At 36.6% G+C, this 144,179-nt stretch overlaps 1 protein-coding gene and 1 long non-coding RNA gene across 2 annotated transcripts; one reads left to right on the top strand and one right to left on the bottom strand.

Annotated features, from left to right (window-relative positions):
* Nucleotides 1–302: 302 nt before the first annotated feature.
* On the bottom strand, nucleotides 303–66,768 carry ITGA1 (integrin subunit alpha 1). The gene is made up of 31 exons (XM_054003745.1): nucleotides 65,882–66,768; nucleotides 64,670–64,760; nucleotides 44,516–44,636; nucleotides 42,740–42,852; nucleotides 41,749–41,837; nucleotides 41,544–41,658; nucleotides 40,749–40,876; nucleotides 34,805–34,953; nucleotides 32,980–33,130; nucleotides 31,174–31,339; nucleotides 27,623–27,696; nucleotides 26,517–26,661; nucleotides 25,258–25,400; nucleotides 23,568–23,711; nucleotides 21,933–22,187; nucleotides 21,375–21,505; nucleotides 19,289–19,452; nucleotides 18,962–19,098; nucleotides 17,925–18,035; nucleotides 17,292–17,377; nucleotides 16,977–17,112; nucleotides 15,936–16,016; nucleotides 14,157–14,233; nucleotides 13,389–13,478; nucleotides 12,196–12,298; nucleotides 10,331–10,444; nucleotides 8,638–8,742; nucleotides 7,452–7,556; nucleotides 6,707–6,799; nucleotides 5,117–5,233; nucleotides 303–4,392 (listed from the first exon to the last, which is right to left on the bottom strand). Exons 1-31 carry the CDS (start codon nucleotides 66,605–66,607, stop codon nucleotides 4,348–4,350), a joined length of 4,305 nt encoding a protein of 1,434 aa, XP_053859720.1. The 5' UTR covers nucleotides 66,608–66,768; the 3' UTR covers nucleotides 303–4,347.
* A 52,706-nt stretch (nucleotides 66,769–119,474) lies between these two features.
* Nucleotides 119,475–128,088, top strand: LOC128822222 (uncharacterized). Its single transcript, XR_008441401.1, has 2 exons — nucleotides 119,475–119,925; nucleotides 127,229–128,088. It is a non-coding gene; the product is annotated as an uncharacterized LOC128822222 (long non-coding RNA).
* Nucleotides 128,089–144,179: the final 16,091 nt, after the last annotated feature.

The raw sequence follows: 144,179 nt of genomic DNA on the forward strand, positions 1-144,179 counted from the left end.
AATGAATGAATGAATGTGTCTTTCAACTTTTATTTAGTGTCATGGAAACAACTCTGTGCCAGGAAGTCATATGATCTCCTAAAAAGCTTTCAAATATGGATATAAGCACAAAGTCCATGAATCTATTGACAACATATTTCTAACAGCTTGACCACATCAAGCTTTCCTGGATGTGATGCTGTGCAAGAATGCTTGTTTCTACAATGCCCTTCTATTGACAGGTAGATGAATCTGTTTTTAGGTACTGAGATGACTTAATATTATTCTCATATAAATAACAAGCAAACAAACTACACAGAGACTTGTTAGACTTAATTTCTTTTTTAATCAATAAAGCACATGGAATACTTTTACAGGAAAAAGAAAATACTGTGCAGAATGTTGTGGTTTTCTTAAAAAGTATGTAAATCCCCATTTGTTCCTGTTAAGTGGTATAGTTAAGAGCAGTACAGTCTGATTATCTTATCTGCTTTTATTTTTGCAAGGGTCATCATCTACACAATAGGCAATTAAAGAAATTAACCAAATGGGTTATGTAGAATTCATTAGATGAATATGACCCTAACTCCAGCCTCTTGGTGCCAGGTGAGATGAAAACCCTTGGCTTCAATTTAGGGTAGATTCCCCTGACTCAAGCTCTGAAGATGAGGAACATTATGCTCAAAATGATTCAGCACAGGATATGTACTAAAGGGCTCAGGTAAGGGGTCAGGGTGTGTGGGTTGTGTCTGTAGTTGTGTCTGTAGGCTCATAGTAATGACTTAAGAGTGAAACCAGACAGGCAAAGGAACTGCCCACAGAGTACAAGCAGCTGCTCAAGATTGCTCTAATGGAGATACTGTTTCCTAAGACTTCTAAAATAATGTATGGGATCAGAAATCTCTAAAACAACCTGATATTGAGGCTGGAGTATACAGAGAATCCCTATCCTATATGTTCAACCCTATAGAAAAGTAGCTTGTCCATTCCCACTAAGTTACCTACTTCAGAGCTGAAGTTAGGAACTGAGCTGGGTGGGCCAGAATCCTTTAGTTACATAATCTCTGGTTACACCCCCAATTTATTATTAATTTTTACACAAATTTACTTTATTTGTTTTGCCAAATAAAAAAATATTTATCTTCATAGTTATTAGAATCACATTATAACACTAATGAGTCTATTTTTAGGAATAAAACTGGTTACATGCTGTAAAATTAGATTCTTTAGTGCCTGCCAAATTTAAGTGAGATGTTCCTGATGTTTGCAATATGCTTTCAGTAGCTTTATCTGTTGTATATCATGAAAAGCAGTAAAATACTGCTCTTCCAGTGCTGTGTGGAAAGGCTAGTATGGATAAAAATAACAAGTTTACTAATCGCTAAGAATTGTGTAGGAATAATGTGCTATAGTGCTATCCCCTTGACATACTTGTATGTATGTATGTATACTTATCTTTTAAATAGATATTATAATCGAAAACATGATAATAGGACAAATGTGAAAAGAGAGAAAGCATAATGAAAGAGAAAAGCAGTGTGGTTATACAAAACTTATTACTGTTTTTACAGTGCAAAGAAAGTCTAACACGAAACACTGATCTTAAACATACTCTACATTGATAAATACTATTGATTTAGTTTTGCATAGTCTCCATCTAGGGAAATAGACTGTTCTTTTGACTTATATATTTTTAGTTAGGCTGATGCTTTAAAATAAGATATGAAATATCACAGGGAAAAATGAAAACCTCTGGTTAACAGCTTATCATAGCTAAATAGTGAAAAACTTAAAAGTATGCTGCATAAGAATTACGTGTGTCTTACACAACTTGTGAGTAATTTTATGAAGCTGGGAAAAATGACCTCATTGTTAACAAACTGAATGAATAATAACAAATACAACTATTTCCTCTTCTACCATAGACTGCCTACGTGTGCACAGGTGAGTCACAATTCCTTCAAAATTCTGTTCCTTTACAAACTCATAAGAGGTTAACAACACTTCTATGTCTTTTCAGAGATACTGTGAGAAAAAAAAATTACAATTCCGATGTGTTTGAATGCTATGGTGCCAAGGGCGATTTAATTCCTTCAAACAAATGGGCAAAATAACACATTTTCCTAAAGTAAAACCTGTGTCTTACTTGGAACTGAAATCACTGCTGTATTAATTTATCTTCACAGTTCAACAAACAGATTTTTCATTTCTTTCACAATGAATGAAGCAGGGTTTCTATCCACAGTTCCTCTATGTCACTTTATTCCTTCCATTCATGTGTTTTGTGCTCAGACCCCCTTCAGGCAGGGGGCCCTTCCAGCTGTCCAGATGAGCACAGCAACCACGTCCCACTGCCTCAGCAGATCTCCCAGGCTCTGCAAAGCACAGCCACCCACAGTGTTCCCACGGAGGGCTCTGCCCTCTCCTCTGAGTCATACTGCTACCTTCAGCAGACTGCTGCTATGAAATAACCACCTTTCCCACAGATATAAGGAGAAATTGCCAACACTTTCTAACTCAATTCTACTTGTTGCATTCACATAAGTCAGCCTTTCCCAATAGTTACTTTCTCTAACTTAGAAACTAAATAAAAGGTACTGAAGAGTGACAGCACCTTTCAAGCAATGAAACACCTTCTGGCACACTTTGAGTTTTACTTGCCAGCATGTTCAACCTAATCTATATTCTCTTCTTGAAAAATAAGTGTTTATAAAATTTACTACTCTTTTTGAAGCTATTACTATAAAGACAGTGATAAGCAAAAACATTTTGGAAAACTGCCTTTTTTTTTTTTCTTTTTTTTTTTCTTCAATGATATTTGTCCCAAGAGGAGGAACAAATTTTCCTGGCTTCCTTAGCATGGCAAAGCTTTTCTGCCAACAAATATGTCTTACAGAACTTAGAACACCTCCTCAGAATTTTCTGATCTACTGGCAATCAATACTGAGTCATGCTGAGGCAGCATTACACTTTGCCAGCATGCATCCTTTTTCTCCTGTTAATTTCATGTGTCTCCAAGAAACACAGGAAGCTCTCAAGGTCATGGCACAGCAATGAGCCTCAGGGAGAGATCCTCATGGGAGGAAGACAAGTGCATGACAGAAAGGAAGAAACTGAATGATCTAAATAGAAAGAAAAAAATTTCTTAAAGAAACCTTTTGCTATCTACATTTCAGTGTATTCTCATATAAACTTTAAATCTTTGATACAAAATAAACATAATTTCTTAAGTGCTTATTTAGTATGCAAATTCTTCATCACTTCTTAAATTCCTAAGTAATAAAGATGAGCTGTGACTTATAATACTAGAAGAAGCTTGCCAGTGCTGAATTTCCTATCTGTGCTCTTTTGATAATTTCCATTTTGTACACTTTAAATTCATTGGATTAAATAGCTACACAAGAAATTTACAGTGACAGTTTATGAAGCACCCTGCTGGCTACTCCAAGATATACAGCAAGAGTCAAACTTTCAGGGTGCCTCCAAACATTTTCTGCATAAATATGGACATTTCAATTTGCAGATAGAATTATGCCCCTGCTTATTTGAATACAGTGTGCAATCAGATGGACTTGAATAATTTGCACATTTTTAGGCCTGCCAAAAATATATTTCAAGTTCAGTTATGCGATTTAATGCATCAATCCTTTATGGTTCTTGACCATAAAAATCTCTTTCTTGGAGTATCCTTAATTCAGCTGGACATGCTAAAATGAGCAGAAAGAGAAATCCACGGTATTTCAGTACTTTTCACCCATTGTTCTGGAGGTACTTCTGTCTTCTGAGTTGTCATTGCATCAGCTATCACACAGCATTTGGTGCATTCTCAAAGTTTACATGTTCTGCCTTGTGAATTGAGAATCTGCTTCCACAGAACTGACATAAGAAGGGAATTTTGAAAATTGTGCATTTTCCTTTTGAAAATCATAAGGTGATAAAAACGACTGGGATTGCTACATACAAGCTGACCTGTTGTGTAATTTGGAATGAAAAATGATTCCACATACATAGGTATATAAAAATATGATTACAAACTTTCTGTATTCAAAAATGTTAGAATCTTTGAACTCCGTTACTCTCCAAAAATGAGCAACGCTTACAGGTATATTCTTGAGGATCACAAAATGCTGCAAGGTTGTTAATTTTTCTTTTGCATCATTTCTTTGCATGTGTGCTTGATTTTTTTCTTGTTTTCTATTTCTTGGGTTTTTTTCATGCAGCAGCATTTGGAAAGCATTGTAACCACTGCATATAAGTTCATAATTTTACAGTAACATTTTGGAGGCAGACCTGAGCAAAAATGTCTGGGTTTTTTGTTTGTTTGGTGATTTTTTTTTGTGTTTGTTTTTTGGTTTTTTTTTTTTTTTTTCATTTCTCCATTTTCTTCTTTAATGGCCTTTTGAAAAATCCAGCCTGCAGAAAAGAAAAAACGTCACTAACAACTGGTCAAAGCACATAAATCATACTGGTTACATTCATGTGCTGGTTCTTACTATTTCAATACTTGCACTTCTGTACAAAGTTAATGAGTATTTTATCATTACACTGTTTTTCCAGGAATGGAGAAACTAAGTACAGTTAATATATAGTAGAGTGATTGCTGAATCATTGTTTTGCTCACATATTGGAAGTGTTAAAGTGCTTAATAGTAATTGTTACTCAGTTGAATAAATAATATTTTATTTTATAATGTAAAGATTTTCAAGAGATTATGCATGTTGAAATTTATAAGCTGTAACCTTCTAACTTAATTATGAACAAAATATTTAGACTGGAGAAGAGTGCCCACTTGTGGCAAGACTTACACTACAGGGCTTAGCATTTCTTGCACAACAGAAAAAACCTAGTTAACAAAGGTCACAGCCAAAGCTGATAGAAAAATTAATTAATACATTCACTAAAATATCTTCTTATTTTTCTTTCCCTAACATAATGGCAATATAGGTTTCGATCAGGTAGTACCACTCGCTCCACATCAGAAAAATGCAGCATAATTAGTTATTTTGTAATTTCTTCAATATTTCACAGTACTTATTAGATAAAATTATTGTCTGTGAGGTTCTAGTTATGAGAAAGAAATGATGGAGAATTTGAGCATATTTGTTTAGGCTCCCGAAAACAAGGTCATGCAGCTTACCTTCCACAGAGCAAATATAAGCAGTGCGAGAATCAAGAGTCCAGCAAAGATACTCAGGAGGATAACCCACAAGGGGACTGTACCCGGTGGGTGTTCTTTGGAAATCTTGATCATGGTCTGCAAAGTGTTCAGAACATAAGCAATAAATAATATGTCCTTCCAAAACATCAAAATAGCAGCAGTGATTAATCAGTATGCAGTGATTTCCTAGGGTACCACTTTATTTTACCTACAGGAATTAGTAGGAGGGAATTAAGAAAATAATCTCCAGCATGAAAGGCTGGAGATTATTTACACAATACTTTGCACTTTTGTAAGTGCATTCATTTATGAGAATGGCCCTGCTACAAGTCAGTAAACATTGATTTAAAGGACACAGGACCAAAATCATGAGCAGCGGAAGGAATAAGCTAAGGAGTTTCTTCAGTACACTCTTCCTCACTCAGTGCCAGCCTTCCTGAAAGATGGAGCTAAGCATTAAGTGTAAAAGCCTGTGTAGACACCAACTTGATTTTAAACATGGTATATCTGGTGTAAACCCAACAGAAACAAGTAATACTCACTTTTTAATAAATGTGACTATGTAGGGGTTTGGATTAACTAAAGAATTTATTAGAGACCAACTTTATAGTTAAAAAGAGCACTGAAGAACTGAACACTAAGCATGAAATTATGTCCCTAAAAAAGGTAAATCTGAAATTCCTTGTCTCTTCAAGCCTCTCAGCTGTGTTTTTACTCCTGGACTGAATGTTAATCTATCACTTAAAAGAAATTTCTAGATACAAAACCAGCTAACAATGGTCCACTGAGTTTTGCATTTTCAAAAATATTTTGTGCAAGATGTAGTTCACATTGAATATTACTTTTCCAAATTTTGGAGCATTAACAATAAGAACTCATAATAAGACTTCTGCTTAAAAAAATGGACATTGTAGTAAATAAGCTCCTCCATGTACAAGTTATCACAAAAGACCAATGTTTAAACACTATAAATGCTTGGAATTGAGAGTAGTAAAAGGATGAATAATACTTCTAACAAAATTTAAGACATTTCTCTTTGGTGGTGTTCACCACTTTCTAGTGGTGGTCTGATGCCACCACTATCATGTTATATATTTCCTTATATAAGAAAATAATAATGAACTTCTGAAAAATAAAAGATCTTGTTTCAAATATATATCCTGAGTAACAAAGCAGAAGGAAAGAATAAATAAGGAAATAGTAAAGAAAATACAAAGTATGATCAATTTGAATTGATACAGAACAATTTTCAAATACTATTGATTCCTTAAAATAATTTAAATTATATTTTTAATTTACATAGCTGCAGGAAGTATTTATATTACAGCAAGCTGGAAAAATTCATATAGTACTTACCCTTACCTAACTACATCGGTGGGTACTGGGCTTTTGGTGTTATTTTCTGACTAATTCTGACATTTCTACTGTAATACAAAATCACTTCTGTTTATAGTGGGATAATGCATTACTAAAGGTAACAATCAGTTCATTAGTAATGGATGAAAAAGAAAGAGTCCACAGCGTAACAAATTCTATGAAGAACAAATACATCAATTATCACATTCTTACCTCCAGTTTTTGATGGTCATTTCTCAAAATCAGTGACGAGTTCTCACTCCTAAGTAATGCTTTCACAACAAGAGTTAAGCTGTGAATGCTGGCCTAAAAGAAGAGAGTAGTTACTATGGTTTACACTTAGGTATTTTTAGTAGAAAGCTTTGTAGCAATGAGAAGGGTGAAGGAAAAACTTAATGCTTTGGGGGATGTTGAAAAACATGAAAGTCAGTGAAACTGCTCATGTATATCACCTCCAGCACACACATTATTGCCTGCAAGACAGCAATACTGCTTTGAAAGGGTAGATAGCTGAGATTTCAAAAAAATATTAATTAATCCTGGAATACTAATGTCTCTCTTCTGTTTGTTTTTCTTTTTTAATCAAAAAATTCTTTCTAGAGTTGAGAAATCTTCACAGATTAACACTTAAAAAATATGTGCTCCTTCTTATATCTGCTGTATTAGACTTTGTGGATGCATAAATAGCTATTAAAAAAGGACCATCAATACAGAATAAGTAAGGGATGTCTTCTTTCCATGGTTTAAAACTCCTGCTAAATTTTAAGTACTTACTTTAAGGATAAGAAAGTGCATGTGACATACTTTTAAAGAAATTTTAAAATAGCAGAAGAAACTACTTCAGATACGAGAGGGGACACTTAAGAAAATGAAAGACACAATTTTAATAGACATTGGAAACACTGGCTTAAGTTTCTCAAACCCAAAAGCATTCTGAATACAAACAGGATTTACTCACTTTTATGATGGTAGGTTTCCAGACTCTCAATGAAACATTCGCTTGATATATGTCAGATGGGACGAGGACACAGTTAATAGAGGCACAACTGTATGTATCACAGTCCTGTTTAAAAGGGACCAGCATGAGGTAATAGGAAGAGACTTTTCTCAACATTAAAATAAAAACACGTAAACTACTATATATACAGATCACTTGCTATGACACCAATAATAAACTACAGTATTAATTACTGTAGCTTTTTATGTAAAAATGACACTGCAGTATATAAAACAGGTTGAGATATTTGTGCTCTGCTAGAATAGACTCAGTTTTTGCAGGCTGGCAAGCCCTGAGGAGTCTCTGTTACTGCAGCTATGGAGCAGAAGTCATCACAGAACCCCTAAGGGAGGCACAGCTTGTAAAAGAAGTGTTTTTCTACCAACACAGCTATGGCTCTTCTGAAGTGTTTTGCAAATCTTGGGACACCTGAATCTCTCAAGCAGGGAAATATGCGTATGTGAAAATTCAAACAGCTTTACTTCCTAGTATCATTTGCTAGCTGGGAGTATAGCAGGATTATGCTGTAAAAAGTTCGAAACAGTCACTTAACCTAGACCTTTTTCACCTCTGTGAAGGACAACGATAAGCATGGCAAGATACTTTTCCCATGACATGGTTTCATTTGCACCAGAAACTCCACTTGCACCTCTGTGCTGAGGACACCTTCCTCCTGACATGCTAATATAACTACAGCATCAAAATCCCTTTGTAACTCTTTCATCTAAATGTGAAGGGCTAGTCCTTTCCAAATGGGATCATCAATTACAGTTGCATGGAAAACCTGCCACGTCTACTGGATGTCTAAAGAAGCTGAAAGGGACATAAGAAGCATTTAAAATATTATTATTTATTAATTACAATGGAAAAATAGTAATGATTATTCAGCTGTCAAATCTGCTACTCCTATTTACATATTTTTTAATTAACCCCCAAACTATCTAAATTCAGTTCCACATCGAGTTTTTCAGCCAAATAAAAACCAAGCTCTAGTCGACATAGAAAAGGTTTTCTAAGTTATTAAAATAAAGTGAGTTTCCAAATGACTGAGTTTCAGAGCAGCTTTTACACATCTTTTTCAGAAGTACTTGGCTCCAAGATCTGGATTAATGTCTGGGGTGAATATATATACTATGAATAGGCTTACCATAATTGTATCCTTTGTAGGTTCTTTTATTTTTGACAGTACAAATGGTTTCCCAGTGCCAATCTTTAAGGGATCTACAGGGTAACTACTTTGGCAGATAGCATTCTGAAGCAGAAATACAAATAATATTCTTATTGGCTGGATATGCAATCTATAAAAAAATTATCTGGAAACAAGTCAACATTGATAATATTTAATATTTAATAACAGTTATAATGTTTACTTGGCACTAAAATAAAATAGCATATTGCAAGAGTGCAGAATAGGAAATTCAGATGTCTATGTATTGAAGTATTATAATTCAAACAGCACATGTAATATTAATGAGATAATTTAACCTAAACTCTATGCAGCTACTTAAACATCTGTACAAGCAAACAAGAGCTTCCTGCAAGATGACCATTATGTGAACCAGCAAGAGTTGGCTATTAAATGAGCTAAACAGCTTTTGAATGGAAACCACAGAGGTTCTACCCTAGCAAGCAGACAGGCAGGTTAAGTGCAGGATGCAGAATCCTCACTGGCAATATCCAGGGAGGGGGAGTGGATGCTGGAACACTGATGGATCCTCTGTGACTGCTCCACAGGTAGCTAGGAAATCCTTTGGTGTCTTCAGTATGGGGGAATTGATTTTTTTCAGTCAGGTTGTTGACTTTCACACTGCTAGCACAAAAATTATTAGAAATCCTCTGTAATGCACTTTGTCACACTACTATCACTAGGTGTAGCTAGCAGGACATGAAATTTGTCTTAGAAAAAACAAGATTTACTGAGTTTATGTGCAAACGTGTCAAATGGGGTGACTGACTAGGAATAACAATAATGGGGAAAGGAAATCAAGAACAGACTGAACTTTTTTTGTATTCTAAATATGGGTTTTTTTTCTCATTTGATATTTGTTTCGCTTTAAAGTAAACCTCACTCATATATTTTGGTTTATTTTTCAGTTGGGCAACACTCTAAAACTAAGTGAAATTATTAGCAGGGAGGTGCATGTATATATGTCTCTGAGGGAAAGAAAAGAAAAGGAGCTTTAGGTCACTACTTTGTGAAACATGGGTTTTTCAGCCATGTAGTTATTGATATAGCTCTAGCTGTAATATCTACAGCTCTAGGATAGTGGAATTTGTTGGAATTGTGATCTCTGCCAGTTGCACTGGGAGAGTGAAATGGAAAAACTCAAATGAGGGCTGCAGTGAAGTGCATTTGAAACATACAACCTACCATCCCCTTCAAGATGTCTCAGTGCCCCAGAGAAGGAAGAAGCCAGAGGACTGCTAGTGCTGGAGAGCAGACATGCATGAAAGTTAATTTCAGTACCCGAAAGAAGAGAGGTAACAGGAGGTTGGGCTCTAGATGTACACGGCAGGATTCAAGCATTTGCAATAATTCAGACAATGAAGAGAATATCTGAGGTTCATATCTGAGTCTGGACATCTCAGCACTTGCAATATAACAAAGTAGCCTTGTTATAGTGCAGTTATTGTTCAACACCATTTTAAATCTGCTTGTTTCCTTTTATGAAAATTTGTCCCTCTGTCTTCTTATGTACCTCTGTACATATTTTTAAAACAACAGTATCTTGTTATTTAGAATAAAACCAATGCATAATCCCAAATTTTTGCAATTTGCAGTTCCTTAAACATAAATTTAAAATTTAAGTTGATCATAAATATAGAAATTCCTATCTTACCTGGGAATGTGACAATGCAGTAAGGTAGAGAAGAGTGTTTTTGGCAGCTGTTACATTGGGAAATAAGATCTGCAGTGTGAGGTTTGGCATTGGAAAGTGTTCACCTTTTTCAATCTATAAAAAAAGAGAAATGTTTTGACTAGTACTTTCCTCATTTTGTTGGAATTTGATTGTGAGTTTTTTCCTTTCCTGTGTTTTTATTTTCTTCTGTTCATTTTTACATTTCCACAGTTAGTTATGCAAAACGTGTTTTATAGTGGAGAGTAGCCACTGTATCAGTGGTGGCTCCTGCTGGTTCCTCCTCAGGTGTGCTTAGGTAATTGCTCTTGTGCTCACCTGTTCCTCTCTCCTGATTTCTCTGAGAAGACAACAGGACATATCTGTAAGCAGCAGCTCTTTCTGGAAAGACCTGCTGTGGTTAAGGACTGGGTAACCACCCAGGTGGAATTGCTGGCAGGGGAATTGGTGATATCTCTGAAGTGGACAAACTTAATAAATGCTCAAGAACCTTTTAAATTTTTTCCTCCTGGCTACTTATTTGTGATTAGCTGCTTGAAAAGATGAGTTTTATTTTACAAGGTCATAAATGGTATGCTCTGCAATCCAGCAAGTTTTGACTCAGAAAACATAGACTGGCAAATTAGACGAATAATGCCTTAGACATCCATAGTAGACAAAAAGAGAAGGTAGCTGAGAAAAACACTGTAGTGGCCTAAAAGAATAGGAAAAAAACACTTTGTCATTGCTATCCAGTAAGAGCGGGAATTTTAGCATATCCCATTTTTTACAGATGAAAGTTTATTTAGAGACTTTTATGCGTTTGTATGGGACCCTTGATCAGTTTTGGATTTGACACTGGGAAATAGGATGCTTTCAAGATAATAAAATTCAGTTTTGCTGCAACTTTAGGTTGGGCTTTTTGTCACAGAATCATAGCATTGTGGACTGGTTTAGGTTGGAAGAGACCTTAAAGATGATCTAAAATTCCAAGCCCCTGCCATGGGGAGGGACACCTTCCTTCCACTTGAAGATGTTGCTCAAATCTGGCCTTGAGCACTTCTAGGGATGGGGCATCCACAACTTCTCCAGTGCCTCACCATCTAATATCCAATCTAAACCTACCTCCCTTTCAGTTAAAAGCCATTCACCCTTGCCCTGTAATTACATGCCCTTGTCAAAACTCCTTCTCCTGCTTCTCCTGCTCTCTTGAAGCCTCCCATTAGGTACTGGAAGGCCCCAGTGAGGTCTCTACAGAGCCTTCTCTTCTACAAGTTGAATAGCCCTGACTGTTCCAGACTGTCCTCACAGGACACACTCACAGGAGTGGTGTTCCAGCCCTGTAATCATCTTTAAGGCCCTTCTCTGGACCCACTTCAGAAAGTCCATGTCCTTATTTTGGGAGTTCTAGAGCTGGATGTAGTAGTCCAGCAGGGATCTCAAAAGAGCAAAGTCCATTAAATATATTTCCCATGTGATTTTACTTTGCAGTATCCATTCAACCAGGATGACCACATTCTTGAAGCATGGCATTTACCTACTATAAACCTGGCAGGATTTTGTAAATGGCTGCTCTAACCTGAAGCATGGGTAGTCCAAGTTCTCATTTACCCGGACATGCTCGCTTTTCCCAGTTGAAGATAGGTCTAAAACCCACCAGAACTACTCTGCAGGAGACAGACCATCTGAGACCTTCTAACTCACTGTATTCCAGAGGAAGGAAGGAAAAAAAAGCTTTTAAGCGCAAAATATGCATGTAGAGGGTTTAACGTATTGTATACCTGCTATTTAAGTAATTCAAACCAAACAGAAAAAAAAAAAAAAAAAGACAGTACCTATAAAAAAAACGATTTTTAATTACTTCTTACCCTATAATGTAGAGTAACTTCATCCCCGATTTGCTCTGTTGTGTTGATCATAGTAGGGACAGTTTCATTTGCTGCAATTATAACATGGTGCTCTTTGAAAACACTGTGGGTTAAAAAAACACACAAAAAAGTAAGCACACAAACTCCTAGGAGTTAATAATATAGGTATTTTTATTATTTCATGAATTTCAGGACTGGTCTTGCAATTAAAATCTATTGCTGCATCCACTGAAGTTCAACTGCTCTGCTCCCTGAATAGGCCCCACTCTTTCCATGTACATTTAGAATGTGTTGGGATCTTGGATGCTGAGAATTTTAAACTTTGCTTAATGGTTTGTTCAGATATAACTACTAAAAAAGAAAATAAACACTATTCCCAAAATTAATACATGAAGGTCTCATTTTGCTGTCCTTACTCTAGGTGTGCATTCCCTTATCCTGGGCATTGACATGTGAAACAGGTAGGATCCTGTAAAAGACAGATTCAAGCAAAACCAGAACAAAGCCAGCATATTCTAAATTCAGCCTTATTCCCTATAGGACAAGCAAAGTCTGGGTGTGAACCATGAAATACATGCAAAATAAATTTGGCTTAATTATTTACACCTGCACACCACAAAATGTTGTTTACCAATAATATACAGAATGCTTTTCAGGGATGGAATTTAACTGAATTCTGGCTGTTTCTGAAAATAAAATGTACTACAAGACCTGCATTAAAGTATAAGTCTGAACTTATAAAAACGAACACCCAAGAACCTAAAATTAAGGCTAATTTTTGAAGATGGAAATTAAACACCACACCATGCAATATTATAGCAATACAAATCCATGGCCATCAGGAAGCTGGAAGTATCTGCTTTCTTATGTTACGCTTTCTTATGCTTCCTTCATTCCTGAAATGCCTTTGAACGAATATAGCAAAGTACAGGAACCAAGCAAAAGATGCTGTTGTACTTGCAAACTGCAGATCAAGTTTAAATAGAGAAAATGGAATTTCACCAACTTAGGGACAGTAACTGCTCCATTATTTCATGATGTCTCTTTCCACTGAAGCCTGTGGTTCTGCTTTATGAGCTTTGAAGCAGTTGCCTGTAGATCCTGAGCACATTTCAAAACCAAAACCAGACTATATTCTTTGAACACCTGCAATTTACTGTGCAAGCGAGTAAAGTACAGGGAAGTGTCAATACCTTACAAATATTAATCCTACTTCATATTTTACTGGAATTGTAACATGTCCTCTGTTGTCACTCAGAGTCTCAGGTGGTTCTTCACTGTCACTGAAACAAAACAACATACGTCACTCAGATCAGATTGCTGCAGACACAACACAACCACTGATTGGAAAGAGATCTTAGAAAATGAAATATCTACAGCTCTGGGTATGAAAGTATACTACTCATTTTCAATCAAGTACTGTCTTCTAAAAATAAATTAAAAATACCTTTTCCAAGAACTAATGATTTAAGCCCTGCACCAGCCCCAGCTCATAGATGCATCTTTGTTAAAATTACAGATGGCAGGTGACTGAATGAAAACAGACCAATTAAAAGCCACACGATCCCTGGATTTTGCAGGGACAACAAACACTGAGGGCAAGTGCATTCCTTTACCCTATCAGGGACAACTTCTGCAATGCTCTTACTCTTTGAAGGCCAAGCTTTTTGTTAACTGTGATTCATGCTAAAGTACGCAGTAATTCTCTAGACAATAAACCTTTGCTGAAGGTGAAATAACCAGAAATTATGATTCACTTGTAACTCTAAGGCTGTAGAGAGTATCAACTATTTATTTAGTCCACTTAATCCACTGCTGGACTGAATACATCTGTAAGGGTGCCAGCTAAACAGAAAATTTAACTGTTCGTGAGTTCAGAAGCCACTTGTGTTTTACTATGAAATACAAAACTGTGGAGCTTTCAAAAAAAATAAAATCAGAAGGCAGAGACTGCAACTAACCTTGTTGCATATACATGAATAGTAGCATTTTCCAGGAGATAGGATGCGTTGAACTGGAACGATATTTTGAAGGAAATCTGTGTAGAAAGATACATTACACATTTTGAAAAAAAAAAGCCCACCCTAACGGGGATTGATATAATGAAAAATGTACAAACTTTTGCTTTTATTTAGGGAATCCTTATTCATATTTTACCAGTTTTCCATGAATCTGAATGAATCTACTATACGGAATTTGCCTCAACTAAGAAGGAAATCCAATAGTTATCACTTATTAAACAGAAGCCTCTAATTTTCACAAACCTAATGAAAAAAAATCTATGTAGTGTATTAGAAACACATGGCTAAATACTTCTTAATCAAAAGCAATTCGTCTTACAAGCAATTTATCAAAACCTCTTTTTTCCTTCTAATGAGAAGGAAAAAAAATCTTCAAAGCCTGGCTATTGCAGTGGAGATGAGCTGCCTGTAGAAGGCTGCTGAACCCCTAGAATACCAGAAGAAATGTTTACAATGTAAATAAAGGAGAGACCATTAGGTATCAAAAAATCTCATTGTTATTATAATCAGGGCAAATCTATCATAATTTGGAATTACAAAAAAATGAAGAACACTGTCCCAAATGCTCTTCCTGATATCCTGACACTTAAGGGTAATTTTATACAAAGCAAAAGTTTTCTTATTTGTTACTGTATAGAATTTTCAACTCAGATTTTTATCTTTACTTTTATGTGTACAAATCTTTATCACAACGTCGTCCACAGAAAGTTGTCCTAGATATTCATACTTAAAACAAAAAGCAGCTTTAGAAAGGAATATATTAGGCATATTTATCTGTGAACCAGAGATTAATTGATTTCTGAAAGCAAAGAAAAGAGTGAAATTTCTAAATTTAGGGCTTTACAGCTACAGACAAACTAACAAGCAAAGCATGAAAGGAAAATGTGAAAAATTTAGTAAAGCTGGGAATGGAACACTATGGGCAAAGGCATTGGACAATACACTTATTTGGCTTCAAGAAGTTAACAGCTGACTTTATCCTTACAAGTCCAAGACACAAGCTGGAACATTTGCGTGGGAGGCAGTGTAAGAAGACATCTCTCATGATCTTCCTTGTGCATGACAGAAGGGCAAACAAGAAACTTCCAGGAAAGATTGTCTTATGTGCATGCAACTTGATATTTCCCAATTAAAGAGCAAGATCTAAGTATGGCTTTTCGAAGCCTTAAACTAAAGCTCCCTCTTAATTCCAACAAGAGATACAGATACCACTGGAACTGCCCAAGATGGAGTTTGATTTTAAGTGGACTACTTGCTAGAAAGGCATCTCATTCCCCACTGAGCAGAGATGAAGTCTTGATGTCTGATTTTGGCAGATCTGGGTTAACACTTCCACATAACATCTTATTCTGTCTTCAATCAAGGAACTACATTTTATATACGAAGTAACTAAACTTATAGGTTCCAGTCTGTGTAAAACCTCCAGACATACACTTGTGGCCAGGTGAGCCACTTGCGTGTCACTTGCGTTCTGACAGTGTCAAGGATGGCAATACGCATGTATTACATCCTCACACACCACATCTGACTGCCCAGGTACTGAAAATCTGATGGTTTCCCATCTGGCTGTGTGCAGTTGACATCAAGGATAGCTTAGGAAACATGCATGGAGAGTTTTTGGGATGAACACAAGAGAAAAGAACTTCAGAACTGATATGGACTGTCCTGCCTTTAAAATAACATGGGGCAAGGAGAATTTGCATGCAGGGGACTTTTTACCTCTTCTGCAGGTTTTAGAAATGGATATCCCACTTTACAGGTGATGTTGTGATTAGATTCACAGCTATCTTTCTGTATATCCTGAAGGGAAAAAAACAGTGAAAGCATGGCTTTGTGCAAACTCCTCTAAAATTCTGACTGAGCATCACAGACTTGTTGAACATCTATACCACTTCCACTTTTCACTGTCAATATATTGTGAGAGTCAAAGCCTTAGTTGAACTAGAACAAAAATATGAAGCCAGACATTCTGCAAGACAATTTTCACCTATGGACATTTTACCAATTGCCAATATGCCTTTCCAAAGACAGTGTTTGGAACAGTCACAATTATATGCCTACTGGACATCATGCAGATTAGTCATGGGGTCTAGCAACCAATATATCTGTAATTACACAGTTTTCAAATTTTGTAAATGTGTTAATGTAGCAATAAAAGTCACATTCATACTCCATCAATTATTGCCATAGGATCACCAACAGTGCTATGGATCCCTGACTTCTAATGCGTAGCATCAGGACTGCTGACAGAAAAGAAACTGCCCTAAATGCTTCCTATCTGAACTGAGGTGTATTTGTACCATATCTGCTGAGGCAGGAAGGAAAATGGCCACTTTTGGAAATGCTGTCTGAGGTAGGGTAGACACAGCTACTGATATATCCTGTCCTACCATGACAGTGCTTTTTCTACGCATGTGCAAAAGGAGAATTTTAGAGGCTCAGGAGTTCTACTGATAAAGAACAAGGCATTTCTGGCTCTACAGATGTACATCTGATGTTGTCTAAGAGGCAGGCACTTTTTCTAAGTGCCATTATGAAATTTACATCTGTATTTTATGAACAGGGCTAGGCAAGAGTCCACTCATGTCAAAATAAATACACTCCTTTGGAGGCATAAGCAAGAAGAGCAGCCCTGGGAAATCTCTCAAACAACTGAAATGATGCCGATGCAGACAAATTAAAGTTTAATAAAAAGGCTTCCTCATATCTCTCTAGCATTATATGTTATGATAATTGTGATAATGTAGAAAAAAATCCTACCTCAATGCCAGCGAAAATAATATTTGGAGAATACTGAATCAAAACTCTGGTATTATAGGCACTATCTTTTTTGTTCTTCACAGAGAGCTGGATGGTGAACTTATCATTGCGTGACTTTACAATGAATGGAGAAGAACTGTAAAATAAAGTAAGAATGTTGGACATTTTAACTATTGAACCTGTTTTTAACATAAACTTGTTTCTGTCTCCAGACTATCTTGTTTCTGAATTAGAAAGGAAACTCTGGCAGAATGTATAATTCACATAGAAACTTTGTACAGGTATCAAGCAATACATTAAACCCAGTGCAGTTACCTGTCTCCAGCTATGCTTGCTTTTACAATCAGAACAAGATCTGAAATGCATCTATTTTTGGCTCCACAATCTTTTGTGAAAGGAATCTGCAAAAATAATATGCTTAATTTTATTACATTTAGTAGCAAATACTTGCATTTTAATGCATTATCTAATTTTATGTAAGACCTTCTGTTTAATGATCAAAGAACTCTTCCCTAATATTAACCAGTTAAACATGCCAAAATCTTGTGAAGTACATGGGTGAAATATAAGCTTTCTCATTGCTCCCTTCTAAATGATACCCCTGGATTCTGAAAAGAGGCATTAATAGAAGTAAGAATGATGGCAAACACCACCAAAGTAAACGGATAACACTCTGCTCCACCTACCTAAAACCTGACAATAAAATTGTTGGTAACTCTCTTCTATCTTCAGTCAGCTATGGACAGCTTTGAAACCCGAGAATGGTTCACAAGCACATTGAATCAAACTTTTCATTCCTGAATACTCATTTGGAGGAAACATCTCCTGGACAGGCTCAATGACCCCCCCTCTCTAGTGAATTTGTGGGCAATAGTTTCAGCTCTTGTGTGGGCTATGATCTTTCACCTTAAATACATTGCTTATTGATACAGAATCTTTCTGACTTACATATTCTGCTATTGAATTTGGCAAGTTGCTATCAAGGACAGGTCCACTCTCTGGATCAGAAAAATTGAATTCCAGCAAAACCTTTACTGAGTCCTGAAAATCAGGCTTATCCTAGAACATAAGGAAAACAAAACTGCTATTATGAAAATACACTTTAGTATCTAAGGAGGTTAAAAAGACCCAAAAAGTGCTGAGGTAAAAAATTTTCCTGTCACACTGCTGCCATTCTTCTAGAGAAGCATCTGAATGATGAAACATTCAATGTGCCAGGCATTACTTATAAATATTTACTAAGGTTTTAGTGTAGCTTATCACAAAATTTCAAATAGCCTGAGCATATCCTACAGACTTTCATTAAAGAATATCTCAACTGTTGTCTCACAGACTTTTCTCTTCTAGTTGTGCTCAAAGGATCAGGAAGATATGTATCAGCAGCATCACCTTTTGTGAAGTCAAACTTAGGCCTGCTGTTTGGTGAAGAAAATTCTGGGTACTATTTACCATTAGTTTTGCATTAAGACACAACTGTGAAGTCACTAAACATTTTAAATGTCCTTACAGTATGCAACTCCATTCACTCCACACATTAGCTACAATCTGGGCAAATTCATACTCACAGTTGCTAATTATGCTTCTGTTTTGCAGCAAATAAATACTTACTATTCCAAACCGAGAAGTTTATTTACTGTATTTTATTAGGAGGAATTGCACCAAAATGCAAACTGAAATTCTGTCACATGTTCCTGCTGAGTTTTGAGTGGACCTGAACTGCTAACCATGACAGCTGCTTGGGTCCACCAAGTGAGGTATCCTCTTTCTTAAAACAGACACAAAGACATAGCTAAAAAGACTGCATATAAAAGTAAATTGTTAATACATGTATAAATAAATAACTCTAAGTTTTAAACAAATTTTATGTACACTTCTTAAGATTAATTCTGAACAGAGATTTTGTTGTCCAATTTGCAATTAATGGAATACATACTTGGGTTACACTAGTGTCAACATGAGAAAAATACTTTAACTGATTTACTTGCCAACATGTAGAAGTTATGTTTCGTACATTCTGACCCTTTGATAGTTATATTTTTTTGCATTTTCCTCTCATGGCTTTCTGTGAACAAGCTTCGAGATATCTGTCTTTGTGCATCAAGGGTAATCCAATACTGCAGACCTGCAAAGGAGGTTGAGACCGATATTATGAAGCACTTTGCCTCTACACATTATTTTTTCCCAAAATATCTTAGATGTACTTTGAACACTGAATTTAGAAGACTTGAATTCCATTTTTTAATTAATAAATGCATGTAAGTATAGGAGTTTTATAGCTTAAAGCTTCCATAGCTTAGTGCTTATCTACTTACTGGATTCAAATATATCTTCTTTTGACTTTAGTCTGGTCTTAAAACAAATTGTGGCGTCTATGCATATCGTTTTTCTTATATTTATCTGACAATTTTGTTGTTGAATATTGATGCTTTTAGGTATAAATTGCATGGAAACATTTACTTCAGCCACATCACGAGACCTTAAAAAACACAAAGAAAGTGCTTGGAAATAAAAGCAGCGACTTCTTTAAACTTAAGAATTAACACACAAAATATGCAGCATTCAACATTCAGATACAGACATAGAATCACACAGTAATCATTTAGGTTGGAAAAGACTTTAAGATCATTTGAGTCCAACTGTCAAAAAGTTTATAGCTAAAAAGAAAAAATTCCTTAATGTTCTTTGGAAAATAACAGAAGCATAAAATCCGCAATTGCTGTGGCATATGTTGATGGCACCATGCTGCAGTACAGTAGCTGATACAGGGTTGGCTATGTTGTGCCAATTAAGAGGCCATCTATTATTTCATGTTTTCTGTCTTGGCTGTGTGATGCTATAAAAACAATTGTCAGTTGCACAGCACTCCTCTGGCCCATTTTCAGTCTGCATTTGCCTTTCTCCATTTAGGCAGATTACTGCATGCCTGTGAACTGCCATCACAGAGAGAACTCATCATACAGAAAACCAAAAAGTGAGCAACAAAAAGAAGAGGCAAAGAAATGTCCTCAGCAGTCAAAACCTATAAAGCACTAGAGCATATTTTTAAAGCTCAACTATCACTCAGGAGGGAAAGCCCCTGAAGAATTGGAGACAAGAACAACATGATGGTCTAGAAGAGTAATTAACTATATATCCTCTACCTAGTACCAGTAAAAGAGGAATTATGGAGAAGACAGTCACAGGATTTCTCTACAGTGCTGTACTTGTTTCAGAAAAGATACCAGGTTAAATATTTCCAAAAGCATTTAAGCAACTCTACAGAGCCAGATCCTTTTAAGACAGACTGAAGGCCTAGACCTATCCTTGAGAGTATCACAGATGAACATAATATTATACATAAGTTGGAGGATAGCAAACCATCTCTTAGGTTGTGGGTAGATAGATAGGCTAATATTTGTTCCTAGTTTGTTTCACTTTAAATGTTCTCAGTTCCTGCAATGCATTCCTGTCTCATCCCTAGATCCGATTCAGTTCCCTTTTGGCCATGAGATGCAGCATGTCAGTGTACTAAACCATAAAAAAATTTAGCTGGCAAAGTAACTTTCTTCAGAATTGTGGTCTCAACAATGCAGTGAAGGACATCACACTGTGTTTACATATGGGACAGTTAGAAAGAAACTACTAGGTGAAGTTCAGAAGAACCTGGGAACTTGAGGATGATAGGAAGCCTTGACAAATTTGATCACTTACTTATTAGGTGAGTTAGGTGAAACAGCAGGACAGAGAAAGCAAGGATCTTTCCTTACCAGAAACAGAAATAGTTTTAGTTGTGGTTTAGAAATGAGGGATTTAATATCATATTGTTTATTTGTCTTTTCCCTTAAAAATTATATTGCTCACTACTAGATCGGAATCATACTCATATAAAGAAAATGAATTGACTGTTAAGCAGAGGGAATTGATTGTTAAGCAGAATTAGTTAATTAATTAATTAATTAATTAATTTTACAGATTTTCTGTAGGGACTCAAATTGCAGTTTTCCTACTAAGAAATAAAATTGGTTTTCTTACTGACCCCTTTACATTTGAACCTGTTCTTTATATTACTAATAAAGTAACATGCAATATACTGCGAAAAAGAGACAAATTCAGTTTTTTTCCTACTTTACTAAGTGCCACTAGTGGAATCAGTTTCTATTTTGAAGGCGGTCTAGGAGGACAAGTTCTTCCTTCTAGGCTAGCAAGATTTCTATAATATCCCTGTATTTATAATGGTGTACATTAAGTTTAATGCTCATTCCTCTAGAGAGAGATGCAAAGATGAAAATTTGAAGTCAGTGTCAAAACATGAGATGAAACCAGTAACCTTACAAAGTCCAAACAATCATGCATGCAAGTTACACTTGTATCCAAGCAAAAGTTTTTTTCTGTCCTGACAGTTGCTGTGATTCTCCGTACCAGAAGAGGGCAGCTCCACCAAGGCCTCCGATGGTAACATCAATCAGCCCGTCATCGTTTAAATCCATTTCTCCATGCACAGACTGGCCAAAAAATTTCACTTTTTCCCCATCTCCACCTGATGCAATACGCTGTGAAATGCATAAAGAGGTTAATACAGTGCACTTTGAAGGGTTTTGTAACAGTCAAGATGCATTTGACAGCAGTGAGATGGGGTTTAGGCTCTTTAACTATGTTAAATTTTCATTACAATACCCCTAAAACAGTTACCATGGTGATGAACACACCATAAATTTTCAGATTGCAAAATATCTGCTTTTCTGGCTGTTTAGAGCATGTCAGAAGGTTTCTAATAAAAGTGTGTGAGTATATTCTTTAACAATTAAGACTCAGATTCAGTTAAATCTGCATGATTTTAAAAGTATAGAGCAATATAAAAAAGAAGCTGTTACAACTGGTCAAGTCACAGCCTCATTCTGTGTTGGGAAGACAGAATTATAAACATCATATACATTAGAACAATAACACAGTAACAACCTGTGGAGTTTTACTTCATACCTGTGAATATTTTTTACTGATTGCTTTGCCACGGCCATGATAAATATAAACAGCTCCCCGATGGTCATCTTCCAATGGAGAGCCTATCACAATGTCGTTGTATCCGTCCAGGTTGAGGTCCTTCACTGCAGCAATGGCAGTCCCAAAGCGTGCACCGCAAGGCTCATTCTTAAGAACTTTGCAGGTATCCTGTTTTAATGGTGAGCAGCACGTTTGCTTTACAGGTTCAAGACTCATCTGATATTCAAACTTTGTCTGTGGAAGAACAGATTTAGAGTTTGTGAATTTCCGCCAACATTTCAGCAATGCAGACTTTTAAGAGCTCCTGTCCAGAAGACAAATGGATGAATTAAACAGAACAAATAGAAACTATTCCTAGTGATTACGTGCACTGTAGAAACTGTGATTCTACAACTATAATTCAAGTGTTCTTTCTGAGCAGCATGTGGCAATAACATTCTTGCTCCATCTCTTTCTGCCTCTAGATGCTTCTGCATATTTCTCAAAACTAGAGGTTCACATGAAAGCACAGTATCATAACAATATTTGAATACTCTTGTAAGTAAACCACTTCATTCTTTAGGGAGTGCAAAGAGTTTTTCTAAAGGCATTCTCTTAATCTGAGAAGTTAGCCAAGTTTCTAATGAAACACAGATGGCAATACTGTTATTCCAGAACAAAAGATAGCATTTTTTTACACAGACTGAATTTTGCTCCCAGTAGACACATACACTGTGGCCTAACATATATATTCTGATCCAGTGTGTGTCGTGGACCAAAAACACACAGACACTAGAGCACGTAACCAATCTTTCCCATGAATTCCATGTCAGAAATAAGCAGTAGCAAGCAGTTACTGCATCTCCTTTATTTGGAGCTGGATTACAATAAATAAGCACAGGAAAAACAAACTTCAAACCCCACACTACTGGAGGACATAGAATTCTTGTTTTCTCGTCAATCCTATTCACCAGCAATTTGTTGTTGGCAACATGCATGTAGAGACTGTAAGAATTCCTTGTCAAAAATATCCAGTCTCTCCAGGTCCTTTTCTTGAAATAGGATTTTAGGAAATCATGATTGCTAAGATATATTTTGACAATTGTTATAACAGTACATGATGGTAGAGGATGAGAGGAGAGGGAGAGGGAGAGGAGAATGCAAAGACACTGGAAGAAGAGATTTAGCAAATTAATAAAGTGAAGTGTGTGTAGTATAATCCTCAATCTAGTCAGACATTTAAAAGCTGTTGGATGTATGGGGTTTAGCTCTCGGTTGCTAAGCAAATCATAAGGATACTGGAGATCACACTTTTAGGATGGATGAACCTTGTCGTTTCCTAATCCATGAAAGCAAAAAACAAAGTGACAGAAAAGTAATCCTGTAAGTTTGTATCTGTGCCTAACTTCAGCTTATAGAATATAGTACTTATCTACATAATATACTCCATTCTCAAACAAGAGTTTGAGAATGAAGTTTAAAATTAAGTTGCATTATAATCTCATTTGCCAAAACCATTTTCCCCTATTTTCAACAGGTCATCTTCCCCAGTTCAAATTATTGTATTTCTTTAAAATAAGGATAAGGCAATAAAGATCATGCTCTATTCCTGTTCAATAAAAATCATCGCCTTACCTTGTTCAGACTGTAAACATATACTTTCCCTTGCTCCTCCTTCTCAGTTCCCATATACATTGGAGCTCCAACAAGAAGAAGGTCTGTAAATGAGTCCCTATCAATGTCAACTGTGGTAATAACACCCCCAAAGTATGATCCAATCTGTAGGAAAACACAAAGTATACACCAGAGACAGAGTCAGCAACATAATGCTGCATTTCCTTTTCAGAGACATACTTCTTGCTTGCAACAATAACAAATATTAACCACTAGGCATAAATTTTCTTTACTAGCTAGATTTTTTTTGGTCTGCTTGTTTTTGAAGCTTGTTTTCAGTTTTAGCATTTGTCTGATTTTTTTTTATTAAGAAGTGGGCCATTCAACTTTTAACTCCTCTGAGTTTAAAAGCATAAAAGGGTGCTTGGACAAAAGCTTTGAGGCAGCTCAGTGCAGACATTCACCAAAATTTTCAAGTTATTGTTTTTAGAGGAACAAAATCTACATGAAGAGATAGATACATTCATAGCTCAGGTACAAGCTGTAGGATTCATCTGATTATATTCACTTCACAGATAAGCAAAATACCCTGCACTTCCTTTACACTTAACAGGAGAAGCAGCCTCTTCTACCAAAATACATCTCCTCTCAAAGAGATGCTTAAAGTAGTCCAGATGTTCCAAACCTTAAAAATCACAGAATCTCAGAATGGGTCAGGCTGGAAAGGACCACAGTGGGTTATCTGGTCCAACCTCCCTGCTAAAGTAGGGTCATCTCAGAGCACATGGCACAGGACTGTGTCCAGATGGTTCTTGGATATCTCCAGTGAGGGAGACTCAAAATCTCTCTGGACAATCCATTCCAGTGGTCACCCATGAAGTAAAGCATTTCTTCCTCGCGTTCAGGTGGAACTTCATGTGCATCAGTTCCTGCCCATTGCCTCTTGTCCTATTGCTCGGCACCACTGAGCCTCGTCCCTCCTCTGACCCCTCCCTGCAGACAATGACAGACAGGGATGAGGTACCCTCTCAGTTGTCTCTTCTCAAGGCTGAATAGGCCCAGCCCCGTAATACCTACTTTAGTTCATTGACTCTAAAAAGTTTGTTTGAGTGATTGATTGACTGATTGATTAGCTAAGTTGCAGACAACAGCTATAGATGAAAATTAGATAACCTGATTGCTCCTGAGATAAACTGATACTGCAACCTGGGGAGATGAGAATAGGCAGGTCTTTCAATTCTCATAAGCATAATATTATCTTAATAATGCCATCCTTAATTATGCAATTACGTGGGGATTTTTCCTCCTATAGCAATAGCTCTCAGTGAGCTGCTATTCAGCGTAACAGGCAACTATTCAATATTTCAGTCTATCCCAGAAGATACCCTTGCACAGAACCCCGCATGTCAAAACTCCTTCCTGCCAGTGACATGCTCTTCCATTCAGCAGACAGAAAAAATTGTGCGTCCAGAGATGGCAACAAGCACTTGGACACTGGTGAAGATTTAACCCTCAAAGACAAAACTCCCAAGTACCTACTGTACAGTCCAATTTGCATTGCTAATTATACCAGAGGATCTGCCTAACTTTTCCTTCTGATCTTGCTTACAACTCCCAGTTTCATGTGCTCTTCTAATGTGTTTTCATTTGAAATACTTATTATTTCTTCTGCTATATTAATTTTGTATGTTAACTGTGAATGCATACTTACTTGCTCTCCATTTAATCTCTGAATCACTTGCACCACTTTTCCTTCCATCTTATAAATGATAACTTGGCCAGTGTGATTGTATCGTGGCTGTCCTGCTATGTACAGCACACCTCCAGGTGTCACTGCTGAATTCACAGTATATCCTAGGGAGCAGAAAGAAATCAAGATGCAATACACACAGAATGCATCAGACAAACTTGCTGTGATTCAGAGCCTTTGTAGGGTTTATTCCACAACTATTTAGCCCTATTCATGGTAGAGAGCAATAGCAGTTAATTGAAAGGCCTTTACAGCCTCAGAGTGAGGAGCACCCCTGTGTTATTAAACCTGTTCCCAGGCTCGTGAGCCATGTTCACTATGCCATTCTCACACAGTCTAAGAAATAACTCATGAATAGCTTGTTGAAAAGCTGCTTTCAAAGAACAGCTGCCACTGGCCAGCTCTCAAACTCATGGAGTCTTCAAAAAGTGATTCTGGGGGCATTTTGAACCTACCTCTGTTCTGTTTAATACTAACAACAGTTTAACAACTTTGGTGAAGGAAGACTTGAAAAATTTGCAGTGAAATTAAAACTGTGAAACAGTTGCAAGTATTATGGGAGTTTACAATCTTAATTTGAAAATGACATTACCATATTGGAGTTGTAATAAAAGGCAACAGCTAAAGGCATTTGGCAATGAAGAAAGTGTACTTAGGGAAAAACATTAAAATATTCTAGCATTGATTCTTCATCAATGGAAGTATGACTTAAATGAGATAACAGAGCAAACAGAAGCATGAGGTATAGAAAGCAAGACCTAGAAGAGAGAGTAATGCCACTGAAGCTTTTTGGTAGAAAAATAACCTGCCAATATGGAAAATATTATTATAAAAAAAAATGTTGGTCTTGCTGGTTTTGTCCATCGAGTGACAGAAAAAGGCCTAATTTTAAGCAAATATTTGTACTTAATTGTATAAGTCTTTTTAACTGTCAAGGCATAGGAAAACTTGATAACAATACTAGAGCAATCTGTGAAATCTTTGAATGGATTAAACATCTCTGTTGGGAAAGTTTAGATATACTTAGGTCTATGTTTGGACTTGTTTTCTAGTTGTAGGAGTTGTTATTTATTTTTTTAAAAGAGCATGAAAATCAGAGAGTAGACTTGCTCCCAGGCTCCTGGCATATAAAATGTTCTGTAACATACTCCTTTTGAATGAGCTTTGAGAGATGTCTTGTAGCATTTGTTGAAGTGTTGCAAGTGGGCTATTTCTCTTACCTAGGTAGGCTGCAAGAGGCTCATTTCTTTCTGAATGCCTGTCACGAAAGGTGTCATTAGTTGGCATTGAAATACCAGTGTCTTTCACCATGAGTACTGTGCCATTCCAGTCATATGCTCCAACTGCTCCAAGCATAACCCAATCCTTAAGGAGAGTAAACAAAAAGCTTGTTCTCTATGTGAATCATCTTTTCTCTATGTGAATCATCTTTAGACATTCATGGTTCAGGATGCTCAAATTTGGGTAATGCTTCCTGCGTATTTATGTAGTTAGCCTTGCTTTTCCTGTTATGGTACGGATCCCAAAATCATACGGTCATAGAAAGGCTTGGATAGAAATGTCCAGTTCCAACCCCCACTGCCATGGCAGGGATGCCACTAACTAGACCAGTTTGTTCAGAGCCCCACTCAACCTGTCTTTGAACACCTCCAGGGGTGGGGCATCCATAGCTTCTCTGCACAATCTGTTCCAGTGCCTTACTTTGCACAATGTAAAGAATTTCTTCCTAACATCTAATCTAAACCTCTGCTCCTTTAGTTTAAAACTGTTCTCCCTTGTCCTATTGCTAGCTACCCATGTAGAAAGTCATTATCCCTCTTTTTTATAAGCCCCTTCTAAATACTAGAAAGCTGCTCTAAGGTGTCCCTGGAGCCTTCTCTTCTTCAAGCTAAATAACCCTATCTCTCTCAGCCTGTCTTCACAGGATAGGTGCATCAGCCCTCTGGTCATCTTTGTGGCCCTGCTCTGGAACTGTCTTTCAGTTTAAAGCATTGCCCCTTGTTCTGTCGCTAAGGGCTCTAGTAAAAAGTTTTTACTCAATCTTTCTTAACATATTTTTAGGCTATTTTCCTGATAGAAAGTGCTACGGGAACACTAAGTTTAGAGTTCATGTGAAGTATATAGGTACTCTCTCAAGCTTTTGTTGAGCATAAATGTTCTTTACATACATTTTACAAGAAAGGTAACTGGATTACAGGACACTCCAAAACTTCCAACAGCAAACAGGACTATGCAAAGAAATCTGAAACAGTTATTCCAAATTCACAGAACCACCCACAAAAATCTACTTTGTAAAATAATGTCTACTTTCAAACAGTTTGTTTACCTGAGAATAATGAGCACTGAAACCAGCTTGAGACATTTCCATTTCAAAAGAGGAGGCCTGCTGATCTGTTGTTGCTATTAAACAGAAAAAAATAAGTTTCAAAAATAAATTTGTTCCAATCTGAAAAAGTAACTGAAGAGTGTTATGAAAATGACCATATGATTGTAAAGGATAGCATAATTAAGTAATCTATTCAGTGACTAGTTTACCAGAGTTTTATAATAAACACAGAAATAAAGACCCGTCTTGAATGCTACTATTAAGTACGGGAATTTCCATTTTAAGATCATGTCTCAGAACTTGTCCAACAAAGTTTCTGGGCTAAAACTGACCAGATTTGAACTCAGGCTGATGGTAAGTATGTTTGGAATGTTTGATTAATATGGTTAAGCCATTTTCCACTTGAACTAAGTGAACACCAGCCATGTAACCCTGGCCTTGTATTCAAGCAACTAAAGTTTTGTAGCAGCTGGAGGAACTTTAAATGAAAAACACTTGATGTTTGTATGAACCTTTGCAAAAACAACATAGGAAAAATCTCTGCTGTTCAAGATTCATAAGCCTCAGCGAAGTGCTTGGGAATGATAATCCTGCCCTGACAATTACATGAATATCTGATTCTCTTAAATGACTTTGTAAGAAAAAGTTATTAGGTGATTTTGTACTAGCTTCAGTTTCTTGTCAAGTAGTCATATGCTAGTTATTAAACTTCGATGGGCTGTTTTTCTTCCAGGTAAACATGAAATATCATCGGGGAAGAAAAAGTTCTGCCTTTTCCTCTACTTAAAAGAAAGATAAGTAGTCCTTAATAGTCAAGGACTATTTTGCCACTCTGAGTGGCCAAGTAAGGGAACTATATTCTGCATGTTGATTCTTCCTTGAGAGCAAGATATTCCAGCAGGCAGTAGAGGCAAGCTATGAAATCTGCTCTGATACTGGCCCAGGAAGAGTTCACAGTTTGCTACCAGTTGCAGCAAACCTTCAACTGTGTGAATGAAACTGAGCCATAGCAAGCCATGGCTGCATAAATTTCAGGCATCTGGACTATTAAATAATACTGAACTTTTCATACTCAGCAACTAAACCCCAGCAGTTGCTCCTGGGGACATGATGGCTTTCCTAATCGTTGCAATTTACAACCAGTTGTAGGAAGGAGACATGACCTCAAATACAAAGTGTTTGTCATACAAACAAAGCCTATCATGTTTCACAAGATGTAGCTGCTTTGCTAAGTCTGAACAAGTCATTTTTAGGCATAAAACTCCTAAGCTGCACATCTGCTGGTGAACAGTATTTTCATGCAGTAAAGGATGCTCCTTAATGAGCTGAGAAAGACAGAATTCTCAAAGCTTGAGGCAGAGGACAAAGCTGGTACTGTTGGTGTGTGCAGCTCAAAATACTACTTAGATAATGGCCCTTAGCCTAACTTTCCATTCAGTTTTAAACTGCCAAGCATCTTACAAAGGATATTTTGTGAAAAAACATTTGTGCCTGCCTACGGGCTGGATAAAACATAAAATTGCTGTTAAAAGCAATGTCCATGCCATGAGACACAGAGGCATATGAAAAAGATTATGTGTAAAAATTCACTGGCCGTCAAGCAGGAGTTTTTGTTGGATTTGATTTTTCAAATCTCTCCCAATTTTTCTTTGAAATTTTAAAGAACCAAAATAAAATTAAGAAATCCAAGAAAAATAATCAAATGTACTACTACACTAGCAAGAAGCAATTTAGATTGAGAATTCAAACAGATTCAGATATCAAATTTCAACAGCCAAGGTTCTTGTGATGCACAGAAGCTACTATGTACAGATCTGATTAATCTCCAATTAAACACATCCAATAAACTATATTGTCAAAAGCTGCAGGGTACAGAATTAATCTGCTTACTTCCACTACCAGAAAAATGCATGCATGGACACAGTTGTGAATCCAGAATACAAGTGAAAGGTTTTGGGATAAGACAGGAAACTATGCCTCAAGAATCAGTATAAATTGATTTAGTCAGTATTATCTAGCTCCAACCCACTGGAGCAGCTTGACCTTGCTATGCTTTGAGAAAAAGCTAAAATCCTATTTTTCATTTCTATTCTGATTCTCTTGCAGGCAGATTACATGATTTCTGGGACTTAGGTCGAGGAGGAGATATTTCACATCTCATATTGCAGGAGTCTTATGTAGAAATCTTAGCGCATCTCTGAATTCCTACAGAAAACCTGCAAACCAAGACGCCTTTAGGCAGTAATGAAATTAATTAGATTTTCAAAAACTCATTCATGTTAGGTCTTACATCCTTCACCTGTTGTAACACTAATCAACTTCTTATTTTATATTCATTATAGCTAATAGATGCAACTATCATTTTATTCTGACAATGAAACGCAAATATTTGTCTCCCTTTTTTAAAGTATAAAGGACAAATTGAAGACCAAGTTTTCAATTTCTGTTTGAACAACTATATTCCCACTGAAAGTGTATTCTTCCTAGTATACAGTGACTTAAGAAGACCATCCTATTCAATTAACTTTGAAGCAGTCAATGGCCCTAAATAGGCTAAACTTTGAGCTTTAGAGGTATTAGATTCTCCTCAAATTAATTTGTTGCAAAGCTGAGGAAACCAAATTGTTCAGAAGGTAAAAATGAACATATAAGTTATATTTTAATAAAGTTTTTATTGCTGAAAATATTTAGTAATAGCTGAAAACATTAACATTTGACCAAAATAAATAATACACTAAAAAAAAAATATCTAAGTATGTCTTGGAAATACAACTCCAATGTAAAAAAACTGAAAATACTTTCTCAATTTTGTACATTCAAGTCAATATTTTCTTTTGTTCCAGCTATAAACTACACTATTCTAGCTACTTGGAAAGTTGAAGTGTTGAAAAAAACAGTCCAAATAGATGGATGTTTTCTTTGTACTACATGAATCCCTTCAGAGTTGGCCAGCATAATTTATAACTAATAAACTCTGTCTCCTGTTACCAGTAGTACTTCAAACAAATAGTGGTTTGGGCAGTGTTGTCTCGTTTGGATGGAGAATGTAAGCAGACATTATGAGAGAATGATTTTTCTGTGCTACAATCTGAATACCGAGAACCTTCCCAAAGGAAAATCATATCTTGTTAACTCTATACAGCAAGTCCATGCTAACTTGTATAGCAAAGTAATATGCTGTAATTAATAATTAACCAAAAAGAGACCCTAAACATTTAGGCAGAAAACCAGATGATCACGGGGTAACTGGGGTATGATCTGGCAATATTTTTTACCTAAAAGAGGGCAACTTCCTATTTACCACATTAAACTAGTTCTGGTTACTTACCCTTTTAGGCTATTGTCTCCACAGGCTCTAACTCCTATGTCACATCTGTATCTACTATTTTGATGTCTATTATAAAATATTTTTATAACCAGCATGGAAGAAATAATTGCATAATAAATTTCACACAGCACAATGCATTTTCAAAGGAAGGTAAAAACAGGTGTTCTTCTATTTGTTTCAGTTGTAATGCAGGCATAAAGGAAAATTTTAAATAATGTCATACCTTCCAGGGCAAATATTCTCTCTCCAAGTGCTTCAACAATGGTTAAAAGAGCTAATTCATCTGAGACATTGAAAAAATGCTTTTCAGTAGGCTTACTGGCAATTGATTTTATTTCCTCTACAAATTTCTCAGTACTTAAATTTCCTCTGCTGTAGCTGCCAAGAATCTAAAGAGAATTAAAAAAAAAAAAACAAACAAAGAAACAAACAAACAAAAAAAAAAGTCAAGCATACATCTTATAACCTGTTTAAAAAGATATAATTGAGGTAAGTTGTCAAAGAATGGTGGAAAATTGTATCTGACCTTAATTTGTTTTGTTAAAGCCTCACTCGAATTGATTTGAAGCTATTCTTTCTCAAGGAGAACATAACTGTGTGATGGCTCAGTTGTTTTTTTGAAAATACCATTTGACAGGAAACAACGCAGCAGTATTGCTATCCTCAGCTGTACTTTTCACCCCTTTTTCACAAAGGGTAATATTGTAATTGTATTACAAAATTGTAATAATTCACAAAATTGTAATAATTCATTCTCTGATTTGTTGAAGTAGGCCATAATTTTGGGGAGAAACTAACAAAACACTTCCCAACCCAGAGTCCAATTACAGTGGCTTCTGCATAACCACCAGTTCTTATCATAACATGCTATACATGCAATTAATAACAAGTGGATTAGGCATAGAATAGTTCTTTATTCTGTGAAGATTTGCCCTACAAATACATATAAGAACAACACTTCATTCAGTGTTAACAACTTCAACACAATACAAGACTTTAGATTTGGTTTGTAGTTTTAACAACACTGCTGTATTCAGGATACCTCAGAAAAAAAACACCTCACTTCTCTTAATTCCCAGACAGACAGACATTTTTCATATGAAAAAGGGCTCTATAGACTAAACTTGATTTTAGAGGGAGACAAAAACCAAATTCCTTTGCTGTAGCATCTCAGCCCATTGGAGCAATTCATATGTGGTTCTAAACAGGGATTTTATTGCTAAAATTGTTGCAGTGTCAGGGAGAACTTTTTCTTTAGTTACCTCTAATTTTATGAAGAAAACCACCAAAAATCTGTGCGCTGCTGGACTCAACTTTTGTTTTATATCTTTCTTTAAATTAAGTATAACTTCTTTCTTTAAGTTTTATGGTTTCATATTTTACCACATTATTTTTCCAAAAAAAAAAGACAGCAAACCAAAGAAAAACAGCAATGGAGAAGCAACAACCAATGTGCCTTCGAAATTAACAGCAGAAAATAGAAGACTTGTGTATAAATATACAAATATAGTGGAGTATTAACACCAAATCCATAACTAGTGCTTTCATATTTCTTGATATGGGTTAACCTCTATTCTCATTCAGCTACTGTTTGCTTAGCATGAAAATGACAGCTTTAGAGTGCAAGCATACAACACAGACATAATGAACAAGTATTTTTTGATGGCTTACATTTGCTTTTTTTAAAAATAGGTAGTGTTTCCATAGAAGTTGCTTAGAATTGTATTAGTCCCTTTGCTCAGTGTTGCTTTTAACAAAAATTATTTGATTTAAAACTGTCCCTCAAACTCTTCCTCCTTTTTCCTCACACAGACACACACTTATCATCACACAGAAGACAGACAAATTGCTTTTCTTATATGCTATAAAATCAGAAAGCAAATTTTTAATGTTTTTTCAGCTTTTTCCACTCTGAAGTAATTATATTTCCATAAAGATTCTGTGAAATGAACTTCTAAAACTGAAATTACATTTAGAAGATTGAAACATGCTTTTAACATTCTGAATTTTCCCATTAAATTTCACTTACAGCAATAGCAAATCTCTGAATGTTTTCATCTTCACAATCATCAATCACTTCTTGTAATCTGTAGTTGTCATGTGATTCCCCATCAGTCACAATAACCATTACTTTTTGCACTCCTCTTCGTGCACCGTGAGCCTCAGTAAAAGCTTCTTCCCTAAAGGGACCATAAAGCGTTTTGGAGAAAGGCAATGTCAGCATTTAACACATGCATCATATTTGCATAGCCAACCATAAACTACAAGATTTTATATTAACTAGGAAGCAGGAAATGGAGATTGATGTTAACCATGAACAAATACAAACAACTGCAATTGGAATTTACGTGGCAGTTCACGGCCAAAGTTTCACAAGCATTCATTCATCATTCACTCACGAGAGCAACAGCAGAAAATACAAATATGGATAATGAAAAATTCTTCCCCTCTACAAATAAACTTCTGGCACTTTAAAACAGCTTTTGGCATCTTAAAAAAAAAGACACAGCCAACACCCTACCTTTACAAAAACCTATGTAGAAAAACTTCACTTACTTCCACCCTACAGTAGCACTTCAAGTGGTCAAACTATTTACTCAGCTACCAGCACACCTATGTTAATTAACACTGGGTGTTGGGAACATGGCAGAAATAGGTTGCAGGTAAATGGAGGGAGACTGGGGCACCTACTTGAATTCTACAGTTGCAGATGGACAAACAAGCTCTGAGGTTTTGGGCAGCTGTTCGCCCAGACTCTGGACCTAATAAAGGGAAGGCTGGATTAGGGCTCTGAAGGAGAAGGAAGGAAGCAGGGCTTCCTCTTTTCAGAAAAATACCACAGAATTCTAGGACTGGCCACATGAGTGAAAGCTGAAATTTACCGCTGAAAATGGCCAAAGGGGGATGACTGTGAGAACAGAGGAAGCTTTTGATGGCAGTTTCTGTATATACAAGCCTGCTGTAGTTTGTGGTAGTTTGTAGATGTGGTTTCTGAATATTTGGCAACTCTTAACTGGCTCTGCTTTCATGAACTTGTTTGGAGTCCTCAAGCTTCTACTTGTATCTCAGGAAAACTCTAATATATAAGAATTAAATTGTACACCACATCAACAAAACTTTGGTCAGATAATCAAATTGATGATCAGAAGGACACTGCATATTTCATTAAATGGTTGTTTGCAATGAGTGAATGCAATCTTTTGCAGAATAAAAGCACGCTTTTATAATGGAAGAAACAAACCCAGAAAAGAAAAGAGATACCTCGACAACGCTGTACAGTTCTGAGAGATTTTACATTTACTGTCTGTTCTATGAAAGTCAGATTTCATTTTTCGTATAGAAGAAGCATTTCTAAATATTGCTATTGCTACAACAGGTCTTTAATCTCCCAGTGACTGAGAAACTTCAAAGACTTAGGATATAAAATTTTTAGGCCTTCTGAAAAGTTGGGCCCAAACATTGTAATATTAGACTTCAGAATGAAAACAAATTAACATTAAAATTCTATTTTTTTGTTTTTCCCCTGAAAAACTTGATTTTCTTTATCCCTCTATATATACAGTTCCTACCTGCTCTATGTGGACATCAGATATTCTAAGCCCCTTGCTTAGGCCTACAATCTTGCTCCATATCTATTATATTTTCCTAATTCCTCCACTCAGGTGACAGCTGCCTTTCATACTCAATTGCTTTAGGTGCTGGATAGAGTCTGTTTATCCACCTGATAAATGATGCTTGCTTAGCTAAAATGAAGTCAGACGTTAGCCATGCCGTGTTTTTAACACATAAAATCAGAATCACCACCCTGCCCTGTTTGTTTCTCCCACATGCAGAACAGCATCTTGTGCGCGTACCTGGCCGTGTCTATTCCCAAGGCTGTCATGGTTTGCGTGCCGCCCCGCTGGCGTATTCTTGAGGCTGCAGCCATAACATCTTCTGTTGTTGAATATGTATTCAAGTAAAATTCATGGACTACAGTTTGTCCATACTGAACAATTCCAACCTGAAACGCAGAGTTCATGTTTGAAATTAACTGCCCTTAAAGAAAATGTCCCTGCCTCTTACAGTAGGGTAAATGTCTGCTTGTACTTGTAGCCAGGGGAAGAATTGAACTCTTTGCACTTCCCTCAGGATGAAACACCTATATGAAGTTTGAGCAAGACTAGCTAGATGACAGTCTCATGAAACATTTTGAAGTTTCTAAATTGCTTTTATTAGAAACTGGAATAAAGTCAAAAGTTGTCTCAAGTCCTTGGTCTTCCTGACTTGAGGCAATCTGGATGCGAGCTCTGCTCTCCTCTAGGCCAAACTGACCAATGCCCCAGCCATCAGTCACAACTCCTCAAAAATGTTTTCCTTATGGCACACAAAGTCATGGCTCATTCAAAACTCTCTTCATTCTACTCAGATATAATATTCCTACACCCCATACTTTATTTACCCTAAATTGAGCCTAGAAACAAGAAGACCCAGTTATTCTTATCTTGATGAAGACAGCAGGGACATCCGTTACAAGCATGTTCTCCCAGCAGGAGGTAAGTTGAAGTATCACCTGACAAGTACCAGAGCATAAAACATGAAGGAAATTGTAGCTTTGGGATGGGAGAGGGTAATGTAAAGCCCGTAGATGACCTCAGCAGAACAAGTCTTTGTCTGGAAGATCAATACATGGAATTGTGCAATAAGCACAAAATGCTTGAGGAAACTTGCTGCAAAACCAAGAGTGGAATACAAAGACGAGCAATATTCTTAAATATTAATTTATTTCTCCCATTCATCTCTGTCAGTTTTAATATTTTGGCAGGTTCCTGACAGCTTTTACTGAGAAGAAGCCACACAATGTTCCATTAGCATATTTCAATTTTATGTTACACATGGCAATTTATAGGTGTTATTTAGGATAATGCAGTATTGCGTGGCATTTATATCTCACTCATCTATTATTAAAAGCACTCTAGCATTAAGTTATTGAAGATCAATAAGACCTCTGGGATGTTTTTGCCATCATATTACTTTAGAAATGGCTTAGTATGTACTTTACAATTGCTTTACAGGGTTTTTTTTTTAAGGTATTTTCATAGCCTCTCAGATTCTGCTAAGCATTTGTTTGCTTGTAGCAGAAGGGTCAGAATTGTATAAATATTTCACAGTAAACATCAATAACATGATCATTATGAAATGGTAGTTATAGATTATTATGGGACTATAATTATATTGGCACGTGATAGCAAAATTTATCCCACTGAATTTCCGTATCTTTTTGAAAATACAGTCAAATCTGTAAGAACTAATGTAGGCTCAAACTTATAACAAGTTGCTGCATGTCAGATATTTGTCTCTTGGAGGTATGTCCTCTTCTATCTGCAGCAGAGAGAATGCAGAGGCTGCAATGTCCCTGTGAGTAGCAGGCTATTAACCCTGTTCAGTGTTTACAGAACCAACCAGGGCACACTCCGTCTCATCACTCAGAGCACTCATGTGGCACTGAATAAATTACAACCTGAAATTTTTAACCTGTTCCCTCCAAGGCAACTATTTTGTGGCATGCATCTAAAGTGACATACCACATTACCTGAATAGGATGCTGTTAGTCTTTTAAAAAGACTGCTGTGAACTGGTGATGAACAAGAAATTTACAGTGATTGATTTTCTGAAGGAGGAGTAATGGCTTAAAAATTCCTGTGCTATGGGAATGCTATTTGGTGTGGATTCATGGCTCCTTCTGTGCAGCTTTTGAGGTACCAATAATGAAATCATCTACTGACTGCTGCCAGTGTGAAAAGCATCTGCCAGTCTTTCATGATTCTAGAGACCCATGTTGGTGTTGTCATTTTCCTAAAAAAAGATTACAGGCTGACATTGAGTTGTATAATTTCCTGTTTCAAAGGAAATGTCCATGATCACAGCAAGTACACATTTTGAGCATTTCCTTCTCAGGAAGTGAATGGGAAGAACATCTGAGTTTGAAAACTGCACTGTGCAGCATAGCTTGTAAATCAGGAAGGAAGGGGGGCATGTGGTTATCTTATGGGATACAATTGTCATGTGCAACCCTTCCTAAGCGTTAGCTTTGAAAATACTGGTCATCATGTCCTACAAATTCCATGGTATCAAAGACGAACCATTCCTCAAAAAAAGGTAGCAAAAAGTCTCTGAGAAAATGCTACTAGGCTTCATGTTCCAGTCTCCTACAGGATCACAGGATGATCACTTTGCAAAATTAGAGTTATATTCTATTAGACAACAATGAAGGTTTGAACTTTTGTAGCCTTTTCATCTTATGAAAAATTAAAAGTGACACATCTACATGATGCAAATGTGCCTTTATGGGACTTCAGCAAGCTCCTAAGAATGATGCTTACAGGCATCATATGTTTTGATTTGCTTGTTTAATTTATATCTGGAAAATGCAATAGTGCTACACAAAAGGACATAATTCTGCTCTACTCTAGAGAACTTACTATTTTTCCCAGCATTTGACCACAATCTACTGAACATTCCTGTAATTCTTAAGTTTATGTTCCCTTCCCTAGCATTCCATGGCTTTTGAATTACACAAGGGGATAATTCTTTAATTGTCCCCAGTTCCTGTGAAAAGTGTTGTACAAGACAACAGGCAAGTGATGGATTGTTCTACTTTGGAACAAAGCAGTTCTCAGGACTACGATTTATTGTTGTCCTTTAAACAAATACAGACCCTTATTTGGAAAGCACATTCTGGCTTTCCCAATAAATTATTAAGCTAATCAATTTGGCAAAAACCAACAACTAAAGTAATAAAATTAAAGGAAAACCATTTGGTATATGAAGTCATATGTTAGAGTTTTCAGCTTTGGGATGTGGAGAGAAATCAGGAATATTTTTGGATATATTGATACTTAATGTAAAAGAAAAGCAGCGATGCCTTGGGAAGCATTAATGGACACTATATTTTTTCATTAGGAGATCTTTTTAAAGGCATCTGAACAAAAAAAAAATTCTCCCACATTTTGTTTACTTCAAGACACAAGTTACTTGTAAACTCTTGCAAAGACCTTTCTTTAGCCTTAATCTTTGTAATATCTCTTAAATACACTTCTGTTCTTCTGAAGACAAAACTAATCATAAGATAAGACATGGCATGACTTATTTGTGTACTGATACAGTCCCTTTGGAGACACAGTAAGGCACAGGCCAAACATCTATAACTGCCTATGTCATATAATAATGTAAAAATAGCAACCGTCTAAAGATTTCTGAAGGCCTTTCCAGCATAGCTTTAAAGCTAGAATTGAACTTGTTCAAGTATTCTGCTTTCTTTTTTGCGAGAAATCCACAGAAAGTTACTCATATGTAAATGATTAAAAAACCGACCCCTTCATAGTAAAAAGATAATTATCTCCAAAACAGTTAAAAATGAGGCAAAAAAAGGCCAAGAGAAATATTTTGATTTTGTTCCTACTTCTACTATTTCTACATAATTCTTCCTTCTTTTTCCACTTTTCTATCATCACTTTCCATTTACTTTTTTTATCCCAAAACTCAAGATATGCAGCTCAATCATCAGTGTGTGTTGTAGATTATCTGGAGAAGAGAAAGAGGAAGGGAAGGAAAAAAAATACCATAAACTTTGACTTTCTGCATCTGAAACTTCAGGCTTCATTTTTAAATCCGCCAAACATGGGACACGGAGCAATTTCTCTCAACTTGCTACAAGTCTAATGACCATTGTTCATTAAGGAGGTAAGTGGTAAAAAAAATCTCAAAAGCCTCTAATCAAAACACAGTTTTGAACAAGTCACACCCAATCTGCTAAGGAGTTATTCTGTAATCACCTCATTCCTTTCCTGTGCAAAACAATCTTAAGTCAGTGAAAGTCCATTGATTTCTACATACCCAGTAATAAAAAATTAAATTGGAAAAAACAATTTAAACAGACAAAAAGTAAATTATTTTTCCTATGCTTCTCTTCTTGGCTCCCTAGAGGAGAGGGGATAAAAAAGCCTGCTCTGCTTTTTCTCCTGTTTCCTATTGTATAGTCACTTAATCATTTTTTCTGAGAAAGCAGACAGAGTGGGTGGGGGACAGAGTATAAATTCATTACTAAATTCAGATGCAGCAAGGTTCCTAAGCAGGGGGCTCAAAGGAGAGGAGAAAGATGAGATGGGGAAGGGACTGAGAAAATTCCACTGAGCTTTTGTTGTCCATTTCCAGGTTTTCAGCCTCTCTACTCCTTATCCCATTCTTATCTCCCTCTCAAATGGTTCTGCTCTGTAGCAACCAGATGCCAAAGCTGACGTCCTCAAGTGAGTATGTGTATGTGTGAGAAGAGGGATGCCGAACTGTGGGCACAAGGGATTTTGTAGGTGGAGATGGGAGGCTGCTGGAGTGCAGGCCAGAAAGGGACCTATTGTGCACCAGCTAAGCCACACAGATGAGGCAGTATTCCAAAATTGAACATAACAGAGGTGTGGCACTGTAAAAATTTAGGAGTTGCTGGGTGAGGAAGAGGAGTGAGGGTGCAGTGGAGTTGATTGCCCTGCGTACCACTCCCATGAAGACCTTTGGGCAGAAGACAGTGATGATTTCCACGCAGCCAATGCCCCAATTTGGGAAGTTCAGATTTAAGTATTTCAAAATGATACATGTTTGAGTAATCATCTGTTTAAGGGAACAGAAAGAATTTTTTCCTTTCTGCTGAATTTGAAAAAGTGTTTTTCCTTCTTCCTCACAATATCTGAAGAAGAGTGTGTTTAAAATAACGGGATATGATTGCGATGTTGACAGTTCGTAAGTTATTTTGTCAGCCAGTGTTCAGTATGGACAACAGAAGACCTGGGTGGTAACTTGAAAACCCCAATTAACATGGAAAATTATGCAGAAAAAACTCTCTGCAGACAGAGATATCCTTTACATCTTCTCACAGTCTCCTTTGTGAAGGCAGGAGCTGAATGTTAGGAGCTAATCCAAAATTGCAAAACTGCCTGTAGCATATTATTTATTACAGGAGGCCCTGGAAAACCCTTGATTTTGGGAGGTGGAAAATACAGAAAGGAAAGAAAGAAACAGTTTCTTCTGTTGCTGTTAATAAAGCTTTTTGTGTTAATATGTATCCCAGACTCAACTGTTTTCCCCTTCACAGAGTTCTTTTAGAACTGATATTTACATAATGTGTTAAACAGTGTGTGGGATATATGCCAGATCCTCAGGGGGTAATTGGTCATAGCTCCATTAATTCTGATGGAACCGCATTGATTTATAGCAGCTGGGAATTTGGCCCTCTCCACTTATTATATAAATGCAGCTTCTGCCATTAATAACATGCAGCTAAACAGCCACTTGTTAATTAGGATCTCAGCATTTAAAAGCTGCATGTCCAATGTTCCCCAGTACTGAGAACACTGCTCCAAAAAGCTTATAATCAAAGGCTGTCGAAATCACACATGTGTGCTTCAGAAGAGCAGAAATGACCTTTATGTAATGAAGTACAAAGGAAGACAAGAAGGGGCTGTGGAGAGGAAGGAAGTGGGAAAGGACAGTGTTCAAGCAGCCTCACTTAATGCACTTAACTTTTGTCTCTAGGTTAAAAAGTTGGTTTCTCCAGACTGCCTGAGCAGTGGGGGGAGGGGTAGTCTTCCTGACATTGCAGCTTGATGACTGAGTACTGACTTAGTTGTGGTTTCAGCTATTTTGCTTTAGTATCCTGCTACTCTATGTTCTTGGAATTGAAGAGGTCCATAGATGACACTATTATACCATTTTCTGTAAATTGTTTTTTCTTCTGAAATTTAAAAAAACATAAAATATCTACCATGTTACCTGTGTTTGCTGAGGACCTATATCCATGTTTCTCAGGAGGCTGTTCAGAAAGTCTGTGACACTCTCCCATGGATAAATGCTGTTGGACCCATCGAGGACTATGACAATGTCCAACTGGGTTTTACACTCTGCAACACAAATTGCCACATAAGAATTGACAGTAACAGGGATCAGACTTCTCTCACAGCTCCAGCTACTTCTGTCATTAGTAACAAATGTATATCATTCTGCAGCGTGGCTGAACTGACATGCTTGATGCCAACTATCATTCTTCAACTTTTGCATTGTATTTCGAATGGCTTGTGTTCGCTTTATCAGGAAGGAGTTTTCTTGTAAGCAGAAATTTAAGAATGGAAGAAGAACACATAACTGGAGTATTTACCAGTGACCACCTACTTTTGCCAATGTCAATCTATTCTTCTACAAGTTTTTCAAAGGACCAGGTCTTTAAAATGTGTATGCATATTACCAAACAAGGTTTGTATTAGGTCTTAGTATGCCGTCATTATTTAAAAGGAGTCTTTTGGCCATAAGTTAAAAACATAAGCAACTATTTTTAGCAATTGTGTTTGGATGTTACATAGCACTATAATGATTGTTTATACTGAGATAAATTCCAAAAGCAGGAAGAATTTAGGTTATATACAGAAAATGAAAACATTTACTTAACTTGGTAATGCTGGTAGCTAAGTTAAGCAGTTCATTTTTTTTTTCAGTATGCCTATGTGTATACATTTGTCTTGTTGGGCACTCTTTATTTTTGGACACACGGGAAAATTCCTGCAGCATGCATACCTTGCACAGACGGAGCAATGGCCCCAATGGTTTCAAAAGTGGAGCTGACATTAGAACAAACTCCAGTTGTGTAATGCAAACGTCCACATTTATAAGCATAAAGTGGTCCACATGCCTTTAAAAAATAAAAAAGGGTGAAATGTTTTTGTTATGATATCCGAGAAAAAAAACAGACTTTTAAAAATAGCAAAAAGTCATTTCTTACCAGAAATCCTCCTTTTGGGTTAGTCACTAAGGTTGTTCCAAGAGTCATGTTTTCTTTTACTTCCACGACATTAGGAACTGAAGTAGAAGCTATAAATAGATTAAAATGTTAAGTATTTGGGAACATGAAAACAAAATGTTAAATTATATATCCCCTAGTATGGAGCTTCCAGCTTCTAAAATAAAACCCAGACTGACACTGGTTTCATCAAATATTTTAGCACCCTTCCCCCTCGTTCTTCAACTGCAACAATCAAGAAAAATTTCTGAGACTGGCTTTTATCCCAGAAAATTTGTCTGGGTTGCTGTCTCAAATAGTTTTCTTGAACCGCAAGAAAAGAAAAAAAAAGTAAAAATAACAGCACAATGAAAACAAGATTCTACTACACACAGAGTTTTGTTAATTAGGAAAAAAAAGTTCATTTTTTACCTTGTCTTGCTATGACTGACTTAATAGCTTTTCTATTTGTTACTATTATGTTGCATTACTGACATTTAGGTTTTCAAGGAATAAAAGGAGTTAAAAAATATCACAGCAGGTATATTTAGTGAAGTTCATATTCAACAGGAATTTCCTTCCAGTCTACATCAAGTATCTCTTGACTTGACCAAAAAAATTATTAATATTTACCTTTGGCAGATTAAGATGCACCAGCCTAGTTACATTTTCATCAAAAACTTACTGATGGCATTATGGAGGCTCTTGGCTTCAGAGAGCTTTGGAAAGGGCAATCCATGAAAGTACAATCCAAGACCTTCCTGGCTCAATGGCCAGGACTGCCAACCACAGTCAATTAACGTCAGTCATAATAAAGTTTTGATAACACAACCACATACCCATTCTAAAAGTATTAGCATGTTTTCTACAGGATAGTGAGAGGCCTTAGAATTATTTCTAATGCTACAAACTCAACTTCCTTCACACCTAGCTCTGAAGCCCCAAGCAAATTTTCATTAGAAAAGCTGTGATACAGCTTTATTTCCTTTCTTACCTGGTAAGTTCAGTTTTATGCAGGGTGACGGGCTGTCCCTTCCTACAGGGCATTTGTAGACATCGCCTGTTCTTTTCTCAGGTTGGCCAACTAGTGGTGAACCAATAAGTACCCTGCAAATTAAATAAATTACTTGAAATGTCTTCTTTCTATCAAGGGACAAAAGTGAGCAAATAAAACTTAAAGAGAGAGGACAGCTGCAGCAAGCTCTACACTAGCAGTATAGGATGGAGAAAAAGAAAAGTATCTGTTATACCAGTCCAGATGCAAGAGAAATAATAAGGACATGAAAAGGAAATGTGCCTATATAACAAATTACAGAATAGAATAACACTTAAAAAACCCCAAAGGAAAATAAAAGCAATATAGGTGGGTTCAGAGACCATTTGATGCTGGAAAGCTCTTTTGGTGCCCCTACAGGTAGCATTATAATAGCAGAAAAATCCTCTCGAGGCTGTTTTGTATATTTTTAACTATAACGTACATATTTTCTGCTTTCAATACTGACATAGTGAAAGCTTGACAACTTACAGGAGGGCTGAAGTTCAATTTCAGAGATGTCCAGATCTAGCACACTAGTTTATATCACTGTTTGGCTACTGGTAGATCCACCATTTCCAGCTCATATTATTGCTTGCTTTTGAAAGGCCTCAGGACTGCTTATAACAATACAGCTTGCTTTGCAAAATCCCAGCTCCTAGAATGGATTCCATTTCCTGAACATCTAAATTAGCTCAAAGAAGGTCATTATTCTTATTCTCTCACAACCCTCATACAAATGTGTATTTAAACATCCTACAATTGCAGCAGTCAAGCAGTCTCTGTGGTTTCATTTCTCTGAGCACTGTGTTGCAGTGGTGGTCAGACTCAGAGCCTGGCAGACCCAGCACTCGCAGTGGTGATTGCTCACCACAGAACAGTCTGGCCCGTCTGTCACACAGACTCCTGCTGCCTGTTGTTCCTGCATGCTGCAGGAGTCCCTGGGTTTACCAAGAATCGTCAAAAAGGCTCTGGGAAAACCAGAGCCAGCTGCAAACAATGATAAAGATCTCTGTCCCAAACCTTTTACCATACAATTGTTATTTCAGTCCTCCAGCCCAGTCATCAGCCTCTGGGATTTAACAAGGGAAAAGCATAGGCAGGTGTTTATCAAATGACCAAGAAGCAATGATATGGGTGAGCATGCCAAAATACAGCCTCTACTTAGAACAACAGGAAGGAAAAGAGAGGTTAAGATAAAGGCTCCAGGTCCCCTGTACAAATGTATTACCAGTTGCAAGACATACTTAGCCCTCCAAAAGGGAAGGCAGAGGGAGTACTGTACTAATTAATATTTTGACAGGTAAATCTTCCAACCAACAGAATTAAAAAATTCAGTTTAGACAACCCCTGACAGAAAACTTTAGAAAAAAAAAACTTAATGCAGAAGTAATTTCATTGTAAATACATTAACAGAAGGAAAAGGTAAAGATTTCATTTGGTAAATGGAAAAAACAGAGCTCAAAACACAGTACTTTCTCAGTTCCATCAATGAGGGAATTTAACCATTTTGTGAAGTCATTTACGTCTTTGAGGACATAATTGGAGGTATGCATATGGATATTTTTCTCTCCCAATCTTTCTAGATTTCCTAAGGGCTGTGCATAAGTTTAAGAAATATGCCTGACAGAATCTGACCCTAACTTGAAAATAAAAGTACAGCACCTGAGTCACTGAATACCTGATAATTTGGAGTGTTCAGTTAAAAAAAACAAAAAAAATAGAAAAAGAGCTTACCATTTCCCCTCCTCATTTTCATACTGTTGGACTGTGTACCCGAACATGTCTTCCAGAGGCCCACTGAAGGTCAGTGCATTTTTCACATCAACATTGGAAGTGCAAACAATGTGAAAGAGAGCTTTAAAAAAAATTAGTATTTTTAAAAAAATTAGTATGTAGAGTAAAATAAACCCAAATACATCTAAGAAACCAACATTCAATTATGACTTAATGAAAGGTACAAGACATGTTGAAAGTGGCATTTGGGGCACACAAATCACAGCTTGTAAGAGATTTAAAACATACTTCCTCACACATAGATACATAACTAAATTCAGAGTTGTTAGCAACTGGACTTCTATACTCCAAACATATTTTTCAAACTCACATCACTCATTTGAAAATCAATTCCAATGACATTAAGTAAAACTTTTAAGAATAAATAACTTTTTAGTTATTTATTTAGTTTAATTTAGTTATTCTTTTAGCTCCATTCACTTCTAAAGCAATAATTTAATATAGATGTTCCCTCATTCAAGTAATTAATTCTAAAGGTTACTTAAATTGCAGAACTCTGATAATTGTGCATTTAGGAAAAGTTGCTATACAATGGTGATCTTGGACTATGAAGAGATCAATGAAAAGAGCAAATGCTTCTTCTGACTGATTTCCCATACCCTAAAGTTCAGCGATCATCACCAAGGAAAATACTGCAGAAATTTGACTGTATATCAAGTTTCAGAAAAACTTGAGATATAGGGTAAAAATCCAGCTTGAAATGATACCTATAACTGCAAGGTTCATTAAGAAGCATAAAACACTATTTATATATAAAAATATATAAAAATTATTATATTATTATAGATTATTTTTATATATAAATAGTATAAAACACTGTTTATATTGAAAAATAAGGCTATTTATCTTTTGTTTATTTACTATTTCTTATAGTCCACCTTTGTCCTGTAAATCAGTTTTGAAACTGTAAATAAGTTTCAAAAGTAACCACCGACTCTGCTGCTGCAGAGCTGTATATTTTATTCACAAAAGTAAAAAATTAGGGAAATTTGTAGAATATTAAGACTGCTTAAAAGCACAAATATACACAAATTTCATTTAATTTCAAAGAAGCATTTCATGATCATTTGCTGACATTTAGCAGTTACATAAAAATACCCAAATACCCAATACTTGCTGCATGTCAAAACATCTAAATAATGTCCACTTACTAAAACACATCTGTGTTATTCACCACTGAGTTGACAAAATTCTCATGGAAGGCTTGTTACTATAATTAAGCTCCCAAGTGGTCAATGCTAATCTGTCTTTCTCAGCATCTTATTTCCTGCTTAATGCAGTTAAATTATCACAGAAGACCATTTGTCATTTAGTAAGTATTTCCAGTTTCAATGGACAGCAAAAAAAAGAAAAAGTTTAATTTGTGTTATTTTAGTTTTTCTTCCTCCAGTCAGAATCGGGAAATATAAAGAAGTGAAAAAAAACCAAAACAGAGATTAGTTGATCAGAAAATATTCACTGAAAGTGATAAGAAAAAATTAATCATTGACAGCCTGATGGGAAATAATTAGTCAGAAAATAATTTTGTCTCCCTTAAACATTTATGCTTAAAGAAATTCTGCTATGCCTGTTCATGTGCAGTAGGCATTTTCCTCCCCTATTCTCAGTCATTCAAGTATAATTAAAATGAACAAACCCAATTTTTAGGAATTCAGTCAAGCTGCCAGTAGTTCAAGTCTTCTTTTGTTAAATGTCAGTAAAAACTGAAATTTACTACTAAAAGAGTAAAAACAGTTGCTATTATTACTTTTCAAACCATATAAGGGATTGCAACTGTGTCACTTACACTCAAAATCTACCTCCTAGACAATGAGACAGTACTAATGAGTCACCTGCTAAAGTAACGAAGTTCATTATTTAGTTCAAAAAGAAATGTAGAAGCAAAATATACCCATGTCAGCTTCTCTCTTAATGATCTCCAGACGTCTGTTCACTTTAGTCTCCATCTTATGATGATGTTCAACATGTATCATGATATGAAACACCAAAGGCCACGAATTCCAGCCCATTTGTTTTCTCCTAAAGCAGCCAAAGGTTACATGTGCCACCTGTACTCTGTTCACTTCACCATGATACCCTCCACCATCATTTTATCACCCGCTGATAGATGAGAAGTTTCATCACAGTGATGTAGTATTGACAACCATGGATTTTTATTCTGTAGTCATTACAGGAAATGGTCTTGAAATTTCCTGAATTAGTTATGTAACTTTCACAAATCTCTTAATTTTAATGCATGTGTTTATAATTTTCATAGTTACAACAGCTGGTAAGCTGGTAAGCAGACGAATAAAAAATGCCAGCTATTTACTACCAACCACCCAAATCCTCATGCTTCAGAATAAACTCAAATTATAATCAACAACAATAATGCTTTCTTCTAAAAAAATAAAGCTAGATGAACCAAAAGAAGCTAGATGGACCAGACTAGTCAGAAATTAAACTGACATGGTGACTCCACACAGCGGAACAAACCTAGAGACCTTGCTGGCAAAGAATGTTTTGGAAGCTAAATGTAATGAGCTTAATAGGGATCTGAATAACTCAATGGAAGACAAAACCACTGCAGTTTACAACCCACACAAAATGGACATCTGGTTCAGGAAATCCCTTCAGTTGGAGATACTTGGAAATTGGAAGAGGAGTGTTGCATATGATTGCCTACACACATGATACTGGACAATACATGATCTTGACTGGATCCAGTATAGCTGTTCTCTTACTCTTTCATCTTCCCCTTCTGTCTTAGCCAGAAGTCAGACGCTTTGAAGTTTGACTTCATACACAAACGGTTTGGCATATTTTAATATGCAAATGTACTGCATGGCCTTCTCTGTGTTCTATGTGCTTTGAAATACCATGAACATATTTTTTTTGTGTTAAAGTAAGGGTCATGATAAGCGATGTAAAATTAACTTACAAATAATTACTGTATTTAAAGTAGCTTGCTACATTGCCCACAGATCTTGTAAAAGGAAATCTTACAAGCCAAAGAGATGTTCAAATCTGCAGATGGTAAATGGAAAAATGTAGTTTATTACATTACTACATTACACATCTAACTAACAATAATCTCCTGATTATTGTTTACAGCAACTTGGCTTTCATCCTTTATTTCATTTTTTAGTAGAGAAAACACTGTACAGTGCTAATGATTCAGAACATTAAAAAATACTATTGATTGTGACTGTGAAAATTGTGTTATTAATAATACCTATCTTGAGCTCTTTCAAATTTCCAGCTTCTGTCTAAGATGGCATATATTCTCTACTGTTAGCTCTACTAGCTAATTTGTGAATTAAGAGGAGTATTGGCAGAAGCACTGGAAAAAGGAAAAAGGAGAACTACAAGGAAGTTGGAGAGGATTCTCCTCAGAATTATGGGAATTAAGGAGAAAAAACCCATTTTTTTTCATAAGGTACATAGTATTTGACTTAATCATAAATAACATAGGTAAAAGAAGATTTTGAACTGTTTCATGTTGTGTTAACAGAATGACTGCAAAATTGACGGACACAGTTCAGAAATGCAGAGTATAAAAGTTTCTCAAAGGTTAAAACTGAAGTTCCAGTTTCATCTTCATGTTCTACAAGAAACAAGGCACTGCAGAAAACCTGGGACAATGTCCCTCTCACTACTGATTTACACTGAGCAGAACATGACCTGATACATGTACCATTCTTGGCTTAGCACAGCTTGTACCTATATGTGAAAAGTTAACACTCAGTCACCAAGACGACAACACAAATATTATTTCTATTACAAACCTGGAGTAGTAGCTCATACTTGCCCAGTAGCCACTAATAAATTCTTCTCTGTTTTATTTAATGACTTCTTTTAACTAAGCTTTTGTGCTGTCTCGATAGTTACTCTGCCTCCAGACCATGCAAAACTAGACTTTTCTGGGACTTGTTCACAAGCATATTGCCTGGCTGGCCAGTCTAACCTTACAAACACAGAACTGGCACGCTTATTTTCCTAAAAAGATTTATATAAACATAAGCCAAACTGTAGAACAAAGCCTAACACTTGGTTCTTTACTGATGAAAAACAGATCACCACAAATCACCCACAATAAATGGCATCATGAAGACCAACTTAGACAAGAGAAGAGAATAAATTGAGTTACAATATTTTAACTGTGTACGGTCTGTAGCAAATAACAACTGCATCCTCTATAAATAGAGATGATCCCAAGAAATGTTTTCTTTCAAAAACAGGAAAGGATGAATTTACACTTAGCATTGGACAAGGCTAACACACTGGCTAACACTACTTCTCCCTGCCAGCATGTGGTTAAAAAGTTATTTTTTGTTTCATTTCACACTTGCTGCTATAGCACTTCAGATGTTTTAGTCAATTCATCTGCATTTTGCAGGAGACTGAAACAAAGCAGCTCTAGGTGCACCAAGGAGCACACCAAAACAAGTAATGTTTTTCATAAGTACACACAATTGGAAAACACAGGGAAATTTAAACAAAAAAAAGAAGTTAAAAAACTAAGACTGTCCCCATCTTGGAATATAAGAGAGAATGCAGAAATTTAAGATGAAGACTAAAATAAAATTAAAATGCTTTATGGAGTTCTCATATCTTTACGTATGTTGAAAAATAAATTAAAAGAAAAATTGCCTTAATGTTTGTACAGAATGTACTACAATCAATAGTGACGCAAAGATATTTTAAATACCTGCAAACAGAACAGGTGTGCAATACAGCAACAGGGAACTGTGCATGTGATTACAATGTACTGAAAGCTGAAAGTGTTATTAGAAAAGATGTCCTAATTGTAAGACAGTAACTGACTGCCTCTAAAAGTATTTTACATTGATGTTGCAAAGACTACCTGTCTCATCATCTTAGAAAACCTTAGAAACCAAATTTCAACCTGCAATTCGAAGACTCTTTCACTCTTTCACTATCAGGAAATTGATTACACTGTATGTTGGCACCTGCAAGCCTGAGCTGCAGCTCTCAGCTATCTGCAATCACTTGCAGAGAACAAATTGCGTCCTCCAGTATGCGCAGCACTGCGCCTTGGGAAATGAAACCTCCTCAGAGCTGGATCCTTTAGCTGTACCAACACAACACTGTGCACTTGGGCCAGGGCTGGGCTGCATCTGGCTGGTAGCAAGGAAGATTAAATGTGCTTCTACTTGCAAAATCATACCCACAGAAATGTCGTTTTTAAAAAATGGCTCAAACATGTAAAAGTGGATTATTTGCTGGACCAGCAAACCTTCACACTATTTTTTACTTCACTTGTGATAATGTCACTGCAGAATTACACAGCCTTTTCCCGTGAAAAAGAGATTTAGCTACTGGCATGCCAAATGGAAGAAAATATGACAGCATTGTACAATTGCCGTCTGTGATCTGAGGGGCCACAGTGCTCTCTGGTCTTACTGTGGAAGGCCAAGGAGGCTGAGGCAGGAGTTCTTGTTGCATTCAGTTCTGCCTGGCTAAATATCAACATATTTCAAATAAAGCTGTATATATATATATAAAAAAAAATCAACTTCAGAAACTTTTTCAGTAGTGCTTAAATTGAGCCTTTCATTTTTCAGGGCTACAAAAGAACTTTTGTATGATTTTGCCTCTGGCATTTTTTCTTTAACCTTTGAAGAGCAAAAGACTTTCTGGAAAGAGACTAAATAATTAATAAGCCACTTCTTATTAAAACTAGATAAATGCCACAGAAGATTAAGAAATATATATTTGAAAGTAATTCCAGATGCAGTAGCCAAACGCTTTTTAAAACCAATTAAATGCTTTGTACAACCCATTAAATAAAGCTCTCTTTGCTGGCTTTGTCCTAAGTGTTTTGTGCTGGAAAATAGCTTTAAAATGCAGTATCAAGTCTGAAAATATACTGAATCAATGCTTTGTAATGTAGTACCAAATAAATAACACAATGCAACAGGCAAAACTTTTGGAAATATAATGGCAGAAACCAAGAATATGTCCCCTACTCAATTAGCAGTAATCACAATAAAACTATTTTGTGCAAAATTTGGAAAGTGGCCCTCTCATCATCACAATCCTTAGCACTTTGCAGTTTCTCACAAAAGAAAGAAAAAAGCCGTAGAAATATGCAGTCACATATAAAGAACTTTACAAGGTCTGCTTCTCAACTTGTGCAGATGTACAAAGTCTTAGCAAATTTAGCAGCTTGATGGAAGTCAAACAGTTCTACAAAATGTTTTATCTTGTTTCAAATAATTTCCAGTCCATCTTTTGGATGTAGTTCTTCCATAAACACATAGCTCCACACAAGTCCCTACAATTTTTATATTCCCTCAATGTCCACCCTCCTTTGCTATTGAAGACCCTTCCTCATGAACACCACACTGGAACTTTCAGCTCCTACCATATAGCTTTATGTGTAAGCCCCATATTCCAGGCAGAAACCATAGCTAAAATAAACACATACGTTGTTTTCTGAAATAAAACCCATCAGTAAGAGTCAAATAGGACATTTAATTTGGCTTTCTACAACCACTTGTTCAATTATGATGAATCCCATCTTTTCTGGCCGATGTTCTGTAAACTTTCGATTATGTAGCCTTCTTGAAACTAGCATGGCAGGTCAAGTACACCTTGTGCTGCAGGAAACACAAGATACCAAGCCCCAAAGCCACTTCTTCCACAGTGATTTTTCAATTGACTTCACACTGCTAGTTAGGCTGTTTTTCCACACAAGCATACTTTATGTATTATAGGTCAATTTTGTTGCTCTTAGCCTAAAAAAAACCCACCTAAATTGATCCGCTATGAACCTGACTGTTTCTTTTAAACAGTATGACGGTAATTGAGTATCAAGAGTGTTATTTTTCATATCATGTGAAATAATTAATGAATATTTCTAAGTTTTCATTTCATGTTTCCTACAAAATTAAATTCTGTGACACTTGCTTAATGGGAGGAAGCAATGCGAATCTTTTTTTTCATTCTTAAGCAAATAGCTGCCATACCTTTTTTATCTTATCAAATCATATCTATCATGCCACTTTGAACAAAAGTTCCTCTAACTTTCTGTCTATGATTCAATCCAAAGATATACCTGGCTTGTGCAATAGGTAGCACAAACGATTGAGAAGATCAACTTATCACTGTCTGGTTAAAAAAATGGTATGACCATCCTTACATAGTGCCACTTTATTATGGTTAGCAATTGGTTATTGTAAATGTATCTTTGAATCAGAGGTGCATTTTATAATACAGAGTTTTCAAAACAGAATTTACTTCAGAGTTGAAGCTCATGAAAAAAACACATGCAAGGCTGTAGAATTATTTAAAGAAATTTCAAGGCAGAAAGTGTAATATGTGTTCAACAGAACAAGCAATTTGTGATTCAGCTGAGGGTTTTTTTTTGAGAAGATGGAGACTGGTGACTTTCATCATCATGCAACATGGCCTACATCTTTCACAATTTTAGTATGCTAATATAGGGACTAAGAAAAAGAAAGTCCTGAATACTCATGACACTGGTGAATCCTTTGATTTGGGGAAATCACTACTTGTCAGTGTTCAAATGTGAATTGAAAATGACATTGTCTATATATTTTTAAGTTTCTTTTGAATCCATGTTTTGTACTTGCTTTTTTTCCTTAGCAACTTGCAAGCTATCTTTGAAAAAAAATCTGTCAAAATGGAGAAAAAAATACTAAACAACGCAGGCAAATCAATGCACTTCTGAAGGTAGATATATTGCCACTGTGCTGCTATTTATGTATTAAAAAATCTAAGTAGACATTGCAACAGAAAGGGCTCGCAAACAAGTCACTCTAACTGATAAGCCTATGCTTCACCAGTCTACTCCATCAAATTTAAAACCAACCACCTATAAAATGCCCCAGGACAGAAATTCCTTTTAAACTTTGTGGGAAATGTGATAATCTGAGAACTAATGCAAAAAAATAATGCCTAACTGAAAAGTCATGCAACTATCTCCCTACCAGGACTGCTCCTTTCTCTCCCTGAGAAGGGACCTCTCAGGGAATTGAGGAATTGAAAGACTCCTTGGAGCAGCACATTCTCAGTAAGTGATTAACAGCATGCTAAACTCTGACATCTTAGCTAAGTGCTACAGAGGATTGATTGTGCACGTACAATCCTTTGGTCATAAGCATTGACCAAGTCTAGAACCAGGAGAGGATCTAGCTGGACCTAGATTGATTCCTCTGTGAGAGGAATTTAGAAAGCAAGGGAGTCCTTTGTGAACCTCATGACACAACAGCAAAGTCTCCCCGACAGATTTATCTGTCTCTGCCCTCTACGCTGTTAATAGTCAAGTGTACTTTGCCATCAAATCTTGTTAAATCACCATCACATTTAACACTGAATTTTGTCAACTCACTGTTCTATATCAATAACATATATTGGTGTTTCACTCTTATGAGTGAAGTACATCACTCCATTTGCGACATGAATGAAGGAAAATTATTTTTTTCCTTAGCTGACTTGATTCCTTTACCAATTAATTTCCTCCCTCAGCTGTTCTCAGAGATTTTCAGGTAATTTTTTTCAAAGTCTTAAGCTAGTACAACTTTTTCCATTCCTTTACTTCACAATGACTACTAACTCCTGTCTTTCGTCGGCTTGCGCTGAGCATAATCATTGGCTTGCTCTCAACCAAATCACTCAAAGCTTCAGGAGCAGAAGAAATCCTCCAAAAGGAAGTGCAAATACCCTGATATGACCCTTTCACATCCAGCTAGCTAAAGCATCAAATCTAAGCCAGTTTTTACATAGTACAACAAAAGCACAGATTGTCTCTATAAAATGCATCAATATCAATTTGGCAGTGATCTAATTTCTTTTGGAGTACAATGGAAGGGAAAGGATTGAAGCTTATAAATACCTAGTTTTTCCTTTGGTCTTAAACAATTTTGCCATGCAGTGATTTGGGGGGAAAAAACCAAAATGCAAGAAGAAATCTTAACTAAACAAAAATGACAGAGACAAGTAGGGCAGAGACACACTTCAGAATTAAATCTCAGACATGTATGTTAAAAGAAAAAATCAACTTGCAAAGTACAGTCAAGATGTATAGAGCCAACTCACATATTATTTCCCATAATAAAACAGCTATCATAATTTTCATTGTAACACAACAGTTCATTTTTAGTTGAACCACGTTCTAGTACAGTAAGAGGAAAGCACAATGTTTCTGTAGCTTCTTATGTCATGGCTACATAGAGTTCTGTTTCCCTGTTTGTATGCATTCCCATAATACAGCAGAGACCTGAAAACACTTCAACTTTAAAGTTTAAACTAAGACTTAGTTTATTCTTCAGACAAACTTTTTATATAAAGCTAACAGGTTCCAGAAAAAAACATAAATCAAAATAATATTCACTAAACTGAATTCCATTTAAAAGACACAGGGAAACAGTGAAACAGTCTAACACAGAAAACACCTTTACTTATGTTAAGAATCCTAGTAATGTTGAAACAATTAAAAAAAATAATAATTGTATGTGCAGCTTTCTGAGAGAAGAACTGGAGAGTAAGGGATAAAACCTACTGCTGCTAAAGGCAAATTTTAAAGTTTAAAAATGCTTGACATGGAGCTTGGACTGAAAATATGAACCATCAGCTGAATAATTCCTTTTTCCTATTGCCTATGTTAATTCTTTGCGATGCATCAAATGTGCTGTCAATAATATTGTTCTAGATTTTTTTTTTTAACTTTTTCTCCAATTGGTAACCAAAAAATTGCTACAGTGAGAATATAGTTGATAAGAGATTGCTACAGGCAATAACGGAAAATAAGTCATGTATTTGTTGAAATGCTGGAATTTCTCCATGAATGGTCCCCAGATGCTAGTGCTCTCACACAAGGTCAGATGGAAATGCCTCTTCATTCCCAACTGCACAGAACTGAAATGCCCACAGGGAAAGCCAGTCTGTCCTGCATAAGCATGAGGGAGCAGGCACTGCATGTTTGCACAGATCAGGTCTGACTGGTCATAGCAAAATCCTGAGCCTGTTCCAACCATGTGCCAGCACGGGTGATCACAGTAGCGACTTTCTACTAGGACATACAGAGCTCTCCTTGTTTGAAATCTATGATTTTTCACTGCTAAAAGAGAAGATAATCAGTCAGCTTGTTTCCTTAGTCATCTCTACCTATGAATTAAATGTGATGAGAAATCTTTTATTGTACTGGACAATTTAAAGAACATGGCTCTGTGATAACATAAAGTTTACACTTAGAATCAAGAAATCCAAGCAGATAAAAATGTGGAACTGAAAATTACCACATTACCATAGTGATCATTAAATCAAATTTTCATTGGACTTAACCATAAAAATAGCTGCCTAATCTAGTAAAGGTTACAAAAAACTACACACATATCATGAAAAACACTGCACCCTAAGAAAAAAAGTTTCCTCATTTGGTCAAAGAAGACCAAAAGAACACCTGGTATTGCACTAATCAATTCATAAAGCTGCTGCAAAAGGTATTTTGCAGCTTAGCTCATTTTATGGTCCAAGATAATCACAAGGACTTTCACATCTTGATGTGTCATATGATAGTAGTTCACCCTCAGTCTACCTGTGAGGTGAGCATAATTTACAGGCAACAGATAAAACTGAACTTTTTGTAAATGGATTCCCATAGCAGTAAGCCAGAATTGGCATACAGTGTTATCTGTGACCATGAGAAAAAAAAAAGACAAAATCAAAATGCCAACTTTCCATCAATATCACTCTTGAAATAAGAACAGAAGATGCACCTCTAACAAGAAACTTATTCCCTGAAATAATTATGAGGGATATGTTTGGAATAGAAAATGGTCAAGATTTGTGACTGTTTCATTGTCATTTCACAGTGCAGTTGGAAAACAAAGCAATTTTAAAAACTGCAGTAAAATTTTACGAGCTTTTAATATTCTTCTTTTATGTGGTATATTTTTATGGTCAAGATACTTTTCCTTTAAGTGAAAAGCTAATAAATTCTCCAAAAGCCACTTCATCGTATATTATCAATACTGACTGGCAACGTACTGAAAACTTTAGCATAATATGCATCACCAACAATATCTACTAATTTTTAAAGACTCTGGCACTCAAGTATCAGTAAGAGTATGAACATCTCTTTTGTTGTACCATTGCTGTAGGGATAAACCATTGGAAGCACTGCAAAATTAATCTTAGGTCTTTTTACTGCAAATGTTCATTTTTATTCATCAATAAACAATGCAGGGAAATTTGGAACCATCCATGAAGAGATTATAAAAGGAAGGTTTGTTTCCCCCCAAAAAATTAGAGCTGGATTGTAGAGGTAGAAAAACATCCTGTTTTTTAGATGCAGTTTAAGATAGAGTTTTCTACATCAATTACTGGCACTAATAACTTTCATTTCCCACCCACAGCACTGAAGTACACCCATGATTTTAAAGATATCTATCTGGACCAGGCCTATTCTGAATGTATCCTTATGATACCAGGAGTTCCATAAAGAGCCTGTTACTCTTTCTTTGAAACATCTGCATCACCCTCACAGAACTACCATGGAAGTTTAATAGTGAGGAAATTGTTCAAACTGAATTGAAGTTTGCAAAACTAAGATCAGTTTTGGGGTCATTTAAGAGCGACTCAGATTTCTAAAGTGAACCAGCAAGTCTTTAAAAAAAGGACCTCCTAAAAAGGTACAAATGAACCCTGTGCTATCAACTTAAATCCCACAACACTCCTGTTGTATATATGTGCTACGTTATCACAGATTTAATATCAGTCTTATGCAAGTAGCACCTCAAGTATAGTTTCAGCAGCAGATCACTTCCAGCTTTCCCTTCCCACCCAGCTATGAGGCAGCACAGCAGTGCTGATGCTGAGGCATTTTTATTCTTTTTTGGTCTACAGCTCTTTGGATACCACAGTTGCTCTTTTATGGGATATCACAGTTGCCTTTGTAAGAAACAGACATTTTCAAGCTATGCTGATAGATACAGAGGACCAACTCATAGCTTCTCACTCAAGAATTACTGGAGAAAACATGCTTTCTAAAGGAAACACATTGATCAATGACTTCAGTTGAATGTCTGTTTACAAATAAAACACTCAAAAATATTTTTAAATAACCTTCACAGCTCCTGGAGGACATCTAACTGGCAGAGATTGAAAGGAAAGTACTCATGAAACCCTTATCAGCTACCTAATCTATGCATTTTTGTATCATTAGCTCAGAGAGCTAATGCCTGTTGCACAGGAGGTCAGTGTTGTGGTGAAATCTGGTGTGATTGCCGAGATGCAGTGTGAACGTATGTGCTGAGAATTGAATAAACAGGGCAACACAATGCTCCGATGAAATAAAACCAGCAAGTGCTCTGCTTCTGTTCCAAGCATGGGTACAGGATTGCTGAATTGATTCCTATCTGCTTCTGGTAACTACATCACATTTCTCAGGGTAAACAAATTCCATATAAAAGTGACCTTTTGCTCTGATTTTTTCTGACTGGAAGGCTGTTCCAATTTCTCATTTTTTCAGTAGTCGGAATGTTCTGCTCTCTTAACATACATTTATTTCTTGCCAGTCCTTATGTCAAAATAAAAGTGCTTAAAGTGGGGAACAAGGTAATTTTAAATATGTTCTAGAAATAAGAAAAAAGCTCAAATTCAAATTACTACTGCCTAAAGCCCTAAGCATTTTTTCAGTGACTATTTCCACACTCTTTCCAAAAAACCCCACATCATTTATAAATTTGTATTACCTATTTAGACAAGAAAGGCAAATCTTCAAAATTATGAAAGGCTGGACTCACAGTGTCAACATTAATTGTCAACATTAATTTTGTTTTTTCTGAACACTTACCTTTGTTCATAATACAATACTCTGTCTCATAAGAACAATAAACAGGACCATGCAAAACTACACTTGGATAAAACAAATGCAGACAGCTTGAAACAGTTTAGGCAGTCATAATTTATCAAGACCACAATGTTTGACTGTGTACTACTAGAGTTTTAACAACTGATTTCTGGGGCTTTCTTGAGAAAAGGTTTAAAAGCCTGTCATTTGACTGATTTGACTTAATAGCCTTTTTATCTCAGTTGAAATTACCTGAAAACTCTTAAAAACCACCAACAAACCTTGTTACATATGGGTTCATCTGTCTTTCTCTTATTCTTCTCACCAGATACCCTCTCAAAAAGCCTGTAAAGTTTATTTCAATCAGCTTCTGTTAGTTTGAGTTTTATTTAATGTCTGACTAGAAATTTTTCCTTTGCTTATCACACAGACTGCCAACACAACACAGTGAGGTGTTTGTTTCATAAAGCAGTATTTTTGAAAAAGAAGGTGGTTTTCAGACAGGTATGAAAGAAAAACAAAGAGAGTCTTTCACAAGCTTCAGATACAGCAATAGCAGGGTGGCCAGAAATGACTCCATAGTGAGAGGATTAGCAAGGTCTCAGTATCTCTAGAGTCTGTCTCAGGCTCAAAGCTCCTCTACCCGACAGACACACAGAACTTAATCACATCAGCTGGCATCTTACCCTCAGCCAACCATGAGCTGTTAGAACTGAGTTCAGACATTTCAAACATTCACTGGGGAAGAAGTCACATACCCAAGACAGCATCTCATGTTTTCCATTAAACCACAGCTTTTCATCTTTCCTCACAGCTCTGGAACTTGGAACAGTTCCCTCAGGAGACAGCTGCTCTTTTTCTGCCTCTCACCACTGCTGTCCCAGTAGCTCCTACATACAGCCTTGCAGCGAGGGCAGCCAGTGCCCCAGGAGACCTGACTGTCCTGGAAGACTGCCAATTCACCCAGCACTGTTTCAGCAAAGTCCATTTCAGCTTCTTTTATACAACCCTATCTCAGAACAGAAATTGCCACTCAGGAGAGGAATAAATTATATGGGATACACCAGGTCTCTTTACCAAATGGAAGTGGTCTTATGGTACCTGTTTGGGCAAGATAAACAAATGCAATTAATTAACTTCTCTCACACCTAAACTAAACTATTTATCTAAAACACTTGAACACTGCAGGTGAAAGAAAAGGCAATTTTCTTCAGCAAAACCTGCTGTAGCTTTTAGAGCTTCAGAAACCATTAATGTCCATGAGCATTTAAAAACTGTCAGACTTCCTGAATTTATCACGTGCTACCAAGTTCCTCCTACAGTAAACAAGTCTTTGAATCTTGAAGATAATTATCAACCCTGCCAATGCTGCAGCTACCAAAGCAACTTCAAGCCGAGACTCAAGTTAGCTTTTTCTCTTACTAAACACACACACACACATCTTCACATACAAATCCTTTCAGCAAAAAGTGTGCTAAAAGTATTTGTTCTAATCAAACAAAAAGTACTGCATAGGAAAGAATCTGACCATCTTCAAAAGCAGATTTGCTGGTAGCTGTCAGGTCCAAAATCTTTTTGAAACATGGAGCACTATTCAGGGGTTTCTTTCTGAAGACTACTGATAGAAATGTGTTTGGTAGGAACAGTCCTAGTTTTCAATTATTTTCCTTTCACTTTCAGACCAGAAATTTGAAAATTGCCTCCCTCATCCCTTCAGACATTATGCCTGAGCCAGTTGTAGATATCTCAGACAAGACACAAGAATATATATTTGCTCTCTGTGGAAGTTGTACTTACCAATGACACTGACAGAAAAGGGAGCACCTTTAGCCTAGTGTTTACTATGAAAGACAAAATGGCCTTAAGCTTTGTATCTTCTGTTCCATTTGACTTCTTAAACCCCTACACTCTTTCTTTGCTATTCCAGGCTTGGCTTTGACTAGAAATTCCATTTTGGACCAGAGAAAACACTTCCCATCATGTCTGGTATGTACATTCCTAAAAAGGAGGACTGGTTTCAACTAATTAACATTCTCTAATGGAATAGCTGCTTTGCCAGAGGATTCATGATCAGCTCTAATTTGACTTCTAAGTAATCATTAGAGCAGCATGACAGCAATTACATTAGCTGTGAATGCAGCATTTCCCAAAAAGAGGGCAATAAATCAAAGACTGATATAGCAAAAAACTGACAAAACCTGGCAGGGCTTGAAAGTTGCTGCTTCATGTTGCATTTCCCAGAAGACACTGACTTGGAAGGAAGGGCTGCTCTGATACCACTCCCCTCTCTGTTTCTTATACAGCTCTCAAGTGGGACAAAAGGAAGAATTATTTTCAGACAACAGAAAAAACAACTATGATTTCAGAAACCTTCTCCTCACACTTTATTTTAGGCTAAGACACCTTAGGAGTCAATTTTTTTTCACAGGAAAGCTACAGAGCATCTTTAAAACAGTAAAGTTCACAAGTTGGCAGGGGATATGCAGTTTGGTTGTTGGACTGATGACATGTCTTTCCTTTAGATTCTGTATCATGCAAGCAGTTACCCTCAAATCCAAGTCAATGCCGTATTTGAGTCAAGCATAAAATATGTGGCAGGACTAAACATTACACTTACTCAGCAAGCCTTTGGGCAACTGTCACACGAGAGGCTTCATAGCCTGTGTTTACTCTTTCCACTGCTGAAAAAGCCCAGGCTCAACTCCTGTCGGACCCTGAATTAAGAATCATAATTATCACAAGACCAAATGGTTAAGCATTTTCTTAACCCTAAATTTGCGGAATAATGAAACATCAAAATACTTCTCTCCCACACAAAATCTGAATTAAACAGTCCCTAAAAGCAATTTGTGGGCATTACAGGAGAAAGACAGAAACCGGAAAATTATGTACTGCAATGTCCTGTCACCAGTCTTTCCCCACTATCTGCTAAATCAAATCAGAACTGAGAAATCTCCAGATTAAAGCAACCAGTGCAACAAAAAACACTGTCCTAACTTTTGCTTGTTTAAAAAGTAGATAAATAAGTACTTTTCTGAAGTAATTCCTTCTTTTTTTTTTTTTTTTTTTTTGTTATTATGTCTCCTGTAGGGATTCCGATTTTAGGTTATAAATGATTCTTAATGGCAGACCTTCCAGTTGCTGCTTCACATTTTAACAATTGCTTTCTTAGGTCTTTCGTAGAATCAATAGCCTACACACTGTAGAAATATGGCTTCAAGTAACACATTCTGACAGTATGGGGGGGGGGTTTCCTCCAAAACTCAGTGTCTATTCCTTCTTGAAACAGGCTTCTTTTCTTTCAAAGGAGAGCTATGAAAGTCTCAGAGAAAAGTGAATGGACTGGGTGATCTAAAACACACATGCATATGAGTACATTTTTCTAGATTTATAATCCTGCTTCTAGAAAGAAATTTGAGAGGCTCAAGTGATGTATCAGTCTCTAATGAGAACTGAGCTATAATATACCTTCACTGAACAAGGCAAACCAAGGTCAGCAGCTCAGAAATTGTAAGAAATTTTCAGAGGGTAAGTTAGTTTTAAAATTCAGGGCTACTTAACCTGCAAGAGAACAGTAGCAAATGAAAATTTAGACATTTACACAGCTTTAAAAACATCATGTCTAGTCCCAGCACAAATTAAACTGAAGAGCTATGGACTCTTATTACAATGATGGTCGAAAGATGATTTATTACTAGCATTTTATTTATACAAGGGTAAAGACAAGAGGAGGGAGATGAGGAATTCCCTGGTCAAATGCTTTACAATTTTACTGAAGGATTATCTTTTATTTTGCCTTGTAATTAGCAGGATTACTTTCATCTCTAGCTGGTGGTGACCTTGCATTTTGCACTAAGCTTTAGCTGATTAACAACCACAAAAAACATATATGATAAGTGGATTTAAATGCAAAAGGTGACAAAACTAACAGACTGGGGCCTGTTCCAAAATACAAATTTGCAAGAGAGGCAAATGAAGAAACAAATAAATTTATTTGAATCACTGTCTAGCACAGCAGGGCTCATGATCAATCTAATTTCATGCTTTTTAAAGCTTTCTTCCTACCAAATGTAACAAGATTTAGGAAGTCCTACAATGCGTCTTCATTCATTTTGAACATAGAAAAACTGAAAGCTAAACCACACTATTAATTCACAGAATTATGCCAGAATTTAATCCTAAACTAAATGGAGACACTTCAAAAATTTTTAGTTTAGTTCCAAACAATAAACACAAGAAATATTTTCTCATGGCTCTAGCACTCACTCCTTTGATATGCTGATAGCATGCCTCTTCTGTGCAAGTGTTATCTGTACACACAAACGAAAGTCTGCATTGAGCAAGCAACTTTGTCAATATGGACATTTCAACTATTCAAAATTCCTTGAAATGTGGAAGATACTAGCAACCCTGGAACTTGGCCAGGTCAAGCACTGAACACAGCCCATTTTCAATACCAAGCCCTTAAGCTGTTTCCTGAAACAGGATGCAGTTGTATACATAGTGATTGTATTTTACAACGAAAATGCTTACCAAAAAAAAAAAAAAAAAAAAAACCAACACACCACCCTTCCATACTTTGGGCAATTCCATGTGTATTTCTTTCAGAGATGTAACAACATGATAGCAATAGCTAAAAAAAAGAAAATACACAAAATATAAAGTCAAGGCAAAATTTTAATTCTAAGTGTAAATAATTCAAAGAATCACTATCATCAGATTTTCTTAGAAGATGAAAAAAAAACCAAAAAGGCAACAAAATGGCCACTTCTTTCCCTTGATGGCAACTACAGGCACAAAACACAAACCCATAATTGTAATCATGTAGCACTCAGGAAAAACTCATCATAATTTCTGGTTTACAATGGAATAATTGGAATCAATATGGTTTGATAAAATAGCAATCCATCCCACAACCAAAGAACAGTTTGATTTATCTCTCAGAGAGTTTGCTGAGAAAAACTAAGAATTTGTGGTGCACTACAAATTAAAATATGTCATTTGTGTAATTTTGCTGCAAAAAATTGGCACTACTTAGAAAAGGGGAATACACTGCTATACTATCCTATGTTACAAAAGCTTGGAGAAATTAATGACTTGTTTAGATATGAGTTTATTTAAGGCCCTAATTTGCTGCTTATAATTAATATTTCCAGGTCAATTTCTTCTGCTTCCTGTTTTTAACATTAAACTAGATATAACAGGAATCAAGGTGCTTTCTAGCCAAAAAGTGTTAATAAACTTAGGCAAATTAGAAAAAAAAAATTAATTTAAGCAGTCTTAACTGCTAAACAAAGCCTACCTGAGCATTCTATGACTTGTGACATCCAACACCATTCAAGACAAAATGTAAAGCTCAAAGAACATAATTTATGTGTGCAAGCTGACTGTAAACAAGTATCTCAATGGGCCTGCTTGTCTTCAACAAAAGAAGAATCAAGGTGTTACAGCTCTAATACAAGTTCTTTTCAATAATTTCTTAGACTGTGCGGATGATGTGGAAGAGGGGAGATGGCTTTAATTCAAAAGTACTTCTCTATCAAGAAGTTTAGATTGATGTTTCAGCTACCAATAGATAGTATTAAAATCAGAGCATTGGCACCCATGAACATAGGGGACTATCCTTAAAAATTATTTTTCTAGAACTATTCTACCCAGACTGGGAGTTTTGGTGGTTTTATTTTTTAATGTTCCACTCTTACAACACTTTCCATAATACACAATTCTTCTGTGGTTCCTGTTCTCACCTTCCATCACCTTTATAAAAGGAAAGTCTATTTACACACACAAGCCACATCACCAAACATTGGTTTGAAACAATACAACCACAGGTTATGTCTGAATCTGAAAGCAGTTTTTGCCTCCTCAACATAAGATTTATGGCCCAGTGAAGAAAGAAAACTCTTTCTGGCTCTCAGTACTTTGAGCTGATCAAATAATTGAAAATTATTTGATAATTAAAAAAATAAGAAACTTTTACAGTTGCCACTATCTTAAGCTCAAGTTTGATTTATAATTTTGTCGTCTTTATTTCTGTATCACCGTTTATGTATGTTTTTAAAGAGATATGCAAATAGAATACCAGATTATGAAGTTACCGAAACTATTTGCTATCAAAAGATTCCTTGTGGAAACTAAAATCCTGATTTTCTAAGTTCTTTCCTATACTTTCTCAAAACTGGATGCTAAAGAATGCCAATTTAGCAGAATATAGTCAATGTTAGTCTTGTTAGTCTTGAGGACAGTCTCCCAAGGTAACAGTATTCAAAAAGATAACTAAATGGGTGCACTGAGAGTCACCATTTGTCCTGCATCTACTACTGTGTTAGTAAAGAAACGGTTAAGTAATGGTTAAGTTAAAGGGTCTCGTTGCTGAAAGGTTCTGTGTTTCACAGAAATATTTAAATGGTTAGACTTACCACACAAAGCCCTAAGAATTGATATTGACCCTATTCCTTTGACACACCTTACAAAGAACAGGGAGCTCCTATGAAGATCAAGCACAGTTTTGACAAGTCTTCCAAGAAATTTACATTTGTTTTGCAATACTCTTTTCAAGCATTTGAACAGAAATAGTCTAATGTGAATTTTTCCCTGTTAGTTTACTATTCTTTCTACATATTTCACTAAGTTGGCAGTCTGCCTTAACATGCAGACCAAGCAGCACTGGTGAGCCAAATTAGTTTCTTGTACTGCTGGGGGTCCGGAACTGCAAAAACAGTCAGCTCAGCACAGCATACCAATAATTATTACCATACATCAGATATCAAATAGTGTGCTAAGCAAAGCTATATATATGTAGGTATATGTTTACTATTAAAACTTTTTGATTACATGTCATGGTACATCTGCACACAGTATTCAGGTCAAGAGGACCTTTAACGTCATTTCAACATGACATAGAAAAGAAACTGTGGAATGAAGTCACTGTTATCAATCCTCTTCAGAGCTAGATTCATCTTCCTGGTCAGAGAGCTCAGCAACAGGAAAGCGCAGGATAGCTGCCACCCCTGTCAGCTGGCCCAGCTGCTCTCCAGACACATGGAGGCTGGAGAAAATGCGTACTGTGCCCATGTTCTCCCGTACGCTATCTACCAATTTAACATATCGGGCACGTGTAGCCACATCCTGGTGCCGAAAAAGCTCATCACTGATCAGTAGAGTATCAATGGCCATGGCTTCATTGGCCTTTTCCACGTGTTTCAGGCCATAAAAAGCCCGGTCAGGCTCATGCTGCAGCATTTTATAGAAGTCATCTAACGCTTTGACCTCACCAGCTGCCTTAGTGTCAGAAAGACGGCTAGTTACAGCTGGGTCACAGAGTGCTTCCTTCAGTGCGTACTTATGTCCTGAGGAAGAGTGGACCTAGAATGAAAACAAAGTCAAAGGTTTGGTGTTTTTGAAGAAAAAGGACCATTTTCTTTATTAACCAATCACAAACACCCTCCATGATATGTAGTATTAATCTTGATAATTATTTGGGGAACTTATGTCCTTCTTGAAACACACAAGATTCTTTTCTTAATCTCTCCTGCAACACTAAGCCTATACCAAATCCCTTAAACTGCCTTTCAAGCAGAACAAGAAAACTGCCTCTCTTATTCAAAGGCTGGATTAAATATGCGAGTTCAACAGTTCCCAAGGTAAGGCTACTTGAAACTACCAAGAAACTAAAATCTAAGCCTAAGTCTCTTTTTTAAAGCATTCAAGAAAAGAAAGGACCCTCAACACTGCAGGCATACAGTGTAAAAGCATCAACTCTGTGCAATTATTATGGTTGCAAAGCTACTTCTCTCTGTTATCACTCTGTTACACATGGAAAAGGAGGGTTCTCGGCGCACTGGGTCTCCTAAGTACTGGACTCACTTCACTATCCCTGCCCCCAGATCACCCCAGGCCTACTCCAACCTAAAAATAATACAAGTATCCTTATGAAAACGTATGTTAGACTTTGAATATGACTATTTCAGTATAAGGCTAAACCCCCATCCACTCAATCAATGAGATGACTACGAAACAAGGAAAAAATCACAGCCTTTAACTATGTGGTACAAAACTAACAACAAAATTCTACTTAATTTTGATAACACAAAATTAATTAACCTATACCACATCCAGGTACTTTAAAAAAAACATCTTTAGTAAGTTGTTATTAAACATGCATGCTATACAGTGTGACAAAGTAACAGTGCAAAGTACTTTCCAACTTGTACTTCACACTTAATTGAAGAGTAAAAATACCTTTACAGGGAGTTTGAAATACCTAACACTTTCTCTACTCCACATAAAGGTATGCTAGGTAGGAACCATCCTTGTACTATGCACAACTCGTTTATAGTTTGGGAGGCATAAGAATAATTTCCTCATGATGCTCAGTCAGAAATTTCTTTTCTTTAGTGATTTATTTCCCATGTAACTACCTTTTACAGTCATACACAACTCTCAAGCCTCTTTTTACCTACTCTGGAAACTGCTTAGATCCTTACCTGTAGGAACTTGGACCTGTTCTCCAGCAGAAGTTTGTTGTCAGTCTTGACTGCCTGCTGGAACATGTAGTCACAAAACTGCTCCCGCACGAAGCCTGGGCTAGCCACCAGTACACACTTCACCACCTCAAAGTTGATATGCCTCTGGATGGCTTGCACCACCTGCTCGTAAAACCTCTCCAGCGCCCGGTCGTGCTGACTGCAGTTCCCTTTCCGCTTGCGGGGGATGTTCACCTCCACCTTGGCACGAGTAAGCGTCATGCTCGGGGTGACCAGGCAGATGTGAGCCAACCCCTCCTGCATGACCACGGCCGCCACATCGGCGCTCCAGGCCGGGTCGCAGGCCTGCTCGATGCGTTCCAGCACCACGCTGTCCCACTGCTTCTTCGCCAGGGTGAACTGACGGTTGGGCTCCAGCTCGATGGTGTGGTAGGCGCCCATCTTCACATACTCGTTCTCTTGGATGTTCGTGCCCTTAACCCGCAGCTGGCAGGCCTGTGAGTCGAAGTCGATGGTCTCCACGCAGAGGGTGAGGGTGGTGCGGATGCGGTTGCTGCCCACGCTGCCCGTGGACGACTCGGTCTGAACCTTGCGGATGGTGGAGGCGCGCAGGCTGTCACCCACCTGGAGCAGGTTGTAGGTGTGCCACATGTCCTCAGGCTCCTCGGGGATCAGCGTCACCTGCCCCGCATTATCCTTCTCCAGGTCCTTCCTCACCAGCTTCATCCTGGCGGCTCCTCGCGTCGCTCCCCCTCTGCCGCGGCGGCAGCGGGCGGCAGGTCTACCCCGGGAGGGAAGGCTGAGGGCTGGAGCCGGCGGGACCGCACACTCCCGGACGGACTGACGGACACACCAGCGGCCTTGCCGGACACCCCAACCCCGCGCTCCTGCGCGCGCTCGTCGCCGGCCCAAACGCGCACGCGCAGCATCCCCGGCCGGCCCACGGCGCACGCGCACACACTCCGCTCCCTCCTGAGGCGCCGCCGAGGCGCGCCCCGCCCCACCCCTTTCGGTCACCGTAGGCACGGCGCATGCGTGAGGAGCCGCGCGCGGGTGTTCCGAGGCTCCATCCTGCGGAAGGAAAAGTGCCGGGGCGGTGTGAGGGCGGGGGACTGGGAAGCAGCCGCGCCGCTGCCGGGTGCTGCGAGCACTGTAAGTTGGCTACTGCCTCGCCGGGAGGGGGTCGCCCCCGCGTTCATCATTCCCCTCCAGCGCTTCACAGCGGCGGTCCAAACTCCTGAAGTCTCCTAACACCGTGCCACATGTTTCAAAACACGAAAGGAGAAAACCAAACCAAAACCAAACGGCCAAAGCCAAGCAGTTGTGGAAACTTAGAGGCACAGATGGCAAAAGAGGCGAGAGGTACAGTCCCGTGGTTCAGCGAGCGCCAAGGAGCCAGGGGACCGCAGAGCCACCCCCAGCGGCCACCGCCGCCTGACTGAGGGGGAGCGAGGCGGCCGTCACCCATGGAAATGAAAACCAGCCTCAGGCAACATCAGAACGTGACCTGTTAGTTGGCCGCTGCTCTTAAACTGAATTCCGGTTTAAAAGGTTTTGGTTAAATTTGCAAGTTACTCTTCAGCCAGTACTGAACCTTGACCGGCTTCCTTCCAGTTTTGACATGATAGGGAGGCAGATGAGCACGTTTCAAACGAAGCTGGATGTTCACACAGAGAAATAAGATGCTTTGCTAAAACACATATCAGTTCAACGATATTGCAAGGAAAATGGACCTGAACCATCACTACACAGCTGAATTTGCAGCCTAAAGGGATTTAGCAAGCCAGAAATAATGAAGAATTCTATCACTATACAAGAAGGGAGGAATATTGGAGAAGAAGAGAAGGTTGACACCTAATAGCAACCTTCCAGTATCTGACAGGGAAGAGGGAAGCTGGAGAAAGATTCGTCATCAGGAAGTATAGTGGCAGGACAATACGTAATGGGAACAAACTGAAAGAGGGGAAATTTAAGTTACATAACAGGAAGAAATTTTTCTTTTGAGGGTAGTTACACACTAGAATAGTGCCTAGCAACTGGTTGCCCAGGGAGGCTGTGATTTCCCCAACTCTGGTACTCATTGGACCAGGCTTTGAGAAGGCTGGGAATTGTCTAGTGGGAATTGTCCCTGCCCATGGCAGGGTGGGTTGGGACTAGAAGATCTTTAATGTCCATTCCAACCCCTTAAAAATCTACAATTCTATGATTCTGATTTCTGTAGCTAATTTTTGAAACAGTGTACAACACCAAAAACTCCATTAAGGAAGGAATGTTGCAAATTTAGAAGAATGAAGAATAGAAAAAAAATGCTTGCATGAGAAATTATTAAATAAAAATAAGTTGAAAAGGTCGGCACACTAATATGCCATGCTAAATATGTCAGGGCAGTTGCAGCAGCAGATAAGTTTGGAATGATTATACACTCGGTCTAGTAACAGAAAAGCATGATGGCATCTTCTTACAGATGAGAAGGTGGTCACAAGGAAGTTTCTGGTTTCTATTAGCTATTTTTTTTAATAAAAAAACCAACTCACTGTGATTATGGAATTTGCTAACTTTGGAGTCAAGAATTTGATGAGATACAAGGCTACTGTGAGCAAAAATAATCCCATATCTCCCATTATGGTGTACCTATAAATTTCTCTGAAGTATCTAGCTCTAGTCAGTTGTGACAGGACAGTGAACTCAGATCTGGCCCGGTAATGTGCGTTCCTTTTCCCTAAGCTTGATACTGGTGTAAAAACAACTTTATCAGATATTGCATAATAGGATTTATTTATCAGACCTCAGACTCTCTTCCTGTGAATACACATGCTTAACTCTGTTAGCATGAGTTGTTTCACAGAATCAACCAGGACCACCCAAGGGAATATAACATAAGCATATGTGTAAGTAACTGTTTGTTTAACTTGTACATACTAATAATTTTGCACTAGTGTGCATTCAACTTTACTTTCAGAGTTCCTTTCACTTATCTATATAAATGCTGAATGGTGAATTTATGGCAAATTTTCTTCTTTACATTCTTTGCAACTATAAAATTCCAAATGTTGACCTCATGCTATTCTTTCAAGAAAAAATAGTTGTGGTGCATACTTAGCTTCCACATTAAAATTTTACTTTTTATTCTTTTACAGCTGTGTATTTACAAACTTTTCTGTGCTTATTCATTCCAGTCAAACTTTTACAAGCAGCTTTACATCCCTGGAGATGCAATATATTCTAGATAAAGGTTGCAAGTTGGCATCCAGTATCATCCAGTAGAAAATAAGCATTCAATTCAGGAAAATAAGTGACTTGCTGCATTAAAAAATCCCACAATAACACACATGCGTGCATACACACAGCCCACCTCACACACCCCAAAAGCAAAAACTCAGAACAAACAAACAAAACCACAACCAAAGAAGAAAGACCAACTTTGAAACAAAGTTGCCACTCAAAATATTCAATTGACCGTTGTAGAAAGAGACATTTTGATATGGGCCTTTTCTCAAACAGCAAGTTGTAAGATTTATAGAGTTGTGAACAGTGATCCACAAATATTTAGTGGCAAATGTAAACTTCAATGGATTTACCCACTATCAGCAGGACCATTGTCAGCTTAGAAAGGAAAATATTTACTAGAGATGATGCTTTGCCTACTCTGGCAAAAAAGTAAATATAGGATATTATTATTTGTTTGATCATATGTCAAAGTATGAGCAGTACAAGAAAAATATCTCATAGAAGTTTCTAAGTTCATTCTAATTTTGCTAATGACAGGGAGAGAGATGAATTTGACCATGGTAGAGCCAAAACAAGTGGGTACTTTTAACTCTTCATACAGTTTTAACATGAAAGTTCAAAATTGCATAGGCTGTTCCTGTCTTGGTAAAAGATTGAGACTATGTATAGGACCTAAGAGTTCTTGCAATAAGTCACTTTGTAAATACAATTTTATAGGTATAAATAATTGCAGCAATTTGACACCCATTTTTGGACCTTCTTAAGTACAATACATGACAAAATGAAAATGGTGATATCATATATTCTTAGGGATTTTAGAGCCATGCTGGTTATCTAAGGCTATTATACTGAAAATGTTTGAGACACATTTCCCTATATCTTCAATTCTTGGTCAAGTACTTTATGAAGATGGGTTATGTACAGATTTTAGACAAGGAAAGGTTATTTTCATAGGAAATCTCATCACCTCCATATTATAGCCACTTTAGCTAGAATTCATGCAAACATGCTTACATTCTGGATAACAAAAACTAATGGGAAAGAATCTCTGATGTAGGGGGAAGTCTGCTAAGAAATGTTGGGCATTATTATTGCAAGAGCAGAGGAAGATGGAAAGGGAAACTTGGGAAAACATCTCTTTTCATCATTTGCCTTTGTCCTGTGGCTGTCCTGCCTGTACAGACTGAACAAAGACCACTTCATTTTCTGCATACAGTTCTGTCTTTTTCTATTTACATTTATCCTTTCTGTTATAAAGATGAGTACAGCAAGACCATCATCAATAAAGACAGAAGTCCAGAAGGGTACAGGCTTTTCATAACACTGTTAAGTGAAGAAGCTTTTAAAGGTAATGGAACTCTTTAAACTGACATCTTCATTCCTTAGCTGTTAAAATGTAGAGTTGGAGAAAACTTCAGCAGATCCCTAGTCAAACCACTTACATAGAGGCCAGCTGAAGTAAACTCAGCCATCCCTTATGCTGTTCATCCAATTCATCACAAGTCCTGGTGAGAGATTATGCAGGGATGGGCTTTTTTGGTAGCCTAGCAATTCTTTACCTTAAGAGTAAGAAAATTCTTCTGAATATTCCCTAAGATTTATGCATAGTCAGTTACATTGATTTTCTTTTGGCCTTTGCTGGATTTGGAGAACCAAGTATTCATCAATATCTTTGGAAACCAACATATGCAATGTGGAAAGTCATGACTGAGTGCTCTCACTAAACAAAGAAACATCTGGAATAATATTCTCAGCAATAGTATTTGGATAAAAAGATATATCTGAAATGTTCAACATTTTGCCCTTAGTTTTTTCCAACTAGATAGACAAGCCTAACCAATTCAGTCTCTTGTCACAGATAATTTTACGCAGCTCTTATCAAGCTTCTCAATTCTCTGTGCACTTCAGTCTGTTTGCATCTCAGACTTTCTGTGGTCAAGATTCTCAGAGGTCTCATCAAAACAAGCCGAATTAAAAAAGAACAAAAATCTATATAAATACACAAATGTACATAACATCTCTATATGCCTCCTTTACTCTAGATTTTTTTTTTTTTGTCTGCTAGGACATGTCAGATTATTTGCTGCTTTTTTCTGTAAAGGAAGAACAGAGTATTATTTATTTTTAAATTATTTTTTAATGTCATTATATTTCTCTTTGTGAAGAAAACTCATTTTCCATATTTTTATGATATTTTGACTTGTTTATGTAGGACTACTTCCCTTATTTATCAGAGACAATTTGAATCCTTTACCTGGTATCTGTAATGCCTCCTCTTATTTCTAAACCTATTCTCTTTCCCACCAATCTTTAAAAAAAAAAAACCCATGACACCACCACCAAAAAAGTAATTACCTAGCAAATCCAGATGAGACTTGAAATGTTTTCCTGTCTGACAGTAAACCTTTTTTTTTCATTACTGATGAATTCATTATGTCAGCACTACCAGTGGTAATTCTGCAACTCTGAAGGGAAATTGTGGCACACTAAATTGTTGGTGTTTCAGAAAGTGTCCTTCTTTGAAGGAACACAAACAAAACCATGTTTTGGAGTATGACACTGTAATAATAATGAAGACAGTTAAGAACAACAACTAAATATGGCATGCCAAAATACTATATTCAGATTTTCACATTTTCCAGTATCTGTTCTGTCTTGCACAATAAGTACAGAGGGAAGAGCGGAAAACTCTAGTTTTGCCTTTTCCCCACTTGCTGCTGCCTGCATTTGGACGATTCTTATGAAATTGATTTCTTCCCCTGTTTCAGGGGAGAACTGCTTCAGGTTCGCTGTGTGCTACTTGCCTGCGCAAGAGCTGCTGGGGAGTTCAATGTCCAAGTTTCCAAGCACATGAATCCCAGCATTGCCTTAGCTTCTTTCCCACTTCTAGGGCTCGCCAAATTTCAGATCCAAAATGTGACTACAGACTGACTAGCTAGGGACATTGTTACTTGCTGCATTCCTTTTTCTAGGAAAGCAAGTAAGTCACTAACAATCAATGAACCCCTAAAAGGAAATATTACATATTCCATCTCCAGATGAACTCATATTTCTGTCCTGAGTGAGTGCTTCCTCACTTCCCTTTTACCAGTCAGAAGTCTGAAAGCCAAACAGAGGAAAGCAAAAAATCTACCCTAATTAAAAAAAACCCTCCAAAGCCAACCAAAAACCAAACCAACAAAACCAAATTAATTTGTTCCAAGCCACATTCAATTACAGTATGCCTTCTCAGCTATCCATCCTTATCTAGCAACCACCTCTTGCCCTCAGATTCTAAAATTCTCTTAGGGATTAAAGTTCCCAGGGAGAAGCAAACCGAGGAAGTTCCTACCCGCCTGCGGCTGGAGGGCAGCTCCGGGAAGGGCACTCCCGGGGCAGGGATCTGGGCAGGAGGGCGCCGTGCCTTGGGTGCCAGACCCTACCTGCTTCACCCTCTTCCCGCCGGGAGCAGGGCTGCTTTAGGGACCCGAGTCTGCAGAGCAAGGCAGAGACAAGGCTTTACTCACCTGTCAGCATCCAGTAGGAGGCAGCCATGCCTGGGCTCCTGCGAGCCGGGGCCCAAGAGCCTGGGCGGAGGGCAGGGGTGGCGGGAGAGGTCCTGCCGCCGGCGCGCCCGACTGAGCTGCGCGGCCGGTGGCTCTCAGCGCTCTGCACCGCCCGTCCGCCTCGCAGCCGAGTTAGGCATTTCCTGTTTGTTATCCAGTCTTTACGTTTCTTCTTCGCGTTTAAGAAGAGTTTAGCTTCCTGCCACCACACACAGTTTCCCCCCACCACCCACTCCCCTAAAGGTCTCTGAGTTTTGGAAACCTCCCCGTTGAATTAGCCCGGCGTTAGGATGTACAAATAAAGCCAAATCTCCCCCACTAAACACTCCCGGAGAGCGCAGCAGACCTTAAAGGGACATCTCTCCCTTCATAATTAATAAGTGTCTCCTGCCGGCCAGCCCCTGTCCCAGTAGGGCAGGAGTGAGCTGGGTGTGCTACACAGCCACCTCTCTCGCCTTAAGAAAAGGAGAAACACGTCGTTGAGGTAGGGGGGTGTGTTTGACTGCTCGAGTTTAATTTCTCTGACATCACCCCTTAAAAACGCACTCTTACGGCCGGTCATTTGCCCGCAAGAGGAAGCCAGCCACCCTCTCCCCATTCTCGACGGCTCTGGAGACACAGCAACTCTTCAGACCGTGGGAGATTCTCTCGAGTCTTTGAGTCTTCCTGTGCTTTTCTGCGTAAATACCGGAGAGCTGCCATTGCTCTCATCGATCGAACGTTTGCATGGCATGCCTTCCCACTCTCCCTGCCCCCAAAACGACTTCACTAGTAAATAACTGAATAAATAGCAAAGGTAATAATCAGCCAGATTCAGGCCGTTGAGTGGAGATTTTCAGGGTTTGTTGCACACTCAGGAAAGGAGTAGTTTTTCAAGACTTTTTGAGTTTACCAGACTGATGCTCAAGTAGAGTGGCACCCCTTCAGCAGTGTATGAATTCCCACACTCGACCTGGTGAAAAATAATTTTATTGTTTATAAAACAAGGGAATCCATAGTCCCTCAAGAAAGAAAAAGAAAAACCAAAATATAAGGATTTGGAAATTTTGGTTCTTCTAGAAAAATCCTCTATAATTTCCTTGACTTGGAGCAAAGGATTTCGTGAGTAAGTGGATGTTAGTGGAATTTTGACAAGTTCCTTTGAGACTAATAAACTGCAGCTTTTAATAAGCACTATAATAGCTTATTGCATCTTCCAACTTCTGTCTTAATTCTAGGAGAACACTTAGGGTGCACCTTGTAGATCTATGGAAATTTTAGAAAACTGCACAATTTTTAAAGCTGATTTTAAAAGCAAAGATCCTCAGTGGGACTACTCAAAGCTGATGAAATTAAGTACATGTGTAACTTCTACTGAATGAGAATTTTAGCTTGGTTGGTGCCAGTTTAAAAGACAAGACACATTTTTTCCAGTCAAAGGTTTTATGCATAAAATGAAAGGAAATAGAAATGGCATCCAGACTAAAAGAAGACTGAGTTTATGGAAAAACTGTCATTTCATTTTTGCTAGTCAGTTGTGTTACTACTGCTGTTATTCCAAAACAGAGTTCGTAACCCAGAGTTTGCTGTGCTAGAGCCAACCGCATGCAGAGTTGATGTTGTAGTTTATTACAGAGTTACAAGTCTGGGTGCTGGGTGGTAATCCACAAAAGTCAGCACCCTATGGGTTATAAAGCTGGGTTTTTTCAATACCCTTTTTAGTAATGTATTCCATCTACCTAATACACATGGACTGCTGTATTTTCTTAAAAAAATCAAAACCAAACAACCAGACCAAACAACCAAATCTTTGTATTCCCTGTGTCACTATACTCCAGCGAAAGGCACATGAAGGAGTTGAGCTTGCCTTCAAATTATAGTGAATGATTATTTATTTATTTATTTATTCATTCATTCATTCTGATTATATATATTATGTCAAAGGAAGAAACATGGAAACTAAGGAGCTTCTCATGAAGTAAAATAAATTCAAGCCTCCCTGAAATTTATGAAGCATTTGGTAAATATGTAGAGACTGTATATCATGTTGGAGAATAACACTTCTTGAGAATAAAAATGAACATTTTTGATTAAATGTTATTCCTAATTTTTACCAAATTATTCTTAATATTATGATTCATTAATTTGGTTTTTTTTGGTGGTGTCCTATATAGTGGTGTCTTACATAGGCAATGTCAAAAGGAAAACATTAGAGAAGATGCATTGCTGGACTGAGCTAGCATTTCTAATTTATTTGAACACATTCAAGAAAGTAAAATACACTACAGACTTACAGACAACTGCCTGTTTTGGGGTGTCAAACTAGAAAACACCGCAAACCCTCCTTTTCACAGTTCATGTTGCTGCATGTGCAGTCGTTCAAGCGATGTTAATTACATGTTGCTAAATTCTCGGAGTTCAAAGTTTCATATGTTAGTAGTAAGAAGCAAATCTATTTTAAGCAGGAATCTCTAGATGAAGCTCACTCAGGCCCAGAAGTAGACAAGATACTAATTTATTTTAATGTGAGAAAAACAAGTAGTATTAATTTCGGTGGATTGTAATAGTATACAAAATCATTACCCATAGTTATGGATAAAAGAAAAAGGTCAATTTAGTTTAAAGAATATAGTTGGCTTGCATAATTTATGTCTTTCTTAGATGTCACTGAATGCTGAGGAAGGATTTTTTTTATTAGTGCTATAAATTAAACATAATTTGTAACTCTGAACTGTGCCTCCTAACTCAGTTTCAGCAACTTGTTTTAGAATATGTGATATAGAATAAGCACACCAGTAGTTCCATAGAATCTGATGAAGTATTTGTGATTAAAGATTAATTTAAAGACTTTGAAATACTAGTCTTTGAAAAGGCAACAAAAATCAAGAATGTCAGAAAGACATAATTCTTCTTCCCTCTAGGAGGTGCTATTCCTGATAAAAAACCCCAACCAGTGGAAATCCTTTTTGTCCCAAAGGTCAGGGCTGAAGAAAGAGGAACGAAAGCTTTTCAAATAGTTTCAAAGGCAGGCAGTCTTATATAGTGTGACTGTAATTTACATAGAACTCCTTTTCCATGGAATTTTTTCTTCCTCTCTTAAAGAGGGTATGAGCAATTTTAATTTATTTTACTTATTGGGTGAGAAGGATCTCTAATCTGTAACGCAAGAGAGGAATGCATAATGCAAGACTGACTTCAAATAGCCAGGAGCATGTCTAATTTTCTTCTATTAAGGAATAATATGACAGCATTGATATTGTTAGAGAGATGTTACATGCTTCTGCAGTGTTCACTGTTGTTATTACACTTCACTATGCACTGCATGGAAAATACTACGGAATGTGTTCATATAGCTTCTAAGTAAATATTTATCATTGACATCCTGTATTATAATCTTGGATAGTTTACATTGCACTGTGGATTAGTGGTAATTTACATTTATGTTTTTTTCTTACACTTGCTTATTCACACTCTCCAACATGTCTTTCACCTTGATGACTTTGTTGTTCATTTTCATAGTCTCCTTTTTTTCCTAGCTGATTCTAGTACCATACTAGAATTCACTTGGCATAACTTGTGGATCTGCAGTCTGATTTTTATTATGTCTGAAATACTTGAGGGCTTCTTCTTCAAGTACCAGAACTAAGACCTTGCAGGATTTGGTATGGTTCCAGAAGTACTCTATGCATAAATCTTTTCATGTTTTACAGCTCAGCTTTTAACTGATACTTGATATTCTTGGAGAATGCCCATGCTTCACCTCCATCTGTATTAACCAATGGTACAAATGTGCCAAAAATTCTTTTTGCTATACAATAGGATCTTTATAAAACTTTTATTTTGCAGATTGTGGTAGTTTAAATAATGTTGGTAGGAAATGTTATGGAAAATGCCCTTTGTGTTCTGTGTTAAATCTATTCCCTACAATATCTTTTATTTATTTTTGTTCTTTTTTGGATTATGTATCAAATATCATAGTGTAATTGTGAACCAAATTAATATGCAGTCTGTGTTCTTACTGAAATTTCTGATTTTCCTCCTTAACAGTTTTCAAGTGTCTCACATCCTCAGCTGTGCTGCTTTTCTTTATGCATTTTCTCTAGGTGCAAGTTTTTAAATATTAATTCTAAATTTGCAGAGATCAAAATTAGGCATACCACAAAAGTACAGGAAGACCAGAAAAAGATGAGTTTATACAGCATCATTTACTGCTATACATCTTCCACCAATCTCTGATTTTTGACTGTTGATTTATAGTCATGAAGAATTAAAACAGATTTTAAAATCGTTGCAGATTATATGCCTATGTTTTTCATAATTCCTGATGCTATTTCTATTTCCTTTGAATTTCTTACAAATTTAGTCCTGATTAACCATTTTTTCCTGCAAGAGGGAGATTTTTTGCTTGCTTATTTACTTACCTATGTACCTATTTGTAAGTTATCTTTGAGCTCTATAGTACATTACCAAACTTTAACATGAATATATAGTTCTTCAAACTATACAGTACTGAACACATTCTATTCCACATGAATGAGGTACTGACTTCTCTGGCCTGTCAATTTTTTTTTTTTTTTTTTTTTTTGTGTTGGAGCACTGTTTCTGCAGCACAGAAATCACTGCAGCTATGGCATTGAGTCTGAGGGGAATGGAACTGGTAATTTCAAGTGCGGGGGGATGAAACAGAAATTAATATTTTATTATACAAAATCAAGGACATAGAAATTGCAATGTGTTATAGGACTTTTGACTAAAGGTAGGTATAATAACTCAGACAGTGTTGATCCATCAGTGCATTAATTCTACTGCAATATACAAAGAAGATTTGCAATGAGGACAGAATTTAGGTGTAGAGGGTTAATTACTTTCATTAATGCCTTGGGCTTTCTGCAGTTCTGCACACACATTTCTTTTTCTTACTGCTTCTTAACAATTAAGTGTTTTGTTTTGTTTTTTAACATGCTGCTCGTGCTATGTTGTATAACCAATATTATTTATTGTTCAGATAGATTTCATTATGAAGCTGTATACAAGAATAACTTACTGAGAGCATGCTGTGAAGGGAGGCTAATTGATGTCACTAATTTCTCAAAATAATTACATACTCTGCAGAATCTTACATGGTATTACATTGCACTGTATTCATTACCTTCACAGCTGGTCTGCATAATATAATTACTTATTACTGTTTGGTTACAGAAAAAAGGTAACTTTGATTGTAATAACTCAGTGAAAACTAATTATATTAATTTTTTTTTCTTTCCTAATAGATAGAAACATTGTCTCTCTCTTTTTTCCTTGATGCACACATTCTTCCATGTCTATTGTATTGCTTTTAATGCAAAAGCGATATTTAAATATAGATCACTGCCCAAGCTTTCCTTTAATCTTCTTAATCATGAAGAAAAAAAATCTTGCTTTTTTTTGAAGGAACACAAATGTTGTCATGATGACAGCCTATGTTTTATGGCCTACATTTAAATAGCAAAATAAAACAACAAAAATCAACCAACCAACCAAAATGCCCCAAAAAACAACAAGCAAAACAAACCCACAAAAAACTCATAAGAAAACCCAGCACACACAAAACCCACACTAAAACGAAACAAACAATTCAACCCAGCAAAACAGCACACACACAAGAAAGAAAAAGATCCCTGTAGTGCAGAAACTTCAGTTTCTTGCAAGGATTACCTCTTTATTTTTTAATGATATAATTTTATGAGAAATTAGAAGTTTGCAACAATATTTCTACAGGAAAGGAATGTGTGAGGAGCACATTGCTACCTTTTTGTAGTGAAGTCGCAAACCAGGCTCCTGTTGGGGTTTGAATTCCTGTAGATTGCAATAACTTTTTGTTTCAGGGGTGCTACAATAATTTTTACCTGCAGAGACCCGTAATTCACATCCCACTGCTCCATCTACCTGTCTATATAAGTCATTTGTTTTGTGGTCTGGAAGTCTGGATCTTTCTGAATGTGGATCATATTGAAATAGTGGACAGCTGACACCGAAGGTAATATACATGATTTTATTAGAAGATTAAAAAAGATCTTCAAAGTCATAATTATAAATTGCTCTTCTTCTTCACATTGAAAGACATTTCCCAGAGTCATATCAAAACCAGCAGACTTTTGCCTAACTAGTTATAGTGTTCTGTTGAAACTAGTAATCTGTAATGGAGAGCTAAGGTTTCTTCAGGCCAGAAGCAATCTGCTGAACTGTGGAAACTGTGGAAATTGCTGCAATGAACCTTTTTCCCCATGCAGGCTGAGTTGTGTAGCTCTTGATGTCATGAGATGTGCTCTCCTCAAGTGACCAATATATTAACACGTGTGTCACATGTACATGTCCAATACACATGTATAAGCCCTGTCAGATGAGTACTATGGAGATATATGAAGATATTTTGCTTTTGCATATCCACCCTTTTAGATGTGATAGGCATGAGTATGATTGTATAGGAAAGAGGTGCAGCCAGGAACTCATGGAAAGGGGTGGCAAAATGCAAGGCTCCTGAGACAATCCATACCAGGACCACTCTGCCTAAACCATCACCATAAGCCTTCAGGTAGCCAGGAGATCCTTTAAAGTGGCTGAATTTTCACTGGATACACCCAGTCATTTTAGGTTAATTCACTTAAATGGAAACACCCTGAGCAGCATGTGGAATGCATGTCATCCTAGAAGAAGGAACCAGAGACCAGGACTCATCACCAGAATGACAACTTAGTCTTCTTGTCAAAGGACTCAAAAGACCATTTCCCTTGCAGTGCAAATCACTGTGAATCAATTTGTGCTGAGCACACTCTGAGTGCATCTATATGATCAGGCTTTTTAGTGAAACTGAAAAGAAGCGCTTCTGATCTGGAGGTTTGATCCAGACACCAAAGTGCTTTGGAAGCACAGTTCTAGCCATGCAAAAAACAAAATGCTACCCGGAGAGCCTCATGGATAGACCAGCATCCAAACAGAGTAATTAACTCTAAGTTCAGAGAAGAGGTGAAAGCAGATTTTTTAGATCAAATTTTTGAATTTAAATATGGAATTTAAGTTATTAATGGCTTTACAGTATCAGTAGATCTAGATCAAGGGGCAATCATAGCCTTGGGTTTATTTTTTAATTTAAAAAGAGAGATTTCTTAGAGTATTTTAATCAAATGGTGGTAATATTTGCTGATTAAAAACCTCAAGAAGGAAAATCCCATTTTCCATTTCTGCAAAATGATCCTTGAGTGTAACAAATATAACTTCAGCAATTCATAGAAATTGTTTAAATTGTATAGTCATAATGAAAGGGGAAGTTTTGTTGTGATATAAGGCATTTATGATTAGTAGCTTTTTGTTAGTTTGAAAATTCATTCTCTGTGAAAAACAAAACTATTGCTCATGCTGTATTAGTCTCCTTTTCAGCTGCTCAGCTACTGGGTTAGAAATCAATAGAAATGATACTATAAACCTGTCATTGCTATCCCATTTTGCATGTCTAAATATGCCTAAATATTTGCATATCTAAAGATTTTTCTATGTGTTGTAAAAGTATAATCTGAAAAAATAAAGATGTACATGCTTCCTCCAGCTCATAAGAAATTCTGAAATTTTAGAGATCAGAATGAACTCAGAATTTAAGAGGCAAGTTGTTTGTTACAGAGAAATTTTCAGAATTCATGGTTAACACTGTATAAATCAGGAATCCCAAAGATGGATGTGCAGTGTTGTACTGTGGGTTCTATTGTGGAGTAGGATTTATTCAGATCATAGTGATTCATTAATAGTCGGGCAGATTCAGAGTGACCTGAGGGTGGATTTGTACCGAGATAGAAGTAAAAACAAAAACAAAATCAAATCAAAACAAAAACAAAACAAAACAAAACAGAACAAAACAAAACAAAACAAAAAAACCCCAAACAACAACAACAAAAAAAAAAAACAAAAAAAAAAAAAACCAAAAAAACCAAAAAACCCCATAAATGTCTTATTTCATAGCATCTGAAGAAACAATTTTTCTTCAAGATATTTGTCAGTGTAATAGGCATGAACAATTTAATGTGTTTCTGCAGTCTATATAACTTTTATGTTTCCTCTCTAAAGAAATTGTGTTACCTTCATCAGAGTTGTTTTATTACAGTGTATCAGTGTCCAAGTATCCAGTGACCACATTGGGGTTATTAAAATAAACAACATATAAGCCAGAGGCAGAGTTAATATTATTAATAGTCAGCTTATTGATGAAGCAGTGGATGTGAGTGTTATGCCTGGATTAATTTGTGTTTACTGTCTATGGAAATCTTATTTCTACAATAGGGCCTGGCGCAGAGGCAATATCTTGGTTCAGGTCAGCATGTTTTGCAGAGGCTTTAAAGTTAGCTCAGCAATCCAAATAACTCCCTGTGGAGCAATTCAGGACAATATTTTTCCCAAACTCTGCAGCCAAACTAGCTTTTTTGACCTTGTCCAGAACCCATAGGTTGCAGCGTCTCAATTAAGTTGGTCTGGCATCATTATCAAATATCTGTGCACCTAACATACATTTAGCTGCCTAAATTTAACTTCTTTAGATGTTTTCCAGGCTCTAATGGAAGGAAGGTCCTGTATCATCAGAAAAGAACTGAGTTTTGATTGCTTAAAGAACTGGATTTGTTTGCTTTCAAGAGTGCTCTTTGAGTGCTCTTATTAAAATAAAATGAATGGTCATATCACTGACCATGTTTGTTCTCAGACCTGTTTCCTCTGATTTTGGAGTATTTTCTGAAAAGTCTTTTCTTATGGCCTTTTCTAAGAGTATTTTATTTTACTCAGACAAGGAGGAATACATATCTCAGATATCAAAAATGTAGTAATATCTTCTAGTAATCTCTTTCCCCAGTACTCAGGTAAATCATTATCACTGCTTTAAAGCTGCTTGAAAAAAAAATATTTTCCTCAAAAATATTTTTGGAATGTTTTTTCCTGAGATTTTGAAGTATTCTTCAGATGACTTTTGTTCAGGAATTGTCTGAAGTTGGTATCTCACCAGCTGGACCATTTGACATTTGTTGCCCATTCTACAAGCTGATTTGAGGATAGTAATCACAAACCTCCAGGAACAGTATTTTGTAGATTAACAGCACCTTATCAAATGTGATTCCTAGGCCCCTGAATTAATGGTCTGGCAGGGAGCTAAAGATTTCAATCCCAGTTTCCAGGTTTATAATTACTTGGATTAAATGAATGCTGGTGTATGTGGATGCATGGAGGTTGCTAGATACTCTGTAACAATCAGGAAAACAGGGCCTGTAGCAGTGTGATGATACGAGCTGGTCTTCCTGAAGTATTCCACTTGCTTTGGAGAGAATAAGAACTGGGTGGTGAACTGGAACAGGAAGAAATTATACTTCACATCCATCTGAGAAGATTCCACTGTTAACATTTGCCCCACAAGGGAGTTCCTGGCAAGGAGTAGACAAGAAATGTACATCAAATCCTTCAGGCATTGCCATGAGAATGAAACATGCCTCTGTATCACTGGGAACTGCCCATCATACAGGATGCAGGAATTAAAAGGCATGATTACATCTGTGAAATGTTATCAAAGGACGATAAAAAGAAAGATTGGACAATGCTTCAGGAGCCAAATACAAGAGATGACAGCAATGAGTTACAGGAACTGGACATAGGTTTTGTGAAGGAGAGCCAAGCATTCGTGGTGGCTGTGACTGTGTGACATGAGTATCCTGACACATCTTTAGAAGAGGCCATGATGGAAAAAGTGAGGAAATACCAACATCTTCACAAACTCATTCAGAAACTAACAAATGTGATAGATATTGTATTTATGGGCTTTTCCCTTGAAACATGGGGAAAGAGTTACCATAGAAATTATGAACTTTTGAGGACCTTGAGTCTCTGCAGATTGAGGCAAGAGAAGACAGCTTGGGCCTCCAGAAAGCTCCTTGATTCTGTAGATGTTTTAATTATGTTTGCAAGTAAAGTATGTACTGTTGTATCATCTTAATTCAAAAAAATTGCCAGTGAATGCTGTGAGTGCAGGGCAGCCACAATCCAGCTAACACCAGACCTAGATAGTATGTGGGGACACCAATGGACTCATATCATGATGTGTCATGTGTTAACCAGGGTGGATGGGCCATCTGTACTTAACCTGGAAAAGGAACATGTATAAATTATATGTGTTTGATAAATAGCCATTCTAATAACTCATGTAGAAAAATTTGAAATTATTTTATAGCTAGTTTTATACTTACATTTATACTAGTTCTAATTGTGTGTTTGGGTCATGTAGCCAGCTGGTGGTATATAGGGCAGCATGAAGACCTTTCTAACTAGCAAGATAAAGAAAGGGGTACAGAAATAGGGAAGTTTAGACCACACTCATAGGTGTCTTATAGTCATAATATCTAATTTAAGATAAGCAGCCATCTTGCCTGCAGCTATGACAGCAAGATTTCCAGTAGTGATTACAATGCTGAATCAGAATTGAGCATTTCGCATGGGAAATAGCAAGACTGGGGAGAAGTGAGCTTTGAAAAGTCACAGGATTTCTGCTTTTCAAAACAGTCACTCAGGCTAACAGAGAAAGAAACTGTGAGATCCAATTTTTTACTGTATTTAGTCATGTGTACAATGCAAAAGGAATTTATGCAGGAAATTATGTAGCAGTGTAGGTAGACAGTAGGATTTTCTACAAAGCATGAGCATTCAAGACAGTGAAGCCCAATTTACTATTTGAAATTTTGTGCATGGTTTGTGCTATTTTGTAAACAAAGAAATCGATGAATGTATGTCAAGAATACTCTGAACTTGATCTTTTTTTAATTATTGTCTTTCCCAAAATTTGGCTGCATAGAGAGCTTGATTGACAAATTTGCAAGGGATTGTTTTGTGAATCAGATTACTAGTAAATTCATATATTTTATAGAAATAAAATTAGAGTAATTAGTATACTGATGTAAAACATATAATGATACAAACATTGTGATGAAAATCTTATAGAACTGGCTTCTTATAATTTTATTGAACTCTTCTTGATAAATTATATTAGAATAATTGTTTTACATTGTTTTAGCATCATTTGGACTATTTTGGAGGGGCAAAGAAACTTGTAAATTCAGATAATTACTCAGTTTTGTATTTTCTCCAATCAATTCAAAATTTAAAAAATATAATTTTAAAATAACCCAAGCTTTTAAATCAACCACTTTGATTAAATACTTTGCATGTAATGTTGTCCTTGGTCCTGACATTTTATATTAGAAAAGGTAAGTTCCTGCATGTGTTTGAAGATATATTTTACTGACTTTCTCCAAACCTTTAGGCCTGCAAAATATAGAAGATGGCCTGTCATAGTGAAGGAATTTTCTGTGCAATGGCCATAAATTTGTTTTAGAATGAACAGACATTAAGGTCAAGGGAATTATTATGGTTATTATGGTTGTTTAGTCCAGCCTACTGTAGCATGCAAAGTTCTCATTTAAATAATCTCTTTAGGTCAGATAAAAGTATACATTTATATAATATTAAAAATGTACCATTCCACCAGTTTTAGAAACAAATTTCAATTCTGTTAATCTATCTAAGCCATTAATTATTGTTTTTTTTAACAGTGTTTAGAATCTCCAGATGGGTCTTCAAGTCAGTAAGGTTGAGGGAGAAGTTAGAAAAAAAAAAAGAAAAACAAAGAATGGCATTAGAACTGATACCCTTTTACGGTAAATCAAAGATTTTCCTTACTCTGAACACTGGCAATAAGTTTTGTGTAAGCAGGCAGTAGTTAAGATTAACTTAGGTCTGTTTTTCAACTTTTTAGTCGATTTCATTAGACAAGCATCAGCCACTTTATGAGAGAGAATATAAAAAAGTGCTTAAAAGTATAAAAAAAAAGTATGTCATTAATGAAATGCAGATTCTTACATGAAAATATTACAACCAGCCCTTAAATTAGCTCAGCATGTTCAATGCTATTAAAAACTGCGTTCAGTCATGGATGTATTTTGACTAAGTTTAGGAGATGTGATGCAAAACCAGATTTTCTATATGTATAAATATATATATTTGTATTTATATGTATATTTCTATTTATATATCTATATTTATATTTATATACACACATACAAATAGAATGCTGACACTATGTTGTGGTTTAAAAGTGAAAATTGATTGTGTTTGAGTAGATCATGGGAATTTCAACGGGGAAAGTGAGAGGGGCCTAGAGGATAAGTTTCACAATATCATCCAAAGATGAGTAACATTGTGAATAAAAGGAGAAATGAGTATAACCTCACATAGCAGAAGGTAAAGTGTTCAGCTATAAGTCCATCTATTAAGCTGTAATTTTGCTTATTATGAACTCAATCTAATTTCCTGTTAACAAACTGTTTTCTATCCACTCTCCAGTATATTAAAAAAAAAAAGAAACCAAAACCACCTACTACATTTATAAACATTAACTTAAGCTCTGTTAATGTTTGTCAAAATTCCACATGTAAATGAGTCCTATTAAAGCAGTTGAGACCATAGCGTAGCAGACATACATAGAACAGTGTATAATTTTGACATTTTTTCCTGTCATGACCTCACAAAATGAATTCCTAAAAATTGGAATCTGAGCCTTTACATAGTCATAGCAACCAAGAGAAACAATTGTGCTCAATAACTGTTAACTAGAATTCTATTTATTTTTTGGTTTATTGGTTTGTTTGAATGATGAATTTTTCTTGGGAATGACAGTTAAAATTTCAAGCAGAAAACTCTGACCATTTTTCCTGAAGAAGGGAAAGCGAGCTCCAAAATATACACTTTACATTGAAAGATGCTACTTGTAATTCACAAGGAGCTCAGTGCTGGCTCTCTTTACCTCTAGCTGTACTAAGTTCTGGTAGTAAAATTTATTGAAATAATTGGTGATAATTTTACCTGAGCTGGTTGGTTTAGGCTTTTCTAATAACCGGATAAGAGAATCAGGCTCTTCCAGTGTCTTAAAGACATCATAAGAGGTCTGAAATAGTTTAGCTAACTCATGGCCTGAAATAGTCTTTTCTTCTCTGTTGTCTATAAGGCATTCTGGTGGATAGCTGAGAGGTAGTAGTCTAAACTGTAAACGTATAAATGTAAGAGTTGAATCCATATTGGAAATGAAATCCTTAATTGAGAGAAACCCATGACTTTTCATAGGTTCATTAGGGACAGAATGTCAACACATATTCTGAAGGGAATGTACACATTATATAGGAAGTAGCTAGGATTGCAAAGACTGTTTTTCCAATTTTCCACCCATATGATTGATGTAACTGGAAATTATGGATCCATTGGTAGGGAGGACATCTTTATATTGCGTTGTGGCCCATTGAAAAATAAAAAGTGGAGATTCCCTTCAGAGAATCATGAAGAGAGACAACCACTTCTGACCTGATTTATTCAAAGAATGTCACTGGACATTTTCAGAGAGATAAGCGTGCTCAGTTTGTGTCTATAGTAGTCACCAATCTCTTCTGCATCTGTTGACAAAGGAAGATCTATCAGCATAATTAGGAAGGGAGAAAAACCTCCACTTTCTCTAAGGCAAACTAAAAAACCCACTGTTTTCACATATCTTTGTGATGACTGATAGTATCAGAGTTCATTGTTTGGATTACATGGATATTGCTCAAACATTATTTTTAAGTGAGATCTCCTATCACAGAAAGAGAAGAAGGAAAAGAATGAATAATGAAGAGGAATGAAGGATGTCATAGTATGGAAAAGGTACTGCATATCCACTAAACAGATTTTCCTTTCAAATTCTCTTACATGATTATTTGTTGATAGACTGGAGCACATGACACATGGAGAATTCACAGTCACAGTGCCTAGTCTTTTGTTATATTCCTTAAAGGAAATATTTTTCCATTTTCTTCTTTTGTCCTTGTAAAGGCCCTGATAAAATGCAAGAGAAAAAATTTGTGTAACTGTGCTGATCACGTTTGGTCAAGGAAATGGCATTTTCAAAAGATAACAAACATACTCCCTATTCAGCTTCTAATTTGCTGATTTTAATCACACTTCTGGAGTTGAAGATTATGCAATTATGCTGTCAGCTTATCAGTTTTATCACATATGTGCCATTTTCCCAAGTAATCTTTGAACCTAACAGTTTCAGATGATTCCATTTGCAGGTGAAACAGAGGACTGGGTATGGTCTCAGAAGTCTGGGGAAGTGTGGTCAAATTGTGTTAAATTAGATTCTCATATTTTCTACCAGTTCCCATGTGGGATAATGTTAGAGTCTCAATGAAGCAGCATACATAATATCAGAGAGATAATTGTCGTGCTTAGAAGTTCAGCATAGAAACAGCATTGTTGTCATGGCATGGGGGAAGGTTTTTGGTAAGAGATGTGGGTGAAGGGAAGAAAGAAGTCATAGTAGGTGAGGAGCTCCCTGTGCTCTCAGAAAAATAGCAGCCTTCCCTTCCCTTCCCTTCCCTTCCCTTCCCTTCCCTTCCCTTCCCTTCCCTTCCCTTCCCTTCCCTTCCCTTCCCTTCCCTTCCCTTCCCTTCCCTTCCCTTCCCTTCCCTTCCCTTCCCTTCCCTTCCCTTCCCTTCCCTTCCCTTCCCTTCCCTTCCCTTCCCTTCCCTTCCCTTCCCTTCCCTTCCCTTCCCTTCCCTTCCCTTCCCTTCCCTTCCCTTCCCTTCCCTTCCCTTCCCTTCCCTTCCCTTCCCTTCCCTTCCCTTCCCTTCCCTTCCCTTCCCTTCCCTTCCCTTCCCTTCCCTTCCCTTCCCTTCCCTTCCCTTCCCTTCCCTTCCCTTCCCGTCCCTTCCCTTTCCTTTCCTGAAATTTCCTTTCCTGAAATTTCCTTTCCTGAAATTTCCTTTCCTTTCCTTTCCTGAAATTTCCTTCCCTTTCCTGAAATTTCCTGAAATTTCCTTTCCTTTCCTGAAATTTCCTTTCCTTTCCTTTCCTGAAATTTCCTGAAATTTCCTTTCCTTTCCTGAAATTTCCTAAAATTTCCTGAAATTTCCTTTCCTGAAATTTCCTTTCCTGAAATTTCCTTTCCTGAAATTTCCTTTCCTTTCCTGAAATTTCCTTTCCTTTCCTTTCCTGAAATTTCCTTTCCTTTCCTGAAATTTCCTTTCCTGAAATTTCCTTTCCTTTCCTGAAATTTCCTGAAATTTCCTTTCCTGAAATTTCCTTTCCTTTCCTGAAATATCCTTTCCTGAAATTTCCTTTCCTGAAATTTCCTTTCCTTTCCTGAAATTTCCTTTCCTTTCCTGAAATTTCCTTTCCTGAAATTTCCTTTCCTGAAATTTCCTTTCCTTTCCTGAAATTTCCTTTCCTGAAATTTCCTTTCCTTTCCTGAAATTTCCTTTCCTTTCCTTTCCTGAAATTTCCTTTCCTTTCCTGAAATTTCCTTTCCTGAAATTTCCTTTCCTTTCCTGAAATTTCCTTTCCTGAAATTTCCTTTCCTTTCCTTTCCTGAAATTTCCTTTCCTTTCCTGAAATTTCCTTTCTTTGCTTTCCTTTCCTTTCCCTTCCCACCCCTTCCCACCCCGCCCCTTTCCGCCCCTTCCCGCCCCTTCCCTTCCCACCCCTTCCTGCCCCGCCCCTGCCCCTGCCCCTGCCCTTGCCCCTGCCCTTGCCCCTTGCCTTTCCCTTTTTCCAGCAACTTGCCTAAAACCACACAGTTTTTCTCCAATGTCTTTCTGCAGCATGATGTTGTGAGTTATGTTGTAATACAGGATGTCCAGAAATGCAGAATAGCCAGCACAATAGCAAGAAGGCAAGATGTTATTTATATTTTTTATCACCAGCTTTATTGAGTCATTTGTGCTCTATTTCCTGTTACAGAGGTCAGCATAAAAGCAGATGCTATAGTAATTAATAGATTGTATTTTCCCACCTATGTAAGGCCAAGGAAATTTTCATACCAGCTTAACTTCTATCTAGAACAGAAATACTTGAGGGAAAACCATATACTATATTTTGCTGTAGGAATTAAAAATATTAGGGGATGTATATTCTCAAGACAACAGTGTTTAGTATGAGGTGGAAAGGCTTTAAATGCTTTATAACAAAGCAAATTCCTTGTAAACATAATTCTCAGGAAATTTCGTATGCAAGCTATCCACGCCTTTTCCTGACAATGCATTGTATGATATCTCTGAAACCACAGTTCTTTTTCCCAGGTCTAACACTTACAAGGATTATAGTTATCTTAGACAAATGGAGGGTCAAAGTTTAGTCTTTTTTGTTTAAATAAAAGTCACTGAGGAGTATTATTTAAAAGATGGTTGGATTTAAAACAATGTGTAGAAGTCAGCTCAAAGTGTAGGAGTTGGCTCAGACCATGCCTTGAAGAGTGGTGGAATTTGCTTTCTCAAATAGACCACTGAGCACTCATGTTTGCATCTTATGCTGCTTATATACTGAACTGTGCAAGTTTTCGAACTTCTTGGAATATAAAAATGGTTTTCCTGAATTAAGTTAATAGAATACCTCCCATAAGAGACAAAATCAGTTCAATGAAATTTCCCTGGCTTTGTTTTTTATTGAGACAGATAATTTTTTTCTTATTTCCCCAATACAACAAAACATGTTAAGCTTTTTAAAGCCCTTGATCTACTAAATAGTTTAGGTAGTTATTTACCTTTCAAGAAACAATATGTCTAAAATATGCATTATTTGATTGCTATAAAATCTCATTGAAATTAATTTTTAACTGGCATCATAAAATTATCTGACAACAGGTTTCTCATATGCAACCAAGTGAAATAGATATATATTATTTTGAAGGCTGTAAAGAGGCATAAAATCTGAAAGGCAGACAAAAATAAATTAGATTAATCCTTGGATGAAATCTAGTGCCTATGCATTGCATATTAGACACAGAATTTTTAATCTTCATTTCTCTCACATTTCTAAACAGTCCAGACCCCCAAATTTGGTAGTGGAGAGGATTCCTTAATAAGTCATGAAATTACATTTTTTGCTAAAATATGTCTTCTGCATTTAAATGTGTCTGTCTAATCAAAGCCATTTGTCAAGGCTGACTGGACAGTCAGTGAAATGAAGTTCTCCCGTAGCCATAGCCAATTTATTTTTCTTAGATCAGCTACAGTAGCTCTCTTGTACCTTCTTTTTTTTTTTCCACCAACTGTAGAGGAAGCCTTACTGCCAACTGAAGCTATAACATTTAAATGGTTAAAAATAGGGGCAGTGAAGTTTACCTTCTGTTATCTTTCTATGTTTATGAACTATGTGGAAGTATTACCATTGCTATTGTTAAGAAGATATCATTTAGTATCAGCTAAATCATAATTTGATATGGATGGGCATTTTTCTTTATTGCTTGCTTCCTCCATCTCTAGTTCCATAGGTTTTGAGCACCCTTTTTTTCCTCATCAAATCATTTTTTAGTATCAAAATTTACCAAAGTTTTATTGGAAATTTTTCAATGGTTTGGGTGTGTTTCTTTTTGTTCAAGTTAATTGACTTGGAAGTGAAAGTAGCTAAACAATATCACTAAACAATATCAGACCTTGAATAAACCAACATGATTTTAACACAATGTGACTGAAATTCCAATCCAAAATAAACAATGTGGTAAATTCTTGAAATTATACAACATATTCTGTTAACCATTAAAAAAGCTCTGTATGATTAACTTCATATTTGAACACTCAGGATAAAAATAATTTGCACCTTTCCCCATGTGCTTCATCTGTCAGGGATAGAAAAATACATTTCATTTCTTGTCCTCCAGTAGGGGACCTGCAATGATTTATTAAATAAAACCAGATCTTACCTGATGCTATGTTTCTAGGTGGGCAAATATATGGAAGATGAAATGAGATAAAAAGTTTACCTATTGAGGTTTTACCTGGAACTATAATTTAATCTGTGGGTAGTTAGAATCTGGACTGTCCTAGAATGATGTGCTGTAGGACAGCTTGAGAGGTTTTCAAGCAGCTAAGCAGGAAAGCTGAACTAAAATTACAGGAATTTCTTCATTTAGGATGAAGAATTTGCAATATTGGCTTTTCTGTTTCAATGCTTGCATAAATATGAAGAATATTTTCTGACATTGATATGATAAAACACTACATTCTTCAATCCTCAGGTTTGTTTGTCCTCAAACTGGGTCAATGTTCTATCAGGGACATGGTTTAAGTGGTGCACTTGACAGTGTTAGGTTAATGGTTACATGCAATGACCTTAGAAGTGTTTTTCAGCTGAAATGATTCTGTGATTCTATGCTTCTATGTATATTTGCCAAACATGAGCTTGACTGTATCCAATTTTTGACATCTGAGAATGTGGTGAAAGCTGTTTTTAAGGCTTCCTTTATTACTAAAAAAGAGAGAGTTTCTTTAGGAAGTGATTCTTCCCACATTACAGCAGTAGTTAGGAGAACCTACATTGTCAAGTAGTTGTCTCTTGGAAGTGAATGCAGAAGGAGCTAAAACAGTGGATTTTAGAAGTCACCTGACATAGAGATGGCTGCACATGGTAAGATTATTTGTACCCAAAACTTCTAGGTGCTAATAACTTCACAGAGAGAATCTTCCTCTTGCCTTCAGAAGTCTGTTTCATATGTTATTATTGTCCCCAGACTAATTTAGTCCCTTTAGAGGAATTGTACTCAGATCTGCTGGACTCTTATTGAAGACACCCATGTCCTTTCTGTTCCTTGAAAACTGTCAATAACTTTGGTATAATATTATTTTTAAATTGGTAAATCCTTTCTTACTCACTCTGTCAATAGTTTCATAGAGAACTTAATAGTAAAAATCTCCTGTTCATGTGTGTATTGCATCACTCTGGCTGGAGTACAGTGATGGTTGCCAGGTCATGTATTTTTAGAGTCTGTGAAAAAGCGCTAGTAATTTCTGTGAATATTCAGAAAAACTGTGCATTTCAGAGATGAAATACCCATCTGTGAGGGTTCTCACCCAATAGGGCTGTGTCAGTTTCTGTTGTAATACTGCTGCAAATTTGTACATTAAGTTTTATTGCCATAACTTGCATTGGCTGCTACAGTTTTAGACTTCTTTAAAAGTCAACTGGATCTGTTACAGCTTGGCTGATAATTCCTAAATAAACCTGACAATTTCTTCTGATGCTTGGTAGAAAATTCTAGTGGTTTTTAGGAGAACTGCAGTGTGAAATTATAAGGGTTTTTTACTGTGTCGATTCCATTTTTTATGTGCATTTTTAAATTTTTGACTGAAAAAACCCTAAACCCGTACAACTCCCCAAACCTATCAAGATTAGTCCTGTTATTTTTGCCAATTTCTACAACTTCAAACATCAAACCATGGAATCACCAGCCTTCACTCCTCCTGTTAAGTCACATCCCTAGAAACATGGGTATGCTAATAAGAAGAGATTTTGTTTCAGCCCTAAATGGATTTTTATTCTAGGGAATTGTAGTGGCAATTCAATATTATCTTTGACATAGTTGAATATACTGGTGTTCTTAAAAAAACACTATAATTTGAAATAGCTTGTGAACTTTAAAAGTGACAAGACAATTTTAGCTGATTGCTGACTGCAGCATGGGAATTGCTGAGTCAAGTAATGACCTCTAGTTTCCTTTTACAAGAAAGGTCATTAGAGATGAACCGAATTTTGCAATGCTACTGTGGAAAAGACCATTTGACCTTCAAGCTTGCAACAGCAATATACTTCCTTGTATTTTCTGTTGTGTAATTAATAAATATTTGTTTTCACAGCATTTATATTTTGAAGAATTACTTCTTGCTTATGCAAGTAGTCTTTTCAGACAGGTTGAATTTATTCACTTAAATAAATACTATTTTACTCATAAAATACTGCATGATTGAACTCTAAATATCAAATGCTTTCCTTAGTTTGGGTCTATATATGATATAAATAAATTATTACTTTATGCTAATTGAAGCAACCTGACATTTTAAAATTTCTGGATTTTAAACCAGATTTTCTCAGATTTCTGCCCTGATTTTTGTGTTTGCTACAAAGAATTTTATATGTTGTTGTTTTAATTCAAAAGAAACAAAACAATTTACAATGTGACTTGCTTCCTATTAATTTCAATCCAACAAGATTATATCCCTGTTTAAGGCAGAGGGCAAAATTATAGGTGATGGGATACATCTTATATCTTTTTTTAGGTGGCTTTAAAGATTATGAAATTCTCTTGTGGTCAGTGAAAATTAAATTTATGTCGTGGCTAGGCATAAGCACAAAATTAATTTTGTTGTCTCTAAATTCCATCTTGGAGTTTATGAAGGATGACAGAGCAAAGCTGTAGCCAAGTATGCTAATAAGTCTCTTTTTAGGGTGTCATACTTTTATAGATGGCTTAGATTAATGTCCTGTTTCATGTTTTGAGTATATATGAATTTTCCTTACTTCATGATGATTTTTTGTGATGTTACCACAAAGTCCAACTTCTGTTCCAAGCACTTTTTCCTACATCTTCACTAGGGCATGCATGTGGAATAGCCTTCCATTAATTTGATTCTGACTGTTCTCTGTCCCACTAACTAACAGTTGTTAACATGTAAAGCCCCAAAAACCTTGCTTAAAAGGGCTCATGGTTTTTCACGTACTCTTAGATACATGGGAGAAACACCAATAAGATATCCTGAAAACGTCAAAACAACAACAAAAATATACTGGCAACTTTAGAAAATCAAAGAGCTTTAACAAAAGATTTAGAGCAAAGAGAAAGACAGACGAGATATAGAAAAGGAAAAACATAACAACCATTCCTGTTTCGGCAGTGTTCAGCTGACAGAAATTCCAAGACAAAGCAGGGTCAAGACACATGCTTGCCTTGTGTTTCATATTCGATACCCTTTGGCTTTCCTGGGTCCTTTCCTGAGATGGGATTTCTGGTCTGGTGGCCACTTAGGAGCTGGATGAGAGGTTTCAGAGGTGGGATATGGAGCATTGTCTTCAAGTGTGCTAGTGGCTGGCAGGGCTGGGATACACTCCTGGGCTGGCATGTATGGAGCAGTTCATTGCCTTACCAGAGCAAGGCCTGACTTGCCTCTGCCTTCACACCTGAAATATTTCAAGCCAGCAATTCTTCCAGTCTCTCACACTGGAACAGTTGGATTCAATGATGCTGGCAAAAATGATTGCTGCTTATTTGGAGCTGAAGTCTGACACTTGCAAAATCATAAACTGCATTTCTCAAGGATTTGAGGACTAACACTGCAAAATCGTAAGCTGCATTTTCCCACCACAGCTGGGGACTATAGATATATTTCAATATGGGCACAAATATCTGGATGGAAAGTTATTTTTAGGAACATGTGATATTTTGTGGTCTGAGTGAAAAAATGTCCTTTGGAGTTAATAATTATCTGATTCATTTCAGGCCTTATGCTGAGAAGAAAATTGAGGGCTACAATAAACAGTCAGAAGTCAAAAGAGAGCCCATCTACCATAACAGGCAGCTACATCTGTGAGTGGAGTACACCAGTGCTTGTGTGAGGGAGATTGTTGGATGATCTCTGAGATCAGTGTTCCTCTGTTGGAAGTACTGAGGGAAACAGAAGAATAAGAGTAGAATTAGAAGTATCTCTAGTAGATGAGTCAAAAGGAATGAAATCCAGGGAAGAGGCATGAAGTGAACTTCTGGGAGCCAGGACTCTTAAAACAGATATCAGATGTCTAGAACACTAACAACATATCTCCTCTCTCTCCATTTTGTGTTTTAGCTGCTTCTTTTTTTTTTTTTTTTTTTGTCTTTATGGGTAGGTTTTTCTTCATGGTATGCTTTTGTTTGTTTGTTTGTTTTGTTTTTATTTTGTTTTGGTTTTTAATTGGGCATGTGCTTTTAGCCTTGGAAAATCTTGGAAGCTGAACTTTGTCAGTCATTGTTTGCATTATGCTTCCTGGAGCCCCCTAGTCACCTCTGCTATAATGTCAAGGTCACAGAATAGCAAGCTGAAAGGAGCAAGTGGAACCAGAAGTGGTTTTGGATGACAAAAGGCAGAATTCCTCTGTCAGGGAAGCACCATCAGCCACAGTTGTCCTGAATTATGAACTATCCAAATAGCAGAGTTTTTTTTTTTTTTAACTGTGATGCTCACTGTCAATGATTTGACCCCAAATGAGCTTGTAATGAAGTGGGATGAATATGGGTTGCTAGATCCTGAGTGATAAATCACCTTTTCAATGCCCATTGACATGCTGGTTTGATGCCACTCCAAGCAGAGAGTGTTTAGGGACAATCTTCAAATCACACATCTCCTCTCCCTCAGTTTTTCCCACTCTGGTAGTCTCAGCATTTTTGTAGCCTCTGCTCTTCTCATTGCTTCACTCAGCTTTGGTCTTAAGATTAGAGTTGATAGCTATGGGCAGAAATATAGCATACTAATATATACAGGATCTTGACAGCAATCAAGACTAATTACTTTCTTTCCAGAGACTTTATGTACCGGTTTCCCAAAGTGTGATTTCTCCTCCCATCAGCCTACAACCTAAAACAACCAAGAAGTACCAGAGCCTGTCATGTGGAGAACACTTTGTCAGACACAAGGAGAAGAGGGGGAGCTTGTGGACAAAGACTGGGTATTCCACTGTGATAAACTGCTCCAAATCTGCTAAGACCCTGCCAGATACAATACTTAAGCAAGGCAATAATACTCCTGATTCAGGTGCACTGAGAAGGTAGAGAGTGAGAAAAAAGATAATGGAAGTGGAATTTTCATTTGAGATGTCTTCAATCCTGAACTTCCAGCTTCACTTCTTGCTGTAAGCACTGCCAATAAGAAGCAGTCTGAGTACCAGGAGAGAAGGCAAGTCATCCAAGGGTCAGAACTGATTGATTTCACTTTCTGTTCAATTCTGACTAAATTTGTTTTGATATGAGATCTAGTAAGGGACAGAACTGATACAAGAATTCCCTGAGTGTTTCCTGAACCAATATTCACTATGAGCTAACTGAGAGAAATGTAGTACAAATCTCTCATTTGCATTTAAAAATTGGTTGCTGGAAGAAGAACAGAGAAAGTAAGCTTGCTGGAGTTCTCTGCATGCAATAACCTTGTAATGCAGGATTCTGATTCCTCTTTGTTTTTTCTGAGAGTAATATACTTGCTAGGTTTTTTTCTGTTACTGTTTTCACACTCAATTTTATTTCTGACAGGACACTGACAGAGATAACACAGCATCAGTTGAAAGGTGTAATTAAATTCGTTTTTGAAATTACCTGTAAGGGCAGCCAGCACCATCTTAGTGAAGAATACAAGTATTAATGAAGGAATATATGATGTACTATTTAAATCTGACTCTGTAGTTTGTGGAGTAACTTGAAATAAGGAAGCAATATCTGTTTTCACAAGTCCCTTCTCATAACATTGTAAAACTTTTCAGTCCTTGATACGTAGCTCTATATATTGCTAATAAAAGCCAGAGGGCAATTTTAATGAGAAGAAATCATAAATCTAGGGTTCAGCTACCAAGAAAACAGATCAGAAACTAAAGGACAGCCAGGCTGTTTCTAGTTTAGCTAGATTTAACAGAAAAGAAAACCACAAAGCACTCTGTCCTTTGCCAGATATCTTTGTCATGAAAGTACCATTCTGAATAAAGGAGAGTGTTTTGAAAAAAGGGGAGAGTGTTTTAACTCCCATGAGAAATTGTGCAGGTAACAGGCGTGAGGACAGCCATTGTGCCAATAATGATTGTGCCCAGATCCATTCTTCCAATAATAGTTGTGCCCAGTTCCATTCCTTTGGATTGAGTCTGTTACAAAACTTTTGCTGCATTTCTGGGTATAGGTGTTAAAAAGGCTGTGCCCTCTCTTTGTCTCTCCCTCAGCTCAGAGATGAATAGTGGCTCCATCCTTTTCCTTTAAGTAACCTGTTATAGTTCAAGAACTCTGTCAGGAGTTTCTAATTGATATTATGACAGAAATACTATGAAGTGCTGCAATGTCCAAATCTACTATGAACTGACAGGATGTTATTTGTGCCTACAAATATGAATCATAAAGCCATATAATCAGAAAAAGATGGGAATGTTATATGATGTAACTGTGCAGAAGTTCCTCCACTGACAGATGGAGACTTAAAGAATAACAGACTGGGGGTGTGTGGGGTGTGTGAAGAGTCAGGAGAGAGGAAAGACACAGAATTCTGGGGAGATGCCATGGGCATTGTGCCCTCCTGGCCACCACAAATCACTCCTCTGGGGTCTTTTATGCTTCCCTCCCACCCTGCGTACCTCTCCCCCCACCCCCCCCAGCACCAGTATTTCTTTTTAGCATGGTAGAGAAGGAAAGCAGAGAAATAGGTTACCATGAGGGTTTTTAAAAATGTAAATATAAATTAATGGGAAGTTAAATTTGTTTTAGAAACCTAAATGAAGTGTGCTATATAGCTATCTTATGGCCCTGTTTATTAAATTCTAAGTGCAAACTGCTGATATTGTGGACTGTATGCAAAAGGACATGTTCCAGTGAGGAAGCAGTCACTGAGCGGAGTGAAGTCCCTATGTCCCCATTCTGTGAAGGCAGACGTGCAAGTCTGCTGGGAGAAACGCCAATACTTTCTGTCTGGACCCAGGGAAGCTTCAGAGCCCAGATGCCCTGTAAACCAGAGAAACGCCAACCTGCCAAATGAGACCAACCAATCAGAAAATGCCCAGGATGAGGACTGTGCAGCAGGAGTGCTTTCATCTGTCAGAAGGACAACATCTCTTAACCTGAACAGGAATATTTTTGCTAATAAAAGTAATGACAGGTCATGTGGGCTGGATTGCAAAACTTAGTAGTGAATGCTGGTCAGCTGATTTTTGGTTTTACATTTTTAAATGGAAGTATAATTTATTTTTAGCTGTTTCAAAACATAGGTATAGTACTTGAGATACAATAACACTTAATGGTATTTAAAATATAGATGTCAACGAAGCTGAGGATTATGGAACAGCAGTCCACTAAAAAAATGGAGGAAAATTATTATTATCATTAGTGTTAGAATGTAAGCAGTGTCTTTAGTAAATCAAAATTTTTTGTCATGTCTGGGTAGTCTCAGGCCAGTTTCTTAGACAACTTTAATAATCAGTGACATTAGTGGGAACTATATTGATTGATGAATTCCATGGATTTGTTTCTTTCCAGTCTTGCTATGAAAACCTGAATACATCCCTAATTAAATCAACAGAGTGACAAAACTTTTTTTTTTTTCATTATTTCTTCTTCTTTCTCTGCTGGCAGTGCATTCCCAAAAAAAACACCACAATACAGTAGGCTTGAAACCAATATAGTTAACATCTAGGGAATCTGTTCCATTCCTTTCCCATTGGCAAAACCTGTCTATTGGATCAAGCTTGTAACTTAAGAGACAAATATAATGTAACTGTAAATGCCTGCTGAGTTGTACTAACTCTTGTTTTGGTTGCTAGCGAGAGAATTGGCTTTTATAAAAAAAGATATTTTTCATTACGTCATTGTCTTCATTTTTGCATACAGCTTCATTTTCCTTCAGCCTCAGTTATAAAATCTAGGAGCTTCTATGCTCACTTGCCAGATGATGTTCACTTCCATTATAATGTTTTTTGCATACAGCTTCATTTTCCTTCAGCTTCAGTTATAAAATCTAGGAGCTTCTATGCTCATTTGCCAGGTGATGTTCACTTCCTAACAAATATGTTAGGAAAGCAAATTTGGAGATGTCTTAAACACCAACATTATTTTTCTGCATTATTGCTCATACTTATGTATTACTTAATTACTTTGACTCAATACCTAGAGACAGGCTTAGGCACAGAAGAGTGATGCTGAACACTGAGTGATGTGTGTAGTGTTCTCTGACACCCCTAACAAAGCCCACTCCTTTCTGAAATTCTAATGCAATCATTTCTGCTCTTCCCCATCCTCCTAGGGAGACATTCTGATATTGTGCTGTCTCTTATCCCCATCTTGAGCCCTCAGAGGCTCCCTTTTACCCTGACTTCCACTGAACTATTCCAACCTGCTAAAACTCTCACCAACACTTCCCAGACTCGTGCCCACCTCCAGGACTTCCTGGACACCTCCCAGATACTTGTACAAAAATATTGTGCTGCTGAGAAGGAGAGTAGTTCTGTTCAGGTATCAAAGTTTAAAGAGCAATATACTGGAATGTATAAACTTGGATCAAATAACAGTTTGAAGATAGCAGGAAATGCTAAATTTTTTACAAGTGCTTCCTGGCTTTTATTAATTGGAAAGCATAAGACAAGGGAATTCTAGTGGGAGTTACAATAGCTATTGCCATACCAAAAAACTAGAAAATGGAATTTGTTTTACTGTTCAATAGAACATATATATATATATATTTGTCCACATCAGAAGAGACTCCTTATGTAAAGAGTTGTAGCCAGAATCAGTCTGAGGAACAGAAGTTAATACCCAGCTAATTTTCAAATGGTCTTGTGATGTGATAAGGCCAATTATTTTCACTGTGCTGAGGCCTCACAACGCTAAGCAAGAGAACATATGAAGTATTTGTCTGGTATAGTGTGCATTTGTTTTACGCAATGGTCTGTTCACACTTTCATGTTCTCAGTACCCATTTTTAAACCTGTATTAAAATAACTGGTAATTCATGGCATTTTTTTGGTGTTTTTCTCAGTGCAGACACATAAAAATTTGTCTCATTCAGAAATTAGTTAAATTGTAACATAAAAATGGAGACCTATATTTTAAACAGCAAAGCCCGATTATTACTTTTCATTTGAATTCCTCTGCAAATTATATCAGAAAAGAGAGTTCAGAAGTATGTCTACTTTTAAAGTGGCTTTCTTCCATGCTTTACATCAGAGAAGCTGCAGTTACAATATTTTGTCCTTCCTCTATACCTGTTGCAAGAAAATTTCTGAGTTGTAGACTTAAAACCCAACCCAAACCAAAGAGGCAGAATGGCACTTCAATAGCATTGTATTACCCTGGAATGACAGTGAAGGCACTGATGTGTCTACCTAAAACTGCAGTTATGTGTGTTTCAGAAAGTATGTCAGTTTTTTAGTCAATATTCTGCCCTTATTTTTAAAACCTTGCAGTACACCAAGTACAGCCACATCATGCAGGAAAGTACTTGGATATGAATTTGAGTTTCATTTCTGGGGAATGCAAAGAAAATACAGGTATGAAAGTACTCAAAGGAAGAGTATGATGGATTCATCTTCTGCCTTCAAATATCTTTATATTGATGAGTATTTCCTCAGTTTATGTGAGGGGACAGTCTTGGCTTTTGGAGAAAATATGGCTCCCTACTAAACCTATTGTTATGCACCAAGCTGCTGATGCAAACCATGGGCAGCAGCAGACTTTTCTGTGGAAATGTCCAGAAGTCAAATAGTTGTAAGATTTTCAGGTACTGTTTTCAACCATTGGTAATATTTTATTTGATCTTAATTTGTGCTTTGTTCACAGAAAGAGTATATTCAGGAATTCTGTTAATCATTCCATGAAAGTGTCAATACAGGAGATGACAGATAGGACACAAATACCTATTGCTCTTTCAGCTTTGCTTGATTGACTAGTTACTTGCAGCTTTGAATATGGACTAGAATAAAGAACATCTGGAATAGGAATGCTTTGAGTAACCATGTTATATGTCTAGGTTCCATACTGTATATGTGCACGGTATATCCAAAATACTTATTATAGTGGAAGTATTATTACTGACTCTGCACTACTCCTTATTCAAACTTACATCAATTTCAGCAGGGATCTTTGACAAAAAATGACTCTGACCAATCCAGTGCCCACGACAGATCATTGCTGGACCATTGCTATTACTCTATTGATTTTTTTGCCTTTTTGTTTTGCTTTTAGTTTTTTTTTTTTTTTTTAAAGTTAGCTTATCTCTTTTACTCTGCACAACAACCCTATTTTGTAAGAAAAAATTCTAAAGCAATTAAACTCTAAAGCAATAGTTTTGAAGTGTTAGATGGGGCCCTGATTTTTCATGTTATGCATAATTTTATTTGTTTTTATACGGATCCCCAGGAAGTATTACAATTTTTATTCTCAGTCTTTCAATAAGACAGAAAAATTAATGTGGGAACCATCACACTAAATTAGACCAGTGCTCCACTGAGTCCATGTCACTGTCCAATCTCTAATTAAAACCAGCTGGTGGAAACTGGGACACATAAAACTTTAGAAGATTTTGTTTAATGTTCACATCTTCTTGACTACTTGTCTCTGATCACATCTTAGAATCATAGTTAATGTTAATCTGTGCTTTACAGCTGACAGCTCTAATTTAAACATTCACTTTCTATGTGGCATTGTTTTCTTATTTTAGCTTTTCCATTAAAAATAATCTGAGAATGGATGTGGCAAAGAAATCAAAATGATATTAAGCTTATTGTATTTTTCCTAGACTTAAGAAATGATTAGTTACCACATGCAGGTGCTCTCAGAGCACTAAAATATTCTAGACCTGCTGTCAGACTAGTAAACAGTAAAACACTGCTGAGTTTCTGATTAGACATGTTTGTCTAATCTGATTAGACTCTTACAGAACTAGATATGTAATTGATATAATTCAGGTTTTAGTCAGTTGATATGGCACACAGAAATTCCAAGAATGTGCACAAGATTGTGAGTGGGACTTCTAGAGTTTATTAGTGCCTGTCCAAATTGGGAATGGAACAGCTCTAACACCTCTGTGCATGGTGTGCCTGGTTCTGTACACCACTGCAGTACAAAATTGCTTAGGAAAACTACAAATGACATTTCTGATCACCCTGCCAGCTCTTGCTACACTAGAAGGCAATTCATCTATCTCCAAGGAATTAAGAGGAAAATCAAATGAAGACAGTTTATTTCTTCAGATATAAGGGTTCATGTATATCTTTACATACAAAGATACTGATACCAAAGATGTTTATTTTGCCATCTACTGGTCCTCCTTTTACTTATAAACAGCAATTTTTTTTCTCTGTAGATATTCCGTGCAGTAACTTGCAGAAGTTGTGAGTAGAAAAACAGTTATCATTTTCATTACATCTCTAATTCATAGCTATAAATTATGTTTAATCCAGGGTAATAAGATTCTGCAACATTTTATTTTTAATCATGTTATTATTGGTAATTATAATGGTGCACTGATAAGTGATCAAATATTAATGTCAGCCTTCCATATTTATATACTGCCTGTACTTCCTAGATATCTTTATAAGATTGCGAGTTTGAAAAGTTTGCCATACTCTCTCTCAATAGAAAAAGGATCAACAGTGTCATTATATAATGTAGTAGGAAATCTGCTTTCTGGCCTGTCTGAAAAGATAATTTATGCAGTCTTCTGACTGTCTCAGTAGGCCTGAAAAGAGAGGAAAAAAAAGAGGAGAGGGAGGGAAAGAGAATCCAAAGCCTGTTTCAAACATCAAATGCTAATTGCAGCTAAAGAAAAGCACCTGAATTTCTGCCACAAAGGGAGAAAAATGTTGCCAGGAACATTGTACTGACCATTTGACATTTCAGCTGTCGGCCCTGCAGCATATAATCATAGTGTGTATTTAAGTTCTCCAGCAATTGCAAGCCTACTAAAAATGTAGTATTCTGACAGCCATCAAGCTGAAGGAATGACAGGTAAAAAATACATATGAATATAAATTGCATGGTGCTTTTTGTTATAAAAAGTGATTGAGCTTGCATCTTTGAGTATGTTTTTTTTTTCATTCTCTTCTTTGAAAACCTTCAAATCACTTGGTAGCAATAACACAGTGTAATTGTTTTATGAAGCTATTATGAGTATTTAGCTTCATAATGACTACCTGTGCACTAAGTAGCAGAAATTTTTTCACTGTTGCAGGATGAGAGTCTTTATGCCTTTGAAAAGTGCATGCCTTTTTCCTCATGTCACACAGTTTCAGGGATGCTTGTGAGAGATTTGGAAATCCATAGCCGTCTTTCTTGCCTACTCCATTGGAAGCTATCTCTGCTAACAACAATAACCTCAGCTTCTTCACATGATAAAAATCTCAGAAGAAATGTCTTTTATGCTTCTTATATGCTTTTATGGCTTCGACATCAAAGTCACTGAATGATCTATGAGGCAAAGCCTAAAGAAATGGAATAAAATGCCAGATTGGTGACATAGGGTAGAATCCCATGTCACAGAAAAATAGCAGTTTCTTACCTGTATGCTTATGGAATTCTGTTTGAAAGCTTATCTTCAAGTGCTAGGGTACTTAGGTAGGTCCCTACTCAACACAACACTGATACATAGGTATAATATGATGTATAGTCATAATTTTACTAAGACAACAATAGTCTTCACATCATACAAGAATTTTACAGTTAAAAGTCTCAAGTAGATAATGCCATACAGGCAGAATATTGGAAAATTGACTGAAAAATATTTTTAAGCTACTAAATCAAGAACAACATTTTCATTGCATCTGAATAATAAATTTTCTTTCTCTTCAGTAATTATCTTCCTTGAAACAAATTTTCTTCAGCTTCATCTCATCAGTGGCAAAGGGATGAGTTTGAATATCAGACAGTAAAAAGATCCTTTATTTCAATACTTGTAAAGATATAGCATAAAACAAAGCTGTGATGCAAGTCAGTCTCAAATTTGGAGTATTATGGACACAGCTAAATGGGATTAGTGAATACAGCCTAAAATAATGGATATGTTTATTCTTTCTGACTGCATATGCATTGCTTACCTTGTATAATAGTTTGATTTTTGCTTTGGGGCACTTTACTTGGTCTTGGAAGTGTAGTTTACACAGCTGAATGTTAATTTCTGATTAATTTTGTTGGAAGCTGTGTCTAAATAATGACACAGAAATAGAAGTTCTGTGTGTGATTTGTAATCATTTGGAAAAGCACAAAAATTCTCTGCCTTGCTTGCAAACCTGGTTTTCTATTAGATGCATATACCTGAGTTTACATGGAAATAGTGTACAGGTTAAATAATGTCTCTATAACAAATTGCTACTGCAAGATTTATGAGAGTATCAGCACCAAGGCATGCCAAAATGATGACTCAGGATCATCTACTGCAGTATTTTTCTTCAATAGTAAGAGGGTAATGAAATTCACCCACCCTTCAAGATATGCCTAATGCTAGGAGCACTCGAAGGCTCAAGAAATTATAGAATTAAGTAGAGCACAAATGTAAGAAGACACATCTTGTGTTCTGATGTGAATAGAATCTTGAGAGCATTCACAGCAACCACAGACCCAAACTGAGGGCAGATTCTGGGCTTGGCTGTGGTATGAGATGTGCTCATTCTGTGTTGTGGCCACAAAGCTTCTACAAACAAGGCTGAAATGGAGATATAAAAGGAATTTCAAGTTGCTTTTCTGATAAAAAAAAAAAAAAAGAAAAATATGGTAAGATGATATTAAATGCAGGGCAAGAGGCCACATACAATCCCATAGCTGAATATTCCTGAGGGGAAAAAGAGAAAGAAAAACAGGCTGACATGAAGAGGTGCCCCTATATTAATCTTAAAGCAAAAATCTGTGGTGGCTACTGATCTGAATTGGTTTATTCCCCATCTCTAGCTGTTAAGTTTACAGATCTCAGCTGGGCCCATTTGGTATTTATCCTTGCTCTAGGGAGAGAAGGGAAAAAACAGAGTACAGACTTCCCAGTCTTTGAAAGCCCAAAATAATAGCTGTTATACTTCACATTGGCTGACCTTTGTGAGTGAGGACATGCCTCCAACTGGCTCAGATATTTTCTCAGTAGAGATGTCAGTGTGCTGCACATACTCCACGTTACTGAAGGAAGCTTTAGGCGCTTCTTAGTAATCAGGAAGCAGCTTCCATTTTCATGAGAAGATTCCCTCCAAACTGCACCTGGTGAGTTCACTATGTTTAAATTGTGTGACACTGCTAAACCTAACATATAGTATTGCTTCATAAACTAAACATATGCTTTATTGCAGTAGTGCATCAAGAAATGATGCCTTAAGTCAGTTCTTCAGATAACTCCGTAAGCACTATAAAGTGATTACTTCAGAATATGAAAGTACAAGAAAGACTGTTCCTCATGGCCTGTGCTATAGACTTTATGACCAAGACTTTAACAGGATCTGTTCTAGCCATTTTCTTTCAACTTCAGAAATATGACACTGAATGTGTCTTAAAAACTAAGATTGATTTTTATCATGAGAGTATGTCTGCCTAAAACCAGTTTTCTCCATAACAGTGCATCAGCCACTATTTTAAGGGCGGGGATCAAGTTTAATAAGGCTGTATCATAGACAGAAGAAGGGAAAGAGCATGATAAAAATTAAATCAGCTTCAAAATAAAATGAAATTACTTCATACTCCAAAATGTTCTACTTTTTGAGTCATATAAAAACATCAAGGAAAAATGAGGGCAAATATTAAGGACATAAGTATTATTTATAATTCCTCTTTGAATTATACTGAAGACTTAGTATTTAGGTAGCAACAAGAAAACAATGTTCTATGGCCATGTAAAGCACCTAAATTGGTAGATGGATTGCAAAGTGTGGAAAATAGTGGAAAACACATTCCCAGTATTGGCATGGTGGTAGGCTATATTTTAGATCACAGTTCACAAGAAGTTAAGAGAGGCTTGAAAGATCCATTTACATTTGCCTGGGATGGTATGGGTGAACTTTAGATAAAAGTGCTGGGAGTTAAATGAACTGGAACCTCTTGAGAATGGCGCGTGGAATATCTTTCTTTTACAGTTACTGGTGAGATGAATATGTTCTATTTTGCAGCTGCTATATGGCCACCTTGTATCCATTTCCAAGTTCTGACAGTCAAGGGTGTGTGGTTCAAAATTATTTTTGTTCAAGACCTCTTCTACTGCAGTATTGATTTTAGTGAGCAGGATTAAAGGGTGCAGAATTCTTTCATCTCCAACCAAACACAGCAAAAGTTGAAAGCATGCAGACTGGACCTTTTGAAGACATCAATACCAGCTGAACATCTTGTGGGAAAAATCTTTGTGCTTACATGACCATGCTGCTCTGTGTTACGTATCTTGGAAACATAAGATTAATGTTGTGCAGGAAATACTGTAACAGGCCAGAAAACTAAACAAACAGCAGTCATTCCCCACTCTCAGCTATTTCATCAGTTTTCTGCTATTACAGATGGCTTGACTAAAACCAGAAAGAAGTGAATCTGAGGACCCCTCCTACAGGAAAACCTGCAGAGTAGCATAATGAATAAAGAAATCTCTGCAAAGTCTGTTAGAGACTTCTTCTTACTGATTCCAAATGGGGAGAAGTGGAGGCAATATTCACTTTTCTGTACAGGGACACAGCAAATTCCTGTGCATATCAGCTACAGACTGATGTCAAAATGATCCCAGACAATCAGCTGCATAGCAAACCATTCAGACATGGAGATATCTAACAAACTTGCACAAAAAATGATCCCTGGGGAGAAGCCTCAGGAATAATCACACACATTCCTATTATGAAAGAAGTTCCTTGTAGGTTTTTAAGGTTAAACAATATCAAGGCCCTCCCAAAATAAAAACAAAACATATCATCAGGGAAATCGTTTCTGATTGTTAGAATATCAGAAAAGTGTTGCCAGTTCAAACACTCCAAAGGAGATTTTTCTGAGAAACCATATGATACAATTTATTGGACAATGACCTGTGCACACAACAAGCTGCCATCTAGTTGCTAATGCTGGGGTCATGAGGAGGGGAAGAAAAAAATTGCTATGAAAGAGTGACAATAGCATTGCAAGCAGAAAGTCCAGCAAATGAACTTAAATCTCATGAAAATGTGATTCATGAAACGAAAATTTATTTTCTGAATTACAGACCAGGAGAGGTATGCATTCCTAAAACTTCTTTGAGTTTCAGGTACATGTGAAGTCTCTGTATGGAGAATACTTCACAGTTTACTCAGCATGAAGAGCAGTCATGATAATCCTAGTCATGGTTTGGTGTGCATATTGGATTTGCGTGGCAAGGTTTTGATAGCAGGAAGGCTACAGGTGTGGCTTCTGTGAGAAGCTCCTAGAAGCTTCCCCTGTGTCTGATAAAGCCAATGCCAGCTGGCTCCAAAACCAGGCCATGTGTCAAGGCTAGCCATCAGTGATGGTGGTAGCACCTCTGGGATACTTAAGAGAAGGGAAGGACCCTGGTCCAATACCAGCAGCAGCAGTCAGAAGTGAAGAATGGGAATAAGTGAAACAGCTCTGCAGACAAGGTCAGTGCAGAGGGAGGGAGAGGAAGTGCTGCAGGTGTGGGAGCAGAGATTCCCCTGCAGCCCATGGTGAGGCAACTGTGCCCCTGCAGCCCAGGGAAGTTCATAATGGAGCAGAAATCCACTTGCAGCCCATGAAGGCCCTGTGGAAAGGCCATGCTAGGGCAGGCTCCTGGAATAACCTGCGGACCCTTGGAGAGAGTAATTTTGTGAAGCAGGCTTTTTAGCTTTTTAGCTCATTAGTCCCCATGGGGAACTCATGCCTGTTCCTGAAAGACTGTTGAAGGGACCCATTCTGGGGTAGTTCACGAAGCATTGCAGCCAATGAGAAGGATTCACATTAGAGAAATTAATTGAGAGCTCCTGTGGGAGGAACCCCAAGCTGGGGCAGAAGGTGAGGAGTGCTCCCTCTGAGGAGGGAGCAGCAGAGATGATATATCTGACTGCAACTGACTGCAGCCCCCACTCCCTATAGCCCTGCACTGCTGTGAAGGGAAGAGTTAGAGAAAATCAGAGCAAAGCTGAACCCTAGAAGAGGGAAGGGAAGGTGTTTTAAGATTTAGTTTTCTCATTATCCTGCTCTGAGTTTATTGGTAGTAAATTAAATTAATTTCCCCCAAAGTGGAATCTGTTTTCGCTTTTTTGGTAATTGTTGAATCTCTCCCTGTCCTTATCTTGATGGACTTTATTATATTGTCTCCCATCTATCTTGCTGAGGAGTGAAAGGATACAATGGCTGCAGAGAGCACCTGGTGTCCAGGTGAGGTCAACCCACCACAGGGTGTTTTAAGCAGGGTGAAATGGTATGTCTTGTTTAAATTGAAATTAAAAAATGCTACAGTGTGACAAGGAATCATGAAGAAAGAGGAAACAAAAAAAAAATGCTTACTGGAAAAGGGTGGACAAGAGAAACATGTAACTATTGTGTGAAACACATTAGAGCAAATGCATTCTGGAAGTAAACACTGTCTGCAATGTGAAGACTTGTCTCTTCCTCACATGCAGCACTGGGATGTGATGAACCTAGTGTTAACTGTTAGTGTTGTTTCTGCCTTTATGATGTATATACTAAATTTATGTACAAATGAATTCTTCAAGAACTGATAAGCCACAACTGCATGTGAAGTGTCAATAGCATATCTAATTATTACCTTGCTAATAAAACTATCATTTACGACCTCTAGAAGAAAAGCAGAATGACATAAGTTTTTTATCAGGAATTTGAGTTTCAGTTGCTAGAATGGCAGTCTAGTACACCTGCACCCCCATCATCAGTTTACCTCTTCTAGAGTTGAGGCATTTCTCCCCACCTTTACATGCTCCATTGGCTGCCATTTTCCCATTGCTGGCTTTTCAAACACTATTAGATCTTTTTCCATACTGCTTCTTGCATTTGGAAGGAGATCCCCAAGGTTGCAATGTTTCTGTCTCCAGCTAAATGCATTTATTTTTTTCACCTGTGATGCTTCCCAAAATCTTCTGCAATAGTTATGTTACTGATGTGCAGAGTATCAAGATGTTAAGACAATATCTTTGTTGCCTCTACTGCTTTATCTGGCTCTTTCCATCTGTTGATTCCTGTAGTCTGCAAGACATTTTCAACCAGGATTGTAATTTTCTTCTGTGTTTGTAAACAACATAGAGCTGGGATTCCAGCAGGGTTCTTAAGAGCTGGCAAACAGCAACAGCACCAAGCAACAACAAAATAATGCATGCAGTAGAAATACTTTTGTTGATGACTCTGTCTTTAATGGAGAAGATAGTAAATATTTTTCCTAATTTTTTGGTGCGCTTTTTTTTTTTTTTTTTTTTTTGGTAATTTATTTAATGAATTATTATTGAATGAATTATATTGAATTACCAACATGAATAAGCTAGAAGTGCTGCACTGAAGGGATTTATGGCCAACATGTGGTTTAGAAGTTGCTTGAATTATTTTGAGGGAAATAGCTATATGAAAATCATGGGGATTTGAAGGAAATTAAATGACAGCTGGAATCTGTGCAGGTAGTCATTAATTAATGGGAAAGGAAGTGAAGATACAAGGGGGTAATGTATATAGTGAGAGGACACCAGAAGGAAGCATTGTCTAAAGTAAGCAGATTGCTGTCAGAAAATTATATTAAGTAGTGAAACAGATACAGGAAATAAGAAAAAATAAAAAGAAGAGTTTTGATAGAAGAATAATCACAATGTAGAAATGGGTATGGGGCAGTTAAGACCATAAGTATTTGAAAACATTTAAGATGCCTGTCTTTCTGAAGAAAATGTGGGAAATTGAATAAATTGAGAATGGACTACTTCAGCAGTCAATTAAAAGCAGAATAAACAACTTAATAAAGGGTTGTTTGTTTTTTGTAAATAAAACATAGGAGTCTGCAAAGAAAAAATTAAAATAACCAAAAATTTAAATCATTATTAGTGTAGTTTGATAGCAAAAATAAAGGAAACAAATAGATAATGTTTTACATCATTGTAATCTAGAAAACTATGTTCCACATCTAAATGTAAAAGATGAAAAGATGGTAAACTATTGGTGAGAGCTGAAGTCCACTACTCAGGTATTAACTTTGTTACACAGATGACTGTTTTTTCCTGATTTGGAGGCACACTTTTATATTAAGATGTAGATATTCTCATATACTGCTTTGGATATATTTTTTAATAGGTGTTTCAGAATTTCTGTGAGGGATCTTAGTATGTAAGAGGATGATAATAACAGAAAGATAATCTGCATCAGGCCCATAGTCCATCTAACACATATATGTCAAGAATATTAGAACTAAAGGAAACACTGAGTAATACTTTTCGTATATGATTACAGTATTAATTTATTCATTAAGATACATTTATGTTCCATTTATTTTCTAACTTTGTTTTCATTTGTGTGTGTTTGTTTGTTTTATGACTCATTCTTTGTTTTTTGTTTCTTTTTTTTTTTAAAAAAAAGCACTTTATGTGTCAGCCAATCATGGAATAGACTTTTTTTCAGAGAATTTAAACTAGTCATTTTTTTCTGACCAGTAAAAGCTGACTCAAAGTTGTCAAACTGTGTAAAGAAGCAACTGCTCATATGCATCTCACCCATCAAAAAAAGATCACCTCACATTATAGGACAGAAGCTTTGTGTGACCATCAATGACCACTGAAGTCTCCCCAAATAAGCCTCTATGTGTTTGGAACCTAGACTGTAGGATAAGCCCCCAGAGTGGGAACTTGAGATAAGATAAAGACGGTACTATTGTCTGAGTGTTATCTCAGACTTATGGGGAGGCTAGCAAAGCTGGGGGAGAAGAATATCACTGGTAATGGACAAAAAGAACACAGAATTTATGGGCCACCAACTCACAACCCACAGACTCAAAGAAGTGAAAGACTAAGTATGTGGACTAATTAGGATTAGGGGAGAGGAAATAATTTGACTGGTAGAATAAGAGAACTCTATAGCCAATGATTATTAATTCCTTTGTTTGCTAAAATATATTGTGAAAAGTTTTGGACAGTCTCGGGTTCCCCACCACTGATATGCCCTGAGTAAAGAAGGACCAACAGGACACCACTAAATTCACAATCGTATGGATTTATGTCTGTCTCACTCTCTCTCCCCCTGTCCCTTTTCTATTTCTATTTCTCTACCTCTCATTTTATTGTTAAACAAAATTGAATTTGGCATATGGTCCCCTTTACACCTTAATTTAGGCAGAGGCAGCTCTCTCTAATCAGATCTTAATAATCACCATGCTGAGAGTATGACAAGGAATATATAGTTTGTGGACTGTCCCTGTGGTCTACCATTTAGTACCTATCCTTGCTTTCTTGATGAAAAAGGAATTTGGGGATGATATTTCAATTTTTTTTCTCCCTTACATTTAGTTTTGCAACTATAAAAAGTCAATTGAAATATCACCTAAACCTTCCCTCTTTTTGTTTGAAGCCATTGCCCCTTGGCCTGTATCAATACAGGCCCTTGTAAAATGTCACTCTCCATCTCTCTTGTAGGCCCCCTTTAGTACTGGAAAGCACTATGAAGTCTCTCCAGAGCCTCCTCCAGGCTGAACAGCCCCCATTCTCTCAGCCTTCCTTCACAGGGAGTTTGCTGCAGCCCTGTGATCATATTCATCGCCTCCTCTGGATTTGCGCTAATAGGTCTGTTTCTTTCTGGCATGCGGTCCCAGAGTTGGATGCAGCACTCTAGGTGGGATCTCACCAGGGCAGAGCAGAGGGGCAGAATTGGCTCCCTCACCCTGCAAGCCAATGCTGCTTTGACTGCAGCCCAGGATGTGTTTGTCTTTCTGGGCTGCAAGTACACATTCCTGGGTCATGTTGAACTTCTTGTCCACCAACACCCCCAAGTTCTTCTCAGGAGTGCTCACAATCCAGTCTTCACCCAGCCTCTATTTGTGCTTGGGATTGCCCTGACCCAGGTGCAGGATCTTTCACTTTACATTGTTGAATTTCCAGAGGCTTGCATGTGTAAACCTCACATATACATAAATCTCAGAGTAATTTGTATGTTTGCAAAGGGACATGTTCTGCTTTCAGAGTGGAGACAGAACATTCTTCTCTGAAATAACCTTGCCCAAGGCCTTAGTCTGAGGTGACTCCTTTTTTTTTTTTTTTTTTTTTTTTTTAATAACCTGTATTTTGAGGGATAGCAGTAAGCTTGTCTTAAAGCAAAGGTTAATAATCTAATTGTGTTTTTATATTTCAGGCTAATAAAACTAGAGACTCTCAGTGTGATGAAAGATTGAACATAACCAGAAAATACTGGATGAAGTATTTAAGGACAGATTGTAAAGACAAAGATTTTACTATTAGTAAGTAATACTGAGGTGCCACATGGTAGCTTATGATTAGTTTTCTGAAGAGCAAACTGGAACTACTACAGTCAATAAGAAAGAAAAAGAATGACATAAAAAAGAGCATGCTGGCTATAAACAAATACAATAGTGAATATAAATTGCAAGATGGTTTATAAAAAATTGCTTTGGTAGATTTAAGGATGAGTGGTGTCACAGAGAGCACTTAGAATTCATATTGGAATTCAGGGTTTCTGGATAGAACTCATTATTTCTGCTAACAAATGGAGGGTTTACTTCTATTTATAAAAAAAGTAGGTGCATTGTGAAAATGCATGCCACTGGTTCAGTGGCTTCACATTAATTATTTTTACAGGAACAGGTTTAAAAATTGCACAATACAATAATGTAATAAACAAACTGAAAATCTTCCCCAAGACATCAGATAATACTATTTATACATCTGAATAATTAAAAATAGAGTAATATTTTGTAATATAAAGGATGTTAAAACGTGAAATGGAAATTTTAGAGATAACTCAGATCTTTGTTTCATTGGCTTTAGTGGGTTTGGTATAGATCAAGACAAAAATCTCCATGTAAACGCAGCTATGACCTAATGAAAAAATAGCATAAGCAATTAATAGAAATATAAAAGGTTTTCAATGACAGTAATCCTGTCTTAGAATTTAGATATTTTCAAGACTGTTGAGAATTTTCTGCTTTTGTCTGTGGGGAGAATTTGGTCAGATTTCAGCATCAGAGACCTTCTAATCATGAAGTCCATATTTAGGCACAAATTCAAATGCTGATGATTTACTTGACAGAAAAATTTATCTCTCTGCAGCTGACGCAATTTGAGTTTCCCATTGGCTCCAAATAGAAGCTGGAAGAGGCTATGTGTGAGAAGGTAGCTGTTGATCTCTCTAGCAGACTAATACATCTTTGCTGCTTTTTAAATTAATTTTCCATCACTGCCAGATCAAGCAGTTTCAGTTTCTTACTATGCTATCAGACCAACACATTTTTTAGCTAGATGTGCTAGAAGAAGGCAACTTGGTTTAGATAGCCTAGGCAAAATCTATGGATTTTGTAAAATGGAAATAAAACCATACAAAGTAAAATAAGCCAAAAATAAAACTAGCCTCACATCCAGTCTTGGTGTTATTGAAAGTATTGCTTAGCCAGGTACTAGTCAAAGTAGATTTCTGTTGGCATAGGTAAGCAATTTTAATATGGTCAAACAGGGAAGAGCATTTTACTGTCACAGTATGGCAAGCTATTTCCTTCTGTGCTTTCCCCGTCCCCACTTCCTTCACTCCTTGTGTATAATGCTATCCTTTCCCCACTTACACTGTTAATGCTATTTTCTGGAATAGAAAATGTCTCCCTGTTTTGTTGGCCTGAAAAACAATGGAGAATATTTCAAGACATTAGGAAAATTATACGCTAAACAAACATATTTTGGACTGAAATGTCCTCAGAACATTTATTTCCTATGCAAAAATGATGTAAAAATCTTGATGCAAATAGAAACATTAAGTTTGGGGGAAACAAACCAAATGATCATAGATTTTTGGCTGAAGTATCAGATTGAAGAATAAAGCATTTGGCTTAGTTTCTTACTGTTGGCAGGATCCAACTTCTTCAGTGGCTATCAGACTGTAGTTCTGGGTTTGGAAATCTCTCCACTTCATCACACAAATTATTTTCTCTCAAGCTTCTGTTTCATACAGTGCTGTTCCTATAAATTATTAAGGTGGAGGAGTAAGATCATCATTCACTGAATTGCTATGCTTTTGCAGAATGATTTCTCATATAGTATTTTCATTTGTATTTCTGTTGAAATAAGTGTAAAGGAATCAGAAGTTTTCCTGACAAAGGGGATATTCCATTTCATTTTAACAGATATTATACAAAATGGTATATATAAATAGATTAGGAAGCAGCCAGTTTTAGGGGTAGTTAGAATGTTCAGATATGTACACTGGCATAGTGTTAAGCTATCTTGATTTCTACCTTCAAAATATGAGAGCAACTAGTCCTTAAGAGCTGAGGTAAAATAAGATGTTGTGCTGCATAGATCTTATATATTGTTATTTCAGTTTTAATAATGCTGTAGACTGTAGATGATGATGATGATGTAGATAAAACTGCAGAATATAGGGTGGGCAGTGGAAGGAGAGAGAGAAAATAAATGGAAACCAATTGGACTCAGTTTCAAACAAGTTAATGAGAGAATTCTTCATGCAATATCTGATAAGAGCAACTCCCTGCCAAAGGATATTGTGAATAATAAAAAATCTACATGGATTCAAGAGGAAAATGGAAAAATTGATGGAATGGAAAGTCATTGAAGATTACAAACTGTATAGAAACCACTTCCATCTCATGAAGAGCTGAAAAGACTCTCAGGTTTTAAGGAGGGACAATATATATCCTTTTCATGCTCTTACCTATACTCAGGTATTTGCCTGGACACCAGACTGTGGGCTCAACATACTTTTGCTGTTATACAGCAGATAATGTTCCTATATTTTAAGAATTGAAGTTTAATATTTACTAATACAATAAATAATTTTCATGTACCGTTTTATATATATATATATATATATACACATATACACATATATAAATATACATATATATATATATATTCCATAGCTGAAAAATAAATGTACAACACAAATATGTATAGTGTCTCATTTTTTAAAAATTAATATTCCATTTAAAAATACTGATGTCATTGTATCACTGTGTGTCTCCACATGAACAATAATTGAACTACTAGGAACGTTTAAACTGAAGGTGCTTAGAAGATTTTCATATAGCAATCTCTATGCTTTGCAGTGGCTTCAATTGTCCAGAGTGAGCAATCAGACTCCTCTGAATACCAGATATCTTTACTGGGACATTTAAAATAGAAGCATTAGAGAATTTTGGTGGCATTATGAAAGCTTATTTTAAAGAAAAACTTTTTTCCAGCCAAAACAGAAATACATATGGGTAAGTTCCTTTACAGTAAAAATCAGTGCAGACAGAAGGATATACCCATAGAGATTAAATTGCGGGACTGCATTCCAAATATATTTGGCAGTAAGATATCTATCTATCTATCTATTAATCTACCCATTTTCTGTCTATCTCTAAATTTATTCCAAATATTCCCTGCCAGCTCCATGAACAACACACGGAAGGTTTTCCAAACAGAAAACATGTGGCCAGTGATATATCATTTTGGATGCCTTTCTGATAGCAACCCATAAACCCTTTAGCAACTTTTCTGTCTTGGTATGAAAAACAGTGCCATGCATTATGGAGTGAGAGCCCATTGATTTATGAGCATTTCAAAGGACCCATTAATTTGGTTCATCTGGTATATGCAAGAACAAATTCTAGAAAAGCTCATGTGTCTTTTACCTGTTTTTTTTTTTTTCTGAAGCACTGAAAAATTCAGTTTTAATATTTGAAACTTACAAGAAAATGTATACTGATTTTAATTATTTTCTGAAACCTGGTCCAAACATCTTGAAATCAATAAGAACTTTGATTTGATCTTGATTGGTCTTGGATCAGCCTTTTAATAATCATAAAGTAAATACAGACTCTATTACAATCAGGCCACATTACCTCAAACTTTATATTTAACTGTGTACTTTAGTATTAAGTTGATCTCTTTTACTATACATTTTATTTTAATGCTTATTCTGCATTCTGCATGTTTAAATTGATTTCTTTTATTCTCTTTTCAATTATTAATGTCTAATATCTATCAGAGTTCTGCTGTTTCATGACCTTAATTCCTCTATTTGTGATTTATTCTCCTCTTATAAATAGGCAATTTTATTTTGTCCTTGTAATACCCTGTTTATGTATAGAAACATTTGTGGAATACTGAAGTAATTTTGCTGTCGTACTTATGCATGAGGAATCATGTGGCAGTAAAGTAAATGATGAGTGAGTGAAGGTCATGTCTTTACTCTTTTCTTTTGTAAAGCTGTATTCAGTGGGTATGATTAGCTGTGACTTTTTATTCAGCATCTGCATTTAATCAGCAGTTATTTCCCTGTTTCCTAGACTGGTTAGTATAATCCTTCACCACTTTATCTCTCTTCTCTGCCAACCAGTCATTAAAAGGAGGTTTTCTACCTTTCTCCTCTATTTTTGTGGTCAGCTTTGATAAAACCAAAATGATTTTCCGTAAAGAAGTGATAACATAAGTAAAGTGATTGACTAAACAAAACTTTCCAACTCTTTCTGTAAGTTTTGTGAAGCATGGCACAGTCGTGACTCAGCAACACAGAGTAGGCTGCAAACATTTAAAAAATACCTAAATTTAAGTTCAGGTATTAATTTAAGTTTACTCTAATTATAATTGAAAAAGAGCAGCGTTTTCATGTTTTTTTGGCATATTAATGACATTGCCATGTATTAAGATTTTTGAATTTGTCTTAAGGTATTCCCAGCCCTGAATGTCCCCCTCCCTACCTGAGACAAAAGTGCTTAATATCATCCTCCATGTAAGCAGTGGATCAAAATTGGTACATATATCCATGGGAAATCACACAAAGAAACAACAATATATAGTTTTAAATTATCTCCAGATGCTAATTATTCCAGGAATAATTAGTATTTGACAATTAATAAATAATTAAATTTTATTCCCTGTTACTTTCCTCAGAGTTAAATCTCACATGAGTTCTTTAATTATATCCTGTTGCCCATCTACTCCCAATGCTCTCTGCTTGCCATCATGCCCAAATAATATGGAAGGATTCTTATCCTATGTGTAATACATGCAATACATCATCACTACAAGGATTAGGTTGGATTGGCCCATTTGACTATGACCAAAGACTGCACATGAGAAATAATCAGTAAAAAAATCTCAGCAATTTTTCCTTCCTGTAGGGTGAGAGGTTCATGAGACCCTGTGGAGATTGATAACACAACGAAACTAATGGCCTGTTCACTCCAGGTCATGGGAACTGGGGAAGATGCCAAGAAATTAGTAAAATATGGAAAAAAAATGTTTAATAAGTTTGTAAGCTAAGCGTTTGGAATCCTCTATTAAATGTCATTATTTTAATATGTTGAAGAACTGTCTTCTGTCCATGAAGGTGAAGGATTTTAAAATATTCTCTATGGGGGCTAAAATCTGTCTCTAAATACTGAAGATCTGAATTGCCTCAGAGCTTAAACCCTTGAGGAAACCTACTCTTGAAGTGCGGTGGCAACATAAGGTAACCCATAAACTAAAATGGAGAAAAAAATAATTGAAATGAAAGTATTTTTTCACTCTGCAATATGTTGCATAAGCACAGACAGTAGGGTAGCTGTCAACCCTTAGAACTCTGCAACAAAATTGTTTGATAGTGATATTCAACTCCAAAATCTTTGTTTCTCTCCTAAGAGTTTAAAGTGAGAATAACTGTAGTTCCTGGGTTGTGAAATAAATTTTAAGTTTTTATCTTTAATGAGATTGTGTTACACATTACCCTAGTTTTCCTTTCATTGAACTTTAAGGCACAGCTGAATGCTACCATAAATGTCATCAAGGAATGTCTGGGGGTTGTTTTATAAGAGTGGGAGGACAGAGCTATGTGTGGTGGTTTCTTTTTTTTAATATATGCTTTTCTTATCTGTTTGGACAAACATTGCATCATAAAAGTGACTCAAATTAAAGTTATTCTGCTTCCTTGTGGCTGTAGCTTGAAATAACATGTGTTCAGTATTTTGATTTATAAAATTCTCCATGAAAATGATACTCATATCATTTGCTAAACTGCATCCGGAATACTGTACTTGATTTTAGACATCTCCCCAGAACAGGAGCTATATCTTCTGCTAAAGACTGAGTGTCAGACATGGTAAATTCTTCCTTTTCCTTACCCTTCTTCAATCTCACATAGCATAGAAACAGAGCATGGAGGGGAAATTTGCACTGCAGCAGTTCTTTTGGCTGCACATATTTCAAAATTGATGAGAGCAGGCCAAGGTCAATGGAAAATGTGATACATAATCCTGGAGAATTTCGATCTGTGACAACCGTAATATTTAAATAAGAAAGAACTCTATTATTTCAGGATCAGAACTTTATGTACCTGAGTGTTGCAGAGATCCCACCTTAGATACCCTTTTAAAACTCTTTATACCTATCCTACTTTTAAATATTTTTTACTCTTCTTGAAATAAAAAAAAAAGCTTTTATTTCAGAAGAATAATCTACTAGGCACTTGCAGTTATCATGTGTGTCATATTTCTTTATCAGTAGAGGACAATACACAGTATAAAGCATTTTTCCAGTCTGTGTGAATAATTGATCCATAGGGAACTTCAAGGTACTTCTGGGAAGTTCTTTATGTGCTATTTTAGACATAAGAAAAACGTGATTTTTGGAAAGCTGAACTCATCCATTGGTCTGTTCTCCCCTTTTCTGAGGGTTTTTTAGTGTGATGTCCATCCTATGCCCAGATAAATATTTTTCTGGTAGTAAATAGGGAATGAGTTTAAATTGCGCATTAAAAAAACTGCTATGTCAAGATTTTGAATCTCTAGACATTTCTAATTACCTAATTCTGAAGATTATGCAAATTTTATTTAAATTCTTAAGTGTTCAGAATACCCCATTTGTGGTGCCTGATTGTAGCTGTGCTAACATTGAAGCATTGCTGACATAATACTTAAATAGTGTAGAGAGAGTGAGATGAGCCTCATAACCATAATAATAACAGTAAGACTATTCGAACATCCAGGGTCCCATTCTGCTCTAGGTATTTTGAAAAATACTTTATATAACTCGATGCGTTACTGTATCTTCAGATGACCTCCAAACATCTACTCTCATTGAAACCAGCTTCAGATCTGTCCTGGTATTTGTAGCTATTCGTAGCAGGAACTGTTTTAGTAATTTCATTAGTTTGTAAAATAGTGTAAAGTAGTGACTGAATAGCATCCTAATTGCATCACCTTTCAAGCCACATTCTACAGCAATCATTTATTTGTGGTAATATTGGTGATGATAATAAATTACTGCAATGAATCATTGTTGCTTATGATATTACATATATGCAGAACAGTCTTTCCATCATGATCTTAAAATTACATTACATTGAATCAGATTTGCTAGATGAACTGTCTTCATCTTGTATTTTATGTAGAAATCTATTAGCAAAACTTCTCAATATTGTTCTCCTGCAAGAGATTTTAATTATATTTAGAGATATCTAGCATTCTACTGGATAGAGAGAGCTGTTTAACACAAGAGCAGAGAAAAACCTCAATTTTTGAGTTATTGATTCAAAATTCCATTAGAGGCCCTAAATACTAATTTTAGTACTATTTTGTACTTTAAACATTTAAAAAAGCTTTTGCTTTTGAAACTGAAGGGCAAAGTCTAATTCTCTATCAGCAAAAGAACATCTAACAGACGTAAGTATAGATCAGTATCATATATCAAGAAAATAAAGAAACATTATGCAGCAGATGTCATTTCAGAAAGCATTTTCATCTGTGGAAGCTTCTGATAGAAAAGGAAGAAAGTTACATTCATGTTACAAATAAGGCATTTCAGTATAGGACACCGCCATGTAAAACAGAAGACACACAATTGTGGGGAGACACTAAACATCATATTTGTACAATAATATATTTGTAAACATTTTTAAAATGTCTTTATACATAGGAGATATTTGACTGGCATACAAATTATAGTTTCATCTTATTGTAGGAAACTCACAGTATAGATTTTACATTACTGTGGAACCTCATTCACAATACATCTCACTGCATACTTTTGGTGGCAAGATAGCTCTGTAAGGTAGAAAAGGAATCTTAGAAATGAGGGACATGTACATTATTTAGTATGACTTTACTCATAATGTCAGGGTAACAGAATATCCTGGGTTGACTATATGATGCTTGTATCCCCAGTCGTCTGTTCTGTTTGTGCTGAATAATAAGTTTTGCACCTTTAAGACTTGTTCCAGGGGTGCAGGGGCGGGGGGGAGAAGAAGCGCTCACGTTGTTTTCAGAAACGGGACTCACTCCTCCACATTCCTGCTCCTGGACTGTGTTGTCTGCGGACGGACAGACAGCGAGACAGAGCTCTCCTTTGCTTTCAGTTTTAGCCAGCTGAGGTGAAGAAGTTCTCTGGGCTGTTTTTTTCCTTTTCTTTGGACCTGCTCAAGCCCGCTCTGGGCTGAACCCCAGAGGAGCAGCGGCAGCTCGCAGCTGAGGCCCAGCGGGCCGGGCCTGGGCCGCGGCGTTTCCAGCGCCGGAGGGACTGAAGAGAGGCTGAGTGAGCCGAGCTGCAGCCCGGGCAGGGGAATTTGTCTCTCTTTTGGAGCGGCAAGAGGTTTTCCTGTATAATATTGTTTAGGTTTTCCTGTTTAATAAACGGTTTTTCCCATTTTTCTCCAAGGAGGTATTTTTCCCAAACCAGTTAAAGGGAAGAGCCGATTGAATCTACTTCCTAGAGGAACCCCTTTGGGGGTTCTCTCCCAAATTTGCCCTGAACCAGGACACAGAAATAATCTGGAATGATAACAAAGCAAATCCGTGAATCCACGAATCCCAAACTGCTTTTTCCAAACTTTTAAAACAAATGTTTTTCTTAAAACATGACTGCTGTGTGGCTTTGATTTAAAAGTGCTAAGTATATATGTTAATCCCATTCAGACTGATATGTTAGTACAGATATTTATGAGTCTCACTGTTTTTTGACAGCATTTTAAATTTGTCCAGCCTAGAGCAAGACTTCCTTAGGAGGGAGACGGAATACTACTTTTGTGAAGATAGCATTGGATAAAAATATGATGAAGTTTAAGTGTGTGAATTAGATATGAAAGTTATGTATGCCAAAAGAGCAAACTTAAGTGGCTTTTCTTTGGATACATATCTCAAATAATAGATTAAAATTTTGCCATCATGAAAGAAAGACTAGCAAACGCTCTCATCCAGACTTTCTCATGTATCATGTTTTAAGCAGATGAACAGCAATTGCATTCAGCTGTTTCTTCATACATAGAATCATCTTTACATGGCTAAGTGAAAGCTATTTTCTTTTTATGTCCCATTATTTTAATTACTCATGTAGTCTGCCATGAAAACTGTGCTTATTTATTACACGATCTTTGTGACTGACTCGTGATTGAAGAATTCTCTTTGATTTTTTTTTTTAATATTCATCAGTGTAAGCTAAAGTCAATTTAGAACAGAAGTTTTACACATGGAGAGGTTTTGATTGTAATTATAGTTTGATGCAAAGGGTGCATTCATTTCAGACTTCTTACTCTATAGGCCATACACCTTAGGGTTTGAAATTACTACCCAATTTCAACCATATTTAGAAGCTGAAGAAAATCTTAACAAGAAGAATGTTTCTATGGATTTTACACATACAACAACTGAGTGAGGGAGTGGAACCCAAGTATTTTGTCCCCACAACAAACTCAATTTCTACACATTTCATCTGGCAGCTGGCCACAACACTGTTGATTCTTTTCCTGGTGAGGATAGGAAACTTGTGTGTTGAATTATACAAGTGAAAAAATAAATACAACTTATTCTGAAGCAAAGCTTCACTGACTCTCTTTACCATAAAACCACTTTAATTGTAAAGGTTTAATTCTTAACCTGTAGTCAGTGAGTAAATGATTAGCTACAGTTTATCATTTACATCTATCACATTGGACTAATGTTACCATGTTGGGTTGTGATACAGTTGATATTATTTCTGCTGATCTTACATATGACCAGACCAGGCTGGCCGCTGTGCAAATTGCATTTGAGGATGCTGTACCTGTATTGTAGCCAAATTTCCCTGGTATGACTTTAAGTTCTATCCTTTTTCCAACATTTCTCACCACACTGTGCCTCAGCTCTTAAAATATGCAGTTGTAGAAAAATTTGGGTGAAAGGGACCTCTGTGAGTGTTCTACTGCGGCCTCTTGGGGCACAACTCACATCAAACCTCAGTGTATGATTCAATGTCCAGCTGTGTTTTACAATCCCTAAGAAAGGAAATTCCACACTGTCTGCAAGCAATCTCTTCCAGTCCTTCGGCACTACCAGGGGGAACCATTTTTAAAAATATTTAATTACAATTTCCTCTGTTGAGCCTCTTGACCCTTATCTTTTCCCCTTATGCATCTCTCTGATGAGAAAGCTAGAATGCACCTTCCAGAAGGGGAATCCGCAATCAGGTCCCCTCTTATTCAGACATGCATGCAGAGTTCCCTCAGATACTCTTAACAGCAGGTAGTGGCTTGTCCTCTTCTAGATTCTCTCAGGTTTATCACTATCACTTTTTAAAAACCATAGTCAGAGAATGGTTTGGGTTGGAAGGGGCCTTAAAGAGCATCTAGTTCCAACCTCCCTGTTGTGTGCCTGGGGCATAGGCTTGGTTGCTCAAAGCCCCATCCCACCTGGCCTTAAAACCTTCCAGAGATGGGGCAGACACAATTTCTCTGTTCCACTGCATCACCACCCTCACAGTAAACATATTTTTTCCTAATATATAAACCAACTCCCTTTCAGTCTGAAGCCGTTAAAGGTTAGCTGTATAAAACTAAACCCACTATTCCACATACGGCATTACACATTTCTAGTACTACAGTGTAATAATTTGCATGTTTTTTGGTCACACTGCTGTTAACACAGCCCAAAATATGTTTCATTTTCATAGTGCAAAGGTACACTCCTCACTCACTTGTGACTATGATGAACATTCCTCATTCACAGCTTAATTGTTATGAGGCACATTTTAGTAAGCACTGAACAACTTCTTCCTCAAAGGGAGAATCCACTTTATTTTTTCCCCTCAAATTAAAGCAAAAACCCCAAATTGAAGCACTAATCTAAGCTGCGAATCACTTCCAGGTATTTTGACCTGTGTACTTACAGGGTAGCGCAGAGTGGAAGATGTTGCTGCTCTTCTTGTGTGTTATCTCCATTTTCAGTCTCTATACCATAATCACAGCATTCATTCACCTGAGGCTGACAGGCTCTGACTTCAGTCTTGTGCTCCCTCATAATTTAACCCTGCTTTGGAGGTCTGGTTTATGAGAAAACTTGCAGAGAACTGCATTCATCTGAGGAGTAGCAATTCCTGTGTTAAGAACCTCAGGTGAGAACTTCTGTTGAGACATTTTGCCAGCAGGCTTGCTAGTGAACAGAGTCCTTCTGACTGGTTGTCTTTGAAATAAACTTTGTGCATCTTCTGCTTTGAAATGTTAAGTCTGTTAATCAATCAGCTTGCTCTCAAGGTCAATTTCACCTGTGTAAAACACTAGTGACCTGCAGGAGGGTTCTCTATGTTTTTTCCTTTCTACTTTTGTAAGACATAGCCCCTTGCTACATGCATGGATAAAGTAATTCCTTGAAATCCCATTTCTAGTTCAGTAGGCTGGGCCTTGGTCTCATTTCAGTGACATGGATCTAAAAGGTGAGAAAAATCCACAGGTTTTATGAGTCTGAGCTTTAACATTCCTTAAATCATCTCAGTCTATATATTTAGGGTTTTTTATGTGAATCAGAATATTTAAGAGGTGTTCAAGCTTCTTGGGAAAGCTTTTTCTTGCATATTTGATTATTATTAAGGTGATAATATCTGACTCATAATCTCTGTAACTGTCATCTTTTTCAACTTTACATCCCCATTTCTGGATGAGTTTCCACTGAGAACTTTATTTTCTGAAACTGCATGTTTGGTGTTTTCCAGGAATTGCTTATGGCCAAATATTAAAGCAAATGTCTCAGCATCAGTGTCTTCCAAACAGCACAGGAGTACTTTCATGTTGTTGTTGGCATTAGCACACATCATAAATTAAGTTTACTTTGAGATTCTAATCAAGGATCAGGATGCATACTATCTTAGAATTTGTTTGGATGCAGGGAAATGATAGAGGAAACAAGTTTATTCAGCAGTGATTTGTCTAAGGAAACAGGTACCTAACACAAGAACCATATAGGACCTCTAATGAGGCGTATCAGCCACATGCTCTTTATTTCAGCTTTATGTAGATAACTAATAAATCAAGAAGAAAAGTCTTTTGGAAGACCCAGAAAAAGTGAGACTTGTGCCTTCTTCTGAAGTTTGTAGAGTTACAGACGGAAGAATTGTATGTATTGCATCCAGAAGTTGTGAATTATGTGCTTGTTTCTCCTCCATCATGCATCCTTAAATTCTAGCACTACTGCCCACTAGCCTATGGACTTCCATCGTATCCCTGCCTTCATTCAGGATATTTTGAATCCAGATGTCACAAAAGTGGATTTCATGCTTTTGACTTCCTGCAGTTAGGAATTTGCTACAGTTATTAACTTCTTGTGGCTGAATAAAAAAATTTCCACATCCTTCCTTCTCTGAGTATAACGCTGGTAATTCTAAGATACAAATTTGATTACAACATACCAGAAAAATGTTTTTTCAAGTAAATTAATATTTATAAACTATCTACATGAAACTATTTTTCAATTTTTACTTAGATATATGCATTTTCTTCAGCTGCCACAAGATGGGAGTGTTGACCCTTAAAGCTCTCATTTTGTTCTTTGGTTTTTCTTCCTTACTCTTGTGCTGTGCCAGACAGAGACTTAGAGAATATATTTTGTTTTTTCCTGAGCAAATTCTCTGCAATTAACTAAACTGGAGAGAATTTCTGGGATGTTTAGAGAATTTTAGTCAGCCTTATTCCCAGTATTGATCCAGGAAGCAAAGATCACGTGTACATTAAAATAATTTCTTGCAAATAAGCATCACATTTCTCTGATAGAAATTTCAGTGATTCTTTGTCAGTTCTGCACTGATCTGCCACTTTTTCAGATAATGGGTTCCCTTTAGTACTCTTACAAGGCTGTAAGAATAAGCAAGAGATCAAAATGCTTCTTGCTGCATTTACAGGTCACCATCTGCAAGTTGGAAAGAACACAGCTTATGTGATAAAATTAGTGACTGAATAATTTTGGGAAATGGAGCTTATGTTAAGAAAACATTAAGGTCAAGAAAATCCCAGTTAAATGTTAGTATATGGATAAATGGACGACTAATTGTTCTGCCTCTAAGCTTATTTCTGAAAGGTTTGAGCATGTAGAGATGTCCTCCTATCTGTCCTATTGTGGTCCTATATAGTGCCTATGAAGGCACTAAAAGAAAATGGACCAATTCAAAAGTTTCTGAGCATTGAGGAGCATTCAGATATGAATGTTCATGGCCTGTGCTTAAAGCATTCAAAACTTTATCTGCACATAATATGACCCATGTTCCTCTCACATATGAAACAGCATCATCCGAGATAACTTTTATTGGTTTTTCAATTTTTCATTGTCACACCAGTCCTCCCCTTCTCCTTCAGTTGAAGAGCGAAGTATTTTATAAAGGAGTGTGTAGGAGGTACTTGGATACCTTGTTACCTGTTTTTATATGTGTTCAAAAATCTTTGAATAGCCTTGAAAAAATGTCCTTATGGTTGATCCACCTGGTACAAAGAAGAGAGAAAATGACTTAAGTATTACATGCAATGTGCAGGTATTAAAACAAATGTAATCAGACAAAATATAATTTCTGGTTTTGTTAATTAGATGCATGCTATAAACAAGCAATATTATAATATATTTTCTAAAGAACTTGACTCCTATTGAAATAATTAAAAGAAAAATATTTTTTTTCAGAAGCTATTGCGAAATTTTAAATCTGGTTGTAGGGTTTGGTGTTTTGTTTATTTTTTTTTTTTTTTTTTAAGTAATGTGCTGAAGTTTCTGGTTTTTTTTTTTTTTTTTTTCCTATTAAAAACTCTTCGAATTTATGCTGGGTTAAAACTAGTTTATTAATAGTAGGAAAGAAGACACTTTGTTTATTTGGTTGGGTAATTTTCTTCATAGAATAGATGATGTGAGTAAAAAACAGTTTAGCCATTACACTTTGCCTTGGTAAATGCCATCTTTTCAGGGTTTGACATCTGTACCTAGCCACAAATACTTAGCCAGCTTTGGTCTACATTTTAACAAGATGAAAACTTGAATCTTCTTGTTCCTGTACTGTGGATACACTGAGAACTTAGACTGGCATTTAAGGAATTAAAAAATAAATTTTACTAAGAGAGGAAGAAAGGACATGCAGCATTTTCATGGCAAATAGCATGATGTCTGTTTGACAGAAGAAATGACCTTGGAACAGTATGCTTTCTGCCCTCCTCTCGTTGCCTGTTTTTCTCTGGATGTGTAGTACTATGATAAATGGCTGTCAGTAGAATTTCACAAAAGACTACTCAAAAGTAGCCTTCTGAGTATGACACTACAACTCTTCTGTAGAATGCCCTTTCAGGCCTTCCCAAGGCCCTCCTCAGCCATCTGGTGCATATTTATGGAGGACAGGGATTAATTCCCAGGTGAGAAGCAGATGTAGGTCAAGAAGTACAGAAAATTTAAAACTCATTGTTAGTTTGGTTACATTTTGAGAATACCTCTGGAAAAATAGAGCTGGTTTTCCTTTCGAGTACATTTTAATTAAGATTTTAAGTTCCTGGCTGTTAAACTGCTTGATAGGAGGACATATATGAATACTTTTGCTTAAATGGAACACTTTGGATGTACGTGTAGAAACAGTGAATCAGAAAATATAATACTGGAGATGCGACTTTCTTTAAAAATGTTATCTGATTAAAGGAACCCCCTTATAGTACCAGGCTGTATTACCTCTGTAGCGACTTCAAGTAGGGTCAATGGTTTATACATGCAGTAAAATTGAAGGCAATAATGAAAATCATGTCCCCAGGCCTGGAAGGCTGAATTCAAGTCTGTTTCCACACTTTGTGATAAGATCAGATCCAAAGGAGAGTCACAGTTTGGTGAGGCAGGAGATGCAAGTTGATAGGCAATGCCATGTTCTGGGGCAGTTTACAGCCATGAGAGGCTTCAATGTGCACCTCATTTTTGGGGGAATTTAATGAGGTGTTTCTAACTGTTTCACATAGAGGATTTTCTAGTGGTCTTTTGTGGATTTTGTTATAAGCAAAACAATTCCATGCCTGCCTCAGAGCTTATGAGACAATTCAGTAAGGTATTAAATAACTTCCATCTTACACCTCCTATACTAATTCAGTAATTTCAAAGGCACTGGCAATCCTAAAGAAACCAATGGTCCTTGGTAGATTTTGAGTCTAAAAGGATCTTCTGTATTCCTGAGATGTCACCCAAAAGCAAGATATCATGCTATTGCAAGGACAATCTTGATGAGATATACTACTCTTTAGTGTAGTTGAGTTTATCTTGTTTTGTTATCTTACCATAATGAACTTTGAGTAGTGTTTGGTCATGGTTTTTTTTTTCAGTATGGTCAAGAATATGTTAGCAAAGTAGCATCATAGAAGTATGAAAGAGAGAGGCATAATATTGTGAAAAACTTTAGAGTAATTTGGCTTTTCATCACCAGTAGTGACAAAAATGTAGAAAAAAGAATTTTCTCTAAAGGTCTAAAGGCAAGTACATTAAAGTGCTGAAGGCATTTTGAATTCACTGAAGACTGTGGACAAACAAAAATATTTCCCATACTTTGTACAAGTTCTGAAAGTGTTGTGGAAGAAATCAATAATACAAACCTTGTAGAGGTGGAACAGCAACATAAGGCATTTCTGATCTGTATTTTTTTTTCCTGTTATCAGGTTGCAATCTGATGTACCTGTACTGCTCAAGAAGCCTGTCTGATGGATAGAGATCATGTGGGCCATGTGCAGCATGGCCTGTTGTCTTTTCACACTCCCTGGACCAGCCAAGGCAGAACAAGGAAGGGACAAGGCGGGTTGGGGCTCCAGTGAAACTGAAATTCAATTACATGCCTCCTGTAGACCTAACCTCACTGTAAAAATTAGCCTGACAATATTACCTTTAATTGTGCCTGTGTGAACTCTCTTTGATGTTAAAGATGGGCTACCCTCATCCACCTTTTTTGTCATACTGTGAGCAAGCCTCACTAAATTGTTTAGCAAGATGCAGACCTTTAAGGAAACCCAGACATGAACAGCTTTCTCCAGCCCTTGAAAGTACATGGGATTGATCTGTTTGCTATACAATCCCCAAGCCCCAGGCTATGGATAAAATTTCTTAGAAGAGAGGCAAAGTAAATCAATTCTATTCTGTTGCTGGGGTAAAGTTGGTCAATAGATGATATTTTAAAGCACCTCCATCAACAATTTATGAGATTTATTCAGTTTATGCGAAAGAGCACTCCATAATCATCACTACACAGTGATGGCCCAACAGGGTGTTGCTAACTGGATATCATTTAATAAAAGTTTTTCAAGTGCTCAGCATGCTTTCATCAGAGGGTGATTTTTGTTTTTATCCTTGTTTTGTATGAACATTAGGAGGTAATCAAGAAGTTATAAAAGTTGATGATTTATGAAGCTTTTGAAGTGGTGGGTGAAATTGTAGGCTAGATATAATGCTTATATTGATCACACTGTTGGGTAAAAGCACAAGACTGTTGACTAAAAGTACTATTTAAATAAATTTCATGACAGGATGTTAAATAGAGATCTAGTATTATTTAAATAACTTGATTTTGGTTAATAGTGGTCATGGTCAACACTGGGCAGTATTGTGTTGATAGGCATATAAACCTCACAAATATTACCATATTGACACTGTGCTTTCAGAATTGGAAAATTAGTTGCATAGTTACCAGTCTCTCCTACACTAGCCCTTTATTTTCTTATATTTCCAGCAGTATTCTTGTCTCTTACACTAGCAAACTTTTGAAATTTTTGTGCCATGACCTTGGCTTCATCCCAGTCTGCTTTTTCAGTAACTTCTCCTGCTTTGTTGATAAGTTTTTTTTTTTTGTTTTTGTTGTTTTTTTTTTTTTTTTTTTTTTTTTTTAATACAGTTCTATTTTTACTTCCTTTTGCTTTTCTCATATTTTGAAATTACTTTGATTATGGTCTGCTTGCTCCAGTTTTGAAAGCACAAGGGAGAACAATGTCATAATTTTTCTTTTTGCATTTGTAATCCCATATCTGGTACTTCCTATTACATATTATCCACAATTTTAAAATAATTTCAAGAGCTTATTTTTAAATGTTTGTCAGTATCTCTAATTAAGTAATTTTTAAACTTTTTTTCTCTGACTATGCCTTTATTTTCATTTATAGCTCTTTGCATTCTGAAGAGAGTGTCAGAATTTACAATTCTCTTCATGAAAAATCACCACCACCCATAAACAAACAAACAAAGAAACAAACATTTCCACACCCCAAAACAAACAAACACAGCAGAAAATTTTGACCAATTTTTTTTGATTCTCATTTTGATTTTACTTTTACATCTCCCTCCTCTAATTTATATGCACTCTGTTTCATTGCATCTAGTTAAAGAGCTGGTATGTGCATACCAATGTGTTTTCAATTTACTAGTTGTTATTTAAGTTAATATATGCAAAAAACCCCAAAGTTTGGAAAACAATTCAGTGCTATCTATTATGGCTGTTCAGCTTCCCTCTCTGTCTTTTTAATGTGCAGAATTTAGTTTTTTTATTTGTCTCATTTGGGTGCTGGTTGACATTTTTCAAATAAAAATACTGGTTTGTATCCTTTTGGAATGAGATCTCTGTTTTTTGTCTGCTTAATTCTCACACATTTGATGTACACATCACAATCTAATCATGATATGAGACAGTACAATCTTATTAAGAAAAAACTGCAAAATCTGTTTTATACTGTGGAACTGTTTTTCAAAGTAAACAAATGTGTGTCATGAAAAACACTTTTCAAGAACCTCACCTGATAGTGCTAGTGCTGCTGCCTTGGTCTCTATTTGAGGGTGATCATCTGAGGCATGATGCAGATCTGCACAGGCTATATTGTGCTTCTCCTGAACAGCAATTCCCCTTCAATTTGTCTTCACAAGCTATTTATGATTACGTCACCTTTTCATCTATAAGTAAAATCACTAGAATAAAATTGTCAGTATCATAAAACCAACATGAAAATGATTCATTTACTTTTTTAATATTAGACTTGGTATTTTGCTATTCTTCTACAATCTTCTTTTGGCAATAATTTTAGGGTTTTTTTCAGAAGCATTTCAGAAGCTCACTCACTGATGTGAATAAAGCGATGCTCACTGGTGTTAGTTATTGTCTTCATTATATAACTGAATAAATGTCTTAAGACATTTGAAATTGATGAAAAGACACAGTGCATCTGCTGGAAGTTTTTTTCCAAATTAATTTAGAAAATGTTGCTGCCAATAGAAGTTTCTTTATTATTCATACAACCGCTGATATCAAGATTAATATGGCAAAATCTTAGCATGTCAAGAAATGCTGTCAAATCTGTGTGTACATTTCAAATCTCTTGAAAATGTGATGGGTTATCTCTGGAGTACTTCCGAGCCTGGGAAAATATAGGTCATATTGGGAGGATTTTTCAAAACAACAAGTGTTGGTATGTCTCTATTGAAATGTTTGATTCCAAAACCCATAGAAAACCAGACTGGAGCTCTGTGTTACATGTACAGAAATTATATCATATACTATAACTCAATTAAATTTGTGACTAAAGAGTAAGAATAACTTTTATGTCTGTTGCCAATACACCTTAAATATAGTCTTTCCTGAAGCACATAGAATAGTACAGAATATAGAAAAGTAAACAATATCAATAAAAAGGGACTAGATTTCCCAAAAACATTAGCAAATATCACTCCAATAATAAAAAAACCCTTACTTGTTTAATAATTTTTGCTCTATCAAAATTCTTATTATACCTATGCTTGCTGAAATTTGACACAGCAATATAACCATTCCTTTTTTGATAGTGAAGAAGTAATAGTGAAGAGGAATTAAACTTACAAAGATAGTAGGTATTGTAGAGTTTGTTAGGCATATGTATGCAATGTCATTTTGAGAACAAGAGAGTTGGGAATTTAAAAAGGAAAAATGTTTAAATCGTTGAATTTCTGTAAGACATGCAATGAAAGATTAACAACAGTGAAGAAGAAATTGCTGTAGACATTAAACATCAGAAAAAAATTGTGAAACAGAACACAAAGGAGTGGGGAGTGGCTGGCATAAGAATGACCTTACATCATATTCACTTATGTGAACTTGAAATATATGTCTGTATTTATTGAAATTAGATCAGTTTGTAATCCTTTGAAAACTCATTTAAGCAGTATGACAGTTCTGCATGTTTTCATTCATGATGACATAAATGATAACAACATTGATAAGCCTAAATTAAAAAAAAAAAAAGAAGGGAGGGAAGATTATATCATTGTTGACTTATTTTTTCCCCTTGCTTTAACATTTAACTGAACCATCATCCTGTGTAAATTCACTAAGCTACTGGATCATCTGGCTTGAACTTTACAGGTTCAAGCTAGGGAATTGCACCATTTTCTTTTCATAAAGGTCCTTATTCTCACCTGAACAGATGTGACAATAATCTTTTGAGGTGTGTTAGAAAATTGGCAATAACTTTTCTTTATTTTTGCACTGGACACTGATCTTTTTTAGCATGGATTCCCATATGATGTAAACCAGAACAGCTCTGCTGAAGTCACTGGAGCAAATCAATCAATACTGGCTAAAAATTTTGTCCCCAGTCAGTGTTTTGATGGGAAAGCAGAAAAGAGACTCTTCACTGTCATATACTGAGAAAAATCATGTGTCTTACTGGGTTAGGCTAAAGACTGCCCTTTGGAAAAAAATATTAAAAAAAAAAATCACTGCCTCTTGTCTAAGCAAAATAATTGTGCAATTTTGAGTACAAACAATAGAGCCTTTGAATTAAGGATATGCCGGCATGAAACTGTTTATTTACAAGGAAAAATGACCCACTTTTCTAGGAACATGACCCAATTTAGTCTGCTAGAAAAAAAAACTGAAATGCTATTTGACCTAAATTTTCTGAAGCAAAAGTTGTGTGGAAAACAGAGAAGTGTCTTTATAGTTTGTGAGGCAGCTTCATTTACAGGTCATTTGCTCCCTGTGTCAGGCAGGATTGTGTTTCTTATAATAGGCTGTGATTCGGATTACCTGAAAACTTCCACAGAGCTTTGATCTGTCATATCACTCTTTTGCAGCTGTCTTAGGGATGCAAGTACCCTGTAAACACTGGTATCAGTTAAGTACACTCAGAGTCTCAGGATGGGCTGAGATAACATTTGGTGAGAATGAAGTACCTTTCTCAGACAGATGTGCAGAGACAGAAAGACGTGATTCTTGAACTGTTAGATCTGAGATAATTTGGTATGATTTTCCTAGGAGATCAGCCCTACAATGCCACTGCTTTTAGAAATAGGCAGAAAAATTATCTTTTGATTAGTTTGGGTGGTCAGGAAATCTCATATGCCTGCCTGGTCTGAAGAAATTCATGCTCCCTTGTCCATGCAGGAGTCTTTCCTGGGAACAAATCTCCTCTGACTTTGACCTATTTCTTTTTCTCTACATATCCACGAATGTACTGAATCATCAGAGACAGTCAGAACTGGGTCACTGCAGAAGAATTTATTCACTACATTTCAATGGCAAGTCTTTCTGTGTACTCTTCTCAATGTGAATACCAAATCCTGAAATTTTAGACATCAGTATAAGTGACCTGTGGTATTCAAATCAGGTTGTAGTTTTAATTGAAAGGTCAGATATATCAATTTCTCCTCTCATATAAATCAAAAGCTGGAATGCTTGTGAATGCTTGATGGTCACTTCTCCCCTGCCTCAACAAAACTGCAAATGCAAAATAAGTAATAGATTCTTCATAAATTTTGTTTGCAGAATTATGAAGAGATTCAATAATTTGGAACAAAGAATAACATAAGCACTCTATCATCCAAGTTTTTTGGTAAAACTGACTGTGAGATAGCAGTAGCAAAAAGTGGTTTGGGACTGTGACCTTTGGTCACAATTGTGATCAGTACAATTATTTGAGGTATGAAACTTCATGTAAATTTCAGTATTTACTCTGTAGTTGTTTCTTCTTGTACATGTGTAGGCCATAAGCAACAAATAGGAGAATGGATTTTTTAAATAAATACTTCTGCTCATTTGTTATTATGTTGGTGTTTGTATTGTATTGCCTCTGGATGGGAAGCAAAAAGTCCCATGTGAACTTGAAAAGAAACTGAAAGATGCTTGGAAATAAAGGAAGACTGAAGAATATCCTCAAAGTACATGGTGACCAGAGGTAGGTGGACATTAAAGAATTTTGTTAGAGCTCAGTAATCTTGCCTTTCTTGGTGACTTATCTTACTATAGGTAATTCTTTTGGTGTCATAAAACTTCAGCTTTAACTCTCTGATTCAGTGGCTATTACTGTTTTTTTGAGATGTGTAGTAAGATATAGCAGAGAGCAACAAATTTTCAGTCTGCAGAAATCCCAACTTTCTCTACTTCCTTTAGCAGAGGATACACTGTGTGGTTCATCCAGCCACTGAAAATGACTTCATATAAGTGTATAGATGCAGCTATGTGACATGTACAAGGCCTAAGCTGGCCTTTCCTGTTACTGCTACTCAGCCTTATCTATATTGCAGAAACTCTAATAAAAGTTGTAAGAGTCCAGTAAGATTGGCAGAAGTAGATAGCAGTTATCTTAAGCACAAAAGTGGACCACACAGCAAAATTCTCCCAGCCCAGGTGTCCATATATCACATATAAAAAGATTTTAGGAATGTTATCATATCAAATTCATTCCTTTCATTTGCAAAAATTTTCAGATACAAAATAACTTTCAGTATCTGTACAATCTGTGCAACTTAAATCCTTGCTTTTTCTGAAGCGATAATTATGTAATAGTATCAATTTTGACAGTGATTCTCAACAGACAATTTATCACAGAATTTTTGTGTATCTTCAGTGGATTGCTGTTGATAAGTTTAGACACAGGGTTTAACTGCTCTGAACTAAAGAGAGCTCTCTAAATAGTGTTTGAAATTATTGTATTGTTTTCTTCACAATACTGATCTACAAGTTTTCCACTTTCATATTTGCCCTTGTACTAAGTGTGGAGCTAAGCATTTCTTGTATGTCATAATGACAGATTTACAGCCTTGATTACTCATGGTTGTTGTAGTCATCAACAATAGGCATTTGCATATGAACTTTTCACAACAGACTCATCTTATTTACAGATAATATGTGGCTATCCATGCTCTTTTTAATCTTAAACTGGAATTTAGCATTAGAAATAGAAGCTAATTAAGTAAAGATAGGAGCACCTCCACTTATTATACAGTTGGAAATAAATAATTGAGATTAGTGGCAGAAAGTAGTGGAATATTGGATTGTTGAAGCTAAGAAAGTTTTTAATTTTTTAAAGGAATAGTTTAGAATTATTAATGTAGCCAATCTAACTACTAAAAAACATATGTTCAGAATTTTCTCTGACAAACACATAGCAAAAAAGAACACTGCTTTTAGAAGTGTTTCATATTGAAAAAGTATTGTGGCAGTACATGGCTGACAAAAGCCTCCACCTCCAAGGTCACCCGCAGTTCCATCTTCCTCCTTCTTCTACTTACCTGCACTTCTGCTCAAAGTGGTACAACTCCTAGAAACTATGAATGAAGAAAACTTCTTATGGGAATTTTTGATATCAAGTATAATTGTACAGCTATTGCTTTCCTTTCCTATTATTTCAAATCTGAGTTATTTCTTTACATTTAAGTGATATTTTTTGCCTACTACACACATCTACACTTTAAAAATCTGCATTCTGGTACTTATTTTAGGTATGTTTATTTAAAAATTATTATTTAAAAATAATTTTTTTAAGAGTACCTATGGTTTAAACAGTATTAGTCAATAGAACATACTTTTCATTACTGTTTATTTAAAAATACTTCTTGTGTTTATTAGCAGCTGAATTCTTCTTCAGATTCCTCTCTGAAGAATATATTTAAATGTAACTCTTGCGGGTGAAGCATGGAAGGTTATTTTTAAGAGAAAAAAATGATTTATGCATGTACTAAGTGCTTCTAGAATAGAGTTTGCAGATTCAGTCTTACAGTGTTGCACAATTTCTTAAAGAGATGTGATTCAGCCACTGGCTTAGGAGTAAGGAATGAAATAAAAAAAAAAAAGAGACCCTTCTCCCCCCCATACACAAAAGATATAAAGTAAATTAACATTACTGTGTTCTCTAAATCATCTTCTGGAATCTAATAACATCTTTAATAGACATAACAGCATGACTGCTTAATAGCTTTTATTTTCCGCCGTTGCTTTAGTGTCATACTTTTTGCCAAATCTCATTCCAGGAGTGCACAAATATCACTGCTGAGAGTGGAAGTGTGGTTTATTCCCATAGTTTGCTATTTGGGAAGACAAGCGAAGTAGAAGCTGCAGTAGTCTTATGGTCTTCATCTTGCTCTATTTGTTTCAAGCACTCTGCCCTTCCTCTTGCTGAATGAAACCATGGCTTGCTTTCCTCCACTTGAAATAATCACCTGTCTTCTGGTGATTAATTTAGTTATGCAGATTTTGTTCTGCTTATTTTTGGAGCCTCAGCCTCCCTGAGCTTTTAATCATCAAATCCATTGCTCATAAATCTTTTTCCATGCAGATGTTTGCTACCTCCAACGTGGGTGGTATATTCTGAGCAGTGCACCTCTCACTCAGCACTCAAGACATCACACCCACGTCTGAGTCCTCATGGTCAGTTTTGATGTAGCTGTTCACCCCAAATTCAGCTTGTTCCTGTTCATTTTCTGAAAGTATTCCTTCCACTAACTGACTGTCTTTGTTCCAGACCCTTATCCAAAACTTTTCCTCTCCAAAGTTGTTTTTCGCCAAATCCTGGTTCCGGGACAGAGCACAGAAAATCAGCAGTTCTGACCATTGTTTACTTGGGAGGAAATGGGATCTTTTCCCCAGTATCCACCTGGGAGGAGAGGTGTTTTAGTCCTGAGAAATTTCCTTCGTCATTTGATGACCCTACCAGCAGGTTGTGTTCTGCAGCTTTCCCTCTCAGAGTAAAAAACCTAAACATTTTATTTTAATAAAATATCTTCCTTCTTTCCAGTCAGTCTCACTAGCATCCTACAGTTCTTTTTGCTTTTGGCAGCTCTCCCAGAACTCTGGGCTGAAGGCAGAAAGAAACCACACTGATTCTATGTTTTCTAGAAGGGACCAAGGCTCCTTACATATTTCACACAGCTGTGCTTTCTTGGCCATATCTCTCACTTCCCCAGTAAAATCCCCCTTTTTTTTTCTCCATTAGCACATATGGTTTCCTAAGATGATCAGGTCAATGACTCATTGTACACACTTGTTAAATGGGATCATTTTGAAGGTGTTTTGCAGTGAAGTGGTCTGGTTCAGTTTGGGTGTATTGCAATACAGAATTGCTTGTCTTGACATTGGAAAGTATAGGTGCTTTTATCTTATGCCTCCTTGCATATTGGTAGGCAGCTTTTCATGCTAAAATACACTAATTTATCAATATCCAAACTGTATTAATCCCCATTAAATACCTTTAAATATGTTCACTTCCTTCAGGGTTCTGTTAAGGAGATTATGGAAATATATATTTCATCTCTGTGACTGTATATGTGTGTGAATCTATATATTTCCATATATTTGTATACAGAGAAAACACACTTGAACGTATATTTCTTTCAAGATATGTAATGATGATAACTCACAGTCAATGGTTGCAGTATAAATTCCAAGAAAAAACTTAAATTACTATTAGAATATGTGTCAGACAAATAATACACACACACACACACACACACAAAATACATTTTTTAAAAATGAGTAATCCAAATTTTATTTGTATTGTAAGGGAAAAAAAGAGAGGTGTTAAATATGTCCTTTTACATTGCAGCAATTTCACACATCTAAGTAGATTTTTTAAGAAAATAAAACATTTTACAAATATAAGTGTTTAACTTCAGAAGCATTTTTGAAAAAAAAATAGTTGGACAATATAAGGCCATGTGTGAGTTAGGAAAAAATGTTTATATTATTGAAGGTTAATGAAAATAGTTTTAGATTTATGTTTTCCTGTGATAGGCTCTTTATTTTTTTTTCATAATCACCATGTTCCTGCAAAAGAAACAAGTGCTTACTCTGCATTTGGAGGTGCTCAGAGAGCAATAGAAATGTGTTACCAGAACCTGTCGCCCTGTGAATTCTCAGAGTTGTTTCCTGGTACAGTTCTGCAGATTCTATAGAACTGAAATGCTTTCTTTGTGGTAATTATAAACATGTGTTTTAGGAAGGAGAAGTCACCAGACTTCATGAATTGAGGAATTGTTATTATGACTTACTGTCACAGGCTTTCATACAAAGATTGAAATGGCTCTCCCTGTCCAGATGGCTGCTCCTATCTCATCCCTACCTTCCAGTCCCTTTTGTGTGCAGGTGTCAGTCCAATTACATTTCCTGACACCTGATAGCTGTGTTTAGCTGTGGTTTCCAGATCACAGATTTTTCAGTGGATACAGTGAAAATGGTAGGGAAGTGCCAGCAGCAACTTCATTTATACTGAAAGTCTGCATTCTAGATGTAAGGAAAATACTGTTGCTTTGAATAGTACTGTGTAATGAGAAGTAGGAAAGCAAAGAATATGAAAACAGAGTTTCTAATAGTGAACATATGGCATGTGTTATTTCTGTGCCATAGAGAGGGGGACCCTCCGTCACGCAGCAGCAGCAGTTTGAGCAGATCAGGCTGTTGCAAGAAGGCTCCTGGAGAAAATGATAATGCTGCATTACAGCTCTGATGTTTGGGGTTGTGCACTTTGAACAATCTTGATAGGTTCATTACATTTTTTAATCCCTAGGATTAAGACCTGAGAGAATGAATTTAGGACTTCACAGAGCTAATCACCACCATCCTGAATTTGTCTTGAGAAAAAGGTAGAAGCATGCATCTGGGATTTTGCTTCATTTGGCTGAGTAATTCTCTCCCTGTTTCATTGACTAATTTGGTAATTCATCTTATAACTCTTCCTAGCCTCTTATACCTCTTCCTAGCTTCTTGTATGGACATGGGTCTCATAGTATCTCCTATCTTCACATTTTTGTAAATGCTAAAATTCACTTCAACACATGGCTTTTATATACTTCATCTTGAGGGTGTGATATGGCAGCATTCCAGCACTGAGTAAAAAGATCGTATGAAAAAGAAAACCACAAATATTTACAGCAAAAGCTCTGCATTCTTATTTGGTACAAGATTTCTTGACCCTGTGATGCACCAGGGAAGCCACCCTCCTTCAGATTCAGGCTGCCATTTCTTTGCAGTTATATTCTAATATGAATTTTTGAAAAGATTACGTGAACTGTGGCTGAACTTTTCTTGGCTACTTTGCTGCTGAAAATTTTCCTTCATCACAAAACTCCCAATTAAGTTTTGGTCCATAAATGCCCCGTAGTGTCAACTAAATGGTTGCTGGATGCAGCTGTATGTGCTAACTATATATTAAGTTCAAGAATGTTACATTTTTAATGGGATAAAACATTCTTATAGCAGAAAGGAAACAAGTACCTTACTTCCATTTATACTATGATAGCCTACAAGTGTTGGGAAGAAATTTTTCTTCCCTTATGTAATTATCTAGTTACATTAAAAGGGTGAAAGGGGGTTTGATTTTCACTGAAATCTCAGGGGCTAGCCTCTGTAGGAAATATGATGATGACTAGATTAGATAAAGTAGCAGTCTACGTTAGGATGGAGACACCGATTATTCATAGGTTTTAAGACCCAGAAGGGACCATTATGATAATTTAGTCTGACCTCTTGTATAACATAAGCCTTATAATTTCACACAGTAATTCTTGTGCTGATCTCCTAACACATTCCTGTGCATTAGTAGACCAGTCCTGAAGCCTTACATTGGCACAGAAAGAAAGTGGAAGTCACTAAGACAGAAGAATATTTTAGTCCTTTCCTTATTCTACTGGAAAGAATGATAATTTCACCTGAGTACATGAGAAAGGAGAGTCAGTAAAGGTTTTAAGAGCACAGGTCTATATTTTTATCTGGAAGTTTGTATACCATTATATTCCAAAGTTTAAACATTTTATTTTAAATTGGTGAAGAAAATTATGGAATATTATAGCTTAGACTAATTGGAAATGACTAATTACTATTTCTGTGAGTGTTTTTTCTGCATCACCTTTAGGACCATCGAGACAGCTAGGGCACAGATGGTTTATTTGGTGATGGAGGAGGCAGTGGGCTCCAAAATTATTTTCTTTTCTATGTTTCTAAATCTATGTTAGTCCATTTTTAGTTATAATGCAGTTTAGTCTTCATTGCAATGCTAGAATATGAATGAAGAGTAAAAAGGCCATGTTCTTGGCTTCAGGTGGATCAGATCAGTGATATTCAGCCAATTTGCACGTAATTGCTTCTGTTTGTACTTGTGTACATAAGATCCTTAGAAAGAGTTGGGTGAGGAGAGGATGTGGAAAATCTGTTTTGCTTGTCATCTATCTTAGCTGGGTGTTTTTTTTTTTTTTTTTTTTTTTTTTTTTTTTTTTTTTTTTTTTTTTTGTTTGTTGGTTTGGTCAGGTTTTATCCCTCTATGTGTTGTTTTGCCTGGAAAGTAAACCTCAAGTGATTGTTTTCCCTTTCACTTAGTTTCCTTCCTGTTTCTCAAGTGCTTGTATTCTCTGTAAGTGTGTTTTTGGATATTTACATCAGGGAATGTAAGTTCTGACTACATGAACTGAGATGCTAATGCCATAACAGAGTGCAAAAGAGAAAAAGGAAATACATATGTGTTACATTTTTTTAATTTTTCTGCTTCTTGGATGGCCAGTAGAAAAACTACACCATCTAACTTAAGGAAAATAGTAGAATTTAATCTGCTGCATCATTAGTTCTCATTCTTCTAATTAACATCTTCCTTTTTCTCTGCTGTTACATACCTATTTGTCACATGCACCAGGACAGTCTGAACTTTATTCAAACATGAGCAAAATTAGACACATGGTCCTGACATAGTCTTGACACCTAAACTTCTCTAGCATAAAAATTGTAAGTGTGGATAAATTCCACTGTTTGTGTGTGTCTGAGAGTCATCAAGTTGGAGATGATGCAAAGCTTTAGGCTCTACGTTTTTTAGGAAGTGAACTGGTCTTTGAAACGGGGCTTCTCAGCTTACAAACTGAGTGCTTCAGGCAGCTTGCCAAGAGAACTTGTGATCATTAACTTCCAAAAATTTGTTTCCTGAGAAGTTTTGAGCTCTGATCTAGGCCATACTGGAGAGCCTTATCTTGATTACTTTCTTTCCTGGATCATTGCTCAACTCCTTTATGTTTTTGAACAAACACAGAGCAAATAAAATGTATATGAACTGTGCCTAAAATTGCACCAGCAGGCACAGAACTGGAAACTGTCATACCATGAGAGCAGGACTTGGGAATAAGACCCAGAAGGATGAGTGTTTTCCATTGATGCCCATTAGCATGTAATCACCCATTTCAGAATGGTTCTTTTATTATTTTTGTATTTTTTCATTGTTTTTAATTCACGTAAAGATAAGTACAAAACAAATGCTAACTGCAATTACTCTTGCCACCTAACATTATGGTACTTTATCATCAAAATATTATTCCTATTTTTTCCTGATTTTTCTGATTTTACTATTCCTGATAGAAAGAACCACAAGGGAAGGCAATCATTCACTTTGGTGATGGTATTCCTTTATTATTTCCTCTACTGCTGTTCTTATCTCTGAAAATAAATTCTATTATGCTTTTTATGTCCAATAAACATGACATTTTATTGTTATTTTATCATATGTTTTTGTCCTTGAGTTTAACTTTTAGGAATATATAGAAATTATATTTGTTCTGTAGCTACCTCAGCCAGCTAACATGTATAAGCAACTTACAAAATAAGAAATGAGGAAGTCAGAATTCTGCCTTAGTCTTTGCTGACTCTTAAGCACACAATGAAATGTTAAGATATTTGTGAATCTGTGGCCTCTTCCTGGCTTTACCATGGAAGCATAAAAAACTAGGATGCATCAACTACATGGAACTATAAATAAGTCTAATTTGCAGTAGTTTTTGCATCCTAATTCTTCAGCAATAAGTGTATATGTAATAGAAAATATCTTTGCTTAAAAAAAAAAAAAACTCATCCTATCACACACAGCCAAACCCTCCCCAAGCAGAGGAGAAGGAGCACCTAAAACTTAACCTCTAAAAAGGAACCCGATATCTCTAGTCAGATGCTTCCAGAGTAACACAATTATAAGCCAAATAATCTCCCATTTTGTCTGTTGCATCCCAGGTTTGGGTTCAGGTTAGGGGTTCTGATCTGTGTTAGTTAGCCAGTTCTGTGTACCCCCATGCACCCACCCGTGTTCCACCCCCCCCCGCCCCCGTGGTGGTTCGCTCCAGGCTGCCTGCCATTGGAGCTTCCCACGTCACTCCAGTAACCACCCCCCGTTCCTTCCTGAAACTTCCCTGTCTGTTATCCCGATCCCGCAACTCCACTCACCCCGGAGCTCAGGGCCCACCCCTGTTGCGTCCCCATGTCACCGCCACGGCGCCTGTCCCCATTGGGCAAGGGGGGCTTCCGCCTCCCTCGGCCCACCCCCTATAAGACCCGATGCGTTCCTTTGTTCAGGGCCATTTTTCGTCCACGTGGGCAATGAGAGCGGGTCATGCTTCTCTGTCACAGCCCCGCAGCCACAATAAAACCTCTTCAGCCTCCTTCGCGGACGAAGTGGACAGTTCCTTCTCTTTTTGCCTCGCCCCTTGCACATGGCAGCAAAGCTCAACCAGCCCACCTTCCCAGTGCGTGGAACGAAGCCGCGTTCGGGGATAAGCGGCAAACCCGGTCCCATCGAGAAGCAAAGCCCTTGTCGGGCTCCGGAGCTGCCCAGGGCTGGGTGAAAGACAATGCAATGCTGCATTTGTCCTCACTCTTATAATCTGCGCAGGGCTAAATACCAAAAGGAAATACCATTGTGCTGAGACAATGAAACTGAGGACAGTTTGTGTGAATATTGTAGATGTTTCAAGTTATTTCCTACAATTCCCTATAATTAGGCTGCTGCTGACACATTGTCTGTCTTCCAGTGATGATTCTCACTTTGAAATGAAACGGTCAAATCTATGATGATCCAAAGGAGCATTGGGCTTCTTGATTGATGGGAAAGGAATCTTTATTTTTTTTTTATTTTCTCAGATGACTCTCTCTATTACCATAGAAAGCCATCTTCTCTGTGCTTGCATTTTCAATGTATCTTGAATTTACTCAGAACATTCAGCGCAGCAGATGGCTGGGACCTTAAACTGCATGATATGAGTTTATTAAAGGCCAGTCTGGACCACAACACCAAAAGCCAAACAATAAAATGTATGATAGCACGGGAAGAAAAAGAAGAGATATGAAGATGCATTCTGATGCAAATGTGACAAAAAAAGCCAACAACAACAAAAACAAAACAAAAAAAAATTGAAACTAGTTAGTACAAGAATAAGGGAAAATGGGATGGAAATTTCAGCCTTCAATGACCAGAAAAATTTTAATTTTCTGGAAGTGTAGTCTAAAGTTTTTTTGTTTTGTTTTGTTTTTTTTTTATTCTTTAGATTGATTTGATAATAAAAATTTTAAAGAGTGGAAAGAAAAGGAACATGAAAGATGCATAAAGTTTCAAAGCTATTTTTTTCATAACTTGTTCAAAAGCAGTTTCCTCTTAGTTTAATTACACTTTGAAATCTAAAACTTTGTTAGTAACATAGCATCCATATTTAGGCATCATGGATCACCTTCTGTTGGGAAAATGTGAATTTTAAATCATATACTGTATTGTAAAATATCCTAATTTGTTTAATGTGTTTTTATCTCTTATGATCATATCAACCCTGATTCAATTAGCCCAGTGGTAACTCCCTAGTTTTACTGCAACAGGATTTTTCTATTTGACATCTCTGATATTGAGAGGAGTTGCCTCCTGTCATTTCATTCAGAGATGGATAGAAATGCTAATTTTCTAGGGAGGAAATCTTTGTCTGCTGTTTTATTAGTAATATGACTCCAAATCATCTTACAGGTGTTTTTCAGTTGTGGTGTTAGACTCTATCTCAATCTGATAAGGCGTTCCTAATAAGAGGAAATTAGGTCAGTACTCGCAGAAAAAATTAAGTGCCATATGTCCTGACTTCATAATGATCATTAAATCCCAAAAGGACACCTACACAATACATGAAATTTTGAGAAAATAAAGTAAGTCTTCATGAAACGGTTACAGTTTTCTGAGAGCTAATAGGATCAAGATATTAGGTACGCTCATTAATGTGAGAAGATTAAAAAAAGTCATGCCATAAACAGAGAATTCTGCAAACTGATCCTTTTTACCAGCCTTGATAAGTTTATTTTTATGCATGGAAAAAGCTGTGAAACAAATTGGTATATTCTGAAATATAATTTGGAAAACAGAGAATTGTTGTCCCATGTAATTTACTTGCATTCCTCCATTTATAAACATTTTATAAAGATTTCCTTCATTTTTTAAAAAAAAATTACTTTTATTTTTAGATTAGAGTTTTCCAAATCTCACAGACCATATTTATAAGCAATATGATATAAACTGTTCAGGCACTGTAAGCCATCCATTATTTCTTATTATCTAAATTTGAAGAATGAAATATTCTGAGTATCTTATCATTTCATATTTGCTTTATATCTATGAAATGATAAACTACAAATGTATTGACATTGGAGACAAAGAGAGATTTTATACCAAGTTTTAATGTTACACAGATCAGTGATCAGATACTGGTGCCTTTTAGCAGCCTATCTATGAAAAAGAGAACCACTATTCTATGAAAAAGAGAATCACTATTCTCATTTGACTCGCCCTTATCACAGCCAGTGTTCTTCCAGTGTGTTTTATATGGTGTTTGTATGCATGTTACAATTTAATTTTAAAAGAAGTATTGGAACTCGATGCTTTGAAACACAATTTGGGTTTGCTCTTCATATCAATAACTACAAAATAGCACTTTATTTTGGCCTAGTAACAATATATAAAGGAGTAGAAAGAAAGTGAAAAATACACTATTAGGGAAATACGATTATCCTGCATTCTTCAAAGCAGCATGAAATTATACATTGTGGCAATTTTTAAAATATAGGTAAATGTAAAAACCCTACAAACACTGGGAATATTTTTTCTTTTTAGACTGCAGTGAAGCACCAACTGCAAATATATCATAATAATGTCATAAATATAATTTAGACAATGTAAATGCCAACTGCAAAATCCAGTTGTTTTAGTTTTCAGCAGAAGTAAAATTTACTAACACAAGCATTGAAAAGTCCTAACTATACTATGGAAAACAAACAGTTGCCTGTGTTAACACATTTTGGAAAGGAAAAAGCTAATATAAATGCTTAAATTCAGAGCAAATAACTCAAAAGCATAGGAAAATATGGCAGTTCTCTGAAAGAAATCCTTCCCTTGTTTTGGAAGACACATTTTTCTGCTGCAAAATAAAGCATGTATTCTGAAGAGGTATGATAGTGTTATTTGTCTTTGATTTATCTTAATATAAAAACCACTATTCAGAGAGAGATTTATTAACAGAGGAATTGCATTTTCTCACCCCTAATTAGCTCTAGGGACAAATTAAAGT

The sequence above is a fragment of the Vidua macroura genome, chromosome Z (assembly GCF_024509145.1).
Source record: "Vidua macroura isolate BioBank_ID:100142 chromosome Z, ASM2450914v1, whole genome shotgun sequence".
NCBI classification, from domain to species: Eukaryota; Metazoa; Chordata; class Aves; order Passeriformes; family Viduidae; genus Vidua; species Vidua macroura.

Bases quoted from the DNA above. Each gene is read 5' to 3' on its own strand.
- ITGA1 (XM_054003745.1), bottom strand. From the start codon at position 66,607: ATGAAGCTGGTGAGGAAGGACCTGGAGAAGGATAATGCGGGGCAGGTG. The intron at 27,697-31,173 runs GTATGACATTAT...TCTGTTTAATAG, and splicing joins GAGAATATTTGCCCTGGAAG to CAACAACAGATCAGCAGGCC. The intron at 19,453-21,374 runs GTACGGAGAATC...GTGTTTTTTAAG, and splicing joins GGTGGAGCTGCCCTCTTCTG to GTCTCGTGATGTGGCTGAAG.